The 144179-nt window shown below is 32.8% G+C and overlaps 4 protein-coding genes across 8 annotated transcripts in view; 1 reads left to right on the forward strand and 3 right to left on the reverse strand.

The window, feature by feature from the left end:
* Positions 1 to 17142: 17142 nt before the first annotated feature.
* LOC131850173 (plectin-like) lies at positions 17143 to 82905 on the reverse strand. Its single transcript, XM_059200346.1, has 17 exons — positions 82695 to 82905; positions 40569 to 40718; positions 39139 to 39235; positions 38898 to 38953; positions 37291 to 37554; positions 35844 to 36011; positions 35145 to 35291; positions 30515 to 31260; positions 29456 to 29666; positions 27463 to 27615; positions 24924 to 25112; positions 24114 to 24253; positions 21835 to 24004; positions 20723 to 20989; positions 19905 to 20110; positions 19322 to 19385; positions 17143 to 17953 (listed from the first exon to the last, which is right to left on the reverse strand). Exons 1-17 carry the CDS (start codon positions 82815 to 82817, stop codon positions 17918 to 17920), a joined length of 5187 nt encoding a protein of 1728 aa, XP_059056329.1. The 5' UTR covers positions 82818 to 82905; the 3' UTR covers positions 17143 to 17917.
* A 6232-nt stretch (positions 82906 to 89137) lies between these two features.
* Positions 89138 to 90514, forward strand: LOC131850166 (small ribosomal subunit protein bS16m). The gene is made up of 3 exons (XM_059200340.1): positions 89138 to 89327; positions 89525 to 89684; positions 90292 to 90514. The coding sequence occupies exons 1-3, from the start codon at positions 89211 to 89213 to the stop codon at positions 90405 to 90407; spliced, it is 393 nt and encodes a 130-aa protein (XP_059056323.1). The 5' UTR covers positions 89138 to 89210; the 3' UTR covers positions 90408 to 90514.
* Positions 90515 to 91566: 1052 nt separating this feature from the next.
* LOC131850096 (receptor expression-enhancing protein 5) lies at positions 91567 to 109724 on the reverse strand. 3 transcript variants are annotated; one of them, XM_059200253.1, is made up of 5 exons: positions 109481 to 109724; positions 109173 to 109405; positions 103106 to 103229; positions 101301 to 101400; positions 91567 to 92993 (listed from the first exon to the last, which is right to left on the reverse strand). In XM_059200253.1, the coding sequence occupies exons 1-4, from the start codon at positions 109608 to 109610 to the stop codon at positions 101306 to 101308; spliced, it is 582 nt and encodes a 193-aa protein (XP_059056236.1). In that variant the 5' UTR covers positions 109611 to 109724; the 3' UTR covers positions 91567 to 92993; positions 101301 to 101305. The 3 variants fall into 3 exon arrangements, with proteins under 3 accessions (XP_059056236.1, XP_059056238.1, XP_059056237.1); XM_059200255.1 differs by lacking the exon at positions 101301 to 101400 and adding an exon at positions 98263 to 98299 and having other exon boundaries at positions 109481 to 109722; XM_059200254.1 differs by lacking the exon at positions 101301 to 101400 and having other exon boundaries at positions 109481 to 109722.
* Positions 109725 to 114281: 4557 nt separating this feature from the next.
* Positions 114282 to 144179, reverse strand: part of LOC131850093 (multiple C2 and transmembrane domain-containing protein-like) — a 38868-nt gene continuing 8970 nt past the window's right edge. The window contains exons 1-15 of one of the 3 annotated variants that reach the window (XM_059200250.1): positions 141462 to 141533; positions 127298 to 127771; positions 126653 to 126803; positions 124450 to 124601; positions 122005 to 122163; positions 121378 to 121564; positions 119590 to 119786; positions 118493 to 118706; positions 117974 to 118119; positions 117626 to 117771; positions 116559 to 116635; positions 116343 to 116449; positions 116143 to 116252; positions 115593 to 115690; positions 114282 to 115177 (exon numbers count right to left, since the gene is read on the reverse strand). In XM_059200250.1, the coding sequence (XP_059056233.1) occupies positions 115100 to 115177; positions 115593 to 115690; positions 116143 to 116252; positions 116343 to 116449; positions 116559 to 116635; positions 117626 to 117771; positions 117974 to 118119; positions 118493 to 118706; positions 119590 to 119786; positions 121378 to 121564; positions 122005 to 122163; positions 124450 to 124601; positions 126653 to 126803; positions 127298 to 127734 (2259 nt within the window). In that variant the 5' untranslated portion in view covers positions 127735 to 127771; positions 141462 to 141533 and the 3' untranslated portion in view covers positions 114282 to 115099. Of the gene's footprint in view, positions 115178 to 115592; positions 115691 to 116142; positions 116253 to 116342; positions 116450 to 116558; positions 116636 to 117423; positions 117493 to 117625; positions 117772 to 117973; positions 118120 to 118492; positions 118707 to 119589; positions 119787 to 121377; positions 121565 to 122004; positions 122164 to 124449; positions 124602 to 126652; positions 126804 to 127297; positions 127847 to 141461; positions 141534 to 144179 lie in introns of those variants that run through there. The other 2 variants (XM_059200248.1, XM_059200247.1) reach the window with 2 other exon arrangements.

The following is a 144179-nucleotide window of genomic DNA, read 5'->3' on the forward strand; positions in this document are numbered from 1 at the left end:
GACGGTCATTATTTCAGGTTGGTCATATTATTGTTTATATAAATATATATTGGTGGTACACTATATATCGTTAAAGACTATAATATATGTGTCGAATGATTAGTAGACTGTTTTTTTATTTCAGTCACGACTTCCACGCGGTTCCCCTGGAAGCGATCTTGATAAATTCCTGGTGAATTTTCGCTGGTGCCGCCAACGTAAATAGTTAGCGCAGACGGGTGCACCGTTTCAGTCATATTAAAAGAAAATGGAACTGTATTGTCCACATTTATAAAAATGTAATTGTGAGTGAATTGTAAGAATTCAAATTCCTACAAAAGAAATACTACAAGAACGCGTAATAGTTTACATAATAATACCTGAAACAACATTGCAGTAACATAGCGATATACAATAGCATCTAGTAGATGTCATTCGTTCTAGGTGGTCCTAGGTCTATACAGAATATTCCCAACACTTCCTTGTTCGCATGGCTGTACAGCCAATATTCCTTTGCGCGACCACACACACGCTAAAAAACCCATTCCTGTCACCGGATTCCCGCCTAATCAACACCGCCATTTGACATTCCAAACAAAATCGCGCGGGAAAATGTAAGCGCGCGAAACATGTAAAAATATAAAAACAATAACCAGGATGAGGCGGGCGATATGCAAAAATTTAACGAAAATAAAAGGGAATAAATAAAATAATAAAAAAAATATATATAAATCCAGTCTTTTTGTTTTCCGCTCCTCGGATGGGCTCTCGATGTAAAAAAAGCGGCCGCTTCTAGACAGGCCGTCACTCGCCACGCGGATATAGCGGTTGCTGATTTTTTCTTAATATTTTTTCTGTTGCGAAGCGACCGCGACGCGACGCGACGGTGATGGAAGCATAGTTTATGTTTTGTATTTAGAACACCAATACCTTCAGTAAAATGATCGTAAGCTGTTTTTAGGCGTAACATCTTAGTCCTCAGTAATAACGCATGGGAGCAATGCATGAGCAGTACAAGAGGCGTCATATGAGGATCATATGAGTGTTACGAGCTTCCAGTTACGTAAGAAAGATCATTTCTACTATCTTTCCATGGTATAAAATAATGTCGCTTCCTCTGACTGTTGGCTTTTAGATCTTTTTAACTACGCAATGGATTTTATTGCAGTTTTTAGCAACAGATACAGTGCTTCAAGAGGAAAGTTTATATGTATAATACATGAACACTCGTGGGAAGCCAAGGCGGATAGCTAGTATTCAATAAACTGATTACAATAAAGGTAAAATATATGGGACAACAAAAATAAATTAGTTTATTTTAGATACTCTATACATTTAATACACAGACTATTAATAACTAAACGTAAACAAATATGCAAATGAAATGGCCATGAAACGTTGGATAAAATATTGAAAATACAGTTTTATTGCGTGAGAGATCGATTAAGCAAGTTGCGTCCTTCTCTGCGTGGAGCGATATTTCAAAGTGGGCAAAGTACGTTCGCGCTATAACTACGTAGGCGCGCGGCAAGCGGGACGGCGGACGTGTACAGCCATTCACACACCACTGCAGCCAGGCTATATCTATAACTAGCGTTGCCAACCGTACCCTAAACTTTTTTTATAAAATATTTTTACGGCCCTGGAAATTACCTTTCAGCCAAAAGCTACAGCTATAACTAGGGTTGCGAACCGTAGTCTTAATAGTGTATTGTATATCTATATCATGTAGGCGTACTACTTGAAACAGAAATAGCAATAATCTTTAAATAAACTCAATACAAGCACTTTTGAATAGTACTTTTTTTATTTTACCACTCCTACGGAACTCGGAAGACGGACTCATCACAAGAAGAATTCAAAAAACTTGTGTGGCAGTAATGCCAGTCCTCCCGCGTGCGTTTTTCTATAAACATTTTGCCATGCCTAACCACATTGTGGAGTCAGCTTCCAACAATGGTATTTCCAGTTAGTACTTGCAATTCCCCTGGTGTTGTGGGTACTCATGGGCGGCGTAATACTTACCATTACATGAGCGAAGAATCGACCCCGCGACCCTCGGACATAAAGCGGTGTGCTAAATCGCTAGACCACCGAGGCTATCAATAATTAATTTTAGTCGTTTAAAAATTATATGAATTCCTAATCTTGTTTTATATCTGATCACTGGAGCACGGCCCTACACATAGAGGAGCGCAGTCGACCGTCGTGCAAGACAAGGACGGAGAATAAGACGAAGGGTTGCTCCGAGACCGAGCAAGTATCGAGTTTCCGAGCGGCGCGCCACGTCAAGTCAAATACCGTACTACATAGACGTGCGCGTCCATAAAGTAGCGCATTTAAAATACACGCCAGAGAGATAAGGAATTTATTTCTGTGTGTCGTTTTTCCGCGTTTTTTACTGCGATAACTTTGGGTTTTTTGTATCAAAAAAATTGTAATTTTTCAATGAATTTTACTGTATAACAAACATATCCGTATTGTTCGCCATTTTGCAGATATTAAGCATGGAATCTGACACCAGAGGTGGAATTATTTTCAACCTCCAATACGATACTTTATGGGAACTTCGTAACAATAGCAGCAAGGGGGGAGCGGCGCGCACATCAAGTACCGTATAACGTTGTTCGCCAACATTAAGATAATAAATTTGTTACTTTATGGACGCTTTGCCTAGAGAGGATATGCCAAGATAACAGTAACTTTCGTACGGCCCTGTATATGCGTTGTACAGTAGGTAACTATATGCTTTTTTCGTTAGATGTCCGCCTTGGCCCTAAGGCTAGACTGTCTTGTCTATGACAAATTAAAAAAAAATGGGGAACAGATTACTTAACTATTTTTTGAAAATGGAATTAATGTATATAACGTCAATACGTTATGAATTCCATTTTCAAATGTAATTCGAATAGGATTCGATTAAAAAATTATATATAGAAACTATTTTAGACGCTGCGGTTGCTTTTTAAGCTGTGTTTCGATTAAGGGTTGACATATGGTAGTGAAGTACAGCATATCTTAGTATTCCTAAATGGCAACATGTGGATGGTATCACGGGCGTCACATGATTATGTGATGACCGTTGTGCTGTTCATGTATTTAGCCTATGGTTATCACTTACGGTCAGTTTGTTTGTCATTCCAATTATCAATCATTCCAAACTACAAAATATGAAATCTTATTGTACAAAGGAGATAATGGAATGATGCACCCGCCTGGGCTAACGGTTTACGCTGACGGGGCACCAATGGAGGATGATAAGATGAACATAAAGTCAGGTCAGTTAGTCCATCGTGGTAAAATCACCATGAATTTATACAATGGTTTCCAGAGGGAACTGCGTGGAGTGGAGTTGAAATTTCATATATAGTTTATAGAGAAGGGGTGGAGAATGCTAATATTTTTTTTTAAATCATCTGTAAGGTCAGTCGTGGTGACTTCACCAGGTTTTAACAGTTATTTTTTATAGATAATCTGTATATTACGTGCAGCAAAAACTATATACAATTTGTACAACCCTTTTCAGGAAAATTGTGCGGACGGATGAGAAATGAAATTTCGCACACTTATAGTTTATATAGAGAAATAATGCAGAATGCAAATAATTTTTTGAAATAATCTATAAAAATATATTAAATCAATTAAATAAATATTAACACACACAGCCACTAGTCTTTCACACACATGTGGAGAATGACAAGATGAGCACGAGGTCAGGTCAGGTAACCCATCGTGACAAATTCACCAAGAAGTTATCACGATGGTTTCCAGGGAGAACCACGTGGAGAACTACCGGATTAGCACACCGTTAATTCCGATAGTCGGGAGGGAAAGGGGATTGTTAGTAATGTGGACTGATGATCTTATTGCTAGCAATGTACCATGTTAAGTTGACCTCCACGCGGTTCCACCTAGAGACCTTTGTGATATATTCTGCGAATTTCTCACGATGGGCTAACTGACCTGACCAATCTGTCTGTGTATTTTTTGTGTATTATGTATTTATTTAAAGCAACATGTGTCTATGTATTTGTTTCAGCTGTTTAATACCCATAAGACAAGCTTTGCTTATCTTTATACTAGATGGCGCTGTGTTAATTGTCTTGAGATATATACTTATATATTCCTATTACATCTGTACATTATATAAAATGAAGTCGCTTCCGCTCTCTTTTCGCTTAGATCTTTTAAACTACGCAACGGATTTTAATGCAGTTTATAGCAATAGATAGTGATTCAAGAAGTAGGTTTATATGTTTAATACATGTACATTCGTGCGTAGTCGGGCGGATAGCTAGTATATGTATATAATATATACAATATTAAGTATATTAATATGTAATAGACATAGCTATATTATTCGAGATATATATACACTTTGTAGTAAGAGCGCGTGCGTGTCAATTATACATGGATCATATAGTTTTGATACTTATATCAAACCAAATTAAATTTCTCTCTTTGCACAATGGTTGACAGGGAGAAAACGCCTCAAGGTGTTAAGCCCGCCATGTGCACCTTTATTCATGTATTTAGAGTAGCGCACCATTCTGTGAATTCTATGTAATTTCATTTTACATAAATGGATTGGCAAATAAGCTGACGGACTGATGACTGAGGACTGATGACTGAGGACTGAGGACTGATGGTAAGTAACCATTGCCTGTAAGTGCCATGGACATTACATTTTCATATGGAGATCTCTTGCATTGCCAATCAGGACGACTAACGTGTCATGACTCTGCACTTTTTTATCCTGCATTCCCCCGCCGCGTCGGAGGGATGGTGAGGAGATGTTTGGGATTCTTATTCAATAAATTCAAATTAAAAAATAATTTATTCATTTAAGATATTTTTCTCTACCAGTCCAGTTCAGTATACAGATTCAATTGAGAAGAACTGGCAAGAAACTGAATTTAAATTCTTAAAATCACAAGGTGTACTTACCTGTATGTACCTGTGAAAGCCATTGCCGAAGACACGTGATCGCGTTAGTTTACTACCACGACTTCAACGGCGATGGCCCGTCTTATTGATGGTGTATGGCAGGCTCCATCTCGTTCTTAGGTCTACTTATTACTACTTACTACTATTACTTGACTTTTATCGTTATATTTTGTCGTGATATTATTTAGTATTATTTATTAGTATTCTGATGTATAAACGATATCACACAGTTTTTGTGTGAAAGAGTAACAATCATTCATTCATCCATCCATACCCACAAACTTTCCAGTTTATATTGTTTGTAAGACTAACTGTGACCGCAGTTTCATCCACACGAAAAACCTATGTGTCATTCGTAAGTATAAGCTAAGTTACTGTGATGTTTTGTCAAAAATTCATTCAATAGTTCTTGTGTGAAAGAATAACGAACATTCATCCATCCGTATTCCGTACTCACAAACTTACGCATTTGTAATATTAGTACAATTATTTCATTTCAGGCTACTAGACCCATATTAGTAATACCTTGTAGACTAACATAAATATCAATTAATATTATTCTTATAAAGACTAAGTTAACTACACATTCCTGTGATGAAATTGTCTGTGTGGTACGAGACGACTGACTCACTGACGACTATTGAATAAATTGATTAAATAATGAAATTAATAATTAAAACGATCAAGACTATTGCAGCGACATATATTAGTAGCGTCCACTCTGTGTACAGTTCTACATGTACACATTGTGTATGCACACACAATACACATATATGTACTTATGTCTCATATTAATATGGATGTACATTTTCCTAGAATACATAATATGCTATGTACATATATGTCGGAGGCTTGATCGTAGAATTGATGATATCATATAACACTTGTTGTTTTGGTTACATGAGGGAAAGACATAGATATAGAAATTAATTGACGTCCTCGATGGTCTAGCGGTTTAGCACACCGCCTTACTTCCGATGGTCGCGGGTTCGATTTTTCGCATGGCACAAACATTATTCATGAGAATGATTCTTTCGTTTGGGTGTTTTCTATGTATAATATGTATTTAGTTATGAAAAAAAATGTGTATGTATTTAACAGTTATCTAATATCCATAACACAAGCTTCAGGTAGCTTAACTTGGGACTAGATGCCGCTGTTTGAATTGTCCTGAGATTATTATTATTATTAATGTTAGTTAACTTTTTTTATGAGATTAGAATCCCAGTGCTGTCTAGTCCCAAGTTAAACACAGCTTGTGTTACTAGGCAACTGATATAAACATCAGATATTTTTTTTTGTAAATACATTATAACATGCATAAATGCATGTCTAGTGTGTGTGTTCGCTGTAATATCTTAAATGTAAAAGTGTCTTAATGACTAATAAAGATTATTATTAAAGATTATATGGCAAATACCCAAACCGCTACAAACATTCTCATAAATACAAATATTTATACTGTGAGAACTGAACCCGCGATCATCGCTAAGGCATGTGCTAAACCACTACACCATAGGAGCCGTCAAAATTTAATAAATAGATCCTGAACAACTAACGCCGTACACGGTCGACATTAGATTACTGTGTGTATAATTTTAAAGAGTTGGAGACCTGTGTTTATTGTAATTGTGATAATGGTGGGTCGAGACGAGACGAGACGAGACGAGACCGCTGCAGGCGTCTTGTATCGTCCACTCGGACATAGCACGCTCGAGTAAATGACGCCGTATTGGATAGTATTTTCTCTTATTCTGCGTATCCGTCAGGCAGGAGTTGGCCTTCAGCCGCTCCATAAGTCCTTCCGCGAGTTTGGAGTGCCATCTGCACTCGCCCCTAACGTCCGGTGAAGCTGTAAAGGCCAGCTACGGCCAACAGCATTAGAGTAGTCCGAAAAAAAAAATCTTATTCTACGACTTTGGCTGTTGTTTATTTATTTAATTATTTACTATGAAATTTACATACGGTCAAATATTATTTAGATGTTACATTATAGATCAGTAAATTTGAGTATAAAAACATTAGAATTATAAATATAAATTTGTAAAACAGACAAAATGCTAGCAATTTGTTTTTTCTATTATGTTAATAATGTCCATCAAAAATACTTTTTACAGTGATAATAACATCTCAATCTTGTGTACGTCATATTTTTTATCACTATCTCTATCGTCCAGTTTGGTAAACACATTTTTACTATATATTCGTTCTTTCCACGAATTGTCATATTGTGTAACAAGGAGTTGGGAGTAATCCTAAATCTTGTGACTATACATTTCAAAATCTATTACATCCAAGTATTGAAACACCAAATTTAATATTAACGAAAATAGTTCAAATTTCAAAGTATCTGCCGTATCACTAGGAAGAGGAAAGTTTAATAAATTTGACCAACCGTGACAATTCGTGTGACGTAATCGCTCGCCTGTGACGAGTGTAAATTAGCCTCAATGTAGTGATATCGAATCACTTGTCCATAACAAGAGTGGTCGACGAAGCGCAAGAGCGGATTAAAATACGATTATAGTATTTTTTTTCTATTTAAAATCCGAGTGAAGTAAATTGCATAATTATCGACTCCGACTTGAGTTATGGCACGGGACCACGAATTAAACTAAAACATTGATCGCGTGTCCGGCGGTTAGTTTTTAACTAAAATTCCATTTGGTTTAATAAATATAAACCAAAATATATAATCGAAGAAATCGCTATTTAGCGATAAGGCCGCCCATTTATACCTCTGTATTGTGGTTATGTTGTTTTATATTTGGTATACAATATGAATTTATGTAATTGTTATTTTCTTTCTGTAAGAGGAGCAAGAGTATTATCATTTCATGTCATATATATAAGTATATATATAAATATTGGTATTTTGAAATATTGGTATATGAAATTTATACACAGACGGAGTGCCGTCTGTGTATAAATTTCATATCCGCGCAATTTTCGTAAAAAGGGGTACAAAGTTTTTTGTATAAAACTAGCTAACGCCGCTAACTCCGTTCCGCCTCATAATTAAATAATATGTCAAAGGTTTTTCAAAATTCAGTTACGCAATAAATTTCTGAACGCATCCTGTTTAACAGATACGAATACTCTGTATGGGTAAATGAAATTGTTGTTTTTAGTATTTTCCATGCAATTTTTTCATATTTTCTCACCACTTAAACTTTCCTTGCCAAAATTAGCCAAATAGATCCAGCTATTCTCGAGTTTTAGCGAGACTAACATTTCATTTTTATATACATATTAGATTACATTACAAATAACAAAGAGAAATTTAAGTGTTCAGTCAATTCGCACAAAGAGTAACAAAATTTTCTATGACTTTTTAATTCAATGAAAAAGCTTTTAAATCAGATAAATTACAGTCATACAAACGAAGACGCCGGCAAAGTTAGTCGTACAATAAAAGTGAAAATGACAGCAAACATCCGTTCCAGAACGAATAAAACCACTGCGCTATATAAATATAATATTCGGATGTAACTTATTGTACGTCGGTGCACGACCGTATCGGAACTCCTGCGCACCCGCGCGCCCACCTGTTTCCGGCGACACTTCCGGTCTGCAGCGGCATTCAGCGGTGGTGTTGCCAACACAACAAATACAAAATTTGCTAAACTACTTAAAAAAAATTGTCCTAATTATACTAATTGTTATAAAATAATGCTCTAAAAATATGCTAACATTTTTCAATGTCAAATAAAAAGTCACTTCCGATTTAACTTTATTTCTTTAATAACTAAAAAAAACTTTATTTTAGGTTTTAATAAATTAAGTTATTGAACGAAATATCTTGGTCTTCATCGTCTGTTGATGCTGATAGACGGATTGCCAACAATGACAAAGGTAATCTTAATAAGGGTTCCGAAACAGGATAAAAATTACTCTGACAAGAGTCTTCTCTTCATACCTACTTGCAAGTGTAATAGAGACAAACTTTTGTGAGTGGAATTATTTTAAATCGTTTAATTAATGGTTAATTTTTTATTAAATAACTATAATTATATGCTAAACAATAGGCAATATGCTAAATGTAAAAATATGCCAAATCTAGCATAAAATATGCTAAATTGGCAACATTATACAGCGGTAGTATGGTACAGTTGGCTGCTCACAGTGCTTGGTGAACCGGTTGACCCCATCTGTCTGTTGCTAATCTTACATGGATTGGATCATAAATGCATTGACGGCCTCTGTGGTCTACAGGTTTAACATATCGCTTTAGTTTCGATGGTCGTGGGTTTGATTCTTCGCACGAAAATGACTGTTGATGTTGGTATTGTTGGTTGCTCTGGATGTTTTCTATGTATCTTATGTATGTATTTACTAAAAAAAATCTAAGTATTTCTTTCAGGTATAACACAAGCTTGGGACTAAATGGCGCTATTTGAATTGTATTGACTTAATATACATACGATTACTAGTTGCTACCGGCGACTTTGTCTGCTGATTTGACATAAAAGATAGTATATGTCTGTCTTCGTAATACAATCTTTCTTCATGTGAAATTTTATGAAGATTTGTAGAGCTGTTTGATTAATATATTGGTATCATAATTGAACACCGATTTTGATTGGTCTTTTTTTTTAGATAGATGATCGTTTAAGTTAATAGTTTTATTAAAAGTAAATTTATAATTGCGTTGACTGTCATCGTATACCTACATATATCTTAGTCAACAGGTTTGGCATTCAAATCTATTTATTCTGCCTTTTGACTCAGTTTTCATACAATTTTGTTAAATGTATTCTAACCATTCAATATATGGATATTTAGATATATACCTAGACACATACATACTATACTTAATTTTTATACCAATCAGTTTTTAGAAAAGTCATATTTTTGCCATTTTTACCTTGTTCGTGTCTTCATTTAAGTATTTAACATTTTCTATCCATTGTTTGATTACTATCATGCATACAGTCGATTCATTACATCGCACGCAGGTAGGTGCCTATTTATAAAAAAAAAATATACATACCTACTTAATGTTTATTATGTCCCTAAAATGGACTCTTATATAAAGTTATTGAGATTCGGCTAACTTTATTAAAGCTAAGCATTATTACAATATACCATATAGTTACATACTGTTTACAGTACTTCAAAACTCATAATAAAAACTGTACTTTCGTTCATTTAAAGAATAAGGTAAGGTTTAAAGGATATTTATATATAAATAAACCTTCATGTTTTTATAATCAAGAAATATAAAAGAATTGTGTTTATAGCGACATCTAGTAGAGAGTAGAATAAATGGAGAAAAAGCATGACAGTTTTTGTTAATTGTTATTACTATCTGATAACAGATGGCGCTACTTCAGAAACTCATATAGTAAGGGAAACGATATATGTACTTTATTTTTACTTTTTGCTCATGTTTATTATGTTATCATTTTATATCTTCTCACTAAGAACTTGTTATGGATAAGATAGGTGGAAAGTACATAATCTAGTTTTTATTCTTGACATATCCATATACATAGATGGAATTGTTACACTTTTATATTATTTTTATTACACTTTTTCTATCCGATTATGAAACCTCCGAAAGTATCATTTTTTTACGACTAAACGATTTTAATGAAATTTAGCGTATCTCTAGGATATATATAGTTTTTTATGCAAATAATTTTTTGGAAAGGGTCAAATAATAGATGAGTTTTTGAGATAGTCTTAGATTGCTGCTTGTTTACCAGATACAATATTTCTATTGTATTCTCAGTAAAGTTTTATGTATTGTTTTCTATCGATAGCATAAATTGTACACAGTAATCATACAGAGTACTTAACTGTACAATCATGAACCATGCAAGATTTATATATCTGTACCTTCTTCAAAATATTCAATTAATCTGTACTTGTGTCTAGGTATTACCAGTAGGTACTACCATTGTGATATTAGGTACCAACTTACTAAAGAAACAATTGCACTTACCACCACTGTTTGTAGGTTCAACGCCGCATGTTGTCCTGCTGATTGGTTACTAAAGATGTCCTATTAAATTTACTACTATTAAAACTTGATTTCGTATATAGAATACTTAGTATTCTATATACGAAATCAAGTTTCTATTTTATTGTTTTTTTTCTTTTATCACCATCCAGTTCAGTCTACAGATTCAATTGAAGAATACGTACGTATGTACGCTGTGAAAACTGTTAATTTTTTTATAGATAATAAAAAAATTAACAGTTTTCACAGCGCCATCTAGTCTCAAGCTAAGCAGAGCTTGGTAAGCTGTTGGTACTTGACAACTGGTATAAATATGTACATAATATACATAGAAAATACCTAGACCGATACAAACAATCATACTCATTTGTACCGTGCGTGGAATCGAACCCGCGTTCATCGGAAGTAAGGCGGTGTGTAAAACCACTAGATCACCGAGGTCGTTATCAGTAAGTTCATTAGTAATAGTTGGGCATCGCTGCTTCAACTGTTGATGTGTTTTATTGTGCCTTGTTCTTCTAGAAGATAGATATCATGACAATAACTATATCATAGTGAACAGCCAGACCGATACAAACAATCATACTCATAAGTACAAATGTTCGTGCGAGGAATCGAACCCGCGATCATCGAAAGTAAGGCGGTGTGCTAAACCGATAGACCACCGTAGTCGTCAAATTATTTCTATGCTTATAATGATTATCTTATAAAAACTACATTGGGAATAAAACAAACAATACCGTTCCGTATATGAAGATATTATATTTTCAAAGAACATGTATTTTATATTTTCAGCATAATTTCTGTCAATACAACGTGTCAAACGACGACCCACTGTCACTTACACCGTTATGTTTACGCAACAAGTAACTAATATCATTTACTTTAATACCATAATACTTAATTATTGTGTTTTGATTGACAATCTACACACATGAGTTGTTACGGATAAAGTCGCTCGAAGCCGCAGCGCTCTGTCGAAATTCAAAATGGCGCCTATATATTGACCACTTGATTTAGTCGGTTGATATTTATAACCCGACTAAATTGTGTTGTCGACAGAACGTTGAGGCATTCTATACAACCCGGCCTACCATACAAATACACACTACAATCAGCGACTGTGTATAAAAAGCCATAAATTTGCCAACACTCTATATTATCTGTGAATTTAATAACATATCAAGTTTTTTACAGACAAGTCGAAGGAGCAGAGCCTATAGGCCAAAGGACAAAGGTCAACCAATTTATATTTTTCTTTATTTGTTATTAAAGGGGTTTATTTATCAAACTAGTGACCGTTGTCCTTATTGACAAATTGTTAAGGAATATTTCGATGTTGTAATTCTAATGCGATAATCCAATTTATGAAATTGGGTGTTTAATTATTTATTTATTAAAAACAATTGCTTAAAACAGCAACAAGCTTGGTACAAACGTGGCTTAAACAACGAACAGTACTTAACTATACGTATAAATGATTAATTATGGATTTAAAGAGAGGAAGTTTAAAAAATATTTTTATATATTTCACAAATTGGATTACGTTAATGGATTACTATTTATCACAAATACAATACTGTTGTAAAGATATTATAAAAAGCTCACAATAATCATGTAATTAGATTTGAGGGTATCTTTATATTAGCTGCCGTAATGGAAGTTGATATTCTCGATCGCACTTCGCGCAGAGCGCGCATTCTGTCATTCCAACGCTATCAGTCGGAGGGAGCGGACGTCTAAAGTTCTTTACGAATTCGCTCATTAATTTACTTAGAATGTAAGGCAGTGCTTATTTTGACATTTTACAAGCGTCTCACATACAGTCCGAACACGAATAACAATACTAAGGTCAGTTTAAGAAGCTTACACGAAAATGATATGCCGCCTGTCAGCTTTGTTTGTTTAGTTTGTGCATGATATGTTCCTTTAGAAAAATATACATATATCTTAAAATATTATTGATATACAACAACAAAATCAAGATGTACAGAGATTTATTTTTAAGTTTATTAGGACTTTGGCTGTTGAGTCATCAGAGGAAAAGTTACAGTTAAAAGTTAAGTTAACAGGGAATTACCGGAGATTTTAATACTTCTTCTGGTTCCGACTATGTCTGTTGCCATTGGTCATTGACCAGAGATTATAAAACCATACTGAACGCAGAGTGTACAAAACTACGAGTAAAGTTTGCACATTTCTAGCATTTGGTAGGTCGGATATTTTTAGTTAATCACAATAACACTCTTTCTATTCTTTGGAATTTTGTAAAATTATGATGTCTATACCAGTCACATCGATTGGATGGGTAATTCAATGTATTTATAGTTTAAATGCAATTAATATGTATAAAACAAAGGGAAACTAAAGAAATATTGGACTCCAATCAAGTTTTGTCTAAATTTTATTTTTGGGACAGGCAAAAGTTCTCTTGTGTTATAGACATTATACAGAAATAGACTACATAGAACAAATAGAATCTTGGGCCATTATTTATTAATCGACTCCAATTATGTATTGCCCTTATTTTTTAATTTACTTGGTGAGATACAAAAGTATAATTTTTGTACGAGAATATACATCTTGAGTTGTATGTATATTATATCAATAATATCAAGATATACGTCTGTTAGCAACTCATAGGCAAACAATACCTTAATGATACTGAACAGGACGCTGGATAGAGCGTTTTATTACGATATTTATCTAACTATATAGCCGTGTAATATTATATTATAAACAATTTCCCTAAAACCAAATATTAGGTTGATAGATACACACTATAGGAGTTCGGAGCTATGCCCCTCGCATAGCGAAGTGAAACTATTCTATAATATACGGATAACATTATAAATATTTCGGTTAAACAATATCTCCACGATAAATAATGTCATTAGAATAAATATATTTAAATAGATTTGACTAGTATAAGATAAAAATAGACACCGAGCATGGTTTTAACTAGATTGGTAAGATTAAATTATTGCTCTATTAGGTATACATTTTTAGTTTAACAAGTGCAATAATTAGATATAATAAAAAATTGGTTCCATTTCTTTCGATTCAGTTAAAAAAATATCATTCGCTTATCTTCATTTCTGAGACCTTGGTTTTTATGAAAGAAAATTAAAAAGTAAAAACACACAATATAAAAATGTTCGTTCTTCGAAATAAGAAAAATAAAACAATGTAAATTAAAAAGAAAACAATTTATTTACATATAATAAATTGACAAATTAAAAAGAAAAAATAAACATCTTTGGTTGAAATGGCACGATTCGAAATTCAATTTGAAAGAGAACGCTTTCAGATATTGCAAGCGGGGCGATTTTTTTTTTAATTTCTTTGGCTGTATGCTGGAGTGAAAAGCAATGATGGTTGGTAAGGTAGCGAGTGATGGTGGTGACAAGTGCGGTAATGAGGCTAAGGCCACAAACACATTTACGTTTTGACTTAGCTTTTTGTGACGTCAGAGCACTGTTGCGGGGATGTCCTCCTCCTGCAATATTATATTATATTCAAATTACTTAATAATTTAAATGTTGTATAAATGAAAAGACGGTTCTCATATTGTACAAATGGACCAACTGTATTAGGTGATAAAATCTGCCAAAACTACACAATTTTAGAGAGGTAGTTGGCGTAGTAAGGAATGTATATATTTTTTTATATTATGATTATGATGAAACTTATTAATATAGTTGTACATTGTTATGGATTATAAATGGTATGACAACTGTGTCGAGGAACTTGAGAGAGAAACAAGAATAAGGACAATGATTACTAATAGTGGAAGTTATGTCAGAAGTCAAAAAACTGTTAATGTATACGAACACAAAATAATTTATGCTTAAATGATAATTTCATATCCCGCACATTATTCTAAAAGGCGTTCTATATTATATAAATTAGCAAACACTCCCTGGTTAGAAAATAATCTTGAAAATTTTATAAATTTACTTATGCGTAAGAAAAAATAAATAAGAAATAATAATTAAGTTGAATTATTAAGTAGATTCATCATTAGTTAGTTCAAAATACACACTTTAAGCATTCCTTGTAATTAAAACGTAGTGATCATTTGCTCAATGGCTGATATAAGAAATGGATATAGGCCGTGATAAAACTACATAAGTACAGAATACCGCAGTTTCAGTCAGAGAAATAATTATTGGCTTCGCGCCCATTTGTTGCTAATGTTTATTCCATTTTTAATTTAATGAAATATATGCTGTTTTTAAATTTAAAATTGACAAGCTGGCAGATTCCAAATAAAAAAAATCACCCACATTCTCGATACTGTATATGAACAATACCCAGACTATTACATTATCGTCGCAGACAGCAATGACGTCATCGGCTAACGCGATGTCGACTGGCATTTGTATGGAGCACTCCTCTGGATTCATGGGAGCCTGGTACTCGCCCTGTTGGAGTTCCACTATCCTCTCGTTCTATAAGCAGGAAAAATATTTTATTTCGAAAAATTGTCGATACAAAATTGATAATGAACCAAAATATGAGAGCGATAATAAAAATAATAAAACTAATGAAATGCTGAATATTTATGTATAAATAAGCAATAACTCTGGACGACGCCATTAAATTCCAAAATTAATAGACAACAAACCAAGAGACAATAAAAAAAATGTTTATAAAATAAATACCTCAGTTTTAAGTCTATTCAGCAATTTATCTCGCTCTATTTTCAGTGCGTCGCATCTTGCTGTTTCATTCTCATCGAGCACTCCCTTGACCTCCAGTTCCGCTATATGGGAATCTTTCTCTGTGATAGAACATTCCAGGATGTCTTGACTGGAAACAAATACAATACTCCTATATTTATATATATATGTGCAAAAGCAAATAGTCTAATCAGTGTTTGTAGTAACCCAAATAGACCAATCCCCCACAAGCATTTGATATTATGTATTGGATTGTATACCGTAGATTTTCCAATAGTATTCAAAGAAACTTACATCACGCGTGACAATTGTTGCAGTACCGCTTCCCGCATCGCTTTGCAGCCGAGAAACGAATCCTCCAGCTGTTTGAAACGCTTTAATACTGAGGTACACGTTTCACAGTTTAGCGCTGAGGCGTTCTGCAGTGATCGTATCCGTTGCTCCATCTTCTTCATCTGCGAAATTTCGAAGAATAGGATTAATTTCGTTTTGTTCAATTATCTACTTTAATCATAGATATTTAGATAATATATAGAAAACACCCAGACTATTACAAACAATCCTACTGATGAATGATGTTCGCACGGTGCGTAGACTCGGACCGGCGACCATCGGAAGTAAGGCGGTTTGCCAAGCCGCTAGATCACTGATATAAAAGCGACGGCTACTATTCACCAAAAGATGACCAATCCGCTTTTTTCCAATTGCGTAGAAAAAACAATTACTTATCCTAATTTTAATCTTGACACGTACGTAGCAATAATATGTAGGCCATAGTAATTAAATAGAACTCCGTCATAACCAGCGCTCCTAATAGCCTAAAGATAGCCCAGATCGTAATTATTTCTTTTATGCTCTCTACAAATATTTAAATTCACTTATTTTTACTTTTATTCAAAATACCTTACATCACCATCAGAGCCATTTTTCTTTATTACTACATTTGTATCACGTTAAGAATAAATAATTGAAAATTTACCTTGACCAATGTTTCAATTCTTCTCTGTTCTTCTTCATAAAATACCTTCTCTCTTTCTGCAGCAATCAAAAAAGATTCCTTGAGCGCGTCTTCCAGTTCTAGGATCCTACTATCTCTATAGTCGACTGTAGCCGTTCCTTTCTTATTGACGATCAGTTCCAACTCGTTAATTCTTTCATCTTTACTTCTAACTACCGCTAGAAGTTGTTCGAATTCTGCTATATTATTATTCTCTCTTAAAGCGTCTTCCAATATGGATATACATCTCTGTTGTTCAATGATTTTAGAATTTTTTATATTAATTTCTTTCGATAGATCTGATATTTTTCTGCTCAGTTTTTGTACATTCGGCTGACTATTACCAGTTTTACTCGTATGAACCATATCTAAGTCGTTGTAACTCCTACTGAATCTGCTTTTGTCAAGCCTATCCACTACCTTACCACTCTTTTGAAGTTCAAAATAGCTTTTACTTCTCTTTATCTCTCTCAGTTCTTGACCATTAGAAATTTTGAGCACCTCAGACAGAATAAGTGACGACTCATTCAATTCTATTTCTAAATCGATCACCTTCATTTTGCTCTCTTCCAATTTACATCTCAAACCGTCTCTTTCTTTCTTTAATTTAACTAACTCATCTACAGCTGCTATCTCTGTCTCTTTACCTCGGTTCACTTCCTACACGACAGGGGATCAATAGATGAAAACAAAGAACAAATTAAAATAATGAAATAGTATTTCTTTTTACTTCAACAACAAATTATCAACAATGTAAACTCAAAAATAACTGGAGAAAGGTCAACATATGTTTTCTTTAATAATTTTAAATGTAATTTGATAATCGCATAACAAGATGAAAGCTGGGTAACATCGACTATTTAGTGGACAACTTACATCATCTAACTAGATATATGTTCACATAACAGTTTTACATAATAATATTTTTTTTTTATTCATATCAATTCTTAACAAAATAATACCGGCTGAACACGTTTTTTATTTGTTCAAAACTTTTAAACGTCACTTAAAAATATCTCTAAACTAATTTATTAATCTTAGTTGTGTGCTGGTTACAATGAACTGAGACTCGGTCGTACTGCGTACATATTATATCGGAGTACATCAACAAGACTTTGTTATTATTATCATCTGAACACTTCATATATATTCAATATAGATATCCATAACATTACTTATTACGAAATTGCAATTGTAAAGCTTAACTGTGATAATTTTAGAAAGACGTGGAGTCGGTAGCTGTCGCTCACGGAACTTTGATAAATCGACGGTTTAGGAAAATAATTATGTAAATTAAAAAGAGCAAATAAATTAATGACAGTCTTGATGCGAAGGACTAACTTAGAAAAAGCTTTTGAGGAAACCAGCGGGTCCAGCCTGCGAGCATGGAAAAGAAAATTAGTGTATGTTAGTGGATTAATGAATAAGTAAGTTAGCAGATATCACACTATTTTAATATGTAAAAATTTTGGTAGCAATATAATGACAGGTATAAGAGGCCATCCATAAACCTTGACGTGTGGCAAGCGCTCGACATATATATAACATATTATATGTAACCTTACATAACATGGAGGGAGTCATATTTCATTTAATAAAAATGGTGAAATCTAGCAATGTTCCAATCCCTCTGAGGTATCTTAGATTGTTTGAAATAATTATCTTAAGTATTTAAACACAAAATTCTAACTATTAATAAGTGGCTATCTGCGTCAGTGTTAATGACTGAAATTGATGTAATTTCATTTATGGATAACCCCTATGTTACATAGTATTGTCATACTATACATTAGTATATACATAATGCTGATTGTTATGTTTAAAATACCAACAATAAATAGTTATACGCTTTAAATGAATTTGCATTATCACGATTAGAAATAATCTTTATTCAAAATTTAATACAAGAACTTTTAAATAGTCACATTTATTCTGATTCTACCATTTATTCGGATCGGAGACATCTCAAGAAGAATGAGCAAGAATTCGAAGAAGAATTGTGGTTCTTCCATATCATCTATTAAACCATTTATAAAATATTGAACACTAATTCGGTTAGATCTTTTGTGTATAATTATTACAATCATAGCTACAGATAAATCCCATATGTTATGTTGAGCATAATTTTGAATGATTATTGAAACTGATTACTTCATCTCATCATCATCTCTTTACCAGTAAATGAATCATTGATGAACACTTATAAGGAATATTTAACAGTGATATTACAAAAATATCTAATCATATGGCACTAAAGAAAAACTTTAATATTGTATATATCTTTAGTACTATATAAAATATACTCTTATAAAAGGTTTTTACATATGACATCCAATAGTTTAGAATCGATTTAAAGACTTCTCGTAAACAAAAAGACTTTGTTTAGAATTTTTATAGTAGTTACTTTTCCTCATATTATTATTTTCCTTCATTTCATTCCTCATATTATAAATTCGAAAATATTTTTATACAAAAAATATTTTGCGGTGGAACTGATCGTAATGAAATTTTACATAAAGATAGATTGTATCACAAGGTTAAGGGAGAATAAAGGTAGCCTATATCGGTATAGGGCTGCCTTTAATTTTAAAAAATAATCTGGACGGGGATGTAATAGATGGTTAGAGTTTGTGGAGACGAAATCATATTACGAAATTATTATTCGTATTAATGTACATATTAGTGAATTATTGGGTTAGTATGAAGAAGTTTCATGATAAAAGAAATATTCAAACATATTCGTACCTCTTCTCTTTGTGCTTGTGCTTGTTGCTGACTTTTGAGTTTGGCTTGAAGGTTTCTCACAGATCTGAAAATTAAAAATACTTTATGTAAATACATGCCTGCATACATGCTTTATTATAAATTTGCAAAATTTTCTCGGCTTTTACTGGCTTAAGTGCAGTGCCTGTAAATATATGTCTATTATAATTATTAAAAAGGGCAGAAATTGTTGGTAATGTATGAAATGTTTTATTTATATATAATACTATAGCCTAATTATTCACTACCTTGCCATTGTAGTACTCTTTCAATTTCAGAATAGATTTCATTAGTTTTTATTGACAATTATAAATTTAGAATACCGCAGAAAGAATACGCGATGATATCTAAAAATCACGTTTTTAGATATAATGTATTTAATTTTGCTAAAAGCAAAATTAATGTATAAATGAATTGTCATCTTATATTAATGAGCTGGTGTACATTTAATAATAAAAAAATATATACGCTGTTAATGACGATGGTGCGTCACTTTGCTTAATATCTACCGAATTATCAGTGCGTCTTAAATATATCTACTCTCAAAAAAACAGCTAAGACTTACTGTTGCAAATCCATAATCTGCTTTTCTTTCTGTGCCTGCTCTTCCTGCGACATCTGCACCAATTGTAGAAGCCTCTCCGTTTCTGTGGTCAGCCGCTTCGCCTCCTCTTTGCTCTGGTCCAGCTGTTGCTTCAACTGCTCAGCGTCCTTCTGTGTGTCTGTCAACTTGCGGTTCAGATCTGTGACCGCTGCAGCGCTGCCGCCAGCCTGAAATTTATAGACAGATGTCTTATGTTATTAAAGAATGAAAATATTAATCACAACACCTCCTCATATCTTGAATACTGTTGTCGTGATTAGGTTAATAAATTTTAGTGCAAGCAAAAATATAAACTTCCAGGATAATCCATCAAAATAATAGACCAATATTGCTATTATTAACAAGTGTAACGATTACAATAACTCGCCGCAAATTATCAGTTATCGTGACGTCACAGCCATAGTCAGTCGTCCAGATTGCGTCGCGGCAGCCATATAAGAACGGAAACATTGTTTATGCAAACGACGCTTCCGGTCTTCTATGGTCTTGAACTAAGGCTCTGCTACGTTATCAACTATAGGATATAAGTGTGTATCTTTTTACTTGCTGTAAATATTAGTGTTTAGAAAATACTTTGTTTGCCTAAGATCACGCCATAACTCACACCTTGTTTAGCTCTAAGATTTAGGTACGAGGAATTTGGTAATTAAATTATTCATTTATATTTAAAGTAAGATGCTCTAAAATTTCTGAACAATATTTGTAGGTACATCATATTACACATCATAGATCTTTTTACAAGTAATTATAGAATAAACAAACATTTATTTAGACATTACCTTCCTCAACGATGCTTCCATTTGGTCCATTTGCTCTTTTCTCTTCTTCAACTGTCGATCTAATTCCGTCAGCGACTTCTCTTTCTCCTCCACGTCTTTCCTCTTATTCTCAAACGTTCTTCTTTGTTCTTCGAAATGTCTTCTCGCGTCTTCCAACTTCTTAAATTCTTCTTGAAGTTGCCTCTTAGCTTGGACTGTATCGTCTCCAGCTTTGGCGTTCTGAGCGCCAGCTGCTTGCAGCTTCTTGTTCGCTTCGTGGAGATCGAGCTGTTATCAGACATAATGACTATTATTTATATATTCCCAATAAGGAGAATATAATAGTCTGCAGCGTTTCCATTACTGGAAAACGAATAGATAACAGTAATAAAATTACAAAAAAGCATAACTTTTTACAACAACGTCGCAAAATATAAATTTGGTTTTGCAGGCCAAATAATTTAATGATAAAAATGACTCTGTTCAAAATTCTTTAATCAGTATGACGAAAAAAATAGTCGCAAATATACACAATACAGTAGCGAATGCAGCTGAAAAAGAATAGAACAATTAATGATTTATTATTGATATGTACATTAAGCATTCGGCAATTTTCTTGCACCAAACATTTACATCATAACCGAGATAACTAAGAAGTATATGTTTGGATGGGTGCATCTTGTGATTGAAATGTAAGGTGCAACAATTTGCTCGGATCTCAAATCACGACACATACGACATATCTCACGGCAAGAAACATTGCGATGATGGAACTAAATAAAATAAATACAAATTGTAATGTGGGGTTGGAGGATGCCCTGCGGGCTGTGGGAGGCATGCTACTATACAACAACAATATACATGACAACCGGCAATGATGACCCCAAACAAAACTCAAATGTATGAACATTGAAACCAAAATATCTACTCGATAACACCGGTGCAATGATGTAAGCAGACAACGTACGCGACTTGATTGCGATTGAATCGAGTTTTGATTTTATTTTTTTGATTACTTTCATATATTCTGTAACATCTCGAGAGGCAAAAGTATGGTAAACAATTCTAAACTCGATTCAACCACGCATTGCCGTCCCGACAGCTTCACGTCGCCGGGCGATCCTCCAACTGACCTGGCTCTTCTCCAATTCTTGAACAAGCATCTCGAGCTGCGACTGGCATCTTTCACGCTCAACTGCAAGGGAACGCGCCTCCGCTTGTGCCGATTCGAGCTGCTTCTGAACTTCACGCACATCCGATGGTCCCCGTGCTTGAAGCTGCTGAAGTTGATGCTGTTGTGCTTGGAATTGTTTTTCCAGAGACTGTAAGCGCTGCTGGCATTCAGATAAAGCTTTTTCAGCTGCGATTGCTTTGGTTTTTTCGGCCTCAACAGCTGCTCGCCACTTATCAATTTCTCCAGCTTTTTGTGCTTCTCTCTCAGCCTTTTCGGCACGCTGTCGTATCGTTTCTCTCTCTTTGGTAACAACTTGGACCTGTTGTTGTAATTTAGCAATTTCTCTATCGCGACTTTCGAGGACGGTTTTGGTGCCACGCTCAGAATCCTGCGCCATCTTTCTCTGTTCTTCTTTTAATCTGCGTACCTCTTCACGCTGTTTCTGTAATTCGGCTTCCGAAGCATTCAATTCTCTTTGGAAATTAACTAACATATCCTGCGACTTTTCTAGTTGAGCTACTAATTGATCACGTTCAATTGTAAGCTGTTTAGTATCGGCTTCTAACTTCACGATCTGTTTTTCAATAGCATCTGCTTGTTTGTCTCTTTGTTCTAATATAGAAGCCATTTTTTCTCTGTCTCGCACGGATTGAGCTAATTCTTGTTGAAGTTTTACTAGAGTTTCCTGTGTTCGATGGTCCAAAGTTCTTTGTTGTTGCTCAACATTGCGTCTCGTATTCTGTATTTCTGCTCTCAATGCGTCTCTTTCTTGTTCAATCTGTCGCATTTCAAGGATTGTACGTTCAAGGCGCTCATGCATTCTCCCTAATTCGTTAGTCATCCTGTCATATTCTACACGCGTTGACTCATTAGTTTCCTGGTATTTGGCAAGATGCATTTGAGATTTCTCAAGTTCCTTTGCCAATCGACCTGCTTCCATTTCTGTCGAGTCTCTTGCTTGGATAGCTTTTTCCAGTTTGTCTCGCAGGCGTTCAATTTCCAATCTATCCTCAGTCCTTGCTTTATCTCCAGCTACTGCCTGTAATTTCATCCTCTCAATTTGTTGCAACTCGCTCTTCAATCTCTCGTTATCTTTGTCTAACTGCTCAGATCGTAACTTAAGTTTTTCACAGCGATCCCTGAACTTTTCACACTCAATATGAGCGCGTTCAAGATCAGTTCTCTGTTTCTCTAATGCCCCTGAAAGTTTCGCAACTTCGCTCTTGGATAACTCTAATTGTATATTTAGTTCGTGTAACTTGGTCTCAGCTTGTTCCTTTTCTGACTGTACGCGTTGAATGTCAGCCTGTGCCACTTCATACCGTTCGCGGTGCTTGTCGATCTCTGCCTGCATCCTATTCAGCTCGTTGGTCCATTTATCCTGTTCGAATTGGTATTTACCTCGAAGGCCTTCGACGCGTTCGAGCTCCGAGCGTAGACGTACTACTTCTTCTTCTGACTTGCGTGCTCGCTCCAAGTCTAATGTTGTCTTCTCTAACCGTGCGCGAAGTCGTTCCACCTCCAATTTTGTTCTTTCATGTTCTTCTTTAGTATCATGATATTTCCCATAACGTGCCGCATATCTCTCTGCTTCTTCCCTCGCTCCACTAGCATCTTGTTTGACTTTATCAAGTTCGGCCTGCACTCGTCTTAATTCAGAAGATACTTTATCATGTTTGTCATACATCTTTTCTAGTTCAATTTGTACTCTAGCCATTTCTTCCTGAGTTTTCTCATTAGAAGCTTGTGCTTTACCACACTGAGTCATTGCTCTATCATATTCAAATTGCAGCCTTTCATTATCGGCAACCAGTTTTTCCTTCTCTGCTTGCAGTCTTCGCAACTCTATCTGACTCTTTTCATACCTTTCTCTAACCATATCAATATCAACACTCAACCTATCCATGTCTTCCTTAGCTTTCTCTTCTTGTTCTTTGGTCCTGCCTAATTGTAAAGATGCTCTGTCATACATTTCCTGTAATCTAGCCAGCTCGTCTTGCATCTTTCTTTGATCTTCTCGGGCTTTTGTTGCCACGTGAACTTGTTTTTCCAATTCAAGTTCAATACGGTCTTTGTCGGCTTCCAATATATCTAATTTGTTTTGCAATCGGTAAATTTCATTTTGAGATCTGAAATAAAGGAAATCAACATTTAGTTCATACATAATAAAACCGTTTGTTCTACGGGCTAACACTGACATCGCCACCAACACAAGACGACATCTAGAACAAAATATACCTATCATACTTTTCAAGCATTTTTTCATATTCTTTGTGCGCATTTTCCTTTTCTTCGTTGGTTTTTTGTGTAGAATAGAGAGCTTTATCTAGTTTTTCTTTCATTATTTCAAGTTCTGTTAGTGCATCATCTCTCTCCATCTGAAATTTAAATAAAACAGTATGTTATAATTTATTTCAAATGGCAAGCCTTTTAGAATATTACTTAGATACAATTTGTTAACGATCAAAAACAAATTGCGACAATGTAGAAGAAGAGGTTAAAGTAAACAATGTCATGAAATCTGTGAGGATCACTGGGATGGAGTTCCAGGAGTGTGATCCCCCAGATTTTATGAGAATTTGAGGTCACAATTTTAGAACATAAACACAAAATTTTACCTTTTAAAATATGATAGAGGGTGCGAATAGGGGGAAGTAATGACATTGGTGTTACGTATTTTCTCGATGGAGAGAAGGGGTAGGTAGGAATAATAATTGAAATTGGCGTGACGTACTTTATGAATAAATAAACAAATAACCCTGAACAATTCACACAGCGCCTCTATACCCAAGTTAAGCAAGCTAAAGTTATTCTATTTCGGGTAAGTGCCCAAAATAGAATAACTTTAGCTTAACTGATACAAATACATAGAATTTTTTCGTAAATACATATTATACATAGAAACTAACCCAGACTTATACAAACAATCATACTCATGAATACAAATGTTTGTGCCGTGCGAAGAATCGGACCATTGGAAGAAAAGCGGTGTCCTTTACCGCTAGACCACCGAGGCCGTCAAATAGTCTTAAAGTATAGATTAATCACCGTGAGTTTCTGATGCTGTTGGTGTGCCTTCTCCCATCGTTCTCTCAACACGTCCAGCTCCGTAGCGGCACTGTCTCTATCTCGGGCGGCTCTATTGGCAGCAGCGGCGGCCGCTTCGGCCCTTTCACGGCTGCTGGCTGCGTCAGCTAATGCTCCATCTCGCTCTTTCTGTATACGAGCTACTAATGCCTGCAAAAGAGATGAATATATGACAACCTTTTTGATAATAATAATTTAATAGTTTGCAATGAAATATTTTTCAGAGTCATTAATGGTGATATCTTTTCAGAAGAAATGTAAATTCATACTGTAATCAGCTATTTTATACATAGTTTAAATTATGTAGACAAAGTCACAGAAAAAAACCATTTTTTATAATAGTAATAATAACAAACACAATTCACAGCACCATCTAGTCCCAAGCTAAGCTAAGAACTTGTATTGTGGGTACTGGATAACTGATACAAATACATACATTAATAAAATAATACATTTTTTAAAATCCATCCATAATATACATAGAAAACACCCAGACCAATGCAATCATACTCATGATTACAAATGTTGCGTGCAAGGAATCGAACTCGCAACCTTCGCAAGTAAAGTGGTGTACTAAACCACTAGACCATCGAGGTCGTCAATTGATGTATAAATCAGTTTAATGCTAAAAATAAATCACTTAACATGAATGTATTCACTAGTATTAAAACGTTTCCAATATTAGGGACACTTAACCTAGATACAGTTATTGCATATGATTTTCTATATATAGTTGCAAAACATGAAAGTTACTTTCGGGGACTAAATATAATTTTACGCCACTTTTACTCAGGAGGACCGTCAGCTGGTTTGTCATTACTTATTTCTTACTTCAAGAATAGAATATATTAGAAAATCATCAATCAAATAGAAAAATTTAAGCTTTTGAATAGTGAGAAAAAATACAAAATTCTTTTCGTTTCTCATATGGTCACATTAAATTTAGTAGCTCGTCCAAATAAAGGGTTAGAGAAGGTGATAAACAAAAAAAATACAGTCAAAATGACATTTTATGAACATTACTTTAAGCTTTACTATAAAAACTATTTGCTTTTTGTTCTAATTTCATTCCTCTGCGTTATTTTTGTAAAAAGGTGTACGAAGTTAGGACTACGTGAAGTAAAACTTCAGGTATGAATGATTTATATACGTACTAGCTACCAACTCCGGATTCGCACGGGTGTACATGTATTGTAGAATAGAATAGAAATCATTTATTCAAATAAACTTACATTGAAACACTTTTGAATAGTCGTCACATTTTTTTTAATCTACCGCTCATTCGGAAAGCTGTCTCATCACAAGAAGAACGAGCAAGAAACTTGTGTGTTGCTCTTTTAAATAATTTTATTCTTACTTTACAATTTAAGTTTAAGTGTGAATACAAACTACCGATTAGCACAAATTAGATTAAATAATCAAATAGAAAAAATATTGAATACATAACAACTGGTTAAACAATTAATAAGAGGAAATCAATCATAGTGATTAGAGCAGACCAGTCCCTAAAAGCAACACCAGTTCACTATGTAAAGAAAATAATTTATTTTTATAGAATTCACGCTATGTAAAGAAAATTTATTTTTATAGAATTCACGCGAACTATGCCATGCATGATATATTGTTAAAAGTATTAATAATTTTAGGTAATACAGTAATCAAGTAGTTAAAATATTGTATGTAAATAATTTTTCGGACTACTCTAATGCTGTTGGCTGCAGCTGGCCTTTACAGCCGGCTGAAGGCTAACACTCGCCTGTACAAACATTACGTCAGACTCGTTTATGTTTATCTCAGTGTTCTCTGCTAATAAATAACAATTGCCGACGCCAGTATGTCTAGACGAGACGCATTATATTATAGCGACCTATATATTTATTGTCTCCGGTCTGGTCTGCCCTGGCCTCGTTTTTGTAGACTACGCTTTAGCAAAATAGGCAATAAATACTTCGTGACCGATTTCAGTTTTGAAATAATTGTATATGCTGAAATATACATACATTTTATATATTATTATTAATAATCTTACTTATCACTAATAGTTATGCGTCACTGTTGGGTTTACTAGTAGAGATCTCTTTTAGAAATAAGTCCACCTTTGCTCACTCTGTTAATCTCTCAATATATTAAATAAGTTTTCAACTGTGTTTAAAAGTGCAATAAAGAATATATATAAACCTGAAAGTTGCCGAGTCTGGATAAATGGATGCATATTTGTTGCTTTGGCACACAAAAACTACTCGATGAATTTTAATTAAACTTTCAGTATACAGCTATATAGCTTATAGGTACATCAGAATAACAGATAGACTATAAAGTTCATGCGGGTGAAATCGCGGGCAAATCTAGTATACCTATAATGAATTGATTAAAATTATATGAAGATTATTTCAAATTTCAATCCTTCAATTTTTGCAATTGTGTATTCTATAACACTTATGTACAAAATATTCATCAGTTTGAAATTAAGACCACTAAATATTTTATTATAAAATATCACCTGAGCCTTATCATGTTTGTCCCTGAACCTCTCAGCATCCAGTTGAGCTGTATCTCTCTCCTTCTGCAGCCTGGCAGCCTGGCCGAGCGCCTTATCGAGTTGCGATTGTAGCGATTCGAAGTCGTATGATTGCTTCTCCCTGTCCACTTGGAGCTGTGGAAAAAATTGTCATTACTAATTGAAGGAATGAGTTTGTTTGTTTATGCCTCTGATTCACTGCGGAGTAACAAACGGACGAAAACAACTATCTCCCGCGAAACGACGGGCTCGGTGATTTACCCATTTAACAAACATTATATTCATGAGTATGATTGTTTGTATCTGGGTGTTTTCTAGGTATGTATTTACAAAAAAAATATCACTTATCTAGTACCTACAACACAAGCTTTGCTTACCGTGAACCTAGATTGCGCTGTGTGAATAATATACATACAGAAATCATTTGTTCCTATAGGACATTATAGCCACTTTTGAACGTCAAGTTTTTTGTATTATTCAAATATTTTCACTACCGTCGTTATACTTATTAAATATAGAAGATAGCCTATATCACTCCTCATGATAATATATATCTACCTAACAAATTAAATTAAAATTCGTTACTTTAGTTATGAAATGGCAACACTGACAAACAGACATCGTCCTTTTTATAATGTTAGTATGAAGTAGGTGTACGACGTTTTTACTTTCTTAGAAAGTTGTATTAAATTAATTTAATATTATATTCCTGGAACCACATATTCTCGATGGGATTTTGTTCGGGGAAAGAAATTCAATTAAGTGCCTTATATTATAGTCCTGAACGTATCTCAAACATTTAGTAGGTACAGTATTTGTATATTGTAACATTTACGATTATTATTATAAATACGGTAGACAGATTCGTTGTCTATTATCGACATTATGATGAAAGATTGCTGGGTATACTCATATAAAATCTATTATTAGTAATGTGGACGTATGTCCTCATTGCTAACAATGTACCATATCACCAAAGGGTTCCCCATGAAAACCATCATCACATTCCTTGTTAATTTGTGGGCTATGGTGAGCTAACTCCTTATCGACCACTGGTGTCCCGTCAACCGTTAGTACAGGCGAGTACACTATTCCATTATCATCCATTAAAATATATATTTATGTATATATATAGTTAGGTACCGTATATGTTCTTCATTATAATCAGTAAGAATTGTTAATATCTACGTAAACTTTTTAATGTCGGCTAGATTAGAACTGGGTACCTTTGGATTTAAATCGGGGTAGAAACGACTCAGCATATATAACAATATATAACACTCTCAGCCTATTTAGAGCCTTATATTGTGTACGTATAATTGCGTAAAAATTTCAATTTATATTCATAGAATATCGTGTACATTATGCTCTCAATGTAATTTCATTGTTTTCAAGTCAATTGCTTGGAAATAACATCCCAAGAACGTTATGAAATGATTTCGTACTAGGTGAGCTACCCTGACTTCTGGCGGATATAATTATTAGAGAACTAATTTTTTTACATAAAATACTTTCACAATATTATGCGACAATGTAGATTGTTATAAATAAAAAAAAATCGGCTCCCAATTTTTTATAACGGATAAATCCAGTATAAACTTATATTTTCTTTATCCAATGATTCGCGAGCCAGTGACGTAGTTAATATATTGAATTTCGGAGCGGGCGGAGCATAAGTCAAAAACGAAAAAAAATTCGCCCATTGTTCGAAATTCTATTTAATTTATCATTAAGTAAGAAAGACTATAGACAAATAATATTGAAGACAAACAATATATTCTTAATTTGACCTATTTTTATTGATTTAATGTATCTTTTATGCATAAATTAAAAATCAATATTAGCATATGCACTCCTTCTCTATATAAAAGATAAATGCGAGAAATTTCATACTCCTCCGTAAATTTTGTAAAAACGGGGAGGTAAAAAATGTTTACTTCACGTATTAATTATAATATGATTAATTTTGACGCACCTTTCTAACTTCGACGGCGGACTTGTCTAACTTCTCCTGTAGTTTGTCAATCTCTGAATGTGCTGAGTCCAGGGAGGCTTGGAGTTTGTCTTGCTGAAGCTGTGCCTTGCCCAGAGTGGCCTGTGTGCGCTCCAATTCCTCTCGAGCTTTGTCCAATTCGGCCACTGCTTTGTCACGCTCGGAGTGGAGTCTGCTTATAGATGATTGTACTCTGTTTTAGAATGAGAAAATATTCATAAATTCAAAACATTTTTATTCATGTAGGTCTATTACAGACTCTTATAATGTGTCAAAGTTACTTCGGAGGGATTTCGAGACGAGAAGAGCTGACAAGAAAATCAGCTCGTATTCTTATCAAATAAAGGATACATATTTACCATAATACAGAATCGTTTTTAATTTCAAATTCGAGAGTATAGAGTGACCAAAATAAGCTACAGATATCTTCATAAGAGGAACATATGTGAAATCTCGTTATTAATTTATATTACATCTACGAATGTATACTGTGTCGCGGATTGTTCATTCCTTCACACCCTACCAGAGTTCCTGTAATTCGAAGGTCTTGTGATTTAAAATATTACTAAGCCTGTGTATCTTGTGATTTAAAATATACATGTAGTATATTATACTATATGTAATACATATATTGGTTCGGATATCTTTTTTTTTCTGCCGCCAAATAGCTTGTTTTGCAAGCTGTGTTCTGACTTTAAGGTGAGGTATAGTAAGAATAGATATTCCATGATATGGAGGTATATTCTTTGTCTCAGGAATGGCAACGCATGAGAAATATCACAAAGTTAATTTGTAGCAGGTTTGTCTTGCATTATAAAAAAAATGCACAGTAAGTTGTTTATTTCAAACCTTTTGTTGATCTCAGTTCGAATATATGCATTGACGTAAGTCAATTGCCTACAATTACCAAACTAACTAACTAAAGTACTATGTCACAATCTATAGACTTCATCAGATACAGAGAATCACGTAGCAAAGGCATCCTTAATTCATCCACTTTCATAATTCACAACATTCACAAGCCTTATGTTATGTACTTACCGATCATATTCCTCCTTCAGGCTGTCTTGTTCAGTTTGTGCATTTTCAAGTTTAGCTTTAAGACGATACACCTCACCTTGTGACTTCTCTAATTTATCTTGCAGTGCACTGGCCTCAGAGTGAGCTCTTTCAGCATCGGCCTGTGTAACTCTTAATTCTGCTTGTGTTCGTCTCAATTCCGCTGCAGATTTATCCGCCTTCTCCTGAACTCTATCAAGTTCCTGAGACGTAGTTAAGGTGCTTCTACCGAATGTTGTCTGGGACCTTTCTAATTCATGTTTCAATCGCTCATTCTCAAGCTCAAGTCGCGCCAGCCGTTGTTTGGCTGCTTCCCAATCAGCTCCTGACCTTCCAACTTCACTTGCCGCTTTATCAAGTTCAGCCTTTGATTTTCCTAATTCAGACTGAGAACTTTCAAGTTTAGCCTCAAGTCGATCTTTCTCTGCCTGGGCTCTTTCAAGTCTCGCTCCTAATTTCTCAACTTCGCTTTCTAGACCATGGAGTTTCATCTTGTATTCCGCAATTTCTCTTTCGTGAAGTTCTCTTTCTTCGTTCTTTTCGTGCTCAGCTCTGTCTCTTTGTTCGCGTAACTGTTGTATTTGTTTTTCCTTGTCTCCTATAACTTCCTCTAAAGAAGATAATGCACCTTCAGATGAGCAATGGTGTGCTTGCATGGCGTTTAATCTCGCTCTTGCCATATCGACCTGATTGTCTTTTTCTTTCAGGAGATCTTCTAAGTTTTCGATCTGTAATTATATTTCTAATTTAGGATAATTCTATACAAATATAACAATAAAGAAAACATAAAAAATATTAAAAGGAATGTGAAGGAAAAATTAAAATAATGAAAACGACATACCTTGAAATAAAAATGTCTAAAATTATATCACAAATAAAACACACAAAATAAACGTACACAAAAATAAAAATAAACGTACCTTGGAATGAATAACTAGCGTACAACTTTACTAGTAACAAAAAAAACCGAGACAAATTAATCCGGGTCTCTAAATGAACATAGCTGAAACACAATTAAGAACTAGGGGAAGTAATTAGAGAGTGCAGCGAACTAGGATACTTTATTAGTTTACCGGCCGCGGCTTATACCTAATTCATTAAATTGGTATTTAATGCATTTAATAAATTAAATAACATTTTCTGTCTTTATCTCGTGTATTAAATTATAATCTTTATTAGTTACGAACTAAAATTTGTTATTAGCTTATCCGCTGGGGTTTGTATTTATATAATTAATTAATCGCTATTTAATGCATTAAATAAATTCAATAGTATTTTTTATCTTCATCTCGTGTATTAAATTATAATCTTTAGTAGTTACGAACTAAGATTTGTTATTAGTTTATCCGCTGCGGTTTGTATTTATATAATTAATTAAATCGCTATTTAATGCATTTAATAAATTCAATAATATTTTCTGTCTTTATCTTGTATATTGAATTAATTGAAATATAATATTATTAATTACGAACTATGATTCATTATTAGTTTATCAGCTGCGGCTTGTACAGAATTTATTAAATTGCTATTGAATGCATTTAATAAATTAAATAACATTTTCTGTCTTTATCACGTGTATTACATTAATTAAATTATGATGTATATTAATTTAGAACTAAGATTCGTTATTAGTTTATCTGTTTCGACTCATACAGAATTAATTAAAGTAGGTACTATTTAAGCATTAATAAAACTTGCTTTGTTTTTGAACGTTATTATATAATCTACATTGAAATGTTGTTACAATGAAATAAATAATCATAATTGTCTATGAAGTCTTTTATTGTGATTTTCGAAGTTGCGCTTGATTTCGGCTTATAAATATTGTTTGTTTTTACGGCTCTTTAAGACATTGAATATACGCAATTTTTTTTAAAATCATCTATACGAATAAAGAAAATTTCCTCGTTATAATTTTCCTTTAGATTTAAATGTTTGATGTTTTTCGTTTTGGCTGAATGTACATTCTGAATAGGGCGATAATATAAAAAATACTATTCAAAGGTTACTCATATTAAGTTTATTTAAATAAAGATTGTTTGTGCTTTCGTTTGAAAATTCAAATCACGTTATTTCGCTCTAGTTCACATAGGATATATGTGAATGAACAATTATCTCTATAATGGTTACTAATATATATTATAATAATAGATAGGTGACGATTGCCAGTAAAATTTATCGATATCGATAGTACCTGCATGTGATTTTACGATATCAAATGTCAATCCACTACATATATCCAATCCAATTTTCAGAGATAGCTAGAGGCTGTGTTATACTAACCATTAAAAATTGGTATCACTGTCACAAAGGAAAGATAGGACATATTTGCTCACTGTCAAATATTTAATCGCAAAATTTATCAAAAAGAAGAAAAAAAATTAAACGCAGGGTGCGTTCGACAGCTACATAGGAAGGGTTTGTATGAGAAAATAAAAGTGTTGATTTAACTATTTTCGTTACTACTTCTTCACGGACTTTTGCAAATATTTTCAACATAAAATTAATCAAAACAATGCAATTAATTCTTATAGGTAGGTACCTACATATATTGATATTATATAGAAGAATATTACTATATCTTAATATGAACTTGTGGATTCATATAAAATAAGTTTTAGATTGTTTTATTTTCCTTTTTTGAACTATTCTGATAGTCTATACGTCTTTACCGGTCGAATATAGAATAGAGATGAGTGTAGAAGACACTCTTGAAGAACAGCTGAAGATTGAAAGTGGTTAAATAGTTAGCATTCATGCATTCCTGCTTGATGGATATCTATGGCTGAGAGATCGAATCGTCGTAATTTCGATTCTCTTTGAAAAAGGACTGGGGATCGACTAGAGTTGGATTTGTGTAATTTTCTTTGAGATGCAAATATTCGTAATAATTTGGTAGTGTTGCTAAGCAAAATTTTAAACCATAATCACATCTAAATAAAAAATATATCTTCATCCCGGTGGTTCTAGGTGCAGATAGACAAAGTTAATTGTCGTGGAATATTTTGTAATATTCGTATATTAGTTGAGTTTTTAGCCCGTTTTCGATGTCAGGCAATATTTTTTTAAATTTTTAAATACTTTAATGAAATACATTATAAAATAATCATCATTTTAATAAACGTTATATATATTTATATGAATATTTAGAATTTATTTCATTAAGTTAATTCTATCTAATCAACGATAGGTGCAATAGGAAAATAATTATAGCAACATAATAAATTAACACAAAGCAAAAATAAATTATAATAAACAATAATAGTTACCTCTACAGAAATATATTACTATAATGTATCTAAATCACATTTAAAAATAACATAAAATAGAAATATAAAGATATTTAATACAGTCAAATGTTAATAGGAATAATTAAAAAAAATCCATTATATTGAGCGATATATTATTGATTAACCTTTATAAACAAAAGCCCAGAGAATATAATCTAGTCTATATATACTTAAAAGTGTGGAAATGCATGTGCATTCAAGTGGCAAAATATCGAATGTATCACTTAACCACCATGTACATTGTACATATATATAAACCATGTTATAATTTAATAATAATAATTTATGATATAATCTTAAATCTTCATGTAAGTAGTGATACATATACTATATATGTATATATATCTATACTAATAAGTAAGTAAGTAAGTAATGTACCCAAAAAGTTAGCACTGAAGATTTATTCTATTTTATTCTGATATGGAATAAAAAACCTCTACAATTTTTAAGTCGGTGAATTTATTATTATTTATTCAAATCTATCCCTACTGTCTAGTTTTGCTAGCTAGCTACTTAACTGGTATAATTTAAAAATGTTAATTTTATAGTTAAAATTTACATACATACAATGGAATCGATTTTTTTTCGAATATCTTATTTTATTTGTACACATTAATACTGTAAAAATAATTGTTAACATAATATCTTTTATTACTTTATAATTATTATTGTGATAATTACGTATCTTTTTAAATTCATTATAATTTCAATATCATTAGCATTAGAATTATCATTATCATTGATTATTTCAATCATCAGCATTTAATTCTATAATATTAGATTACATAACACGAAATATTCTTTGTATATGTAAATTAATAAAATGATTCTAATTCAGCTTTCATTATAATTAAATTTGGAATATTTTTAAATATTATTTTGCTAGAATTTTTTGTGAGATCTAAATAAATGGAATGTACATAGATCCAATATTACTTAACTTAGAGGAGATGGTTCCTATAAACATAAAGCTCGATACTCGACAACAAGATAAAAGATTATTTCTATACATTTCGTACATTTCCTTAATCATTGGTACAGATATTTTTCCATATTACGTTATTTTCCTTTCAGTCAACTTAAAAAATAGGAGTAGTTGAATTTGACTGCTTTTTTAACTTTTTTTTATTATATATCTAAGAACTTTTGTTTGCGTGAATAGATTTTAATTATATTTTTTTGTTACAAATAAAAATATAAATTCTAAGTGCTAATTGCTATTTATAGTTTAATTATTGGTACTGATAATTGCCTATAGCTCTAAGCCAAGCAACAATGAACTTTACTGTAGGTTTGTAAACACTGAGTACAACATTTTTTACCTTTCGCTGCAAAACGTTGATCTTGCGATCTTTGATCTCAGAATGGTCTCTGAGTTCTGCTAGCTCATGAGCAGCGGCCAGAGCAGCTGCTGTTTTCTTCTCCACTACTCTACTCTTTTCATCCAAGCGAGCTTTTAACTCTTCAACCTAGCAAGAAAACATTGTTAGAAAAAAAAACAATTTTAACAACAATAATATGGGAACATCTGAATTAATCAAATGATAGACAAGGTAGACATTATACAAAGGAGTCTGCATGGATATCTCTGTCTCACCTATTTCTATCACCAAGCAGTTAGCTTTGTAAACGGTATTTGAGTACATAGGTGAAGAAAGGCTATTAAACTATAAGGTATGGCATGATACTCAGGAATGGCAATGTAGAAGGTACCACAGACATCCCATCATGTATATAGGCGACAGTACCACTTAAGGGCTGTCAGCGTAATTGTGATTCACACAAAAAAAAAACTATAAAATTGCATTGAATCCTCTAAAATTCAAAGTAAAATTAAGATTCTAGTAAAATCTTTTCGATTGGATAGTAGTCAACAATTTATAAAGAAATTGATGAAAATGTGCATGAAATCACAAATTTACTAATGTTTAGTTCTAATAAAGACAAATAAGCCTTTCAAATTTAATTAATAAGATCGGCCGATACTAATGTACGATGTATAATTCATACAAATAACTAACGTCTGTTTGCAGCATGCTGTAATGCTCCTCCTTCGCGCAGAGGGACTCCTTCAGAACAGCTATGTGACGCTGGTAATCTTGGTGCTGTTCCTCCAGAGCTTTCATCTTCGCTGCCATCGCCAAAATCTCCTGATCTCTCCTCTGGATCTCCAGGCGAAACTCGTCCAACTGAACATCATTCCACCATCCATCCGAAAGTCGGTATAGAATTAGATCAATTCAAATGAACATTAATATAACAAAATGTATAACATCTCTCAACAATAACATGTAAAAACTATCTACTTAGGCAAAAGTGATGGCAGAAATGATATTGATGTTAAAAATTTAAATCTACTTAATAATACTGGGTTAGAAATGGTCGTTAGTAATACTGTTTAAATTTGTGATATTAGTACCGAAATATGAAAAGCGTCGCAAGCTTCATTATGTGTACTTCGTAAGGTAAGAAATGTTTCCAGCACTTTTGGTTTAATGACGATAATAAGTAACGGTGTCATGGAAGACATTTCAACATTCTCCCACATTATACCGCATGCAATAACATTATAATTATTAAATTTAATTGTCCTCTTAATATAATAATGGTACCGAATCACCATGACAATAAAATGGACACTTAGAGCTGGAAAACTTTCTATACTAAATACTAATAGTCAAAAGTTAGAAGAATTAATGTAGAATGTGTCGGTAGAAAGTTTTCCAGGCATTAATAACTAATAGTACCAAAGTTGGACAGTAAACATAGTCGATGCACGGGCGCCTATGTTGTGATACATTTACTACCGTTACTGTGAGAGAAACGGATGAAACATGGCGTCTACATGAAGAGGTCGGGTCGTGGTGAACTAGACTAGCTGATGACGGGTGTTGACGGGGTTGAAAGCTCGTACTGGACTATGAGTTGCGATCACACCGAAAGCACAACATGATCAAATCATAAAACTCGAAGGAATTTCACATAAACGTACTCGAAGATATCATTCGATGCATACGACCACAACAGTCTTTATTTAAACAGTCTCGATTAATCGTCAAATTTGGTGTCAACGTAATCAATCTCACATGTTTCATCTAATCGTACAATTACATCTAAATTTATATATTCGCTTCGTCTAAGGCCCTATTTAACAAAAATATTTCAATCGACATCTTTCAAGAATAGAATTCCTCTTATTTAATAAAAATAGCTTTAACAACGAACATATTTACATAAAAATATTACGAATCAACACAGCCGGTGGCGATTTCGGCTAAGTTCGGACTTAAAGCGAGAAATTGACACGGTAACTCGTCGGTGGAAGCGACGGAGTCACAGGGTGGTGGCACTATAGTAGGGCGAGAGCCGCGCGTGCGGAGCGCGCGGCGTGGGGCGCGGCAGCCGCGCGGGGGGCGCGCTCGTGCGCCCGTCCTTCATCACGCGGACGTCGTTCAGCAGAAAACTTACTTGTCTCTTGAAGGGAGGGTCGGCTTTATCGAAAAGCGAGGCGTGGGAGGGCGCGAGGGAGGGCGGCGGCGGCGACACGAGCGCGGCCAGCTCGCTCTCGAGCAACGCGACCTGCCTCTCCAGCGTGGCGATGCGCGCCTCCTTGGTCTCGAGCACGGCGGTGAGCGTGGCGCCCGCGCTGCCGCCGGGCAGGCCGGCCGCGGCCAGCGCGCGCTCCAGCTGCGTCTGCAGCGCCCGCAGCGTGTCTGCCGTCGCCTTGAGCTCCTGCCAGTCACGCGAGACGGTCAGCCGCCGCCGCCGCCCGCCGCCGCCGACGGCGGCTCTCAACATACAACCTACCTACAACAGGCGACGCGTCTCGTCCACGCCTCGCTGGGGCTGCTACTACTGGAGCCCGCCTCCCGCCAATTTACGGGGAGACCGCTAAGTCCGCGGTGGCACACGGTGGGCCTGGGCTTAAACAGCGCTTGACTATCGAATTGAGAGGATCATTTTTGAAAATATATCAGTATTAATTGTTCACATTTTAATATATAAATCTCGCTTCTAGATATAGAAGCGGTTAAAACTCAAATCGATATTGAGTAATTCCACCATTACAAATCCGATTGGCCTTATAAGGGAATAAATAACATAGTTGATCAAAATATAATAGATCAGCTTAACATTGATGTACATGGTTTACAAACATATACAAGAATTTGTACAATCAAACCAAGAGTGACGTCATGATATGAAAAACACACCCTTCGGTTGTATTATGATTGAATTGGCCATCTCATTGTAACTTGATGGTGAATCGTTGGGACACGGGCTCCAGATACGCGATCCTAGCAAACGATCCGATGTAATTATATCGGTGTCCTGAGTGGAGACGATTACTCGTCGGAACAACGGACGCAGCCCCAGATGTAGGCGGTACAAAATAAATTTTGCAGCTAATTAATGATTGCTCAACTGAATGTCCAATAACAAAATACGAGACGGTCTTCTCTAAGGTTCATGTGACGGGGACATGATGAGCCGCTAAACATGCAGTGTTGTGATCGATTTGTGTTCGTGTCTTTTTATTTCTGTGTATTTGAGCCGAATCAATAACGTTTACCAGATTAAATTTTGAACTTTGTTTTAGTTTGTACCACGTGTGAATGTAATATTATGTTAGAAAACGGAGAGAAGTGCTCGGGGAACAAGCTTGATAGTGTTATAGAGGCTCGATAGACCGTGGGAGTGAGAAGCAAGAGTCGTAAGAGTTGTGAAGGCACGTGGTTGGTCGTCACATACAAGGCAACGCGACAGTCACATTCGGCGTAAGTCAAATGAATGAAATGAAACTATCAAGTTTACAACTAATAGAAACAGTGACGATGATGAAGGTATCACAAAATAAAACGCCCATGTGGTTATAACACTAGTAATACATAAATATAAGGAAGCATTGAGACGTGCACAGCTACATAGCTACACAAACACACACTGAAGGAGATCTATACAACTAAAGCAAAGCCACCAATGGTCTGAAATATGGATATTCGCTTTGGAGACTATTGGGGGCGTTGCTGGATTTACACAACATGCAATACATTTATCTATGTCACAATAATTACCTGCTTTTGTGCCATCGCTTGCATTTGCTGAAACATCTGCCTTTCTTCTTCTTTGCCTGAAAACCGTCCTATCTTTTATTACTCCTACATTGTTAATATACTTTACTACTGTTTCAACTTCAGTCGTAATTTCATTAAGTTCTAAAATTATGTTTTCAAATTTAATTAGTAACACTGTACCGAACACAGAAATATAAACATTACAACATATAGTTCATTCATTAGTATGCAGTGAACATACCCATTCCTTTATTTTGCAGCATTTCAAGTAACTTTTTGATGCTCTCATCTCTCGCTTGCAGAGTCTGCTTTTGTGTTTCAATTCTCAACTCTAATTCCTGTATAAAAGAAATATAATACGGTATAGTTGTAAATTGAAATTTTCATAATGGGTAATACAATTAACATTCAAACCTTACTTGTATAACATGATGAATAAATTATATTTATTATATTAAATATAATTTATTCATCATGATATTATTGTTAGTGGTACGGTTTCTTTAGAAGAGAACAATATAGCTTTTCATTATGCCGCTAGTCAGATGGCTTGGTGTATAAGTTGAATTTATAATCATATTTTGTTGTTGCTATACTTTGTTTGCCCCTAGTCGCTAATGACTTAAACACAAGTACATGATATGAAATTTATTTTATTTATTTGCGTCAAATACGGTATAAGTATTAAAAAAAATATTACTGACATAATTCAGAATAGTCCAAATATATATGATTATTCACACTGTCATTGTCTAATTTACAACTCGACTAGACCCAAGGATCGTGAGTTCGAATCTGGCTTGTAAAAAAAAACTTCGTGTATCAATTTATTTCCGGTAATTTAATTTAAGAGACGGCGGTAATCTCTTTTGCAGCCACATTGGAATATATCCAACGAAGTTTGGTTATTGATGCCACAACTTCAACAATATCTCTGGCTACCACATCTGGGATACCAGTACGTGAAGATATATTAACTTGCAGCATTACTTTGGTTAAAGTTTACTGTAGTTAGTAAATTATCAAGTTGCACGCAACGTGGCAAACTTGTAAAATTGGCCGCAACCAAAGATGTTACAGAAATTTCAATTAATTCATGTTTTACTTTATATAGGCCATAAATTAATTGATTAATTACTTCTGATCAGGTGTACGATATTATAGGATTCAAAATACCTTAACAATTCATTTCTTAATATAGTCGATGTTACCCGGAGCTCTGCAAGCGTAGTGTCATTATTTTGGAAGAATTTTCAAATAAATGTGTAAGGAAGATACTTTTCCAAAGAATTACAAGTACCTACAAGTAATATTATGGAATAACTTCACGGCTATAATACTAGATGGGCTAGTTAGAGGTATTATCAACTGTCAATGTCAGGATGAACACAATTCTTAACAGTACCCAAATTTAGCTGGATATATTGATCCTGTTAGCACGGCGACCTACATAGACCTATCATGCTCGCCGTTTTTTTTTTTAAAGTTCGCTACTTAGGCCTGTCAGGGATAAGAATTGTAGGATATTTTTAGGAGCGACGGTTTTTATCTGCTCAGGGTATAGTGTATACTTTCCGAAGGTGATACTTCTCTTATGCATGAGTGGGCTACAAACTTCTTGCAATCTACTTTGGCGGTTGTAACAATCCCAAAAAAGGATCTCATTCTTACCTTAATGGTGTCCCTCAATATTGCGATCTCTCTCTGCAAGTGTTCATTCTCGGAGAATAGTGCTTCTAGTTGTTGTTGCAACTCTGGCGCCGGTTGTCGCATTCTCAAACGGAGTTCTTCTTCCAACTGACGGACGAGCATAGCTTGTTTCTGTAAATAAAAATATATTTTGTTAAACATTTTGAAACTCTTGTAATGTCGTTATTCTCTCAGTGTTTTATAGTAATAATAAGGAGATGAACAACATGAACAGCACTAAGGACATGATGTTATCATGTAACAAGCGTGATACCACTCATGCGTGATACCACCCTTTCTAGAGGACTAAGTTGTCAAACATCTTATTCTGTAATTTCACTGACAAATCGCATACAAACGAAACACAGCTTACAAAGCTACTTGGAGACAGAAATAGAAGACTGAGTTATCCACGCAGACGACTTTTTACAGTCTAGCTCTAGTAAAGTCAGTTCTTATATGAATAAAACAGTTACATTTTATTTAGTTCCCTTTACGCTACCCTATATTAAGTAACATTAATGAGAAAGACGAATTTTTTAATAATTGTTTGCCATTATTGAAACCGTGATAACAAAGGACTGATTTATTGATGAAATAAGTGAATTTTTAACATTCCAACATATGGCTCTGTGCCTAAATGTATTTATAATATTATTAGTAAAAAGTATTCTTAATTAACACTCAGCGCTATTCAATATGTTTATATCTATATTTATATGTGTAAAAAGCAATAGAATCAGAAAAAACAATAACAAATTAATCAATTTTGTAACACAAAATAATTTGAGGGACCTAAAGGGATCCCTTTTAATAATATATTTTAGTCATTATATTATATTCTTTAAGCTTTTTAATTTTAGGTTCTTAGTTGTACAATTAGGTTATGTAAATAAATTGATAATACATTCTCTTTTGATATCAGTATGGTTTATATAACCATTGGAACACGACGATCTCCTTCTCAAGTTAATATTATATTGAAAAAAAAAAACTCATCTGAATTATTGTAAATAAAACAAAATTACTTTATGGTCGCGCTTAAATGGAAACATAAATCAAAACCGCATGTCGGTTCATGTTAGTACAATAGCAAAACATATATGGCCGCCATGTTTGTATGTATAGGAATGTGGCCTGTTATTCGGAAAGAATTAGGGAGAGATTACAGTTATACAAATAAGCGGAGAAATATCACAGTTAGTGGTTAGGGTATTTTGACAACTGCACTATATTTCTTTGGATGTACTTATTTAATAGTTAGATACTTATAAAATTTAGGCCATGGTTCCGAATTAAAAAAATCTCCGATGTTTTTCATCGTTTCTTATAAACAGGTAATTTGTCAAGTGCATTATATTTCTTTGGATATACTTATTTAATTTCGCTAAATATATCAAAGTTCAATTCAGTCTACTTTAAGCTTTCTAATATATAAATTCCTCGTGTCACAATGTTTGTAACAAAACTCTTCTATAACGGCTTGACCGATTCTTCTCGTAAAATTTAGGCTTTGCTTCAGAATTGGAAATCTCTTTTTGATTTTAAACGTTTCTTGCAAACCATGTTGGTTAAAGTATCGACAATTTTTTTATATTATAAATTTCGTAATACCATTAAAACTGTATAACTGGAAACCCAATGGAATCTCTCTTAGTATTTCACCTCTACGTTTGTTTATAAATAAACGATGAAAAGTATTTAAATATTTTATTCTATATAGAAAAAGGTAATTTAATTTACACGTGCAAAGGTATATAGTTTTATAGTCACAGAGCACACGCGATATTATAGAGCGGTACAGAGCACTCACTCAGTGTTGCCAACCATATCGTATCATTTATTGGACGCATATAATAGTTTTTTAGTTACTTATTGACTTTTTTCATTTATATAGTACCAATGTACCACTTGTCTATTTGGACAGGGAATGGGCACCGTTTATTCTAAAGTACAGGACTTTTCCTATTCATATTATATTTAAAAAAAAATACTGTATTATGTATATTTCTTTCATAAATAAATAAAAAAAATCTACTTATCTTATTTCAAACGTTCCCACTGTAAGAGTCGTATAATACCTCATATATTATAGTCATAATTTCATAATATCACAGTGAAACTGCTTTCCGCTCCGCTTAATATACAAAGGTTGATACCCTAGCGACCCTTCCGCGTTCCCTTCGCCCTATTTTCTTCCTTAATTTCAATGGAATCGATACCTTCAAGGCCTACAATCGTTTGTGGTATCAAACATTCACAAATGAGATTTAATGATTTTAGTAATAACGAAACGCAGCTTTTTTATGAAAATTATGTTTTCGACTCATTTTAAATATTGGTTGTTTGTAATAATATACCTTAATGGCTATTATACTAGATAGGGTAGTCAGAGGCATTGTCAATTGTCGACTTCGTGGTGAACGGTACATTTGATACAGTTACTGTTTGCTTGGCATATTTTAGTCTCTCGGATTAATTTGAATTTGTTATACATTTTCCATTACCGGACAGTATTAGAAATAGAAGTAATAATTATTCTAATAAACTTAATATATGCACCTTCGAATAGTCTGTGTTGCTCTTTTAAATAAATGTTTTTCTAAGTATACATTAACAGGGGTTGGTCAATTAAAAATATAAATTGCGGCAATGATTTTTGTTGTATACCAGATTCGTTTTATGCCTCTTCTTCACAGCCTTTATGTCTTTTGGATGAAGGGTATAAGACAAGGCAGTGAAATTACAAGGTATGGCTTGCCATACTTGTGACAAGTCCTCATGTCAGTCCAATGCACGAAACACCACAATATAACTATAATATGATGTCTTTAGTGCTGTTTGTGTATAGGTTAGATTAGCCACCCGTCCTACTTTCCCAGGGCATGTCCTAGTTCTTGTCGGGACCTGTCCTGGTACGTCCTGAATAGTTTTTAAACAATGTTCTGGGTTTTCAATTGTTTAAATTCTTATTCATACTCTAAAATGTTGAAATACTTTCATTAAATATATGATTAACTATTGCAACTCTATTACTGTGTCGTTTTTAAATAAATTGTTCTGGTATTCCCAATATTCAACTCTGGTTTTTTACATTTAGGGTAGGCAACCCTAATTGATGGTGATATTTGCCACTTACCATCAAATGACCCGTTACATAAAAAAGCAATATAATTAAGGAATAGGAATGGAAAGGCTTCAGGAATGGTAAATATTGAGCGGTGGGGTATGGCGTGACTGGTAGCTGATAAGAACGGTCGATGATCGATGCAAGCGTTGTTAATTGATATTGTTGTACCTATTACATCAACGTGTGTTTGATAAAAAGTTGTTATATTGAATACTAACTGTCCCGCGCAATTTTGTCTTACATGTAACGTTATATTTCGTCCAATATACATAATATCTTTTTAAATTATAGCCCATGCGTTATTCTGTTAAGAATGAGTGAAGCCTATGTGTTATATATATTTTTTATAAACGTTTATTACTGTAAACTTTCGTTCAGATATTTCTGCGTGAAGGAGTAAGTGCATTAAGTTATAGAAAAAGTATCCGAATTGAAACTGAATTATAATTATTGTTATCTGTGAAATATCTGTGGTAAGATTTAAAAATATGCGGTTCTAGCTTAACCATTTCCTTCTTGGATGCATTGCCGACCAAGTAACAACTTATAAGAACGTTTTCATTATTTAAAACTCATTATGCGTAAATCCAAAATTCACTTTGTACAAAGTTATCTGCCTCTGTCTCACTTCGGTTATCATGCAAATTGCTTTGCATGATTGCAGCTTCAGGTGTGACAGAGTAATTACAGAATATAGAGGCATTATAACTTAGTTCTCTGGAATGGTAACGCATGAAGGGTATTATGAGGGTGAATAATAAAATTATCAATGTAGAGCCGATTGTGTATATTAGCAACAGTTGCCATTTGTGAGAAAGGGATTGTTAGTAACGTGGAGCAATAACCCCACTGCTAACAATATACAATGGAAGGGCATTGTTAGTAATGTGAGGTAGTCATGTCGGACCTCCACGTGGTTCCCCCGGGAAACCATCGTCCTAAATTCATGGTGAATTTTTTATTTTTAATCAATACCATACATCATCCCGGATATCAATTTCCAGGCTTACTACTGTTTTCATGGTGAATTTACCATGATGGGCTAACTGACCTGACCTCGTCTTATCATCCTCCACTGGTGCCCCGCCAGCGTTAACTGTTAGGCAGGTGCACCATTACATCTATCTATTTTCCATAAGAAAAAAACGATTGTCAATTATTATCAGGTCCGTCATCTTACATTCCAGTTAAAATTTAAAAAGATATTCTAAAATAAACTAATCTATATTTGCCGCCTTACCCTCTGAATGCGTTTCATAGCATGCATCGAGTCTACATTACACTCATGCTATAAAACGCGATTCAGATTATATAAAGTGATGGCGATTATAACTGTTCCAAGTACAGTCAGCCACTTATAAATCATAGCGCGATGAATAAAAATATTTAGTACTTTTCTAAATCAATTCATAGAACAAAGCCTCACTCACTAAACGATTACTTGAATGACAAATGTGCATAGCAATAGTATGCACGGGATTTTCATTTAATGTATAAGAATTTTAGAAAGGCCAAGGCCATGTTACTAAAAAGGTTGGGAACCACTGCTCTAATTATATAAGTACATATCAAGCTCCCAGCAATATTATTACAGATGTAGACAGAAGATGTCATAAAAAGTGTTTATTTTTACTTATTCCACAGTAAATTGAAAAATAACACAATATTTATTAACAGAATGTCTTTCAACATATTTATATAGCTGACTGTACCTGGTGCATACCACCAATAGAGGGAGGTAGAACACCTACTTCATGAGGCCGGTTGAATAACATGAGCTTGGTATGAATTTAAAAGCTTTTAGTAAACATAGTAACATTTACGTAGCCACAGTTCAGACTAATAACCGTACGTATCTATTAATTACTTTCCCCCCTTTGTCACACTTGATCACATTTCAATAGCTAACATTTCGTATTTCAATACTAAAATGTTGGAAACTTCTAGAAGAAATATTAGAAAGTTCGCGTTAAAAATCAAGAAACTGGCTTTCGTTTAATATGTAATAGTCTATCTATATAATAATACAATGTTTAAATGACAGACTGTCTCTCAATATATTTATGTAGCTGACTGTACCTAGTGCATACCAGCAAAAGAGGGAGGTAGGTAGAACACCCCTACTTCATGTGGCGTGTTGGATAAAACATGAGCTTGGTATGAAGTTAAAAGCATTCACTAAACATTTATGTAGCAATTTATGTAGCCACAGTTCAGACTAATAACGGTACGCATCTATAAATTACGTCAAACACGACTTCACGAATTCCCACTCTTTGTCACTCTTGGTCACATTTCAATAGTTAACATTTCGTGTCTTAATACTAAAATGTTGGAGACTTCTGGAAGAAATATTGCAAGGTTCTTGCAAAAAAACAACGCGAAGTTTGTGACTTCTCCAATACCTTATCACACGATGTCACAACCCCCCCCCCCCCCCCGCGCCCTAATTGTTACATAAATTACGGATGACCTCTTATAAAACCAAAACATTTACCATATTATTTAAAAAACCCACAGTGTGGCTTTATAAAGTCTTTCCGCGGGTTTGGAATACCCTCTGCACCTCTATGATGCACACTCCCCTCCCCTCCTACTCTTAGGTTGTAACGTAAATTACAGATGATCCATTATAAAATCGTGACATATATATATGATAATATTAAGTACGTGATAATATGTTTTCATATGTCTTTCAGCGGGTTCAAATCAATCAAATGAAATTAAAAATCATTTATTTATGTTACACATTGTAGCCGCTTATGAATGCAATTTTTTTTTATTATGTACTCGTATATTTTCTCTACTTTCTAAATATATAAATGTCATTAAAAATAAATAGTACATTAATCCCCCTAATCCATACATTTGTTGGTATTTCTTTATGATATTTATTTTTTTGTTTTCAGAAAACATTATACAGCAAAAATAAATTCTACCAAAAACATATAATTCCGTACGAATTCGTCGTATAATTGAAAGAAGTACAACACAATATTATCGAGCCATTAATAATCCCCTATTGGATTTAATGCTGAACAATAATATACATAGATGTACTCACAAGGGGGTTGCCCACCCCTACTGGGGGGTTTGTTGTGTCACGCCAGATAGATTTATATAACATGAGGTATTAGCTTTTGTTACGTATATCCTATTATTATACAGCGTTGAGGGATTAAACATACACATATAATACTAATATTATAAATTCGAAAGCTTGTCTGTCTGTTTATAATATTTTACTTCTAAACTGTTGAATAGATATATGAAAATACATATAATAGATTTTAATTAAAGATAACCCTGTACTATTAATACAGCGACATCTAGTTCCATGGTAAGCATTACTTGTGTTATGGGTACTAAACAACTGATATAAATAGTTCAATATTTTCCTTTTTTGTAAATACGTACATACACATACATAATATACATAATATATATATATAGAAAACAACCAGACTGATACAAACATTAATATTAATGAGTACAAATGTCTGTACCGTGCGAGGATCAAACCCGCGACCATCGGAAAAACCGGACGTAAATGCTATTATTTAAAGAATTAAAATTAAGTAATTATAGTATATTTAAGGGTAGAACCCTTAAATATAATACTGTAACGAAGCTTGGATTCGACAAGTGCATAATATACTTTTTTTAAATGTTTAATGACTACCTCATCTCGTAAACTTCTAAAAACATAACACGTAGAGCTTATTTTGCGCTCAATAATTTCGTATTTCCAGTTTACGTTACAGTCAATATACACTCCTAGAAATTTAACAAACATAGTGCCTGTGGTGACTAAAATGAGAATATATTTATTATATTGTATATATATGTTAGTCCTTAAGGTATGTACATATAATATGGGCCAATATTAATATAAATAATTACATAAATAAAAAGTACAATAATAAATATTTCAAATTACTCTCTAAGCTAAGAGTATCAGCTTGTCTAAAAAATTCAGATGACAGCTGACTGCTAGAATGGTAGTAGAGTGGGGGCCGCCGCCCGTTCTCTCGTGATATCGATTTTACGAGGTCTGTACTTTAAAATGGATTTACGCTACCTACTCGAGCATATTGTAGAGCTCGTTTCATATTGTATTTTTAGCGATCACAGAGTGAAGAGACGTTCTGTTATATTGCTAAATACATTATCAAGTCTATAAATTGTATATGCCTTTCTATAGTAGTGTAGAATCAAACTATAATATTTTATTAAATCAAATCAAATTTAACTTTCGTGATATAGATAGTAGGGAAAAAATGTTAATACAAAATCTTGACGGTCATAAGGAGCTTAAATATCCTATTTGAATAATTTATTTTTGATCTAATTTGTCAAATTTACTCTATTCAACGATCTGTAATGGTTAATATAATCTGGCAATTCTTTTGTGGACTCCCGCGATACAGATTCGCCTAGTGCGGGGTCCAATGTATAATCAGCTTTGTTTTAATTGGAAATTTCGAAATAAATAAATAAACTTATTATATTACAAATGACGATGCAATATAATATCATAAGATTTTGGAACTATCTTTTAAATTTTTTTTTAAGAAATATATATTGAATAACGCCTTACCTTACTCAAACGCCTTAAATTACTCTCTAAACGATTACTTAAAATAACTTGTATGACGTTAGTTGTTCACACAAGGACTCTTTTATTTATGTATGTTAGACATATACTTAAATGCTATATAATGTTTCAAGATTGAAACTGTCTTAAAAAATACGTAATACAAAAAAATATCAGTTCACTTTCTTTCAACTGAAGTTGTTAATAGGGATAAGAGATAAAACATATGACATGCACAAGAGTCGAGAAGAGACTATAGAATAACTCAATCTACAATCCAGCCTTTAATACATAATTAAAACATAAAAACCAATACCTAAAGTTTTAGATTCAAACTTACGACAATAGGATATAAAACAACTTTACTGTTGACATAATGCCAAAAATTTAATTTAATATCTACTGTAAACAAAGTTGTCATTTCAAATTGCTTTAAATTCCAGATATACGTCAGAACATCTTTTCATATAACCTTAACTATGTAGGGATGATAAGAGGTATTCAAACATAGATCATAAAGCGAAAACATAACGTCGAAATTCGAATGTGATGCCTTAAGTGGCAACTTGTACGTGAATGGCCTACTCAACGTGCTGGCAGCCTAGAAAATATGGCGGCGCTGCTGTCATAATATTCCCGGGAAAATGTTTTTCTGGAAATGCTTAGTGCCTACATGACATTTCTATGATTCTAATATCCGCATAGCAATTTTATTTCGCGGCGTTTAGTCCACGCGAATTTTTCAGCACAATTATGTAGATGCAGATATTTTCGCGCGGTTTTTCTTCCATAGATGGTATATTATCATAATAATATGTATAACTTGGAAGAAACTAGTAGTAGATTTCTTATCAGCAAAGTCAGGTTTTTAATCTCAGAGACAAAATAGACAGTTAGTTACAAATACCAAGTTTTCAATTAATATTAGATCTACAATCTATACCTACGATACCGATTTGTGAAATCAGAACGTTTATTATAGACTCTTAGTTGTATAAAAATAACCTATACACCCACACAGTCTTTTCCCTACAATGTGTATCAATAGTTAGTCATAAAAAATATAATCAACGAAGTTCATTATAGACAATGAAGTTACTGCGAACAAACTTTGTAGAACAGTAATTACCTCTAAAGTTTAAACTACCAGTATCATTGGACATTTTATTAATTACTACTCAGTAATTAACGCTTATGACCGACTGCAACGAGGGGCGTACGTTTGGCGGAAGCATAATTGTTTAATTAATTACATTTGTAAGCCAAACATGTGGAGTGGAGGTGAATCCATTTCATATCCAAATACTAGGGCAGCATGAAATCTCTGGAGGTTACGAGAGGTCATCGCCACCTGCCAGCAGATGGATATTGCGGCGCGATTTCATTGATCCGCTCAGTGCCAACTGGAAATAGTGCATTTGTAACCACAATGACGTGTAGAGGTGGATCCATTTCACATCCAAGTACTAGGGCATCATAAAATCTCTGGAGGTTACGCTACGCGAGGTCATCGCCACCCGCCAGTAGATGGCAGTCGCGGCGCGGTTTCATTGATCCGTTCAGTTTGGGCGACTGGAAATAGTAATGTTACGTAACACGACCGAGGTCATTGAGTCCCTATATTTTTTTAAACTAGTAACCCGCCCCGGCTTTGTGCGCATTAATTTAATTTAAGAATGTAATTTCTTTAAATATAATAAAATCGATGTTTGCCTCTAACAATGTAGCTTTTTATAGGTGAAAGATTTATTAACATATTTGGTATAGTAGTAATAATCCAGCTCCTTGTTATAAAATGTCGAACTGTTGAAACTTCCCTTATTGGTGGTAAAGGGATTGTTAGTGGACTAATAACTAGCAATGTATCATAACTCCACCGTACGTCCACGCGGCTCTCCCTGGAAACGTTCGTGGTAAATTCACATTTGCTAAGATCCTCCACTGGTGCCCTGTCAGTGTATACCACTAGCTCAGGCGGTTGCATCATTCCATTATCATCTCTAAAAAAACCCCTATTAACGTGTGACCTAACCTGATTATAAAATTTCTCTATTTAAACGGTACATTATTACAGACTTACATATAATATATATTATTTTAATACCTATACATAAAACTTTCAAAGTTATGAACAACCGTGCGAAGCCGGGGCGGGCACTAGTCTTGTTAATAAACAAGCATACGGAAAATAAAATATTTCCTTTTCCCATATTCCTCCGAAACGGTTTGACCGATTTTTATGAAATTTATTATGCATATTCAGTAGATCTGAGAATTGGTTACTATCTATTTTTCATACCCCTAAGTGATAAGTGTCCATCCCTAACATTTATTTTTTATGATTCAAACTATTTTTTTAAATTTTTTATGTGGCATTAAAAAATAAATACAACCCTTAATTTTAACCCTTCAACCCCTATTTTTTAATAGCGATATTAGTGCTTAAATTTATATGGCAAAACAACGTTTACCGGGACAGCTAGTATTAGTATAGATATAAAAATTATGTGGAACGGAAATGGAATGTTGTGGTGTATTTTTGTAGTAGAGACGACATCCAGTTATTATTGGAGCGACTGTGTTTTATAAACATTCATTAAGCTATACGGAATGCCCTCACAAGAATCGAATCTCATACCTAATCTGCGTGTCACAAAAATATCCACTTTAAAACAAAACATTAAAGTAGATTTTCTGAAATTTGTAATCTTGGAGTTAATATACTTTGTTATTAAGCGTCCTCGCTAATTATGTATGATGTATAATGTTTAAGAGAAGTATGACGCCTCTCACATTATCACATAAAATATCGACTTTAACACAAATGCATAAAGTGAATTTTCCGAAATTTGTAATATTTGAGTTAATATATTTTATTATTAAGCGTGCTCTGTATTTATGACCTACAAATGTTTTAGAAAAGTATGACGCGTGTCACAACATCACATAGGAATATGGACTTTAAAGCAAATGTATAAAGTGGATTTACCGAAATTTATAATATTTGAGTTAATATATTTTATTATTAAGCGTGCTGTGTATTTATATAGCCTACAAATATTTTAGAAAAGTATGACGCGTGTCACAATCTCATATCAAAATATCGACTTTAATACAAATGAATATTATTTTCCAATGAATATATTTTTTTATTTATATTGATTTTCCGACATTCGTAATCTTCTAGTTAATGCGTTTTATTAGGCGTAATGACCAAAAAACGTTTTAATAAAGCATGACTAGAAATGGCCTGTGACTTCAGTATACAAACTGAAATAAAAAAATATACAAGTTTTGAATGAAGAATATTATAAGGAATCCATTTTCTTTATCATAATATCTAATCATGGGGGGAAGAAGATTGTTAGTAATGTGGATTTCTTAAGTCCACGTTACTAGCAATGTACCATGTCAATTTAACATCCACGTGGTTCCCCATAGAAACCATCGTGACAAATTCCTGGTGAATTTGTCAAGATGGGCTAACTGACCTGACCTCATGCTCATCTTATCGTCCGCCACTAGTACTTCGCCATATGCTGGCGAACCGTTAGCGCAGGCGGGAGCACCATTCCATTACCATCCATCATAAAAAATATCTAATCATATGATAAAATCGTAAATGTTATGTAAATTTACGATTTTAGTCTGTCTGTGTGTAAAAATTTAACTTAAAAACGGTTGGAATTATTTAGAAATCACATTACACATCCCAGATTATTCCTTTGTTTATTGTTTATTTGTCTTTTATGTACTTTAATTGGTATGGAAATAGGCTGTCGGCCTATCTGAAGGTAAGCGATAATCGTAGCCGTAATAATCACCATCTGCTTCTTCCTTATCGCATTTATTTATCGGCGTAATATGTTTTTCTCTTTCATTCATCCCTCATCGCACTCATCTGGTAATTTACTCCCTTTCTTACTATATCATCTTCCACACAGTCCATCCATATCGGCCTTCTTCTGCTCTTATTACCAAATGTACAGTCGTTTTAAAACAAGCTGATTTACGTAAGTGTATGAGAAATCTTAACTCACAGAATACTCAAGATTTTTTTAAATGAGGATTATGATGTCTTTTCATTTATCCTGTAATTTTTCTGCCTTATCTCATCCTTCAATATAAAGTTATGGGTACTAGACAACTGATAAAAATACTTATATACTTTTTTTTGTAAATACATACATAACATATATAGGAAACACCAAGACCGACACAAATAATCATTCTCATGAATACAAAATATCAGTGTCGTACCAGGAATCGAAATCGCGACCATCGGAAGTAAAGCGGTGTGCTAAACCGCTAGAACACCGAGAGAAAAAAATAAAAAGTGAAATAGTTGTCCAGATAAGTAATATTAATATACAATAAAATTGTTGTGTACGATTATGGTTCCTAGATAGAGTGTAAGTTAGTTATGCACAATTAATTCAAAATTAATATAAATATATACTACGCTATAGAAATTGAATGAGTACGTATTCTTTTCACGCTTCAATAGGATAGTTTCTTGTTACACTTTGTCGGTCTTCATATCATCTACTGTATTATATATCGTAACTGATATTGTTAGCAACTGCTAACAATATCAGTTGTAATAGATTTAAAGCAATATCTAGTTCCAAGCTAAACACAGTTTGTGTTATGGGCACTGGATAACTGCTATAAATACTTAAATATATTAATTGAGAGAGACTTTATAAAAAGTCTAACTTCGTAGAACCAAACATATTTTGTTCAATATTCTAAACCCACAAAAAAAGTTAAAGGTGCAAATTTCGTATTTTCTTTTCTTTTTTTTTGATGGAAAATCTTGCTAATTCCGCCAATAAATTATCACTCACGGAGAGAAGTTATTGAGATATTTGGAACATGACTACCCACTAAAAACCATACGATATACCACAAAGTCCAAATCATCTGCACGTCCTATTACATATTATAGCTAAGTTAGGCTCCTTCTTGTTAACATGGCTTATTTCAAGAGAGCATATTCCCTAACGTAGTAGGGATATATTAAATAAATTGTTCTATGAATAAGACAAATGAATATCAGCTATAAGCCCTTTGTATGTAAGGGCAGTATTAATACTCGAGTTGTACCTTTAGGTAGTATAATTTATTACTAGTTACAGAAATAAAAAGGTATATAGAATGAAGTAGAGTAATTTACAATATAGAATACAATAAACCAGTATGTCTGTAAAATAGGTCTTGTAATAGTCTATTTTATTTTCCCGCGGAAACGAAAAGTGCCACAGATTCATAATGTGACTCGGCGCGTAGCCATAGTAGCTTTACGAGCACGTCATAGCTGTATGTGCTGTTACTCGTAGTATTAAATTAATATTCTCGAAACCATCAGCATCCATCAATTCCCTATGTAACAACAAGATCGAGCTGCCTAATACTAAATTTTATTACCATCTAAAAAAATATTGTATGAAAACACAATTGACTTATACTAACTTTCCTGAGCCCATCCCGCGGCGCCCACGTAACTATCCTAAATAAACATGGACGGTAATATGTAGAAAAAGAAAACATTTACTATTTTTTTATCTATGGTAATATAGGAAATACATGCCAAATATTTAATAATATTATATTAGTGGTCATCTTTATTAATATTTAGAGAATATTATTGTTTCCATTTAGCGTGTAATTTTCCTTCCTTCATTCCTGTAATTTGTAAATCAATATTTGCCACTATAAACAATTGTTTACGAGAATGTCAAACATATAACAAATATATTTTAAATATGTAACTATATTGTTATTTTCTTTGAAAGAATTTTGTTAATTTCATTTTAAATCACATAATTTGAAATTTAAAATACTTAATTATTTTTTATGAGTTTCTAGAAAGTTTATTTATTTATTTATTTATTTATTTTAGGTAATCAACAGCTTATACAATTTATAGACAATATATAGTATTACTTAGTTAGTAAAGCCAATAACAGATACCTCATGAATTTATCTTTAATATTAAAGTTACATTTAAATTGGTTATATAAAACAATACAGTTACACACTTAAACATTTAAACAGGTCAGAACCAAAGATAAAGAACAGGTAAGGATAAGTATAATTAGTAAATCACGTTACAATATAATGCATAAAGTCATCCATATGTACGTACTGTATGTGTATAAAAATGTGTTTCTCTGTCAGCTAAAAAGTATCATCTTGACATTCTGAGTGCTTGCTATAAATATTTGTTACTAATAGGTGGAAAACATTACGGACGTTCAATTGACGGGTTTTCAAGTTCTCTACTGAACAATAAGTTTTGAACATGTTTTTTAAATAGTGGTTTTTTAAAACGAAAAAGGTCTAAATCCGAAAAGTAGTTATTGTACATGTAACTTAATCTAGTGATAGTTTCGTTACGAGTGTAATTCCTGCGGTAAGGTGGAGTATACAGAAATTTTGTATGTCGCGTACGTTGTTTTGGCGTGAATATGCCTAGACTATCAAGCAATTCCGGACAATTAATGTGTGAATTCACTATATCATATAAGAGCGTCATATCTAGCATTACACGTCTATTTTCCAATGAAAGCATTTCATGTTTTTTACAACTATCTACGTATGAGGAAGAAGACGTAAAAGATCTGTAGTTAAGAAATTTCATAAACTTATTCTGCACGGATTCGATTTGATCCTTATATTTTTGGTAATGGGGAGACCAGACGACGGAACCAAATTCGAGGACGCTTCTAACATATGCAAAGTATACACTCTTGATGCATGAAGGATTTCGAAAAGATGAGCAAATTCTCATAATAAAGCCAAGACATTTGTATGCCTTAGTAGTAATAATATCAATATGATGATCAAACGTAAATTTCGTATCGAAATTTACACCAAGATCTCGAACAATATCAACCCTTGTAAGTCTGGTACCAGCTATTGTGTAGGTATTTAATATTGGGTTGCGTTTTTTTGTAAAAGAGATAACTTGACATTTGTTAATGTTAATAGTAACGCGATTTCTTTCATAAAATGTAGTTAAATAATCGAGATCATATTGTAGTTTTAAGGAATCTGCGTTGCTTTTAACTCTAAGAAAAATTTTTGTGTCGTCAGCATACATTAAAAATTTCGAGTGTTTAAGGTATGAATATATGTCATACAAGTAGACGTTATAGAATAAGGGCCCTAAATGAGATCCCTGAGGCACACCAGAAGTAACATTTATAAAATCTGATCTATGTCCGCCAACAACGACTGCCTGCGACCTATTTTCAAGATAGGATTTGATCCAACGCAATAAATCTCCGTGTATTCCAAGTTTGTACAATTTAGATAACAATATATAATGATCCACGCGATCAAAGGCTTTTTCAAAGTCCGTGTATACTACGTCGACCTGGTAACCATCTTCCATACTTTCCCGAATATATTTAGCAAACAGGGTTAAGTTGGTAGTAGTAGAACGGCCCTTAAGAAATCCGTGCTGTTCAGACGGAATGCCACTAGCTAACACTGGGTAAATTTTTGGATAAACCGCTTTTTCGAAGGTCTTACTAAATATATTTAGTATAGAAATTGGTCTATAGTTTTCTATTTTTGACTTAAGTCCTTTTTTATGTATCGGTACTATTTTCGCTCTCTTCCATATTTCTGGAAAAATACTGGCTTGAAGTGATTTGTTGAATAATTTAGTTAAAGGATAAGTTATTGAATGTGAGCAATTTATTATAAGTTGTGCCTATTTTAACAAAACCTTTTTAAAAACCATTTGTGTGTCATTTGATCTAACTTAAACAATTAGATAGTTTTTATCACAGATAAGAGAATATTACAGTTTTATTATCAATTCGATATTAGAAGTTCTGTTCGGGTCAGATACAATCCAAATTACACCCTAATCGATTGTTCAATAGAGAACCATTTTACAATGTGTTTGCGTGCTTTATTTATTATTTTGCTATTGCCGCCCTAAATTACCCTTTCCCAAATCGATGTCAGCATTCGAGTTGTTATATCGATTTTATGTCTCTTTTATAACTAGGTAATCGATTACATTATTTGAAATTCGACGGTAAAATGGCCAAGTATAACAACGCTACTAAAATGTCGCTACGTTATATTGGGTTTCCATCAATTTCGTTTTATGTAGCCTACAATTTTTAACAACTTTAAATAAAGAGGTTCTTTGTTCAGTTCGATTTTTTTAAGTATTTGTTATACCAAGACAACAATATAAGAATTCTAACAACAACAGACAAAAAATGATATTCTATTAAATTGGTCTTATCAAAATATCTTATAAATCGGTACTATGATTGTTAAAACAAAACCTAGCCATGTTTTCAAACGATTGCAGTTGAATTTTTTATGGTAGCAAATATAATTTAAACTTCATAGAACTTTGACTGTATACTTGCAGGAATTTGTTTAGTTTTTTAACTACATGGTGATTTAAAATGCCTGCTAAACTAATCTGTATAAATGATATATTCAGATAAGTATCAGATATGCAGCTATAGGAAAATCTTTACTTTATTATTACATTCTTCATAACTTTCAATATTTATCTATTTTAAGAAAGTTTATATCTTTGTAACTTCCGATTTTTATTTATTTTAAGAAAGTTTATTAAATTTTGAGATGCATAAATGTCATCTGTGTGAGCTACGTTATTCAGTTTCACCTATTTCAGGGTCCTCATTACGGGCATGACCACAACACAAGCTCTGCTTAGCTTGGGACTAGATGTCGCTGTGTGAATTGTCCTGGGTTATTATTATTGTAATAATTTTGTATTGGTTTAAATAAATTGTTTAATTCTTTAAAATTTCCATTACAATTACTAAAAAAATTTGTCGAAGAAAATGTATTAAAATTTTGTTCTACACCCAGTGTGTTTATATTTTAATCGTGACATTTCCTTGCTCTAGTATGTACTGTCACTAACAGTTTCCGTAATACATAATGGGGTGGTGGCTCGGTGATATTGTCATTTACTTGTACGACGCCGTTTAAGTATATGTACCCTTTGTTCACGGCCCGTTCTCAGCCAGCAATGGACTATAAAAACATATTGTAACATTTTGCGTGTTTAATACACTGATATCTACCTATTTATAAATATGATTATTTTGTCATACACCCATACAGGTAACATTATTACTATGTTCATGTATAAACTTGTACATAGGCATATGTCATTTATAAAAACAATAAATAAGTTTGTTCGTTTAAAAGACAATGTTAGGACTCATCTTAAATTATTATGTATTGCTGCTTGGTTTATAGGTTGCATACAATAATGCACATACCAATTTTAGATGATATTTATCAAAGTCCCAAGTTGGATTCATTTTAAACATTAATGAGACGATGGAGTAGTATAACCAGTTTACGGAAAAATGTATAACCTTATCCAAGGTTCATGGTACTTGTATTTTTTTAGCGTAGCAACACACGCCGGGTATTCCCAATAAGAAATTAATATGACACACCCTGCTCTAACGAAATACACTAGTGGGGCACCAGAGATGAGATTGTGTCTACACTTGTAATATTTCTGTCATCATTCGGTACCCATTCCATTAGTTTACGTCTACACATAGCATAGATTTGAATTTAGATAGCATAGTTAAGTGTAAAATCAGTCAACGTTACGACTCCGACCGTCCGTCCGTGTCAAATAAATTTACTAATATACCAATTAAATAAAAAATCATTGTATGTAGCATTTTAGCCGCTTATGTACGTTAAATTTTTATACATAAATATTTTTTCCCTACCTTCCAGTTCAGTATACAGAGTCGACTGAGAAGTCATCTGTTTTTTTTTATAAAAGCTAGTATCTTTACTTTATGTACTTTACATTGTGTATCTATGTCTAACATTAAATGAAAATCCCATGCATGAACTACTCTACTACTGTAGTACAATTATTACATCTGTATACTCACAACCTAGATACCTCAGGAATCAAGTATATTAAGCGACTACAATGGTGACGTGTTAAACCAGCACGCTACAAGATAATAGCTGAATAAAGTTGAGATGGATGAGGGCAGTCAGGTCAGTTATCCCATCGCGAAGAATTCGAATGAATTTTCATGTATACATTTATAGATACCATCAAAAAAGAGGATCGTCACCAAGTTTGCGATCCTAAATGCATAAAAAATAATAGACAAAGTCGCAAAAATAATCTAGTCACAGATAAAGCAACGAGTATTAATTATGTAACCGGCCTTCGAGTTACTTTGGCGTACATTTTTATTTATTTATACTCGTAAAATAGCCTGAGTTTAAACAGCCAATAGTAATGAACTACGCCTTCTGACCTTTACAATATTTACGCGATGTTTAAACAAACCGAGAGCGCTGTAACCTAGAGGTTTACTACCCTATCTTGGGGAGAAAGGGGTTGTTAATAATGAGAAATAGCGGCCCCATAACTAGTTTGCTGTCAGCTTGGCTGTCATTCTTTTTATTATTTTATATATTATTTTGATCCTCATGTTTATGTGTTTTTTGCCTCTTGAGATCAATATATTGAAATTTTATTTAGGAAAGAGATAAATAAGAAAACACAATATTTTCGATAATCTCGCAGTGTCTTTTTTTAGTAATGTTATCTCTTTTTATACATAAATATATAGTCATTAAAAAATAAAGAGTTTTTTATCCAACACTATATACACATATAATTTTTTCCTGGTTTTTCGTGTTAGCATTTCGCTAGCAATTACCATGTTCGATTAACCTCCACGCGGGCACCTCGCTGGAAACTATCGTAGTTAATTTATCTTGTTTATTTATCACTATGCGCTAACAGATCTGATCTTGCAATTAGTTAAGGGCAGTAAGAAGAATATTGAAGTAGGAAGCAAAAATAATATTATATTGAGATGGACTGGGACCCATGACACTGAAACATTGAAGAAAATGCTGACCAACAAGCAAAGTTAGGGGTAAAAACCAAAGTGTTTAGTAGTGGTGTTCCTCGTTGAAAAACAGGAAGCACTGAATCATAGGCAGAATATGCCAGGATCACCCCTAATACCGGGCTAGGTACTCGAATCAATACTCCAATAGAGTACTACTATTGAGTAAAAACAATATATAAAGACAAATATAAATATTGTTTTACTGCACAAACCCAAAATTAATATTGGTTATTGAGCAAAATCTATATTTTAATTGTCAGTTCACTTTCAACTCTAATATATATCGTTTCAACCGACAACATCGGGGGGGAAAGGGGATTGTTAGTAATGTGGACTCATGACCCCATTACTAGCAATGTATCTTGTCAGATTGACTTCCACGCGGTTCCCCCTGGAGACCATCGTGATAAATTCTTGGTGAATTTGTTACGATGGATTAACTAACTTTACCTCGTGCTCCACTGGTGCCCCGCCAGCGTAAACCATTAATGTAGGCGGGTGCACCAATAAATTATCTTCTATAAAAAAAATGCGACAACATCGTATTATTATCCCGCAACATAGTGTGAGTGACAAAGGTCCAGTATAGTTCATTCGTGATTTCACCTTTCAGTCTGCGTAATGTCTTTTTATTCCTGCCGTGGCCTCATGTAACTTGCAGTTGGTCCCAAAGGGTCACCCCAAGGGTCGCTATTAGGTCCTTTTCTCTTTTGTCGTATTAAGTCGTATATAACAAATCTGATACGATTACGTCAGAGTTTGTTCCAATTATATTTCATCTGCTACGGTTTTTGTATTTTTAAATAAAGTTCTCTTTTTATCGTGTTCTTACGCTATTCAAATGGTTATTGTACTTAGCTATACACATAAATAAAATTGGAGTGTCTGTTTGTAATATTGAAATAACCGTTTTTTACTACATACTTATGAATATAAATACGGCACAGACACCAAAATATCATTTTATACAATTTTTGTCTATCTGTCTGTTTGTTCCGGCTAATCTCTGAAATGACTGCACCGATTTAGACGGGACATTTTTTTGGCAGGTAGCTGATATAATAAGGATTAACTTAGACTACTTTTATTTTTGAAAAATTCTTTTACTTTATAGAAATAAAGTTAAATTCCATGTGGACGAAGTCGCGTGTACAACTAATATTACATAAATACAATGATAGATATTGAAATGTTTAGGTTGAAACAATATACATGTAATGGTCTTGCCAATATATTAACTACATACGGATTTCATTTTTAAACTGGGCTCCATTAATGTGGTTAACATTAAAATCCCAGAAATTGCTATAAGATCACTACTTATTGTTAAAAATATCATCACGATCTACTCAAAGTTAGCTAAGATGGCAATGTTTTGGCTTTCGAATTCATTTTGGTTTTTTATTCGACGTTTCCATTTCTATAGAATAAGCAAAACAAATTGACACACAGCTTTTTCGTATCGGAACAATTCGAATTCACTAACTTTAGGTGTAAATCAAGGAAACCACTAGGCCAAGATGCTCCAAAAATGGCGACCTTCACCGTTTTTGTCTATTGTCCATTCCGACGCGTATGAAATATATTTTCTCTTCTATAACGAGCGACGTTTTATTACCAATCAAGGCATTTTACCGCATTTTTATTCGAAGAATAAAATTTTATGGTGTTATGAAATTATATGATCTTTTATTGGCAGCGTTACAGGATCTGTTAATGTTTTATCGAGTTTAGATACCAGTATGGGAATTGTATTTCTTCAAGTAGACTTAGATCAAGGGAGTATGTTCGTTCTTCTCTATATTAAGACCATTTTATAAGCGGAATTTTTGTTAATTTATATCATATGTCTCTCCTTTATACCACTTATTTTAACAAGTGGTTGATTAGATATTTCATAGAGTACACATTCTATGTGGTTGTAGCCCCCTCATGTATAAACGTAATATCTCCTTTGCAAAGTTTACACTTTATCCTGAGGAGATAAAAACCATCGCTCCTTCAATTTTTGTCCCTGACGGATCCAGGTAGCGAACTCTGAAAAAGGGCGAGCACAATAGATCTATGCAAGGTCGGTGCTACAGGTCCAAGCACCTGACAATAACCCAAACAACGCAATAAAAAAAATAGACATATATGTAATATTTTAAATGGTTGTCTGTGTGTTTTGATTGAAGGGTTGAAATAAGGAAATGAAATTAGATTATACAAGGCATCAGTACCTTAATTCTGCACAACGCATGAGTGGTATCATAAAAACCCATTAAAACGTAATGCCCGTAATGCTGTTCATATTTGTAAGCAATTATCAGTTACCATTCCAATTCATCATTATCATTATTTCAGCTCGGAAGACGTCAACTGCTGAACAAAGGATTCCCCCAGAAATCTCAACGATGGTCGGTCGCTGCCCACAACCAACGATTTCCAGCGATTTGATTGAGCAGATCCTTGGTCCACCTTGTCGGAGGCCTTCTGACGCTACGTCTTCGGGTCCGCGGTCGCCACTCGAGGATTTTACTGCCCCAACGGCCATCTGCCCTACTAGCTATGTGCTCTACCCATTATCACTTCAGTTTCGCAACTCTTCGAGCTGTGTCGGTCACTCTGGTTATTTTGCGGATCTCCTCATTTCTGATACGATCACGCAGAAAAACCATTCCAATTACATGGAATGGTTTAGAATAAAGTCAAAGTTATAGATTTGGAATAAAGTCAAAACCCAATCCAATTCATTGACGCCGGCCGGGTGGCATCGTTCAAGCGTTTCAATTAAATGGACGGTAAACGTTACGCAATGCACACGACACAGACGTGAGTATGGTATAAGTCACAAGCGGTGGTACACAAATGATGTCCATACTATTTTTTTTTTAGTAATGATACTGGAATGGTGCACCCACCTGCGCTAATGGTATACGCTGGCGGGGTACCAGTGAAGGAGGATAGGATGAACTTGAAGTCTTTGAACAGGTCAGGTTGCCCATCGAAATTACCAGAAATTGTTACCACGATGATTTCCAGGCAGGGATCGCGTAATGGTCGACCTGATTTTGTACATTGCTAGCAATGGGACTACTATCCTCATTACTGACAATCTATACCCCCTCTATTAATATAATAAACCAGTATAAGTGTGTCTGTGTATGTTTGTATGTCATTTACTAAATTACAAGAGGTAAATATTTGCGGGTATACCAGCTAGTATAGGTTTACCACTAAACCAGTCCCAGTTCTATAGTATCCTCACGGACCCATCATCTCAAAATCTTTTTCTCTTATAATTTTTCTGACTTCCATATTTTGTTCACACCCAAAGGTTAATTGAAAATAGCTTAAAATCTTCCTCAAGCAGAAGGCCATAAAATATAAAAAGTTATAAGTAATGAATTAGTAAAAACGTTAAAGAAATAACTTAAAAATCATCACAAAAACTAATTAAAGCTTTAAAATGGCTGCGTAAGACCATTAAATGAGTTGAATGTTGCTTTGTGTTGAATGTATATTCATATTTTAATCAAGTTTCTGTATTCGATGAAAGTGGCAAACATGCATAATGGGCTGCCTCACCGCGGGAACGTAACCTTACAAAAGCATTTGGAATGAAAGCTTATGAAGGCTGCGGTATTTTCGCTTTTATACGTAATAAGTTTTCCTGGTAATGTATTACTACTTATGTTGGCGACAAACCTTTTATAGTTTACTAGCTTTTATCCGCGGCTTCGCTCGTATTGAATTCATTAAATAAGTATACTAGGAGTATTGCTAGATGGCGCTGAAGTAGCTCAATGTTGGTATTTTTTTTTATAAAAAATATTTGTTTTTTTAATAAAGTGTACCCTATATTCATTCTAATACCTTCAAGAACATGTTTACAAAACCTCATGATGATCAGTTCAGTAGTTTTTGCGTGAAAGTGTACAAATCCTACTTTCACATTTATAATATTAGTAAGGATTTCTTATTTTGAAACTTGTTTTTTAATTAAACATTTTGACATTATATTTATTCTGTATTGTTCTTTTCTTCCCGTGTCAAATTACTAAAATATATTGCTAAGGATAGGTAAGTTAATTATTTATTTTACCCTACTTTGCTAACCGTTTAAACATACTTACTGTAATAATTTAAAAAATAAATAGCAATATATTTTAGAAAACGAATTTTAATGGAGTTTTGGTATTTTTTAATAGGATTGCAAATATGCTATACTGCTAACGTGATGGTAAGTGGCAATCGTATCACCATTGACGTTAGCTAATCATGATAACTGACCTCGTACTGTGTCATTTCTGAGGACTAAAGAGTGATGCCCTCATACCCTGTAAATTCAATGCCATGTTTTACCCTTCAACAAAAACATAACTTACAAAGTAAGTCGTTTCGCTGCTATAACCAACTGCCGACTTTCTATTAAATCTACGTAAGTAAAATATATAGTATAATAATTATAATATTAACACTTTGGCACAGTTTATGTAGGAAAAGAGTACCATAAAGTTGTAATATAAATTTTTAATACTAATGCGTAAATTAAAATATATGTGGAGAGGGTTTAGCATTTATGAGTTTTATTTTCATTGTAGTTTTATATTTGTAAGTAACAATTGAAAGAGTTCATGGAATGACGTAAGACGATTGTTGATTATAAATACGATTGTAATACAAAAATAAACAATTTAATAATATAAGACTTTTCTTCAAATCTCATCCGCAATAATCCCACATCTTTATTTAATTAACATACACGTTGTACCTTTTCAGCTTTTAACTACAGAATCTTATTAATATTCAAATTAATTTATGGTTGTATTTTGGAACCTTGGAGACCTCTATTCGTAATAAGTATATTGTTATATACATTTTCCTTAACGAGACAAACATTTTAAACATCATTCGCTAATCGCCTGTAACTTGCGAGGAGAAATGAAAGCTCAACTCTTTAAAAATAAAACCGACTGAAGTACCGTCGAGGATTCACCGGGAATTAAACGATCGTTAACTAGGAATGGTGACTCTACCCTTTTTAATTTTCACGTATTTCTCATTCAAGCGGATCGTTGTCTTTTTTTTCTATAACTAGAACATTTTTCATGAGAGCACCTAAAGGACGAACGTATGCAGATTAAAAATTAATTGAATGTGGTTAGTTGAAGAAAATTATACTTTTTATTGGAACGTGTTCATGGCTGGGATAGTAATTTCAGTATTAAAGTTTTAATAATTCTTATATTTAGTATTAATGAAACTTTTATTACGTTTTGAAAGGCGAGATTATTGAAAGTCAAGGATTAACTTTTTATATTTCAGTTTACTGCGAGGGAAAGAAACGTATGTTATCTACATATGTAACATGACACACCCAATGAATACTCTTCCATATTTATCTATCATAAAAAATAAAATAAAAAAAAACAAATTATATAATTTTCTGTTTCAAACTACCTACATATGTAGGTAGTTTGAAACTATGTGGTAAAATTAAATCATACTCATGTGTTGCAATATTAAAATTATATATATACTGTGGTAGCCTTTTCTAAATCAGCTTGATAAATGCAATCACACTTTATCTGTTGATATATATTTTTTATATCATTGGAATGAAAACATTTTTAAAGGTAAAAGAGGGTTTTTTTAAATATTAACAAAAATAAATCTGCAATTTTGTATTTGTAATTAGATTCGTACTATCTATCTATCTACTACTATAAATATTTTATGATACAAAACTTATTATCAACATATTTTTGATTGATTATTCTTAATTGAAATTATGTAGAACAATGATTTGATTTTGTAAGAGAAACATTAAATATTCAACTAACTAATTATTTCAGCGTTTCGCCCCGTCTATGCATGCATTGTTATATTATTCGAATGCAATTATTGCTGCAAACGCTTTGTTTTAATAAAATAACCTAATAAACCTTCGCATGATTCTCTTCAGTCATATTTTATTATGACCACTCTGCATCCACTAGAGACAGCTAAAGCTATTGGCACGTGCCACGTCCACTCCACTATAAAAACTCTCAAACGAACAACCCTTGTCAGTTTAGTGATTGTTATGTCTAGTATCTATATATTAATACAATACGAGAAGCAAAAACTTTGTACCCCTTTTTACGAAAATTACGCGGACGCGGAAAGGACGCGGAGCAGAATGGAATTTCGCATATTTATCGTTTATATAGAGGTGTGCAAAATGCTATTTTTTTTTCAATTATGCATATTCTGATGTATAAGCTATATTATTATTACTGCAGCGTTTCATCAAAATCCGTTCAGTAGTTTTTGTACACTTATAAACTTTCGTATTTATAATATTGATATGATTAAGATTACTAGCAATGGTAGATTATTATTATTAATAAACCCCTCTTAAGTCTGGTATTGATGAGCAAGTACTTCACTAATAGATAATTCTTGTTCTGATTGTAATCTGTTTTTTGTGCTAAGAAATAAAATAAGTGCCCATTTATCTTAAAAACTCCTTAACAGATTTGAATGCAGTTTTATATTCTAATCAGTTTGTAGACAAATAACTGAACTATTGTTGACAGCGTCTTTACTTCCGTTCCGCGCATGATGTGAACATTTGTATTCATGAGTATGACTTTTTATGTTTGTCTGAGTGTTTTCTATGTATAATATGTATGTATGTATTTACGAATAATAAAAACTATATATTTGTATCAGTTACCTAGTACCCTTAACACAAGCTTTAGCTAGCTTAACTTGGGTCTAGATGGCGCTGTGTTAATTGTTCTGTGATTCTGCTAGTAACTGAGTAAGGAGCAAGAAAACCGTCATATAAGGTACATCATCGTTTTGAATAGAAGTCAACAAGTAGAGCAAACTATCGTTGAAAATTCCAACACCATGATGTTGGCAATGCTCCAAAATTTGATACGTAATTGCAAACTCCTCCTAAAACTAAGTATTCATATAATGTCGCTGAAATTATATCATAAATTGGCGATATGGCTTCTATTTTTTATTTAATAAACACAATACAGTAAAACCTGGTCAAGTAGGACTTGAATAAGCTAAAAACCTCTGTTATTGAAAGCTGGTCCCAGTACTTTTTCAGTGAATTGCTAGTCTATGGGACATTTGACACGTTTGTATACAAACAAATGAATGTCTTTCGCCCATGCTTTATTTGTCAGTAGTTCAGTACTATTTCAAGTTTTTCCACCTCTAAAAATGGATTAACGGTACATTTCGACCTCTATAAGCGGGGGCCTCTGGAAATGAGACAACTATGATTTTAAACCCGTTTAATTGGAAAACTGGATTAATAATTTGTACATAATTCTTGGTCCTTTGAGATCCTTTCCCCATTAACTAGGTTTCACTGTATTTACTTTTTTTTAATTCGCTTATTATTTTTATAGGTTTAGACTATTTTTATTACCAATACCAAAATATTAGGATGACTATTTAGCCAGGTAGAATTTATAAAAAAATCGTCCGCGTTGGTACCTCAGTCTCACCTACTTATTTCAACCGTGATGGAGCTGGCTTTGTAAGATGTTTTTCAGTTAAAGGCAGTTTAATTAAAGGATAAGAGTCATTCGAAAATTACTAGACAAATTATATAGTACGGTAGGGAAAGATGATAAACTTGTCTGTTCGTAAGCTGCTAAAATGTCCTTAACAACTTAACATTAATAAATTATTTTAGATTTTATTTTAAAATCAAAATCTTTCATTCTTAAAAAGGTATATTATTCCAGAATGACATTCACTATATATCATGTTCATAAATACCTCTATATATAAATTACAAAATTATGAGGACCCGAGCGAAGCTGGGGGTTTTTAGACTTTATCTGTACTATTACTATTGAATTTGATCTACGCAATTTCTTTATGCGCCAGAAATGGCAAACATGCTTAGGTAATTATTGATATTGGCAAACGTCACCAACGGATATGGTTAATGTATTCTACCTATTATGTGTCATGCCTAGGTACCATGCATAATATTAATGGCCTCATTGGTCTAGCGGTTTAGCACACCGCCTTACTTCCGGTGGTTGCGTGTTCGATTGCATTGATGTACTTACAAAAACTATTCAAATCATAGTCAGTTGTCTAGTACCCATAATACAGGCTATGTTTAGCTTGTCACTAAATGGCGCCGTGTAAGTTGTCTAGGGTTATTTATTATTTACTAGCAGTGCCCACGGTTTCACTTGCGTGAAATTTACAGCCTACTAGATTTTGCCCGCGGCTTCTCTCGCGTTAATTTATCCCCTTAGGGATGGAATTTATCAAAATCCTTTCTTAGGGGATGCCGACGTCATAGTAGCTTTATGCATGCAAAGTCTCAGCCCGATTGGTTTAAAACTGACAAAGTTTCATATAAACTTTCATCCCCTATTTTATCCCCTTGGGGGTAGAATTAATCAAAATCCTTTCTTAGCGGATGCCTACGTCATAACATTTACCTGCATGCCAAATTTCAGCCCGATCCGTTCAGTGGTTTGGGCTGTGCGTTGATAGATTACAACGTCAGTTACCTTTTAAGTTATATATATTAGATTTAGATGTGTTATTCTGATGTATAAGCTATATCACTGTAAAATTTTTACAAAATCCGTTCAGTAGTTTCTGCGTGAAAGGGTAACAAACATCCATCCATACTCACAAACTTTTGCATTTATTATATTAATAATATTTATTTTATATCTTGAAACTGAAATATTTTACAAAGCAAGCTGCATATCAACCGTCTCTAAATTACGGAGTTCAATGACAAAACTGTATAATAGACTTAAACGCAAACCGTTTCATCGCATCTGAATTGAAACGCTAAGCGTTCTTAATGACCAATTTCCTTGATTCAATCTCTACACAATAGACAGTTACAGCCTACGGTAGAGGAGATATAGGCATCTAAATATTATAAATTCTGTATCTATGGTATACCTACTAAAGTATACATATCCTTTTTATAAAAGGTGATATGAATGACGTTCATATTTACGTCGTAACTTTACTGAATATAATGTACATTATTAGACAAATAAAATAATATATATATAAATTTTTATATATAGCTAGCAGTGCCCGCGGTTTCACTCGGAAATTTATAGCCTTTGTGTTATTGTGATGTATAAGCTCTATTATTGTAAAAATGTAAGAAGCATCCATTCATCCATATATCGATCCATACTCACAAATTTCGCGCTTATAACATTAGTAATAAATAAGATAAATAACTTAGAACAATTCACACAGCGCAATGTAGGCTCAAATTAAGTTTCGGTACATTTTACGATCTGGGTATTTTCTATGTATTATTTTCTGGCTATTCCGTATGCCCTTACAAAAATAATGTATTTAAGTAAATATATTAGCCATCTAGTTTAGTAGCTATAACAAGCTTGGGACTAGTCCCAAACTAAGCAGAGCTTATGTTATAACCCAATACAATGTATAATAATCCAAGACAATTTACACAGCGACATATAGATGGACCTGTGTAAAATATCTTGGGTAATTATTACTATTATTAATCAACACGTAAGGCAGTATGATATACCACTACACCGACGCGGTCGGTGGCAATTTTTTTTATTAACTTTAAGCTTACAGGCTGTCATAGATGGTATGCCATCAGGGGGAAGGGAATTGTTAGTCATGTGGACTAATGATCCAATTTCTAGCAATGTGCCATATCAGTTTGACCTCCATGCGGTTCCCCTGGAAACCATCGTGATAAATTACTGGTAAATTCGCCACGATGGGCTAACTGACCTGACTCTACATTATCATCCATCACTGGTTCCCTGCCAACGTAAACTGTTAGCGCGGGAGAAGTACCATTAGTCATCTATTAAATAAAATGGAGATGCCAACAAGGTCAATGGTCTGTGTATAGGCCAAGTTCTGTATAATAGTATGTTTATTCCAGACAGTCGCCATTGGATGAGTAGTACCATGTTACAATCAAGGCTAGACTTTGGCGCCGTCTGTATTTGCTCAAGTCTAGTATTGCATAATTGGCAGTGATTTCAATGTGTAAATGAAGTAAAGAGAGAAATAGGTTATCTACTTTGTACAAAGTCTCTGCATATATAACTTGTGTATTTTATTTTATTATAGAAATTTATATATATACATATTTGATGGCGCACCGCCAACAATCTTTCTCTGCACCACTCATGGTTGACTGGTAGATAACGCGCAAGGTACGCCCAAGGTAAGCCCGCCACATGTACTCATTGTTTTTGTGCATTAAAGTTAAATAAATAAAAATAAAAAATAATCTACAGAAATCTATATGAGCTATTTCAGCTATACTTCAAATTAAATTGTAATCTGATCTTCTGTTTCAAGTTTGAGATATGGTAGTAAAAGTCCAAGATAGTGATAGCATGATAGTTCTCTGGAATAACAATCGTTGCCTGTGGCAATATGACGTCAGCTTGTTTACCATTGCCTTTACATAAAAAAATTCAACAGTAATTGAATACATTTTTTTAAAAGATGATAATGGTGAGGCACCAGAGCATCATAATAAAATGAACATGGAGTCAGGCCAGTTTGCCGACAGTGACAAATTCACCATGAATTTATCATGAAATCGTTCACAAATAGAATGCAATATTAACTAATATTATATTTTTTAAGGGCGCCCTCATTACTAGCTGTTCGAAATATCTTGGTTATGGGTTAAATTCATTCCAATAAGGTATATAAAAAACTACTTTGTTAACAAGTTTGTGATATGAGAAATGGATTACCCTATTAAAATGCAGGCGAATGAAACTGCAGCTTACGGCTAGTCTAATAGTGATGAAAAGGGATTATCAGTAATGCTATTAACATTAGCGATGTACCCTGTCCAGTCGACTACTAAGCGGCCGCTTCTGAAAACTATAATAGTCACTATTGCAGACGATTTTTCTCAAAATCTAACTTAACTCTAACAGAAGGAGACCATTCATTATCTGCTTCTTCCTTATCCCATTTATTTGGGGTCGTATGTTTTTCTCTCCCATTAATCTCGTTCGCAGTCATCTTGTTATTTCTCCCATTCTTATCATATCGTCTTTCACGCAGTCCATCGATGGTCTTCCTCTGCCCTTATAACCATCCATATTTCTATGGATGGACCTTATATGGACCTTCCTAAAATATTCTCTTAATTCCGATGCATTAGATGACACCATCAAAGACGATTACTCTTCAATCTCTCCGACAAGAGGACCATTCAAATGTACAAATATTTGGAGAAACATATAGAATGCTTCACTAAAAATACATTTGAAAAGAAATTTTTAAATAATGTAAATTCAAAACAATTTCTCTATAACAGCTAATATCTGTGCAAAAGTATTTAAATATCAGGACCCCTGTCAGACCCTTGGAATGAAGGTCAATTCGAATCAATAATAAATTATACTTTACGTTGAAATAAAAGCAAATTCCTGTCCGGTATATAACGTCCAATTGTCGTGTAGCCGACAATTGGACGTTATAAAATGTGATCAAGCCTCTGTGTAACAAAGCTAATCTTTAATAAAAATGTTTAATGATGTTTTGAAGTTGCTGTGTTTAGAGTGCAGATGGCACTCCAAACCCACAGAAGGACTTATGGAGCAGCCGAAGGCCAGTTCCAGCTTGACGGTTACGACTTTAGTTTGAGGGCATCGCTTAGCATAATAATATAAAGAAAACAAATTAATACATCACCTCCGATCGTTCCCCCGTGCAATTCAAACGGGGATCGGAATTACGACGGCCTGAGCCGAGATTCGAACTCCTAGCGGTGCCCTCAGACTAAAATCGTATCCGTCAGCCTGGAATTGGCTTTCAGCGAGTTTGGAGTGCCATCTGCACTCGCCTTCTATCGTCCGGTGAAGCTGTAAAGGCCAGCTGTGGCCAAGAGCATTAGAGTAGTCCGAAAAAAAAAAGATTTACATTCAGGTGACACGTTACCTTATTCTCCATTCAATTTGCATAAATACCTACATATATAATATTGCCACATCAAAGAGTCATATTGTACGTGTGTGAGATGAATTGCTTCGTCCCATTTAATGTGGTTGCCGTTTGTTTTTCTTGCGATAGAATGCACGGGTGTGGTTGTAAACTGGGTCAGTACAAACAATGTTTCAGCGGATTTACATTTTGCACAATTTTAAATGGTCGCTCATAAAACTTTTAGAGCCTTTGCTGTGCACAGATTAAAACAAAGCACTTGAGATCTATAGTCGTAATATAATGGGTATTATATTATACTAATTTGATGATGTCAGGCGGAGGAGTATGTTGGGGCACTTGATACGACACGACGAAATTATGAATAATATTATAGTTCCCTTCCATATTCATAATAGAAGGAAAGAGAAAAAGGGGAAGATCAAGACACAACTATATTAAGCTGATTAAGAAAAAATTGATGTCGTGTGTTATCAACATCTAAAGAGCTTGATGACAGATCGTGGAAAATGGCAAGAGCTCCACCGAAAAGAGGACGGTTCTTAAATTATGAATAAATAAATGAAGATCTGTGGTATAAATGAACGAATGATAATCTTAGTGGTCTAGCGGTTTAAGCACATCGCCTTTCTTCCGATGATATTTGAATCAATCTATTCCTCGCACAATAAACATATTTGTATTAATCATAAGTACCTACCTCTGTATCTATAGATTTCAAATGCCCTCTAATGAATACGTGTAATTCGGTAATTCGGTAACTTGTTATGACGTATGATATTATTAAATATGATTTACGAGATTTCAAGTTACAAGTACCAATAAAAGTAAAGTAAAGATTCAAGCATAAAGACAGAAATAAAATGTTTAAATATAAATATTACTCTGTGCACTTTATAAATGGATTTGCACTGTTAGGTGACAGTTATATTAGATTTAATTAAAAAAAATAAAACAAAATTTGTTTCTTTATTTTTTAAATTAAACGCAAACCTACAGTAGTACGCCATGTTACACGCAACACATGATATCATACTTATATGTTAATAATTTCTCTAACCATAGAATTTACTATTACCCCGTAATTGATATAATTACCTAACCCATAGCAGTTACGTCATTCTCTAACGCCATGAATTGCTGTATTTTATATATAAAAAAGAAATAGATGAAATCGAGATTTATATCTGGTCAGGTTATATTTATCAATAATAAATCAAGATCAAAATCAAAAATCATTTACTCACTTGGGACATTTTAGCCGCTTATGAACGTAAAGATGTTTGTATTAATATTTTTTCCCTACGGTCCAGTTCAGTAAATAGATTCAATTATGAAAAACTGGCAAAAAAGTTATCTGAAATTCATTTTTTTGTAAAGTCAAATTACATACTTATATAGTTGTTTATGTCTAACATTAAATGAAAATCTCGTGCATGAACAACTATTGTCATGCAGATATAGACTAAATACCAATGTTTGGGTATCGTTTGGGTATCGCTATGTAGACTAATTAATTGGCTGTGTACGCAGGATTGATGTGTTATGGTTCACATTATTGAGAGCGCATCCACTAATGTACAATTTACGATCCCGCCAAAACAGCTGTCACTCACACTGACGTAAGTGAGTGTAAGCACGGTTACGTCACTTAGAACAAAATATTTATGTATAAAACTGTGATAGCAATTTATTTCTTCTTATAGTTGCATATTTGCAAGTATTTGTGTGCCTAGATGTATTTTAAGTTTATAACTTGTAACATGAAATTGTCTGTGCAAGATCATTTTTGGAACTAAAATTCAATCTATGTAACAACCTGATTAAATACATTGAATTTTGTTTAAATTCTAAGAAGGCCAGTGACAAATTTTTTAAAAAGGAATATTCTATACATACAATCACAGAGTACCTAATTAATATTAATATAATAGAGAATTAACCTTTTGCTCTATATACCGGACAGGAATGTCATATTAATCAAATGCCTAAGAAATAAGTTTCAAGCATCTAGTTTTAATAACCTTTCATCTCTCCTTTCATTTTTTCTATTTTATATTTAATCAATAGGCTAAAAAATAAGATTCAAGCTATACTAACTTTAAAAATGACAATACTTCCATACAAATTTTTATCTCCCATTTCAATCCCTTACAAACTTTTTCGGGTTAGAAAGTAACCTATATCCTTTCTCAGAATTTATACTATCTGTGTGTTGGTTAGTTTTGGCGTGAAATTGAGACACACAGACAGATAGATAGGAGGATTAATTTTATAATTGATATATATTATCATTTGCATGCTTATTGGAAAAAAATGAATATTATAAGTATATACAATAATATATAATAATATGAAAAATTAATCGTATAATATATCGTCACGAATTCGGTTCCTTACACGGCACAAACATTTGTATTCATGAGTATGATTGTTTGTATCGGTCTGGGTGTTATCTATGTATAATATGTATGTAGATATTTACATATATATATTTGTATCAGTTATCCAGTACCCATAATACAAGCTTTAGCTAGCTAACTTGGGTCTAGATGGCGCTGTGTGAATTGTCCTGAGATTACCATTATCATTATTTGATAGACAGTTAGCTCTGGATTTTTTCGTACCCCAATAGTAGTGAACAGCCAAACGGCCCATCCGATGTTTAACGGTTAGCTTCCCTAGCATATGGTCTCCTGGAATTCAGGCAATGTCACTTGCGTATTGCTCAGTTTTCGAGTCTACCGAAGGAACATTGTGAAATATTTTTTTAAAGTAAATTGTTGGTTTACTCTCCTTATGACAAAAGTTGCTCTCTCTCTCTCTTTATAATATTAGTAGTACAGATAAAGCCATTAAATTTCATTTATGTTCCACATAATGGTAAATGAGTAATATTAAAACATTAATTAAGTTTTAATTAATGTTTAATTGGATTTTTTATTAATTATTTGTAAAGATCGTTCTGTGATATTTCAACGATTTGCAGTAGGTACCGAAATTCGAGATAATGTCGCAACTTCGGAAACGGTATTCTGTAAGTTTCAAAGACAATGTTCAAGCATAATATTTAACGGATAAATGTTACAACTTGGACACTGAATTTTAACTTTTACTGCTATTAACATAGATTCCAACTTTTCTTGTTATAAAATAACAGATAATATTTCGTAGTTATGCCAGTCCAACGACAATTTTGATTTACTCAAATTGTCTGTTAATTTTTTATAAGCTTAATGGTTAATTATTACAGATACTTTATTATTTAAACCCAGTTGCTTATAATTCTGATAAAACTCTTTTACCTATTTTCTAATTACGTCATTGTAATACACAATTGGAAAAGTATAAGTTTAAAATAAGAAATTATTTATAACTAGATGTGCCCGCGATTTTGTTCGCAAGGAGGACGAATGAGGAATTTCCATTTCATCTCCTATTTTATTTTACCCGTAAAGGGTAAAATTTGTACAAACTTTGAATGTCATATTGATAGTCACAGCATAAAAAAATAATTTCAAGCTTCTAGCTTTAAAAATGATGATACTTCTATAGAACGTTTCATCTCCGCTTTCCACCCCTTTACAGTCCTATCTTCGCATTAAAAAGTAGCCTATGTCCTATCTCAGGGTCTAAACTATCTGTATACCAAATTTTATTTAAATCGGTGCAGTAGTTTTGGCGTGAAAGCGAGCCAGACAGACAGACAGAGTTACTTTCGCATTTATAATATTAGTAAGGATTGTAATTTACAACAACAGTATTACATATTATATGTATTATTAAGTTAAATTAATAATTTCATTGCCTATATTACTAACATAATTCTATAGGTTATAGAATATACGTTTTTTGGTTCTTTTTAACCAATGAAATGTATAAAAACTATCCATACAGCTACGACTGTTGTTGGTTTTCATAGTTCCAATTTTCATCTATGTTCTACTAAGACCACGTTCTGTCCTTTTTTAAAAACTGGAAGACAGTGGTCGTCAAACCATACATTCTAGTCTTATTTTTCGAGTCGACAGCCTCGGTGGTCTAGTGGTTTAGCACACCGTTTTACTATCCGATGGTCGTGGGTTCGATTCCTCGCACGGTACAAACATTTTTATTCATGAGTATGATTGTTTGTATCGGTTTGGGTGTTATCTGTATATATTATGTATTATTTACAAAAAAAAAATGTATCTATGTATTTATATCAGTTGTCTAGTACCCATAACACAAGCTCTGCTTAGCTTGGGACTAGATGGCGCTGTGTGAATTGTCCTGAGATATATATATTTTTTTAATTTTTCCTGTCCGGTATATAGAGCAAAAGGTTAATTCTCTATTATATTAATATTAATTAGGTACTCTGTGGTTGTATGTATAGAATATTCCTTTTTAAGAAATTTGCCACTGGCCTTCTTAGAATTTAAACAAAATTCAATGTATTTAATCAGGTTGTTACATAGATTGAATTTTAGTTCCAAAAATGATCTTGCACAGACAATTTCATGTTACAAGTTATAAACTTAAAATACATCTAGGCACACAAATACTTGCAAATATGCAACTATAAGAAGAAATAAATTGCTATCACAGTTTTATACATAAATATTTTGTTCTAAGTGACGTAACCGTGCTTACATTCACTTACGTCACTTAGAACAAAATATTTATGTATCAATATAAATTCAATCTATGTAACAACCTGATTAAATACATTGAATTTTGTTTAAATTCTAAGAAGGCCAGTGGCAAATTTCTTAAAAAGGAATATTCTATACATACAACCACAGAGTACCTAATTAATATTAATATAATAGAGAATTAACCTTTTGCTCTATATACCGGACAGGAAAAATTAAAAAAATATATATATCTCAGGACAATTCACACAGCGCCATCTAGTCCCAAGCTAAGCAGAGCTTGTGTTATGGGTACTAGACAACTGATATAAATACATAGATACATTTTTTTTTTGTAAATAATACATAATATATACAGATAACACCCAAACCGATACAAACAATCATACTCATGAATAAAAATGTTTGTACCGTGCGAGGAATCGAACCCACGACCATCGGATAGTAAAACGGTGTGCTAAACCACTAGACCACCGAGGCTGTCGACTCGAAAAATAAGACTAGAATGTATGGTTTGACGACCACTGTCTTCCAGTTTTTAAAAAAGGACAGAACGTGGTCTTACATAGATGAAAATTGGAACTATGAAAATCAACAACAGTCGTAGCTGTATGGATAGAGTTTTTATACATTTCATTGGTTAAAAAGAACCAAAAAACGTATAGTCTATAACCTATAGAATTATGTTAGTAATATAGGCAATGAAATTATTAATTTAACTTAATAATACATATAATATGTAATACTGTTGTTGTAAATTACAATCCTTACTAATATTATAAATGCGAAAGTAACTCTGTCTGTCTGTCTGGCTCGCTTTCACGCCAAAACTACTGCACCGATTTAAATAAAATTTGGTATACAGATAGTTTAGACCCTGAGATAGGACATAGGCTACTTTTTAATGCGAAGATAGGACTGTAAAGGGGTGGAAAGCGGAGATGAAACGTTCTATGGAAGTATCATCATTTTTAAAGCTAGAAGCTTGAAATTAATTTTTTATGCTTTGACTATCAATATGACATTCAAACTTTGTACAAATTTTACCCTTTACGGGTAAAATAAAATAGGAGATGAAATGGAAATTCCTCATTCGTCCTCCTTGCGAACAAAATCGCGGGCACATCTAGTTATAAATAATTTCTTATTTTAAACTTATACTTTTCCAATTGTGTATTACAATGACGTAATTAGAAAATAGGTAAAAGAGTTTTATCAGAATTGTAAGCAACTGGGTTTAAATAATAAAGTATCTGTAATAATTAACCATTAAGCTTATAAAAAATTAACAGACAATTTGAGTAAATCAAAATTGTCGTTGGACTGGCATAACTACGAAATATTATCTGTTATTTTATAACAAGAAAAGTTGGAATCTATGTTAATAGCAGTAAAAGTTAAAATTCAGTGTCCAAGTTGTAACATTTATCCGTTAAATATTATGCTTGAACATTGTCTTTGAAACTTACAGAATACCGTTTCCGAAGTTGCGACATTATCTCGAATTTCGGTACCTACTGCAAATCGTTGAAATATCACAGAACGATCTTTACAAATAATTAATAAAAAATCCAATTAAACATTAATTAAAACTTAATTAATGTTTTAATATTACTCATTTACCATTATGTGGAACATAAATGAAATTTAATGGCTTTATCTGTACTACTAATATTATAAAGAGAGAGAGAGAGCAACTTTTGTCATAAGGAGAGTAAACCAACAATTTACTTTAAAAAAATATTTCACAATGTTCCTTCGGTAGACTCGAAAACTGAGCAATACGCAAGTGACATTGCCTGAATTCCAGGAGACCATATGCTAGGGAAGCTAACCGTTAAACATCGGATGGGCCGTTTGGCTGTTCACTACTATTGGGGTACGAAAAAATCCAGAGCTAACTGTCTATCAAATAATGATAATGGTAATCTCAGGACAATTCACACAGCGCCATCTAGACCCAAGTTAGCTAGCTAAAGCTTGTATTATGGGTACTGGATAACTGATACAAATATATATATGTAAATATCTACATACAATATGTATGTAGATATTTACATATACATAGATAACACCCAGACCGATACAAACAATCATACTCATGAATACAAATGTTTGTGCCGTGTAAGGAACCGAATTCGTGACCATCGAAAGTAAGCGGTGCTCTAAATCGCTAGACCACCGAGGCCGTCAAATAATAAGTTTTATAAGTAGATATTGAATGGTCGATAGTCTTCGCCAGGGTCAAAATTACGTTAATATGTTAATATACGAAGCTCATACTTTTGTGTTTCCATAATAATATTAACAATACTGTTGTATTATAAATATTATAGTTAAAACTTTGAAGTGATGCAGTGCGCATCAAGTATAAACATAATTGCTGGTAGTACTTATATATACTAAGAATATTTATATCGATGACTGATATACAACACAATGTGCTGACTTCAGATTTATGAGAATAACGATCGACGAGACGATTGGATATCCCGTTACACTACATAATTATGGTAATCATGGACACACCCAACTTTTTTGCAGCTGCCTTTGTGTTTACGGAGATAGACTTATCAATAGTCATCTTCATATGCACCTCTATACCTATTTCAGACTTAAAGCAGTTTATATGTTGTGTTTCCGTTGAACGGTAAATAACAGGATCTTAGTTCTCCTAGCAACGGATGACACGTCATGCGTTGTAATTCTGGTGTTATACTCGTATTCGACGTAATGTTTCGGGGGACTGTTTATACACAGGTGAGAGAATAACCTAGAACCTCTAAAGCTTACTACTTACAATCTAGCGGGCCGATTGATTGTCATTCCTATTAGGTGCATAGAAAAGCAGCCTGAGATAATCAGTTAGATTTTTTTATAGGTGATAATGAAATAGAGTACCCGCTTGTGCTAGCAGTTTACGCTAGCGGGGCACAAGTAGAGGATGATAAGATGAGGTCAGGTCAGTGAGCCCGTCGTGACATATTCACCAAAAATTTATCGTGATAGTTTCCGCGTGGAGGTCAATCTGACATGAAATATTGGTAGCAATGGGGTCAACATTCTACATTACCCCTTTCCCCAAGTTCCTCGTTGTTAGCAATGTACCTTGTCAGCTTGACTACTACGCGGATCCCCTGAAAACTCTGGCGAATTCACTAGGAATTAATCAAGAATAAATAAATTCCTAGTGAATTCGCCATGGGCTAACTGAGCTAGTCTTATGCTCAACCTATCATCCTTCACTGGAGCCCGCCAGCGTGTACCCTTAACGCATGCGTGGGTACTGTAGTATATTCATCCATTTAAAAAAAAACCAAGACATAGACTGTTAACAATCTCTCTAACTACTCCATCTAGGATCATAGTCATGAAGATATATTCATTATTATTTTATTATAAATTATATTAATAATGAGAACAAATTAATTTAATCTAATCTGAGTTGGCATAGACAAAAACAACTTTATAGCCGTAAATCACCAACAAAACCAATTTATAAATCAATTCAAGGCAATGACTCATCTCGTTTGGGATCAAAGAATACAATTCTTGTTGAGTAAGAAGATTGTAAACAGCTTAGGGGTTGATCTAACTTTTTATTATCAATTTTATACACTCCTTTTTGCACTCAGAAAATACAGTAATAAATTTAGAAATCCAATCCAAAAGTAGATATATATCTCTATGTGTACTTTTAGTTTGGAATTCTGTCAAACGTACATATAAGTGTGATGTTTAAATATTTCCTATATTTATTATTTCATTTTTCAGAACTGATAGATAGACAATTTACTCTTATACATATATAACATTCTCATGTCATGAAATTTTACATGCATGTTCAGTAGGTCTGAGAATCGACTACTATTTATTTTTCTAATTTTTTTTATAACGTAGCTTTAACAATACATACAACTTTAAATTTTCACCCTTCATCACCAACCTCTATTTTTAATAGCTATTTTAATTTACATGGCAAAACAACCTTTACCGGGCCAGCTAGTAACCTATAAAAACATTGTCTATGATACAAATAATGAGTGATCGATTGGCCGAAATTCATTCAAAGCGAACAAACGAAAACGACTGAAGAAAAATTACAAACACAATGTTTGTAATTTTTCTTCAGTCGTGAACGTGTTCTGTATTCTAAGATTACTAAAATAAAACCGATTCATATCACGTTTTTACGATGCGTGAATGAATCATAAGATATATATAATGTTATAAACATACCTCTTATTTTACTAGAATCAAATAATATATTCAGAATACTTCTATGAAATATTACGAATTATACGATTCATTTTACATATCATTATATATTATTGTATATACTTATAATATTCATTTTTTCCAATAAGCATGCAAATGATAATATATATATGATAGGAGGATTAATTTTATAATATATCAATTATAAAATTAATCCTCCTATCTATCTGTCTGCGTGTCTCAATTTCACGCCAAAACTAACCAACACACAGATAGTATAAATTCTGAGAAAGGATATAGGTTACTTTCTGACCCGAAAAAAGTTTGTAAGGGATTGAAATGGGAGATAAAAATTTGTATGGAAGTATTGTCATTTTTAAAGTTAGTATAGCTTGAAACTTATTTTTTAGCCTATTGATTAAATATAAAATAGAAAAAATGAAAGGAGAAATGAAAGGTAATTAAAACTAGACGCTTGAAACTTATTTCTTAGGCATTTGATTAATACGACATTCAAAGTTGGTAAAAGTGTTATCCTTAAGGGATAAAATAAAATTTGTATGGAAATTTGTCATTTTTGAGGCTAACGATGAAACTTCTTTTTTTATGTTTTTTGGGTTAGTTTATTTAATATTTTTTCTTTATTTGGTCAAAATCACTACAAGACGAAGTTGAAGGCACAACGTTTATTAAATAAATGATATCCATACATATGAGTATGTAATTTATTTACTACTCAGAAAATCTAATATATACAAATGTATATATTAGATTTTCTTAAACATAAACGTTGAAGATTGGTCGTAAAATGCTATGGGGAGATCTCACTCAACAATCCTTGAAAGTAGGTTAAATGTCTGTACTTTTATCAGTGACATATGAAACTGTAGCTCTATCTGAAATTGGAAACTCTGTATCATTGATTTTCTATATAGAACCAATTTATACAGTCTATTTTAAGATTTATTGTACAATAGAATAGATTGTAAGTTATTTTTATTACATAACAAAACGGTTTCTGTAATCCAAATATTAATTTTAACATTAACATTTAAGAATAACTATTTCATTGCTTTTGTTAATAGAAATTGATACAGAATTGCGGAAAACATGTGAAATCGATAGTAGAAGGGTGCAGGTATCGATAAAAGCGCAATAATTATCAGAATTAGTGATAATTATCAGATAACGGTGCTGCTGATTGAGAGAGAGAGATTGAGTGAAGAAAGTGAATGAAATTCTTGTTTCATTCACTTTTGCAACTCATCTCATGTAATCTCGTATAATACACAATGCGCACACAATTTGTCGTTGTGTGTAAGGATAGAAGCATGTGGTTCTCTCTGGATACAGCTTAAGGAACCTAACGGGATATTCCTATTATAGTGTCTTATTTAATTATTGCTATTTTTGTTATTGAGCTTTTTTCCGGGTTTTTATGGACGATAATGGAGTTGTGCACCCGCCTGCGCTAACGGTATACGCTGTCGGGGCACCAGTGGAGCACAATAAGATGAGCATGAGGTCAAGTCAGTTAGCCCATCGTGACAAATTCACAAAGTATTTATCACGGTGGTTTCCAGGGGGAACCGCCTGGAGGTCATCCTGATGGTACATTGCTAGCAATAAGATCATCGGTCCATATTACTAACAATCCCCTTTCCCCAAGATTGTCACGTGTTTTTTTTTGTGAATGATAATGGAATGGTTTACCCGCCTGCGCTAACGGTTTACGCTGTCGGGGCACCAGTGGAGGATGATAAGATGAGCATTAGGTCAGGTCAGTTAGCCCATCGTGACAAAATTATCAGGAATTTAACACGATGGTTTCCAGGGGGAACCGCATGGAGGTCGACCTGACATGGTACATTGCTAGCAATGGGGTATCAATCCACATTACTAACAATCCCCTTCCCCCCGGTCTATTTTAAGATCCCTTTATGACCTTTAAAAAGAACGAATGACAGTACAGCCATGACTGCAATCAATAATTTATTTTTTTAATCTCGATTCGATGTAGATCTGTGGAATTGCTATGAGGAAAAAATTTAAGGTGTACAATTGAAGCCACGGACTAAATAGTCTATGGGCTGTGTTACATCCATATTGAAGCTGAATTTAAGAAATATCTGTTTTCTTTACAAGTTATAATTACAAACGAGTTATTAGATAAAAAAATATTATCGCACTCTTATCTAATGTAACATTTCCCATAATTCCCAAATGTTGTAATCTTTGATATAACGCAAAATAAAAAATTACAAATTAAGGGATATGGACTCTGAAGCTTTTCTATTTTTTATATTCTTAAGTTAATGCAATAATAGTGAGTGAAGTTATCAAATGAGTTTTTTTTAATCTCAATATTTGTCTAAGGAAGAGTTCCATTTTAAGTACATGCTTAATGCTTATTTGATTAGACTGTTATATATTTTTTACATTTGATTAGATCTACTACAGTGCTATATGTAAGTATAACACTGTCTTATTTAAATATCTACTTAAGTAATTCCTGTATAGGATTCAAAATTGCGAGTTCGTAAACGAAAATTCTTGGACGCGTTTCATAAACGATTTATAGGGTCGCTTAACTTCCTAAATGATACCATGAATGAGTAAAATTGAGGCACTGACCTGATTTTCTTGGTTGAGCAGCTTCAGTTGGTCGTTAATAAGGCTGTATTTGGCGCTCTCTTCTTTCCTCAACGCCCTCTCCTTCTTCAGCTCCGGGCTCCAAAAGGTCTTTATGCTATGCATACTGGAGCCCAGCTTCTGATTCGTCAGTTCCAGTTCCTTCTTGAGATTACCCAGCTCCCGTTGGAGGTCGGAGTTCTGGGATTGCAGCTCCCCGAGGAAGAGAGGAGGGGGCTCCCGCCTGTAGTAGTCATCTTCGGGCGGAGGCGGCGGCGCGTAGGAGCGGTCGTAGTCCCTCTCGAGGGACTGGTAGCGGAGGGGCCTGGGTCTGGCGCGATGGTGGGCGCCGGCGGAGGCGGAGCGCCCCCGCTCGTCGGGCGCCGGTGACGGCTCGTCATCTCTGGCGAGGTAGGGGCTGCGGCGCGAGGGGCTGCGGTCCACCTGGGGGAGCCGGCCCCGCGCGCCGCCGGCCCACTCCTGCCGGCGCCACTCTTCGCGGCACGGCGGCCGCTCCTCCTCGCCGGCGTACTCGCGGAGATACAGCTTGACTCGATTCCCGCGTCAATGGGTGCGCATGGTGTAGTGGACGTGTTGACGGGCGCGCGACCACTGAACGCTACAGGACGGCCGATCGATCCGTTGATAGTGCGCATGCGAGCATTGACAACTAAGCCGCTACAGCGCTGCATTCGGGATCAACGGTGCGGCAACATAATTGATATTATGTATTAATTTAAGATTTGTTAAATTTAGCATTAATAAATATTTTACTAAGCGATATTATAAATATAATTACGCATTAACTCTACGACTGCCAGCAAATTAGCGTCAAGATACATAAATAGTTAAATAGAGTAGGTACCTCTTCTTATTTGACTTTGTTATAATGAAATAGAATTTAATAAATATATATATATATATAAATAAATAAATTAAAATTAAAAACATTAAAACTTAAAAAGTACTGAAGTTCTTTACATCGTAAAAAGTTGTGAGATAATAAAGGTTGTAATTTTCTTATCGTTGGTTGTTAAAAATTTACATTGGTATACATTTTCTAATTAATCACAAATCAAATTCACTTCAACATTATAACTGGTAATATATGTTTTGACTGGGTAAAATATTATAATTGAAGTCGAACTGACATGATCCGCTCATACTTACAGCTCTATCAACTATGATATGGGCACTAGCCCATATTACAAGTTCTGTATAGCTTAGCAGTTCTAGTACTTTGAGATCTAATAGATCTAATAGACAACTAATAGGCATATTTAATACATTTTTAAACACTTCGATTAACACGTAAACTAATACAAATCGACACACTCAGTATACAAATGTTTGTACTATGTGGGAATCGAACCCGCAACTATCAGCAGGGGAGACAACATCACTAACTAAATAAATATCTAAAATAATTAACTATACAGCTTTTATGTTCATTGAATGTACCTATGTAGTTAGAATTTAAGTTTTAAGTACTTATATCTCTACCTTATCCTTTTGACTATCATTTTATGTACTTTTACATAATGAATTCTTGAAAGACATTAAAATAATAAATCCATTTACGTATTATACACATCTTCATACAAATTATATATTGACATTGGAGCAGATGTGAATATTGTCTTAATTTACAGAGTGTGTACGCCCACCATTACGGTTAGATAAATATTATTGAACAATCAAGCTTACGCTTATTAGGAATGTCATTAATTTCAACTGTCCCTAAGAAATGCTATGGCTATTTTTAGAGCACTGTTCAACCACCCATTTTCCTATTTACGAACCTTTCAGCAAAGTAGCGCTGCGCGACAGCGCATCTCTAAGATGACTCTTATCCCGTGACCCACTTATGTAGTGCATCCTTTTCGTACTCATTAAATTGTATATACTGCCGTCTTTGTCTCATGTAAGGTCGGCATTATGTCGGTCAGACTCTGGTAGTGATCGGGAAGAGTGTAGTGTTGCGTGGAAAAGAACATGTCGATAAATTTAACAAGACAAAATTGTTTCTATTTGGGTTAAGAAGAATATTTTTAAATGCTGTTCGAATAATCAATAGTAAAAGGACTCTTATTTCAAATATGTTGGAGTAGAGAGAAATAAAATGTATATTAACCAATTTACCATAGATACTTCTAGCTAGAGTTAGACCTAGTAGGCCTCCCTATCTCTTTATTCTCTACTATACCGTTAAGCGGATTTCAATTCTGTTTACTCTTATTTATTATTCTGCAAACTCTAGTCATATTTGTGAGTAGGGGTGACTATATTGTAGTATATTACTAGGACACGGGTCACACACATGCCTGGGTGTGTGTGATGTCCGTACATATCTGTTGATTACCAATTTCAATCAGGTTGGTTGCAATATTTTTGCTAAATGTATAAAAAATAGAATTGCAAAATTAAATAATATACGTTATTTATTAAATATTTTAACTGTAAATCCTATTAAAATTATTTTTACTCTTCTACAGCACGACAGATTAGGTCAACATTTGGCATAGGGCTACTAAATGCATTAAATTCCGTTCATCTGTAATATACATTTGATCGAGTAATAAACATATACCTAATACCTTTATAATTGTGCTACCGTTAAATAGTTTTCAATAATTAGTAAGGTATACCAGATTTGTCGATAACGATGTCCCCATCATATCATCTCTATCCCTATTCGGACGATGAATGAAAAGCGTGGAATATCCAAGAGCGCGCACTCGTAAAAATAAACCAACGTCAGTAGCACCAACCGATGTGAGAATTAGCTCGTAAAATTCTGCAGTTTTATAATGTCCTGGTATCTATACAACAATTATAGTACATAAAAAAGTTACAGAAATCAATAAAAAAATGCTTCCATTTCGTTTATCTATGTTTATGCAGAGAGAACCAATCCCATTGGCTTCTGTTTTTCCTTACACACAAAACCAATTTCAGATTAATATTTCGTCTCATGATTTCTCGCCGGTTTCGGAACTCATGAATCCTCCAACAGACAAAAATCAATGTCGGCATGATAGGATAGTTTGGGCCACACCCCGGCACTTGCATCCATCCATTTTCACAATCTATGTACTCGTATATTTGTTGCCATAACCTTTCATCCTACATCTTTTCAGTACCTTTTTTTACAGATTCTCCTTTTAACTTAATTAGTAATAAGTACTCCACTGGAATCTCCATTTTGATCGACTTTTTGCTGATTTTTTTATATAGCTAGATGCCAGCGGTCCGTATATATTCCTTACAAAAATCTTAATGTATATAAATTTTATCCCGTTTTGCGAAACATATAATCTGAACACAAATTTATAACTAAATTTCTCACTTATTTAAACTAACTTACAATGAGTATTAAGAAATTGTATATTATTGAGTATTATTAATTAATACAATGAATATTAAGTTAAAGGTGAAACATCCAAATTAAAGTAAAAAATACCCACCGACTGACTCATGGGAATTTCCTATTAAAAATGCGTGATCACCATTGAATCCAATGTCCATCTAATCGTGACTTTATATTTGGAAAAGCGTCTGATCATATTTGGACATGGATACGATAGATGTAGATATAGAATACACGCTGGAAACCCAATTTAGAGGTTGATAATTACAGCTTTTAGACGATAATCATTATTATTAGATGAGTCAGACAGATTGACACAATACCTATAATATTCAGGATGAAGATGGATGTAATCTATTTTTAACTATTTAATTCATACCCTATCTCATACACAAAGTCGTTAAATCTATAATAATAAATTTTGTACCAACTTACAATCTAAGTTTATGAGACAAAACTTTTAAAAATTTAAGTTAATTTAACCAAACAAAAAATGCTGGTTTTGTTCGGTTTTTCCCGTCTCACGGAAAAGCAAACAGACTCGGCCCTACTAGAGTACAGCCATTATCTTCTGTAGTATTCTGATATTATATTTCCTTCAATTTATTTTCTTCACAATTCTGATCTTTAAGAGTGAGTTCTAAGTATAAAAAAGAACAATAACAACAGTGATTTATATTTTGAAACTTGAATGTTTTAAGGTTCTAGTTTCAAATTGGAAACGTATTCTATATATGTCAAATGCGTGTTAGTGTGCACTGTAATGTTTTCTTTTATGAACAAAATTAAATTGAATGTTAAATTATAAAAAATACAATACTTTCTGCTTTCTCTCTTTATATAAACTTTAACAATACCAAATTCATACCCTTTACATCAGCTTAATATTCATAAAAAATATTTTAAATATATCAAACGCGTGGTAGAGTGCACTGTAATGTTTTTTTTTACATAATTAAATGCATTTTATTATAAAAAAATATAATACTTTCTGCATTCTCTCTCTATATAAACATTAACAATACCAAATACATACTCTTTCGTCAGCTTAATATTCATATAAAGAAGCACAAAACTTATGTTTCATGTATTTTTTTACACCCGGTAACGGAATAGTGCCCTCGCCTGTGCTAACGGTATACGCTGGCGAGGCACCAGTGGAGGTTGATGAGATGAGTATGAGGTCACGTCAGTTAAATCTGAAAGTCGGAATTAGACTCGCCCCTTGGTTTTTCCCTGCCCTCGTTGAATCCAAATAATTATACCCAGTGTTCGCTGGGTATGTTAAGTTCTCTTAAACATGATATCGACAGTTGACAATGCTTCTGTAAAAGGAGGAAGAGGATTGTAAGTATTGTCGATTAATAACCACATGCTAGCAGTGTACCATGTCAGGTTGACCTCCACGCGGTTCCCCCTGGAAACCATCATGATATTCCTGCTAAATTTGTCATGATGGTCTGACTGGCCTGACCCCATGGCCACCTTATCATCATTCACTGGTGCCCTGCAAGCGTACACCGTTAGCGCAGTACGGGTACACCATTTCATTATCATCTATTTAAGAAAAATAGTTAAAACTGAAATACCCATGCAATCGACATTTTACAGTCTACCTCATGGTTTGAAAATATGAAATTGTTTTTAAAATTGTTATTTATTTTATTACTATTAATTTATAAATGGTTTTTTTTAAATATACATCGTTCTGTCAACAATTTCAGTATAATTTCGCAGGTGAACTTCAGAAACGGTCTGGCTCGTAATTCCTCGTTATACACGCATGACCCTGTCACGGTTAATGTTCTCTGATCTATTGTAATTGCCAAATGAGTCATTTAATGCCACTTTAAACAGCAAACGACCCGTTAAATTCAATAAATTCTATATAGGTATACGGTTATACATTGTAGAGTACTGAATAATTATGTATTATGAAGGTAAGTAAAGTCAAGTTTTATGCTAGAAATTTTCATCTATATTCTTAATACTTACTGTAATCAAAGATCATAGATAAAAAATATTAAAAAAAAATTACACATCGTACCCAAATCTTTGATTACGCTAATATTAGAAAAGGCATTTTCTCTTATTTAGGGAAATACGTCGTGGAGACATATCCGCTCCATGCGTATCGAACGGGTACTGCCGGACTACTACCGGCAAAAACCCAAGGTGTACCTCTACCGCTCAGTGCCGGTGCCAAGTGCGTGTACGAGCAGTTCCGACGACGGGAACAATCTCAATAGATGGACCACTACTCTTCTTGAAGAGAAGTAGCATGGGTACACGCGCGCACTTTCTCAGGCCAGAGATGTCGACGTGGAACCAGGCGACTCCACCGCCGCCGTTCCTGGCCCTTGCAGAGGGAGGAGAACAAAATCCCTCCTTCTCCGTCTTGACTGTCTTCGACGTATAGAGGCGGTACAGGAGGTCGTTACTATCTCGCAGTATGCGACGACGTCTGAGCGAGGACCTCCCATTGCTCACCCATAACTGCTGTATCATCTCATGTAAAACTGTTGTCAATGCGTGGTGACTTTCTATAACTACAACCCGTACGAGACACTCTTCAACGAATGCCACGAATATTAGAAAATGCTTAATTGATCTGAGTTGACTAACTTATTTTATGAAACTTCCCATAACATGTGGAGTATGTTTTATTCCATTATACTGTCTATTTAGTCAACAATCGTTCGACTAAATTGGCGGCAAATTGCAAAAATACCATTTGAAAATTATCAGTATAAGACAAGCGTCATCATATGTGTACATTTAAATAGCGAATAGCTGCGTATTAATGTACTAATCATATTTATATGGATATAAATTTCGCAAACAATACAAGAGTATGGACGTAAGGCAACGAGAAAACAATCATTTATCCGATGTATTTTTCTATATCACTATGTATGAAGACGCAGAGAAAATAGATTTATATATATTTAGATATATATATGTTATCTAAGCAGTAGTATAAGACAATAGCGCCCTCTATATGGATTAAGTTTGTTTTAAATCAACTGTCAAGTGCTTGTCAATTCTTGAAAATTATGACTTTAATTGACATATGTCTAATACCCTCTGTGATTGAGGTTATTATTTGATATTTATTTTTAATTACAATAAAATAAAGTTTAATTAAAATGCCATTACCACCAGCTAGTGGTACTGGTCTATATTATGCGAAAGCAGCTAAATCTATTCGTCTGATTCGTCAGGGTTGTACAAACAGACCATTTTTTCACATAGCTGTAACTCACGTAAGTACATCAAACAATAATTGTTTTTATAACTTTAGAATAAGGATATTATGTAGTAAATTGAAATAATACACACGACAACCTTAATTTTAATTTTTTTCGTAAAATATATGTTACGAAAAGTTTTAAAATAGACAATATTTTGCTACTGCTTCTTCTAGGTTATACATTAATGTTTTTTTAAATTATATATTCAGCGCCGACGCCTAAACAGCCAGCCAGTCATAGAGCAGCTCGGATCTTACGACCCAGTACCAAATGTTTACAATGAAAAATTAGTAGCTTTGAATTTGGAAAGAATAAAATATTGGCTAGGCAAAGGTGCTCATGTCACGAATCCAGTAGCCGAAATACTAGGTATGTTTTTCCAGACTAAATATTTATTAACCTGTGAAACTATAAGCAATTACTTTATTTTTTACATGTTCATGCATAATTTCATAATAAGTGCTTCATTCTTATATGCTAGATTAATAATACATAATTATTTTGATGACTATATGTTTGGTTATTCAATGTACAATTGTACAATTTATTTTCAATTACATCTTACAGTTTAGTTAATTATTTAATGTAATTTGACCACCTCAATGGTTAGCCTTTTAGCATGCATCTTGCTTCTGATGGTAGTGGGTTCCATTTATCGCAAAAAATTGTTTTCATAATTAAGATTGTTTGTATCAATCTGGGTGTTTCTTGGGTCTGCTTGAGACTAGATCACACTGTCTGAATTGTCGTGAAATAATATTTTGACGAATAATAAATACAAATTAAAATTTCTATTTTACAATGTTTAAAGGTTATTTGTAAAAACATTTTTGCTAGTCGGTCCTATTTTTTTGTCCAGTGGAAATGTTGGTCTTTTACTAAATATAATCAATCTATCTATCTTTAATTACAAAATTAAATCATAAAATTTAGTCTAAAATTAGATTTATAAAATATTTTTGTATTTTACTTCCAGGATTGGCTGGATTCTTCCCCATCCACCCCAGAACATACATGACGGCATGGAGAAACAGACGAACCGAATCTGAGAAATTGGCCAAAGAGACCGAAGCCTCTGAATCTAGTACATAACGTTTAATTTAATAACATTATATTTGTCAATAGTCATATTTAGTTGTAGTTATGTTATACATTTTCTTTATTATATATATTGTATAAGCTATTAACTTTAATTCATCCTTTGAAGGTTCTATGGGGGTGGGGGTTGTAGGTTGGGGGGAATAATGGCACCGCTGTCAATAATGTACCAAGTCAGGATGACTACCATGCAGCCTCTTGGAAGGCAACATGGTAGAATTAAGATTGTATTGTAATTGTATTGATTGATAGTACACTTAAGATTCTATAGAGCTTATTCCTATGTGAAAGGCCGGCAACGCACTTGCAGTTCCCCTGGTGATGTGGGTGCTCATGGGTGCGGTAATCACTTACCATCAGGTGAACTTCGAGCTCGTTTATCTCCAGTGTTATGATAAAAAATCACTGGTGGGGTGCCAGTGAGTATTGTTAGTGCAGGAGGGTACACCATATTATTATCATCCATAAAAAATTGGGAGAGTTGCAGATTAACATATTAGTTCCATATTATTAACATGTTCTTTCAACAGCTTGGCTGTCCAAAACCTATATATCTGTATAATACTACGTTTTTTAACAGAGGAAATATACAGACTCAACCACCCACCTTTACAAGCCAATGGCATATGTGAGATTTCTCATTAAAATTCTCCAGTGATTCTCTTCAACTTGTCAAAAGCCAGGAAATTATCCAGTATACTACCGGTGCCTATGTAGCCTTGGCTCATCCTGAAGGATGTTAGGGATGGGAGCCACTTCTCATGGGATGTAAGCCAATGACGAGTACCTTACCAATACAAACACATTGGTAGTTATATGATGTTTCATTCATATCAGGCAGAAATATAAATAGACAGTTTTTTTCAGTAAGTATCAGCCTGACTCCCGACCTCTTATACATAAACCACTGTAAATAGACGATCTCATTTAAATTGTAATAAAATTAAGAAATAGATTCACAAATGTCTTTCAAATCCACACAGCGTGCGTGAAAAGTTAGAAATATACATAAATCTATTTTCGCGGATATCTATAATACTCGTAGCATTGCAGTATCCACATTTAGTTCACAAGGTTTATTAAGATAGCAAAATAAAATTATAATTATTAACTCCTATAAGGGAAGAGTATTGTAAAAAAAAACTAACTTAAATACAATGAATCCCATTTTATTACGTGAAAAAATGACAAGTTTAACAATTCCTTGAGTGAATACAATACAGACGATCTATAAAAGGCACAACCTGGATTTACACCATAAGCACGGATATGAAAAATGTTGTAAACAACATTAATGGCAACGTTGGGGGTTTCATTCTGATATAACTACATAATTTCATATTACGTCAAAAATTGTAGTCTGAAATTATTATATTTAATAAATATTAAATGATAGTTATGGTAGGTTGGTAACACTTTCGAGTCGTTAAAAAAGCTCGTATTTATGGCAATACTTAAGGTTACATTTTGAGAATATTAGAAAACTAACATTACTCTAACTATAACTGAGAAAAAATAAACAACAGACAAAAATACTAACATTCCTTGAGCAAATCATTGTTTGAATAAAGAATTCATTGTTCCACATCTTAAAATAGACAATAACAAACTAAAAGGGACATTTACTTAGCTTCTAAGCCTTAAGACATCGGCCAAAAACAATTACACTAAGAATTTGAGTCTAAGAAAAGTGTAAAAAAGAACACGATTAAAAAATACATATTTAATAATACCTACATGGACATAAAAACAATACATGGTTTGTTTTAAAAAGTACAAATTTAAACAATTAGCTTTAGGCCTTTATATACATGCGTTTTTTTTGTAGCATTGACTCTAAAAACGAAAATAGTTTTAATATTGACAATGAGGAAATATATTTAAAAAATATATGTAAAAGTGCTCAGATTGTAATTTAAAAGACCCTAACGAAATGTAAACGATGCTTGTGTTATTGTTTCGTATATTGTTCATATACACCGCTATCAGCTGTATCGATATTGTATTCCATTTTCAAATTGAAAAAGATACTCTAATTTTTCGGTCCATTACACGTTTATAAATTAAAAAATAGAATTTGTACCGACTATATAGTGGCAAGAAAACTCTTTTTGAAATTCTTAAATTAGATAACAGTACTAAACGCTCTCAATCATAGATTCTAAAGCAATTCAATAAAACGATAGAGCGATGCACCGTATGAGCGCAGACTCATAATAATACAAACTTTTGACCCAAATTGCGTTGGACTGTCACGCGCCGCTGCCGGGCGCGATTGAACGCTTCAAAGTTTTTGATAACCTGGTATATCCTGGTAATGCCGTGGGTACTATACTTGAGTCTTAGCGCACTATCGGTGCAATACCATGTTATTGGTCCGTATATTATTTGCCATACTAAAAATAACTGTGAAATTCGAAACATTCAAAATATTTTACCATAGATTATATTTTATTTATTTTACAAATGCCTAACGTTGTGCTGAAGCTAGTGTATAAAGCGTACAAAGTTTGTACTTTCGCCGATTTTATAAATAAATTTAGTTGTCCTTCCTGATTGCATCAGACACCAAGCGTGAGGCTGTAAAGATAAAATTTAAATCATTAAATAAAAAACAAATTTACTATAATTAATATTACTAACAAGCATAAAAATTATTATTATATTTAATAAGGCTAGTATAACAAATATAAAATTCTATTAGATGATCCTTCTTATAGCTTCATTTGTTCCATATTTTGTTTTTTTTAATTTGAAATTATGTATTTATAATAAATGGATTTATATTATTATATATATATATATGATCCAAGGCCATACATAACACCTCAAAGGCATTCTACAACATTGTTATGGGGGATTTTAATGCTAAAGTGGGAATCCAAACCGGCAGCGAATCGACAGCTATGGGACCACATGGTTTTGGTAGTAGGAATCATAGGGGGCAAATGCTCGTCAACTTTCTAGAGAAAGAGGGGTTGTTCTTGATGAATTCTTTCTTCAAGAAACAACCTCAACGAAAGTGGACGTGGCAGAGCCCCGACTCTATGACCAAAAACGAGATCGACTTCATCTTGACGGATAAGAAGCGTATATTCAGAGATGTCTCTGTGATCACTAGGTTTAAAACCGGAAGCGATCACAGATTAGTTCGTGGCTCTCTGAATATCGATCTCAAGCTGGAAAGAATACGCCTGATGAAGTCGACGCTCTGGCCAAATATGCTCCAAACCATCGTTGGTTCTAAAGCATTCCAATTAAAACTGGAAAACCGGTTTGCGGTTTTGGAAACCACAGACAGTATTGACCAAAGACTCGATACTATAATAGCTTGCCTCAAGGATGAAGGCACGAAATTTTGCGAGAAGAGGCGTACAGGAAAAAGGACTAGACTTTCGGGAGAGACTCTGCAGCTTATTCAACATCGACGCGACAAGTCCTCAACGCTAACATCACCAGAACACCGGGTATTGAATAAAAAAATTTCAAAATTGGTACGACGTGATCTCCGATCCTCGAACACACTTTTAATTGAAAAAGCAATTGAGCAGAATCGGGGATCAAAAGTGTTCGTCCAACAGCTAGAAAGGAGGCACTTGTCGAAGGTAACCACATCTGCAGGGACGGTTACCGCTTTTAAGCCGGAGATTCTCTCGGAAGTTGAAGACTTTTTCGGAGAACTGTACGCCTCACATGCATATCGGCCTGAATCTCTTGTTGTCGATTCCAGAGCTCCTCTGACACGCCACTACACTGAGGAGATGCCCGAAATTAGTCGTGACGAGATCGTGATGGCTCTTAAACAGCTCAAAATGGAAAAGCCCCAGGTGAAGACGGAATAACCACTGAGCTCCTGAAGGCTGGAGGTACTCCTGTACTTGCGGTACTTCAGGAACTCTTCAATTCCGTTCTCTTCACCGGGAGAACTCCACAGGCATGGAGTAGGGCCATAGTTATTCTGTTCTTCAAAAAGGGAGATAAAACCCTACTGAAGAACTATCGGCCCATCTCTTTGTTAAGCCATATATACAAGCTATTTTCAAGAGTCATCACGAATCGGCTTGCGCGAAGGCTTGATGAGTTTCAACCCCCGGAACAGGCCGGGTTTCGAAGTGGTTATGGCACCATAGATCACATTCACACAGTAAGGCAGGTTATACAGAAAACAGAAGAGTATAATCAACCTCTGTGTCTAGCCTTTGTTGACTATGAGAAGGCCTTTGACTCTATCGAGACCTGGTCTGTTCTGGAGTCTCTGCAGCGATGCCAAGTCGACTGGCGATACATCGAAGTGTTGAGATGTCTCTATAACGCTGCAACAATGACCGTCCAAGTACAAACCCAGCAGACTAAGCATATCCACCTAAAGCGTGGTGTAAGACAGGGGGATGTTATATCCCCTAAATTATTTACAACTGCGTTGGAGGATATGTTTAGAATGCTGGATTGGAAAAATTACGGCATTAATGTCAACGGCGAGAACATCTCTCACTTACGATTTGCTGACGACATTGTCATCATGGCTGAGTCGCTGCAGGATTTACAACAGATGCTGAACGGCCTGGCTGAATCGTCTCAACGCATCGGTCTTCGGATGAATTTGGACAAAACCAAGATCATGTTCAATGATCGCATTCGTCCGGAACCGGTCGCCATTAATGGAGTATCTCTCGAAGTTGTTCAGGAGTATATTTATCTAGGGCAAACGCTCCAACTAGGTAAAAACAACTTTGAGAGGGAGGCCAAGAGACGAATACAGCTAGGCTGGGCGGCATTTGGGAAACTTCGTCAAGTCTTCTCGTCGTCGCTACCACAAAGCCTTAAGACCAAGGTTTATAACCAGTGCGTCCTACCCGTCATGACTTACGGTGCCGAAACGTGGACACTGACGATACGACTGGTCCACCAACTCAAAGTCGCTCAACGAGCTATGGAAAGAGCTATGCTTGGAGTTTCTCTAAGGGATAAAATCCGAAACGAAGTGATTCGCCAGAGAACTAAGGTCACCGACATAGCTCTTCGCATCTGTAAGTTGAAGTGGCAGTGGGCTGGTCATATCTGTCGCAGAACCGATGCTCGCTGGAGTAGGCGTGTTCTAGAGTGGAGACCGCGAATTGGCAAACGTAGTGTAGGACGCCCCGCAGCTAGGTGGAGCGACGACTTACGTAGGGTTGCGGGTAGTAACTGGATGAGAAGGGCTGAAGATCGTGCCCAGTGGCGTGCCTTGGGAGAGGCTTATGTCCAGCAGTGGACTGCAGTGGGCTGATGATGATGATGATGGATTTATATTAAAAAGTTGATATTTAACACCAATATTTGGTGTTACCTTTTTAACATGGACAATCTCTTATCCCCTTAGTTGTCTGCGGCGATATCATAAATCACTCGTTAATTGCCCGGGGCTAACCGAAACTTTGATTACTTTGGACATATTGTAATTCACAGATCTTATATACAAATCAATTTAATATAATATAATTAAATGTTAAATTTGTAAATCCTTCAACATTAATTAGTTGGAAAATTCACCTTCCTTTATTTTTGCGCACACATTTATAGTGCATAATAATATTCTTGTTCAGATTATAATTAGGCACTCCTTAACTTCCTTTTTATTAGAATGTTCATTGCGACACTCGATAAATTTGTACTGAATTATATATGAGCTATTAATTACAACACAAGTACTTATAAATAGTTACTGTTTATCCATACTAATACTACAAATGTGAAAGTCTCTATTATGTTCTTAATACATAGTTTTGTGTAATAGCAGAACTACACTTTTTTTCAATTTCATGCAACATTGAATACCATATAACAAATCAAGAAAATCACAGGATCTTACCACGTTTTATTTATTACTATTGAGTTCTCGATTGTAAAATAATTAAAACGTGGTAAGATCCTGCGATTTTCTTAAAAGTCTAAATAATGAACGCGACATATTTTAAAAAAGCATATAACAATTGTTTTTTGTTCAATCTGGCTGAATATATTTTGGATTTACTGAAAACAAGCAGTTAGTTATTAGTTCAATTGTAAGTGTCATGCTAAAGCTAGTGAAGCTCTACAACACAAAATTACTACAAATAAAGTATATATCGCACCCTTAATAACTACAAATTTCATATATCAGGAAATTGTCTCTACATAGTTCTAACCAGTACTTAGTAGTTAGGTGAATAAAAAAAAAGAGTGCATACATCCTATTAAGCGTGCAATAGACACTAGTGTTGTTTTAAGATAACTGTGCAAATAGACAGAGGCATCATAATGCTTTCTCCTTTTCCCAGGCATTACTATAAAGTAAGGTTTGTACTTCTTTCAATGGTTAAGAAGGTTCATTTTTGTATGTCATGTTTCCTCAAAATAACAGACAAATAAATATCAATATTATAAATAAATAATATATTAATGAGTTTAGTAACTCAAACACAACTTATTTTTGTTACATACGGTAACCGTGGCATTCTGTGACATTGCAACGAAGTTACTGAATCAACATTCAATAGAAATATTTTTATCGATATATAACGTAGCCATTACGTTGCAATGCTAGTTGACAGCGTCAAATGCCGTCAATATAATCGCATTACTAACAGATGACGCAACTTCACTACGAAAATCGTTGCGATCGAAGATAGATAATTAGCCCACAGGTGTCTATAGGCTATGGTAACCTCTTTTTAGAATCACAGGGTGGTATAAAAAAATAACACATGACTTTAGCAATGAACATTCTTAAACAATATAGTTAATATGTATATCAGTACTGAAAATAGATACATATAGTTTATTAGTAAAAACAAAATACATTAATAGGAGAAGCTTAAATTATGTTGCTGTCACGACCAACATTGAGAAAATATTAAGTCCATAGAACAGTTGAAAAGAGATAGAAGACATTATGTATAGTGAGGACATGAAGTAAATTATATTACCCTCGAATAACATGCCCACAGAGTAAGATCTATCTTTGTTTGATCTGTGGCCGTATATTTACATAAAACTGTATATAGGAAAATGTTGACATATATTAACCATCATAATGGTTTAATATTAAATATTTTATTAGAATACAATCTACATTAATTAAGTGAAGAGAACATGGAGTAGTTTAAAAAGTTAAACGAAATCTTCGAAAGTTATAGCGTGTAAAGTACCTAAATTATATTAAAAATATGTTTCTAAAGTTCCGTTGAGTAATTACTTAACCAATATTAATCAAATACAGACATAATGATTAATCAGACATATATTTATACTATCGTAGAGGGAATGGCGAATTTCCGCACATACCTACAGATGAAATGAAACTTATCGTAATAAAAATTAAAAACATAATACGCCTACTATTGTGACTTCTGCAATACAACAAAAGTTACAAAATGTTTAAATAATCTGTATTTTCAATGTAAACTTTTCATAAATATGAAAAATCCAAGAGATATTTATTAAATATAGTTTCTCTTTTTTTAACATCATATATTAGTAACACAGAGAGATTTTAAAGAGGTTAATTTATGTAACAATAATAACAATTCAACATGAATCAATAAATGAAAAAAAAAATATAATTCCATTTTTACTTTATACACACATAAATTATTTACATTTTATATTGGAAGTAGCTGATGACCGTAACTTTGTATTTGTTACTCCTTTAACTAACAATTTATCTCGATACCGACAAAAAACTTACGTTTTATTTTCACTATAAATACAAATTATTTACACATCATATTAAAAAAAAATTATGGACAAAATATTTCCTGCCAGATATTTAAATAAATCTCATTAAAAAGCAATGTTAGTTTAGCTGAACATCGACTTCTACAGAACTTACCAACTGTGCTATATGTATATGCTTTATTCCTCTTTTCCTAAAATATAATGGAATGATATGAGTGTACATCTAGCGAGATGGAAACAGGTATAAAGAATCCTTTCTTTTTACCTGTCTCCACGATATTAAGAGTTCTCTCGTTATTAAAAGTTCTGTACTGCACTTTGTTTTTCAGCGGATCGGCTGATTTACGTATGTGTGATGATACTATAGTATATTTATATACTATAGTATCATCTCTTTATTCATTAACTATTATTTTTAGTTAACCTCTAAACATTATATGATTATAGGTTATTTAGTGTATTATAAGCATCGTAATTTATTTAACTTATATGACATGTACATTCTGTTGACGGCTTGATCTGCATTACAGGTCTTATACTTATATCAGACACCTGCTCCTTGCAGATGATGATAGATAGATAGATGATAATAAATTTATGCATTGTATTATCAAAAAATTAAAAAAAATACGCCGTCGACTCGTTCTAGTGGTTTAGCACACTCTCTTACTTCCGATAGCTGCAGTTTCAAAAACTGGCAAGATGCAAACATTTGTAGTCATGAGTATGATCGTTTGTATCGGTACGGATGTTTTCTATGTTTATTATGTATGTATTTAAAAATCAAATCGCTTAAAAAGACGAGTGTGAAGGTACTATTAATAACGAGAGTCCCTTTGTTAAATAAATTTCATATTATTATTATACATCGTTTATCCCTTTTATCCATTATACATCGTTTATCCCTTTATCTACACATTTGTTAAGAATATGACATTCTCACGATTTCCTATCAATTAAAATTAAAAATTTTCTTTCCTATCATTTTAGGTATGAATTAAAAAAAAAAGATTGCATTGTTATGCATGACGCGCACTTGAATACGATTTTTTTATTGTCCGAATATTTTACGCATATAAAATATAATACATGTACGCCAATAAATATGATATGCAAAGACTAATGTCCTTGTTTTTCTATCTAGATTTCATAGCTAAATGTAAGCGGCAAGGAAAGAGAAGGAAGATATTCGATAAATTTATTTTAAGTTCTACAAATAATTTTAATTCTAATCTTAAATTTCTACACGATAACAAATATTGTATCTACATTATAGAGAACTAGAGAGTCTACACTATTCAACTAAGAGCTAAGAACTAACTCTTTATAAATACCGAACATATTTTATCAACACTCATAGGATTGTAAAACGTGTTAGCCTTTTTAAAATAAAGGATATCAAATTCGTTATGAAAGAAAATGAAAATTGCGTCAAAAAAATTTGCTTTTCCGATTTAATAGTTTTGTTTAAAAATTATAGGAGCAAAAGAAAAATGTGCCTAGAGGTGGTAGCACTAGTAATAGTATATAATTACACACGTGAATTACTCGTGGCCAAATTGTAATGTATTTAAATAATTATTTAAATAAAAAGCTAATTCGCGCTTCCATTTAATTTGGCCGTTCCCGCCATTTTTCAATACAGACTCTATAAACTGCACAGAGTACGTTATAAACATCATAGATTAATTATACCAAAGACTATATATATACTACAATAATTGTACTAGAATATTCAATAAAAAAAACGTACATAGCGTATCGTAAACAGCAACAAAACAGATTTATTGTGATAACTTTTTCATTGACTTCTCAATCTTGACGTAAGTTCTTTGCACCAACTGGCGGACATTGATTTCTTTTAAGAAAAATAGGTAATTTGTTGTTACTAATTTGACGGCCTCAGTGGTCTAGCAGTTTAGCATACCAATTTATTTCCGATGGTCGCGGGTTCGATTCCGCGCACGTTGCAAACATTTTTATTCATGAGTATGATTTTTTTGGATCGGTCTGGGTGCTTACTATGTATGCTATTTATACAGTTACAAAATAAAACTTCTTTAAGTATTTATATCAGTTGTATAGTACCCATAACTCAAGCTCTGCTTACCGTAAGACTAGATGGCGCTGTGTTAATTGTCCAGGATTATTAATTTATTTACTAGGGATTGGTAGCACTTGTGTAACTTCGAAAAATTTTTTTTGTGCATTTAGTACAAAACGGCCTGTGGATCACCAGATGGTAGTGATTACCGCCGCCCATGACCTTGTGCAACATCAGGCTAACTGCAAGTGTGTTGCCGGCCTTTTAAAAAGGAATGGGCTTTTTTCTTTACATTTTATATAATATATAGATATATATAAAAAATATAGGAAACAATTCTGGACAAGTTACACAAACCCATTTGGTTCAACATATTCAAGTTCGTATTATCCATACTAGACAAATAAATAAAAATAAAATAATTAGTCTACACCCCAACCAATAGAAACAGTCATACTATGATATATTTCATACAGATATTTGTATTTTGAAGGACAAGAAATAGAATAGAAACACAAGTGTTCCCAACCCTTGGGAACCCTTCCCAATTCGGGAAAACCTGTGTTTTATGCATGTCATTTATGTTTTAGGTGAAATCACCCATTAATAAATGGGGATCAGATATTTATTACTGTACTAATGTACTAACACCGGTTTATTATTTAGATTTGTTCTAAGTGTTTAATGAATTAGATGCACTTACAATTTTATGGTGTCTATCTAACAATAAATCGAATTCCTAACCATTTCGATATTCTCAATTAGTACCATACTATAGAACTTTAAACCTATAATATTATATAATTTAAATAATCGTTCCAACAACCATAGACAAATAAACAATACACAATATTAATATAATATATAGTGTAACATAGTACTTTTTGTATTATCTGTTAGAACTGTGCAGTTGTGTAAGACTGTAGTATAAGAGCCGACCACAAGATATAATAACAATTCTTTTGCAAATAAAATTTTTAAACACGTACAATTCAGTGTAAAATTACTTAATGGAATCTCTTTAAGTGTTATTGTTTAACAATAATAACAATAAAACATTGAAGTCTGCCCTTTGACTACTTTAGCAATACATAGATAGACAACATATTGCCATGCAAAGCTGGTATTGTACTGTATTGTTTACGTACGATACTTAATCTTTGTGTAGATCCTTGAATGACTTGCGTATATCATTAATAGATTCATTGACAATTTTCATCCCAGCCACAATATCAACATTGTTTATTCCTAAAATTAACAGTTTTATAAATTTAAATATATATGTTGCTTGGTGTATAGTCTAGTTTGGATAGCAATGTAGTGTGAAAAATAATTTAATTCAAATTCCAATTTGGAGATGTATTCAAATAATTATTTTAACCCAATAATTGATGACCAGACGGGAATATTAACAGTCTTTGTAAGCAATTGTGGTAATGACTGAGTGTTGCTAGATGACTATCTGATATTTCCCTTAAATTTTATCCAAAAGTAACCCTCGGTTCAGGTTTTGAGAAAATATCCCTCCAATTTAATTCTGTATTCTAAACTAGGCTTTAGCTTTCTTTATATCATTAAATGACGATATCGATAAATACGCATTTTTTGTATCTGTACTAGGACAGCAAGGTCAAGTATATGTAGGTAGGAATTTACGCTGATCAATCTGTGGCTTATATTACTGGGAATGAAGTCATATACTCCGCCACAAGTGCTATTTATCGTAGCACAATCACCGCCTCGGCTATTTATGAAATTGTTCTACTCATTTTGTGGGCGGTTTCTATTTCTGTGTTTATTAACAAAACACTGATAAAAAAATTATGCACCAGCTGCATTCCAATTAGTGAGTTTTAACGAAGTGCGTTACAATGTAATTTATAATATAGTAACAACTCAGAAATGAACATTACATCAATGAACACGTTACAATGGAAACATGCATACGTAGTGTAATATGTAACTTATTAAGTAAGAATTTGATTGATTTTCATTTCCATTCGCATTCAATACTGATACAGAGAGAAAAAGACGACACAAATACCTTAATGTAGATGAAAACAAACCAACCGCTCGAACTAACTGATACAATATACTACCTAGTATAAGTATGACATAAAACTTAATAGCATTTAACACTTTTGCATGCCATTCACGATTTTGGTGGGACATGTAAGAACCTACAAATAATCTTAATCTTCATTATGTACTATTAGTATCGACATATTTACCTAAGTGTTGTTTGTCGTAAGGCCACTTTTAGTTTTTTTGGGAGCAGTGGAATTTTATATTGAAAGAGTTCTGGGTGCTCTTGTCTTCCCAAGATATAGCGTTCCAAAAGAGACTCTGGGGGTCGCACCTGATGGGAAGACAAAAGCCCCAAAAACCGGCCCTTGGACAAACGATTCCAATTATGAAGTCTAGCCCAAAACCAATAATTTCACTGTAGACCACTATGCAAAATGCGGGCTAAGCTTGGCGCCACTTTTTAAATGAAATGACTATATCTCTATGCTTGTATTAATGAATATCTGAAATGTACTTAAACGGTGGCTAGCCAGCATATACATACTACTGCAGCTACGATCCCGTACAGACCAACCACTAAGTTAGGTAAATACCAAATGTAAGGGACAATGGTATTCATTATATTTCCCATGACTTCCCTTAAACCGCTTTCTCTTTTTACCCAATGGTTAGCTGGTAGAACATGCCATATGGCATTAAGCTGTACCGGATACCCAAGCAAAGAAATCATAATTTCGTTTAATTTTAGTATCCTAAAACTCTATAAAATCTAATAGAAGATAACCAAAAGTCAATACGTAATTCAAGGCATATACGCATATCAATAAATTTGCGATTACTATTTCATTAACTAATACGACTTTAAAAATAATTAATAGCAAAGTTACGCATATTCGCAAATAAATATATTTCAAACGGAACGTACCGGAGGCAGCCATATTGTCGATACGGCCGTGGTGCTTCTGATAGTACGGACGGATGATGCGGTGGTAGATGATCAGAGAGCCGTTGAACTCAATGGGCAAGTAACACCATATGATGAAAACGCACTGGAATACAGAAAAGAGATCATTAAATAATAGCATCTCAAGATAATTCACACAGCGCCATCTAGTCCCAAGCTATACAGCTGTAGAGCTAGACCACTAATATAAATACAGAGATATATTTTACAATAGAAAACATCCAGAACAATACAAACAATCATCGTGAATACAAATGTTTGTACCGTGTGAGGAATGAAACACGCGACCATTAGAAATAAGACTGTGCTAAACCACTAGCCCACCAGGGCCGTTTATTAAAATATACAATGAAAAGATAAAAGGTTATAGGTATAGGACCGAGGAAGGGCTAGACTGATTAATCAGATGGCTTAAGTGTTATCAGATGGATAAGTATTTTGCTACTTGTATGTATGAAACGCTTTATAAATGTGAATGTAGCGAGAGAATTAGTAATAGTCGAAATAGTTGAATAGGTATGCGATGATAATAAGACTTGGTTCCGTTTCGCTATCACGTAATGAAGAAAATAATACTTTGAAACCCTGTCCAGACGAGATTTAGTGATCTGGATACTCGGCTTTAAAAATTTTGTATGTAATTGCAATTTTAAACAAGCTAATGAACCACCTTCTTTTAGGCGGTTACCATCGCCTATATTTATAATATTACGTACAAATTCAAATATATATTGTGGAACATAAATCATGTAAAGTATCTCTAGGTGTAAGTATGTCCTATACTTACACATAGAGATACTTTGCAATATATTTTTTGTCCACGAGCATATTTTAGGTCAGATCATTAAAATTAACTGGAAGTGCACTTAGATAATTTATGTTTTCAAAATGTATCCTGATATTTGTGATTATTTTAACAAAAATCTAACTTAATTTCTAAAACCCACATATCAAGTATTACGTAATACCTATCTCACCTCTGTAGGCAAATGGATCAAATTTACGTCATCCGGCGGTGAACTGGCTGATGTACAAAGTAACAACTGTTCATTACCAAGGTCAATCTACGAAATATAATTTATTGTTCTGTGATGTAATTTTCCAATAAATAATTAACGGGGAGTTAGTTTTAATTCAGTCTTTACTCCCCTTATATGCTATACAGGGTTGTAATTATAGTAAGGCATAGCAAGCAAGCACAATGGACCGTAAGCTAGGAACAAGTCGAAGCGACGAATTCAAAACTGTAATATACCCTACATCATTAAGTTGTGAAGGCGGATCTTTCGCATTTTTTTTTATTGCAAAATTGATTTGCACATTATGTGCAATTTGATCCAACTTGAAAGATAGGATATCTTACATTTCAATTTATAGTTGCAATATTATCTTATTCAAGAACCTCAGCCACAGCAACGCGTGGCCGTGTCTGCTAGTATAACATAAAAAATACAAACTATAACCTAAAACGTGGACGGAGATAGTCTTATATAGGTTAAAAGGCGTCTGGATTAGATTTTTTCTCTAGCATCAGATAAGTTTTAGACAGCTTTGGATAGCTTCCACATGGTCGGTTAGAATAAATAGAGTACAATGTTACGTGATCAACCAGATAAGGCACTGCTGTCTAATGTAACCTGCTTAATACTTAATTGAAAATAAAGTCGCGGTCCCTATTTATGCTTAAATCTTTAAAACTACGCAACGGTTTTTGAAGCGGTTTTTCTAATAGATGAGTGATTCTAGAGGAAGGTTTATATGTATAATACATGTACACCCGGGCGAAGCCGGGGCAAGTAGCTAGTACTAATATAACTTAATCTTAATTTAACTATATACATTAGATATGTATTTGTGTGTAACGAAAGCAATTATAAGTTAAACTACTTAGTATTACGTTATCTGTAGATAAATAAAACTTTAAAGAAATATATGATTGCTTGTACTGTTATCAAATAATAAAATATAATTTACTAATGTTCTAAATCATTACGACATTAAGAAATGAGAAATATTACAAATAAATATGAATATAGCACTAACATAACCGATATTAGGGATTACTTGTTTGTATTTGGTGGGCGAGAATATTTGTTTGGCATTATTATCCATTTTGAGTAGCCGTTTAAAGGAAACAATATTGGGCGTTGTTATAATAGTCACAAGTGGTCAAATCACGATGAAAATAATAAATCCAGGCCAATTCACACAAAACCATCTAGTCCTAAACTAAGCAGAGCTTGTGTTATAGGTACTGGACAACTGATATAAACAACAAAACACATAAATACTTATTTTTTTTTAAATACATACATAATATACATAGAAAACACCCTGATACAAACAATTATACTCATGATTACAAATGTTGGTACCGTTCGATGATCGCGGGTTGATTCCTCACAGTACACACATTTGAATTTAATAATAGAATGAAAAGTCATGAACACCCTTAGTATTATAGTACAATCATCTCTTATTAAATTTAACAAGTACATACTAACAAGGTGTTATTAGTTCCCTACTGTTTATCTGTTTAGTAGGAATTATTTGTTTTATCCATACTAATGACCACCGTCCTTCAATCTGATAAATATAGTTAAATACAAAACCCATTAAGATAAGGTAGAAACAATAAATGGGTTTTGTGACAAAAGAACGTAAATGTTTATGGATATTCCTTTGTCAGACTTAATGGCAACTTTGCAAAAGACTTCCACAATTGTCTAGCACAGTTTATTTTTTTTATTTTTTATTAGTAGATGTTAATGTAATTGTAAATTAATAGTAATTAACGACCACTGAAAATAAACTCTGCCTATGTACTAATATTTCATAATAAACATAATAACAAAGTAACACTATATTCTGTTAACTATATTATACGTTTTAAATATATCATAATAATTATTTTAACACTTACAGAGAATTATAAAATGCATAGTATTTACATATACATTTTTCGGATACATACATTTCAGATATTACAACATAATTTTCAGATGTTACAAATATCATCACCAACTTACTGAAAAAACTATTTTATTTATAAAATATTTAGTTTTTCTATATTCAATTTTATATAACTGCAAAAAATATGAAAATCACACCTGATGGTAAATGGTATTCGTCACTTTGGGCTTGTGGGCTTCACCTGTGTGAAATTTATATATCAGTTTTATTCTGATGTATAAGGTATATTATTGTAAAGTTTAATTAAAATCCACTTAGTAGTTTTTGCGTGAAATAATAAGAAACTTTCATCTACCCACACTCACAAACTTCCTCGTTTATAAATATATAACTTTCTGAAATTTTACTATCATATCTCAACTTCGAACCAAAACACAGCCTACAGCTGCGGCTGACTGTAACGGGTGATACAGACTAGAATGGCGGGAGGGGGTACGAGCTTTTCTTACTTTTGCTGACAAAGGGGATGGGGGCGTAAATAAATCTGATTACGTAATACTTGAACGGACCTTGAATGTTATAACATAAAATATTACTGAAAAGATACTGTAATACATTCGTAGTTGATTATATATTAATGGTTACACTTATCAGCTTACATGCAATAAATATTATATCAATCTTATCAAAATGGCTGTTGATTCATCAGTTTTGGTCATTTCTGCTACTACTGTGTAACGGGGTTACATAAATAATCTTACTAATATTTTAAATGCGAAAGTTTGTGAGTATGGATGGATGTTTGTTACTCTTTCACGCAAAACTACTGAACGGATTGTGACGGAACTTTACAGTAATATAGCTTACACATCAGAATAACACGCTTATGTGTTATTCTGATGTTTACTCTATGTTTAAATAGATAGAAAGACACACTTACACATAGAGAAGCACACACTTTCTATGGGAAAATTCACTGCTAATTTTCTGGCCTGGTGGAGATGAAATGTAAAATGTTGTAAAAACACTATATGGCAAATGGTATCATACCATTTGCCATGGTTGAGAGATAAAAAATAATTTATTCATAATCTTGTTTTTCAAGTAAAGAATATAAAAAGCCTGTTAAATATGGGGTTAATTTATAATGGGCGACTTAGTTTTTAGATCTTAATATCATTAGTTCATCAAGTTTTTTTTAAGTGCATAATAATGAAATCGTCCACCTGCCTATGCTAACGGTATACACAGCCATGGCACTAGTGGAAGATGTTAAGATGAAAGTATGAAGTCGGGTCAGTTAGCCTATAGCATATATTTTTAATTTGAATTTGATAGTTTCCAGGGTGAAACCGTGTGGAGGTCAGACTGACATGGTACATTACCAGCAATGGGGCTTTTAGACTACATAACTAACAATACTTATTTTTAAACTTTCGCATTAAGTACTCATTATTATTATAGTTATAACACTAATAAAATAAGTTTTAACACTAATAATTTTATGGTGAATTTATTATATTAACAATTATTTGTGTTAATACTACTTTAAATTTACTTTTTAAAATTACTAACAATACCCTTTTCCCCCTAGCCCTCTTGTTCATCAAGTTATGCATATATAGAATAGAAATAATTGTTACATATTGGAAATCCAATAGTATTAAACAAGTTTATGCAGTGTTCATAATGAGTAACTATTCATTAGGTAGATTTGTACCTACTACAGTAATAATACTAATAGTTCTTATATAGTAATATAAAAACTTATAATTATTTCTATAGCTCAGTCAAGGCTATAAATTATGAAATATTACCTTTTTCCCTATCAATCAACACATAGATATGACAGCAAAGTTTTATAGATAATTAATATATATATTTTTTATAGCATATATTTTTAATTTAACCTTATATTTGGGCTGTTATGCATTCTTAGCTATTGGAGTGTATTGTCCATCTTTTAAATTATTAACTAGAAAAAATGCCTAAAATAGTTCAATAGTAATAACTATACAGATTCATTAAACATGTCCATGAAGGTGGTATTAAGTGGTTAATGTATTACTTTTTTTTTTTTTATAACACGGGACAAACGAACATGCGGCTCACCTGATGGTAAGTGATTACCACCGCCCAAAACTACATAATAATATAACAAATTCAGAAGTGTGTCTATTTGTAATTTAACTGCCTTTTGATATCTAAATAATTGTATCATGAGTATGGACATAAAGTCAGTTCAACTTTTTTATCTCAAAAAAGTCTATGTAATTATACATGAGAAAGACTTAAAAGTCATATTTATAAAAAAATACTTTTTATTTTTATTTTGTCTTATGACTCAAGCAATGAAATATTGCTTACTTTCATTCGACTTAAAATTACAGTTTAATAACAAACCCTAGAAAAATATGATGTGCCCTCTGTGGTAACAAGGGCCACAGATTCTATTGCATTTCCAATGTTGAAGTTTTAAATAAGAACTTTTGTGTGTCATTATTTATCTGTGGTATGCAGATTGTTATATTTCAGGTCAACTTGCAATTAGACACCCTTAGCTGGTTCATAGCAGAAATAAACAAAATGGTGATTACTACATATGGGAGTGTCACATGTTAGTGCCATAAATGCAAACATGTCACTTGGTCATATAGATAATACAATTAATATAGTTCACTAACAATTTTTTTATCACTTGTTTTATAATGAAATTATTTAGAGAATGCAATCTTTAATAGTAAAGAAATCTTTCTTTAGCCTGTTTGTTATACATTGGTTTTGCCTTCATTTAAGTTTTATTCTTTTTTAGGCCTACATACCAAATAACTACTACGACTCTCAACTTAAATTTTTTCCTCACACATTTGTTTCTACCATTGCCATGAAATCTTCCAAAATTTGGTTAGATAATTCCCAACCTGGCATTACTGGTAACAATACACATTCTAACCCTACTTAATAAAAAAAAACTTTTAAAAATAAAAATATAACAATGATTATCAAAGTGCATTAAAAGTTAAATTTCCTTGTAGATAAAAAAATATATAGATATTTCTTGGACTCGCCCAGTTATCATTTGCATTATCATAAACATATGGAACGTCATACTAACCTTTATTAACCAGTAAAGCGGAAACCAGCCCACAATGAAGTCAGAGAAATACTCCACAATTGAGAAGCATGCGTACACCACCCAGTAAGTTAGCCATTTCGTATCATCATCCTTGGATGTCGACTCCAATGCTTTCATGGACATATAGGCTGGATATACAAATCCAATCGAATTGCATATCAATTCCGCGCCAAAACCAAACACTAAATATAAACCCGTGAACGCCACCAGACCTGCATAAGACAAGTTAACATTTCAAACGTCAAAGGTACCGCTAAGGATAAAAATAAACGTGGAAATTAACGCACCGACGAACAGATAAACTCTATTCACGCCGGTTTTCTGCTCAGCCAGTTCAAAATACTTCGCCCATGGTGTGCTTTTGTCGTTCAGAGTGCGCTCTATTGTATCTCTGTACTCTTGTAATTTGGAACCCATTTTATTCAAAAGTTATGCGTATTTTACTGAAATTATAGTTGGCACTCCAACAATTAGGTTTGGAAAGGACCACTCGTTGACAATTAATGACAATTGACACAAGACAAGCGTACAAGTTAGGGAGCTAGCTAATAATGATGACTGAGACTGACTACACTGACGTCAAACTGACACAGAGTGTCATTTGACATTAAAATGATTGAACATGCATACATGGCTGTATGAGCGCAGTTTCCTTTGCCTTTTTTTTTTAGGGATAATAAAAATTACTACAAAAATATTCAAACCTTTTCTTTTGAAAGTACCAAGTATTTACCAACCACGTACCTATATATAGAGATGCTGCGCATCTACCTACCAGCTTACACGACACGAATATCAACTTACAATAAAGATTCCATTGAGATTCAGTTCTATGCTTAAGACGACTCTAATAATTATAATGTTAACAGTCAACATATCGGCACGGCACATATCGCTAAGATATATTTCCATTACCGATTAACTTGGTATTATAACTAATAATGTGTAAGTACCTAAGCATAGGTACCCATTTGTTTCTTGCTTGTTGAGTCTTAAAATTGTATTGGTAGATAATTCAGTGGTATGGTAATACCTATGTGGTATTGATTAAAAGTATCCTTTACTTCTCTATTTGTGTGTTTCCAAAATTTTTTATACGGAAACAGACTGAAAAATATTTTTGTAATTTGAAAGGTTGTGTTGGGATACACACTCTGGTCAACATAGGTATGGTCAGTAGTTTTTGAGTTATCCTTAATAATGTGTTTAGAGTCAGTTATTTCTGTTAGTTATGTAATATTATGTTATCTGTGGTAGTAGTTTAGAACTTAAATACTTACTATAGTCGTCGATCTCTTATTGTATTAATTTACTAATAAAAGCTATAACTTAATAGCAGAAAGGCATCTGAGTTATAGAACGTTTTGTCTGGTTCATTACTTTTAAATTTTATTATAAACTAGCTAAACGCGCTTTGTTCGCGTGGAATTTAACTTTTTTTTCTAAAATAAAAGTAGCCTAAGTTACTCCTTATTACATCAGCTACTTACCAAAAACAGTCCCGTCAAAATCGGTCCAACCATTTCAGAGATTAGCCGGAACAAACAGACAGACAGAAAATTGCAAAAAATGTTATTTTAGTGTAAGGACCGTATTTATAATCATACGTACATATGTAGTAAAAAAATGGTTATTTCAATTACAAACTGACACTCCAATTTTATTTATATGTATAGATAAAGATGACTATTATTATTATTATTTCGTTTTAACACATTATTATAATCGACATGAATAAAATTTCAGGCAAAGGAAAATGGGAAACATTTAAATAATGAAATAAAATACGATTGTTGTCATAACTTTTTTAATGTTTTAAAATATGAAAAAGCATTAACAATAGCTTTTATCGTTTTGTGCCTCATAAAATAATTGCATGTATTATTTTAAAATCTGATTATCTAGACCTATCTAATCTATACAGTGATTTTTTTCGGAAGAATTATAAATAATAACTAACCAAATTTAGTTAGAACACGGAAGTAGAGTATTGCTTATAAATACCTATAATACTGGTGACATAGAAGTACACAGTTTTATGAATAAGTAGATTTATATAGAACTTTAATCGTAAATTGAAAAGTAACTAGTACGTACTAAGGACGCTAATTTAAGAATAATAAAATAAAGTCGTCGATTTTTTTAATGCAATTCGAGTGGCAAATAAGCAGACGGTATAACTGATAGAATATAATAAGAGCTATATATATAAATAGACGCCACAAATTTTACAATCTAAAGGATATTGGTGTTCTGTGATCTAAACTGTGAAGCCAGTGTTACTCTTCATGCGTTGACATTCTGAAGATCGAATGGTCATCTTTGTTAATCTTGGAAATTTGTATGATATACATATTAGCCTCTGACGGTCTCGGTGGCATACCGCTTTACTACCGATGGTCGAGAGTTCGATTCCTCGCACGATGCAAACATTTGTATTCATGAGTATGATTGTTTTGGGTTTTTTCTATGTATATTATGTATTTTAAAAAATATATCTAAGTATTTATATCAGTTGTCTAGTACCAATAACACAAGCTCTGCTTACTGTGGGACTAGATGGCGTTGTGTTACTTGTCCAGGGTTATTTATTTATTAGCCTATATCTTTAGTGGCAAATCGAGGTCGACTTTACATTAGTGTGCACTCTATACACTTTGTGGTGCCCTCCATCTTCCCTCCAACCCGACTACTTTTTGCACCCGATTTCACGGCTGTGTGTAGATCGTTTTATAATAGTGACATTTAGGTATAGAGAGGTATGTCTTGTCTATGTAACACTATCTACGGGCGGAACATTTTTTTAAATATACATATCAAATAAGAATAATGTATTCATTATTAAATATTGGTGTTATTAAAACATACTTTTAAAATGCTTTAAAACTAATATTGTACAGAAGCCACTACCTTTGAAGTTTAGTCATATTCAGGACAGTAAAAAACGTACAGGTAGATATTTAGGAATAAAAATATTTATTTTTGCTATACAGGAGTTTAAAATGCAATACTTATACCAGCAACGTGTTAATTGCATATTTCGTGATCAATGAAATATTTTTCATGTACATACTTTGAATGACGCAGAAGCTGACGGCAAGACAATTTTTATATCGAACAGAACTACGGACATCACGTTATCATGACACCCTAACCACTCATACGTTGCTATTCCAGTGGACTAACATGTCATGCCTCTTAACCTGTAATTTCATTGTCTAATCTGATCCTAGAAATGAAACAGCTTACAAAGATGCTTGCTTATACGATGCTTGATTATTGAAGTAGGCGAGACTACCCACCCAGACCTTATTACAATCTACCTCGAATAAGCTCTGTTCTGTCTCAAGGTCTGACTGTCATTATTATCGTTTTAGTATTGATTACATTTCAAAATTACAGTACAAAAATTGATTGAAAGGAAATCGTTTAAGATTAGACATCAGAGTTACTTATTGTGATGATAACGATGATTCATTGAATACTCTAATTAGGTTATTTTATGGTAGTTTGTACTTCACAGGATAAAATGTTTTCTTTAACGGCTAAGAGGTTAATGTTATGTAGGTACTCGTTTTAACATAAATATATTTTTTTATGTAAGTAAAATGACAAACAAGCCATTAAGTGGCAACCGTCGCCTATATACATGAACAGCACTACGAACATCACGTTATCACATGACGTCCGTGATGTTATCACGGACGTGTATGATATAGTGATAGCATGGCTTCACGTCCTGTAGTTTTACTGTCATGACAGGCCTTTCAACCGAAACATACAGCTTAGAGCTTACAAAAGCAAGTATTGGCGGCCGAAGTAGGTGATACAGAGATACGAACGTAGATTTTTACAAAGTCTAACTCAGTACAAAATAATATTAGATATGTCATTAAAACAATTACATAAATTGAAATATCACAAATTGTACTTAAGCAATAGATTATTAGTATACTAACACTTGTCTATTCCTCGGTGCATGTGCATTATGTATTAGAAAAAGTGCTCTAAATTGTGCTTTTATTATAAAAATAATATTTTATGCTTAAAATCTAAAATTGTTCAGGAACATAGTCTTTTAATAAGCAATTGACTAGAAAATTAATAATCGCTTCTAGCTATATTAAGGTTATCTATGTTAAGTTTTAAATAGCTAGTAATAGAATTTAAAAAAATATTACATAGTTTTTAAATAATTAGGGAAAATTGTGTAAAGTTTAATACGTTGGAAAATACCATTCGAAAACTTTGATAAGATAAGTATAATAAGGAAATGATGTGTATATATCTGTTATTACTAAATTATGAGATGGTTCCCCTTACAGCAGAGTAAAGATTAGATTTCAAGCTCACGAACTAAAAAAAATTATTTTAAGCATTAAAGAGGAAAGAATGTAAAAAACTAGAATAAGGTGAATTATAAGGCCTCAATAAATTGCAAAACGCATAATGGTTTTATACTAATAAGAGACTTTAAAAACATTTTCATTAATTTCGCGAGCACTGTGCTTTTTTAATTTGTGCTAGAATATACAATACAAATATTTGATAAGTTAAAATTCACTTCTAGTAAAAAATGTATATACGTAATTATGACGCTAAAAAGGGCTGTTTAATCTACTACATTTGTTTTAGAATTCATAAAAATTAAATTAACAATAGGGCTACTAATAACGCGCATAACATTTAGCTCTCTTGTTTTTTTTTATTTTAATAAATGGCTTATTCAAAAAGTATAAACATTTTCCCTATCTATACTTATTTTTATTAATCAATGAGATTGGTCTCAGTCTTATACTATTTTGTGTAAATATTTGATTATTGAAGTGATAAGGAATGAACTAATGCTAATTTATGTCAATAATAAAATTTCCATTAAACAAACAATGTTTCAACATTAAAATCAACATTCAACATTTGATACAAAAATGGCATTATTAAAAATCCTATCTAAATGTAAATACAGTAGCCTAATGGATTTTATACGACTTGGGACCTAACTGCAACATCTTTTGAATATTGGAGCAGTGTTGCTAACAATTTACACTTTATTACTTCGAATTTTATTCTTTCTCACCACATCATTTAAATGTTTTTATTATTATTTCCAGAAGCCTAGATCTATTGACTTACATGTTCTATGATATCAGAAAATAAATTTGTTTAATGCAATTTATCAAAATATATGAGGGCACATAAAATCTGGGAAGACTTAGTTCTTATGAACGAAAGCAATTATGGAGTCTCTATTGATATTTTATATAATATATTCTATAAATACAAATTTTTTTTCAATTATATTTTTATATAGATACCAGGCTCCGGAATTTTTATCGGTGTTATAAACGTACAATACATATTAACGATATTTATTATTAAGATCTTTCAAAATCACAGATTTTATACCACCATTCTAATCAACAAACTATCATTTATAACTAAGCTTTAAAATCTAAACGTAATATTTACAAACAAATAACGTACAAAATAATTATACAATTTAGATAAATCTTTTTCTTGTTCGATTTAGCAATAACATATTATCAACTAGTATTCTAAAAAATATAGTGAAATATAAATGCATCTGAGATTTCTGTGCTTACAATTTATTAGTATATTCTGTTAAATGAAATAATATTAAAAGGATTATTATTTCAATTAACGATTTTAGCATCCATCACTATTTTTCAATCAATATCTTTTATACCTATATGGATGACAAATTAGAGTTCATACGATATTATGGTTTTTTAAATATTTTCGTAATTGAAACAATGCAAATAAATAATAATAGTAATAATTGTATAAATATTCTTTTGTGATCGTATTCTTCTCTCTCTTTATTTGGTGGATATTTTTGAGACATAATATCTGATGCGTTCTCGAAACCAACTATAAGAGATATGTTACGAAGCTTTGTGTTTTTTTCTTGCATCCCGGCGATGTTCACTCGGTGGATGAGGTTTTAATTCTCTACAGTCCAACTGAAAGCAACAACAACTCTTTTAAATGGTATAAAGTTATAATAATATATGGTAGATATTGAGGCTGCCCAAATAATAAATAGTGAAATGAAAATGCTAATTTTAGAATATTTATTAAATGTGTAATATTTTGAGATAAATAAAAAGTGGAGAATAAAATTAAAGAAAGACTATTTACAAGCCAATGCTTTATGAAATATATTAAATAAATTATGACCTAAAAAGAACTGCTATAAAGGAGAAAAATATAATGTAATAAACAACCAAGTCTACAGAAATCAAAATAATTTAATTGTTAACTACAGAATTATATATTCAAAACTTATACTAAAATAATACTATTGTGTATTATGCATATTTCATGAGTAGTATGTCTAGTATAAAAATCATAACGAATTACATAAAATATACTTACTAATATTTCGTCGTCTGGTACCCTCGATAACAAATCTAACACTTCATTGTTAGGAATTGAATGTGGTCGTAGAATTTTCCTTGTAAATTTATTAACACCTAAAAACAAAATTAAATTTTATTTTAAAATTATATTTTAGTGACAGTTAAATAGACAGTTGGTAGATACGTTGTGGGCTAGGGTAGTATAAATTATAAGCTATAGTTAATAATAATAGATAATGATAAATGAGATTGAACATTTGTGACATCTGTGGTAGCACCACAGATATTCATAAACAAAATCGAATGTTACCACTGACCATCTGGTTGATAAACAACTTGTTGACCATTACATTTATCACTTCTTTTCTAAAGTAGTGCGGCACTAGATGACAGACATGCACAGTGACTCGGACAAATATTAACAAACTAGGAATGGAACGGACGAGTCGTTTATAACATATACATATACATTGAGTATTGCACACACATGCGCATATGTGTGCAATACCCAACTACAATTTAAAATGACTGTTATTTACTGTTATGTTACTGTTTTATTAACTCACCCCATGCCATGAGAAGGTATCTCAGCGGTATCACATATAGTACTAACATAGCTCCAAAGCACATTATTATAGCTAAATAACTTAGATATGGCACCGTGAAATTCATTAAACTGAAACAAAAGACATTAACATATATCATTTTCATTTTTTACATCATTAAAACCTATTAACAAAATTTCTTCTCATACACTTCTACTTACTTTTTTACTGCTTCTCCTAGGGAAGCTACGTAACCAATAGCATTTTGGACAGTTTGTGTTACTTCTTGTATTGCTTGCAGACGTTCTTTTAGTGATTTCTTCTCTTCCTGAATGGAGTGCATATAATTGTTATTATTTAATAATTACATTTATTTTTTTAGATTCTTCACTTTGATTAATAATTCTGTAATTTACTTTAAGAATTATATTTTTTACCTTATCTGCTTCATCTTCGTCGTCTTCTTCAGCTAATAAATCGTCATCATCAACTGGTATCAATAAAGGATTGCCTCCTAAAAATATTAGATAGATAGATAGATAGATAAAAATCTAATATAAAAATATTATTGTAATATAATTATTAATGCCATTTAGGAATAAACAAATTAACTACGATAAATCTATTACGCGTTATTTATTAGATAAGAAACATTATAGTCAGAAATGTGTTTTACAAAAAATGCAAGTTAAGTAATAATTATGCGACGGCCTCGGAGGTATAGTGGTTTAGCACTTTCTTTACTTCCGATTATCACCGGTTCGATTCCTCGCACGGTACAAACATTTGTATTCATGAGTAAGATTGTTTGTATTGGTCTGGGTGTTTTCTATGTGTATTATGTAAATTAGTAATTTACAAAAAATGTGTCTATATATTTATATCTTTATATTAATTGTCTAGTACTTATAAGTAAATAAGCTCTGCTTAGGTTTAGATGGCACTGTGTGAATTGTCCAGGGAATATAACAAAAATATGAGGTTCGTAGACAATAACATGCAAACGTAAGAGCAATATCTACAATTTTTATTTTTAAACGTCTGTGACGTTATAACTTCATCTATTCTAGACATTACAAAATAATTTAATCATAACTAAGTTAAAATAAACTGTTATTACTGATTAAACTATTAGTTTATATTCGAAGTAGGAACATGCACTATCGAAATTAAATTAAAATCATCTACATAACGACTCATAGTAAGTAGGTTAAAACATAAAAGAAAAACAACTTCCACATATCTCTGATTTCATGCCTATAAACCAACAATCATAAAACACATAAGTGGATACAAACTTACTACGAAATAATACAGAAATATATGCCCTTGGGTTACTTCTAAATGTGTGGTAGACGCGCTTAAATTGAACTATAAAATAACAAAAACAAGTAAACCAATTTAAAAGAACAAAAAATATTTCACAAGAAATACTTATTTTACCTACACAAAAAAAAACAAATATGGATTAATAAGTAAAGGTATCAAAAGAAGTAATAGTCACCTGTTAATCTATAAATGAGGAAGTTTCGACTGAAAAATATTAGTAATAAAAACGGCAACATCCACATTTCGTAGTAGTAACAAAAAGCCAGCCATACCAAGAGGCCTAAGAACGACAATAATCTTGATTCCCATTCAAAACAGTCTCTGAAAAAAAATTGGATATAATTACAATACTGAATACATTTCAACAAATCCCTCATTATAGAATAAAAGCAATTTATAGTTTTTGAATGTGTCTTATAGTCAAATAATACAGAAAAAGATATTTATTGTAGTATAATCTAATGACGGGGTGTAGCACAAGGCTTACTATTGTGTACTATTAATGTATTTATATTTTACTTACTGTAAAATCTTTCCAATTTCTATGAACCACATAATAATAGCTTTCAATCTCATTACGTTTCTTATGAACAACTGTCTTTTAAATTTGGCCTCTTGGTGCATATACTTAGGTTCTTTTGGATTTACCGCCCTTATTGCTGCTTTCAACTGAAAATATATTAATCACAATATATAGTACTTATATTTGAGAGTGTCGTAGTATTCAGTTTTTATCTGGGCGAAACCAGATAACTATGTGTCTGTTTATAATTCTAACTCTCCTTCAATTGTTACAGCGACCGTAAATACCATAAATTAATATATTTGCTAAAACGGCAGTAATCTCACTCCTGCTACGTTATATTGAAATATACACACCAAATCTGAGCATGCCAAGTGTTTCGTTCGTCATGACACTGCAAGTTCACAATACCTCTGACCAAATCCTTATTTGTTTGTATATGTGCAAGAACCATATATGTGGTGTTTGATAAAACATCAAAACTAAAGCAATCAAATTCAATTCGATCTTTTTACTAACCGGATTCCATATGACCATCATCTCCAACAATATTTGTGGATAGTTCCCTTTTGCTCTCGCCCTCATCTTCTTATCCTTTAGAGCGTACCATCTCTTTTCACCGTTGCGTATACTCAATATTGGTACAGATAGTTTGCCGAGGAATTCCACTTTATGGTCGTGATCTTCATCGTATACAGTTACTTCTAGATATGAACATATATCTTTCACAGTACTGAAAATTTAATTAATATGTTTATAATTATATAAGTTGTAATTATTGTTTGTTTGAATTTAATTGTTGTTGTTAATATTATAAAATTCTTTGTTATCTTAAACGCGAAATTCACCAGGAATGTATAATTAAGATTTGCAGGGCAAACCGCATGGAGGTCAAGCTGATACATGCTGCCCCATTGCTGGCAATGTACCATACATTGCCAGCAATAGAGTTAACAGTCCATTTCACTAACAATCTTGTTCTCTCATAGGCTATAGTTACCACTTACCATCAAGTGGCCTGATAGTCCGTTTACCAACATAGTTGTGTAAAAAGAACTGTTGCTAAGTTAACTAAAGTAGTATAGGTAGGTACTGAATTATGATCGATCCCTTTAATATCGTGTTATAAGTAATTAGAGTCAGTCAATATTAAAATATCAACAGGAAAGTCAAAATTAAAATATTAACACGATGTTTCATTAGAGGAAAGTGAAAATTAAATGCACCGCCACTCAAATTAAGAATAATTTATTCAAGTAGGATATTTTAGCCGCTTATGAACGTCAAGTATTTTGTATTTTCTCTACCGTCCAAATTCAATTGAAAATAACAGGCAAAAACTTAACTGAATATCTTTTTCTGACATCAGGTTATTTACACTGATATAGGTGTGTGAAAACTGGACGTTTGTCATTTAAATAATTGTTTAGTGAGTAATAGGCTTTGCTCAATAGTACTTATAACCGTATCCGTTAGGAGGAGTTGGCCTTCAGCCGGTCCATAAGTTCTTCCTTCGTTTGGTTTGGAGAGCCATTTCACTCGTCCTCTATCGTCCGGTGAAGCTATAAAGGCCAGCTGTAACCCACACCATTAGATTAGACAAAAAAACTACTTACAATGTGAAGATCTTCATCCAGTTAGGTGTTAGTGTTTTATATTCTGTATGCGTTTGTAGTCTAGCGTTGCCTAATTCCAGGACACAGAAAGGGTCCGATTTTCCTCCCAAGTCGGCCGCTGCTAAACCCTTAGCTCCGTATACTTTAACACACAGCCATCCAACCCCACTAGACGTTTCATTTAGACGATACCACGTCTGAAAATAAAAATCCATAGTGATATTCGGTAAAATTTCGGAATTCATTAAAAACTGTTATTTCATTTCTTAAGAATTATTGACATCATTACACAATTAAGGCCTATGATTTTAATGACATTTAACGTGAATACACATTGTATTACGAGAACGGACATCAGCGATGTTATATCTCAAAATTTACGCCTTCTTTCAACATAAGTTCTATTTTTCACTTTGTTAATTAATACGACCGGGAAGCATGTAAAAAATGTACAACAGCAAGTCACTACAGTTTCTACAATACAGGCCTATAAGCCTAGTGTAGAACTACAGTAACATTAGAAATGTAAATGTGTATTAAATTTAATAAGAAGTAGACAGAGTTGCGTTTAACAGTTAGTTTAATATAAGCTCTTTTGAATGCTATTTGTTTCTGGTGCCCATAAGGTATGCAGATGAGGAAGAAACTGCCTATTGCCTATTTTAGTATATAAATACGCTACTAGGTACATACAGTATTGAGTACTGTATTGATTAAATATCATATAACCTTAATGTATTTACAGTGACATCAAAGGTTATTTGCTGGCATCATTACTATAATTTAGAAGTTATATTGCACTAAGAAATGTTATAATATTGATAAATGACTAAACTTAATAAAGACATTACTCGTTTTATGAAAAAGACATGAATCAGAAATATTTTTTATAAATAATGGTGTCAATAATTGGTGATCAGGCTTGAATATCCATTTTATTTTGATTATTATCTATTTCTCCACAAATTTAACATAAAATATACGACAGCAACTTTATGATGTTACAAAATTTGTTAGAATTGACCCTAAATTACATTAGAAATTTTAATTAGACATCTGTACTTAGAAAGCCCCATCTTAGACACATTGTGATATCTACATACAATAAGTTTCACAACAAATGAAATGGAAAAAAGAGAAAACAGATGAGAAGAATAAGTAAATCGCTTAATTTAAATAATACATAGAATACAACATACGTTTATTTAAATATGTGTGTTTGTGTACACATGCAGTGCATGTATATACAGCTCTATAAAATAGTGCTGGAGAGCAGAGCTTGCACGCGCCGAAGAACGAACGAGGCCGCAATCGATGTCCCAATTTCGATATTCTAGTTGGATAGTTTTAATTGGAATTTTGTTAATTTCATATGAAATCTGTAAAACGCTGACTATGTTCTTGTGGCAACTGTGGTTTGTGTTAAGAGTACTAATGTATTGTACATTCGTTCAAACATCGAACGGTGTCTGGCCTATTTCACTTATAGTCTTAATTACTAAGAATTATTTATAAAATTAAAGAGTGACGGCAAGTTTAGCTCGCACATTGCTTAGTGGTCTACAGTGAAATTATGTAAAATCTGGGCTAAATTATATGGGGACTTAGACGTCACTCTTGAAGTTTAACATCACTTGGTTTGTTTATTTATGCCCGTTGGATGCGACTACTACAATTTGTGTGTGTGAGTTTTTTGTTTGCGTGGATTACAAGGCTATGAACCTATTCACCATTCCAGTTAGAAACACAACAATATTCGTGTTATAAATCCATAAAGATCCAACTTACATATCTGTGTTCCATATTTGCTATATCCCTCGGGTTTTCTCTGTAGCTCGATAGATCAGTAATCGTCTCAGATTGAGTGGTACCACTTATGGTGAGAAGTAAAAAGATTTGTCCATTGCCATCTTCTAGATCTTGCCAGATGCTGTGAGTTATCTCCCGTTCCAATTTTGAGAGATCTATTGTGCATCTATAAAAGAATAAAATCAAATCATTTATTTGCAGAATACAATGCTTATATATTATATATATACAATATTATATATAATTTTCAATGTAATCAGCCTCAATACAGGCATGTAAATTTTTATATTTATGTCATTTTAATTAATTAATCAATAATTAATTATGTCATTGAATTATTGGCACATATAATTATTATAGGTTAAGCAGTTCTGAACTTCAATCAATAATTAGCCTATTGCTGTATACTATCTAAGGTTCCACGGGGTCTCCTATGGAAACCATCGTGGTTAATTCCTGGCGTATACGATACAAGCTCATTGCTAATAGTTGACCTGATATCATGCTCATTCTATCATCCTTTACTGCTCCTCCAACATTTACCTTTAGCACAGGCGAATGCACGATACCATAATCATCCATAAAAAAAATCTTGGGCATACTAACTTTCCCAGAAAGTCGTCTTTTGTCTGTTTATCCTTGTCCCACACGGTGACTTCCAGTATTTGCTCCTGGTCATCATATAGATGGAAGTCGAACTGCTCCAACCACGACGGATGTAGGGTTTTCCAGACTACTTTGCTTTTATATTTCTCGTTACCTAATCTAATTGAAAAACAGAAACAATATATTCATATCACGCGTAGACAAGACTAGTGGTCGCGCAGTAGCCGAAATTCTACCATAATTAATAAGTTTAAACATTAATTAAGGCTCTATCGATAAAGACTATAGACAAATAGGTAATATTAAAGGTAAACAATATTAAGCTATTCTCATAGACCAGAGACTTTAACAATAAACAAAAGAGTATATATGCGTGTATGTATCAAATACATGGTAGTTTTTTTTAATTTATTCATATATGAATAATTAAAAATATATTAGCATTTCGCACTTCTCTATATAAACTATAAATATACGAAATTTCATACTCCTCCTTCTGCGGAATTTTCGTAAGAAGGGTTACATAGTTTTAGATAAATGTAAAGATAAATTCTCTATTTACTAATTACAAACACACTATATAATTAAGATTCAGTTTAAATTTCATAAAGTTATTTTACATAAGTACTGAGAAACTACTACTAAAAATGTCCTTGATAAGGGTAACACTCATTACCTACTCCCTTACTAGGGTTAGGGACATGGAACTAATAGCGTGGCTGTTGTAGAATAAGAACTACAAAAACAAGGTAAAATTACTTCAATAGACACTACATTGTATACATAATTTTAATAATCTCTAGGTATATATAAATAGCATAATAATGCCGACAATTATTAATATTATAATGACGTCATGTATCATAAGGTACACGTAAACACATCTTTTAGTATTCTATTAACGAAACATTGTTTTTCATCGATTTGTAGAAGGATATTCATAATCCTTGGACAATTTATTTCTATAGGTATAATGATTATAATCGCATAATGGGTGTTTGTAAGTGTCTGGGCATTATAGGTACATAAACGTGGTCGATAACCAATTTAAAATAAAAATATTCTTTTACAAAGTTTACCTGTAAGCTTATCTCTGTAGGTGACGAAATATTGGGCATATTTAAAATATACGGTTTAAAGAAAATACAAGCCATTAGTGATCGCCCTAGTTAATTTCTAAATTGTATTTTACTATTGGCTAATGTCAATAATTGCGTTAATTATAATCATAGTCTACTATTACTAGTATATCTACTGTTGGATACAGGTTTTTTAGGAATAACCATAAATATATGAAACTAGCTTTTGCCCGCGGCTTCGCTCGCCTTATTATATCCCCTTAGGGGTGAAATTTATCAAAATCCTTTCTTAGGGGATGCCTACGTCATAGTAGCTTTATGCATGCAAATGCATCAGGCTGAGCTGATCGGTTTAAAATTGACAAAGTCTCATGCAAACGTTCATCCCCTATTTTATCCCCTTTAGAGTAGAATTAATCAAAATTCTTTCTTAGCGGATGCCTACGTCATAACATCTACCTGCATGCCAAATTGCCCATGCCCGATCCGACCAATGGTTTGGGCTGTGCGTTGATAGATCGCTATGTCAGTCACCTTTGAGTTGTATATATTTAGATTTCGGTATATATGAAACAATTTTCAATGGAACCCTAGAATAACATTGTTGTTGTTTGTCACAATGTTTATTAGACACTAAATCGATTGCTATATAAAAATATATAATAAAATTCTTAATAAAAAATACAATGTATATATGAAATATAAAACTATATGGCCAGTACGTCAGCAACAAATATAAATGCGAACCCTTGTGTCTGATTAATTAAATACACCGTGAACATATTACATCGCCACGCGGACGGTTATAGACTATATTTTAATTCAAAATATCAAACAAAGTCAGGGGCAACAACTTGTATTGCAAAAGTATCTGTGTCGATCTGTTACCTCATCACAATTAAACCAGATGAACAGATCTTATTGGATTTGACACGAACAAGGATTGTAGGTACCAATAACGTGGGCGTAGGTGTTTTATTTCTGTAATTTCTTACACGAGTCATTCGCTCCCCCTTAAGGGCGGAAAGGTTAAGGCCTTGGGGCAAACTCCTTTGCCCCGGCATTAACTTCGGGGGCAACAACCGCCGGGAAACTGGGTTTAGGCAGGTAATTATGCTGACTAAAACTATTACAGACTAAGGCGAGTACCTAGTGTAATTTACACTAGTTACTCGCCTTAATTTAGTTTTAACTAGCTACTCGCCCCGGCTTCGCACGGGGTATTATTTATAAAAACCTTGCTGTTGAACCACTCTATCTATTAAAAAAACCTCATCAAATTCCGTTGCATAGTTTTAAAAATTTAAGCATATATAGGGACAGACTACGACAGCGACTTTATTTTATACTATGTAATGATACTCACCTGAACTTACAATATGGATCACTAGATCTCGTGTCCAAGTCCATGGGAGGAAGGTTTTTCGCCTCCACCAGCACGATGGTGACCACCGAACTCCATATCTGTGCTTTGAGCCTTTTGTTTACGTCACTCAACCTCGTATTCTTCAATAAATACTGGAACAAAAAAATTAAACCATAATATTAATAGAGCTTTTATTAAATAATCATTTGTCTATGGTATTTTGGGTATTATCTCCTAATAAAAAAACACCAGTCAACACCATTTTTAACGTATTATGATTTAGTCAAGTTTTTTTATGTAGATCTAGCTGTTACCTGCAACTTCGTCCGTGGTATTTCTATTTAATAATATAAATACTTTTAAAAAATAAAAGTAGCCTAAGTTAAGCCTTTTAACATTAGTAATCTGCAAGTGATAATCCCATTAAAATTGACCCAGCCGTACAGAGATATAGATTAGCAAGCAAAATAGACAGATTTTTTTTTAATTTTTTCATATATGTACAGTATATTTATTTTGTGAAAGCTGTTAATTTGAAATTATAAACAGACATTTCAATTTAATGATTTGTATAAACAGGCAAACAAGTTGTTGGCCCATATGATGGTGTGCTGTTGCTCTTTATGTAACACAATATCACGTATATCACGTCATCATCCCGGAGCAAAGGTTAATATGAAATAAAGGTTATTATGTCTTCGAACCCAGTAAATTCACGGCCTTATCTCCCCATCTCTCAGTTGACCTAAAATGAGACATAGGTACCCACATAGACGACTGTGTACAAAGTGTAACTTAAAATAATCTACTTTGTACAAAAAGTAACTCGATTAAAATAATCTCCCTAGGCGAAATCCAGCTCGGGCATATCCTACTTAACTTTATAACTTATTCAAACTTATGAAATTAACAAATTAGATGTGGATGTTATTCAGAGCATACTGAAGAAGGAGTTCAGAGATTGAGTTGTGTTTGTTTACGCAGACAAAAGCCAGTTAATAAATACATCCTCTCAGTCAGTAATCAGTTCGTTTAGGTTTACTTTTATTATTTGTAATAATTAGGTTAGATATATTTAGTAATAAAAACTCCAAAATCAATTTAAATAGTAAAAAAGTCATCATTAATATTGCCCATTCTTACTTCCATACCATTTCGCTAAGCTCTATATATAACTGTACGTATACAATCAATATAAATAGTAAAAAAACAAAATAAATAATAATTATAACGTCAGTAGGTACTAGTAAAAACTAGATGCCTATAAATATATGTTACTTATATAATATGTTAGTCACATCGGCAAGCAATTATTAATACAATAAATATTAATTTATATATAATTACTACATTACTATTAATTAGTTATAGTTCTTTATACACAATTCTAGAAGTATCTTCATGGATTCGAATAGAACAGGTAATATATAATAATTTATTAACATAATTAGATTATATAAGTTTTTGGTGAAACTACGAATATAAAACAAAAAAATTTCAAGATCATTATAATTTTATTTACAGTTATCTACATTAGTGCACAATATATTTAAACGGGAAATTTACCGTGTTAATATTACCGTAAATCCCATATCCCATACCAAAATTATTCACGTTCATATCTGACACATAATATTAATGATGTAATACGTAATGCTAAGTTACTTCAATTATTCGCTGTTAAGAACTTAAAATTTCCATGTTTACATTATTATGACGCTACATTTAATTATTTACCTTATTATATCTCAAATAAATCGTAAATGTAAGTCGGTATGTTTATTGTATGTATTATAAAAAAAAGGTTAATACAAAACGACCAAATTAATTCAAAAACAGTAAGTTCAATATATTTAAGTGTTAATACAAATCCACGATAAAATTACTTAAGCCATTATGTGTGTAAAAACAACAAACAAATTGGTTCTAACATTTACTATGTATTTTTTTTATGTAGTTGGAATGGCAAACCACGTGAACAGCATGCACTGCGGACATCATGATGTCATATTCCGGAGGACTTAAATGTTATGCCTCCAGATACTGAAAAATTACTGCCTTAATGTCCACCCTTCAAGCAAAAGCTTACAAAGCAACCAGCTTAGCGAGACTGAGGTATCCACGTAGACGACTTCTCATAAAGTGCACATCAGTAAAAATGGTTAATACAAAACCATAACCAAATAAATTAAATCACAAATACCCTGTGGATTCTGTCGCTCCTACTTTTAAGTCTAGGGAATCTGCTGCCCAGTTTTTCCATAAGTTCTGTGCATGTATTTATTGCTGTCGGTATATCGACACGATTATCTGGAGGTAGACTGCCAGCTCTTGGCCTAATATCTGGTGAAAGTCTATAAAATATATAAAAAAAAATAATGAACATAAAATAATAAATAAAACATATAACGGAATTAATGCAATAAATTAAAAAAATAAATTTACAGAAAACCTGCTGCTGATGTCTTTAAAATTATGATTTAACTAAACATATCATATTGGTAATAGATATAGTATGAGTAAAAAATATTATTTGGAAAAAACTATGGTAAAAGTATGTTTGATAAAACTTTTAACGTTAATTTCGCAAATGAAAATAATAGAGAAAACAAAACAAACAATATAAGCAAGGAATAGACTCAAAATGTGTAGTCTTAAGTGAAAAGAAACTAAGGAATATACGCAAACACATACAGTCATGACGGTTATTCCAGATGAAGTTCTCAGTAGAATATCATAATAAATTAAACAGCTCACTTTTAAATGTATACAGAAAATATACGGTAAATATATTACGAGTATAAAGGTTAGTAACAAAACAACTAATTTACATATATAAATACATCACCTTTCATCACTAGATGATAAACAGGATATACATGATTCACTTGAAGTATTACTATTCTTATTAACCTCGAACGATAAATTTGAGGCGGATAAACTTCTTCTCTTCCAAATACCTCCATTTCTTTCAGCATATAAGAAATGTTCGCATATTTGAGCATCATTATTTTCTGATGGTTCAATAACAACAGACGGTAAACTGTTTATTACAGATTCTGTATTATCTGATGACATTGTAGAAGACTTGTCTAAACTGCTTCTACTATCTGTACTGTCAATTGACCCCTTTTCCTCAGACATGTTTGATATTAACTTTGAAATTTTGCATTTCTCCATTTTATTTTGCACTTGATCTTGAAAATCTTCGACGCGGTCTTGTATCTTCTCTTGTATTTTTATTAGGCGATTTTTAAGCTTATCCATCTTATTTTCTTTCTCCATTTTAACACTATTGTTCACTATACTGTTTCATATACGTCTATACACATCGATAAGGAAACATCGACTATTTATTAAGATGCTAAGATTAGCACCCTTTGTGAAATCGCTTCAACTGAAAGGTTTATTATCAATTTCTAAGATATTCCCCTCTTATTTTAGAATCGAAATACATTAATAACATCAGGAGTGTTTGAAATTCGGCAGGCTGCGATCTAATGGCAAACATTAGGTAAAAACACCGGCCAAGGCTATTTTTGGTGTGATCAATATCAGATGCGTTTGTTTTGATTTGTGAGAATAAACGTTAGAATCAGGGCATTATGATATAAGAAAATATAACGATTTCTTATATTATATTTGTTATTTTAACTTGACAATCATAGATTTTTGTTTGTAATAGGTATACTACAAAAAAAAACTTATCCAATTATATCAATTCTTCACATTCATTAGACTACTTTATCAGTGAGTAATATTGGCTGATTTTAATTGGAAAAAAAAATAGATAGGGTAAACAGATAGAGACAGTGGATCACCAGTAGAAATAAATCTTTAACATATAAATTTTCTACATTTGTTCATAGCTTTCAAAAGGTAATTTAAATTCAACTGCAGTGTGTACTTCATTTGTATGTGCGGTATAAATGGGAGATGTCTAATTTAAATTTAATTCATTTTCTATGTCATTCAATACCAATATAAAATACGTATATGTAAGATGAAATCTTTACTGGTGTTAAATGTGAAATTTTTGTTGACTCGTAATGGTGCAGCCAAATCTTAAACTTTGAGATACAAATAAATGTTTAAAGATTATTGTTTTTTATGCATGTCCCTAAATATAACAAAAATCACCAAGTTAAACTTCAAATACCCCTATCTACCTGTTTCAGTTACCATACGTCTTGCTTTGTAAGCTGTGTTTCGGTTGAAGAGTGACATAAGGCAGTAAAATTACAAGATTTAAGCCATAACATCTTAGTCCTCCGAAACGGATGAGTAATATCATATGATGGCTGTGCTCATGATTGAGAACGACCCACACTTACCATAAGTTGGACCGTCAGTCTTGTCAGTCCAATTGCATAAAATATTATCAAAACCGACACTAGGATACCGAGGATTATAAATGTATTATTTATAATTTTGTAATGTAAAACAACTCTTATGACGAATGGTAAACCTTTGCTAATATATTGCAGGGAGGGTTGCAATGCATTATTCAAGACCAACCCTTCAAGACAACGTGAAAAGAGCATCAAGGGAGTAAGTAATCTAGTTTACAAAGTCAGCTTTTATAGCCACATCAAAGTCATATGTTATTCTTTGAGCTGCTTATTTCATAAGCTTGGAGTGTCCCTAGACGGTTTCTATATTGCACTTTCAGCAGAAAATCTGGAAAGAATTCACATCTTAAGGGTCCTAAACGTTGTATAAACTAATAATGTAAGGAGAAAAGGTTAGATTCATTTGTCTGTAATAAAGTTCATCGCCAATTTAAAATATTTTTCAGTGATTACTTATTAGCTATTTTAACAGCGATTAATATACCCCATATATAAACTTGTTTTAAATTATAGACTAAAGAAAGATTTGATTTTTGCTTTCTAATGTAATGTACTCAAAAAAGTATTTAACCAATAATAATATAATTTCAAAAAAAGCTGTATTATTTAATTTACATTATCTACAACACATTATTGCACCAACATTAAAATTCGAAACAATGTAAAATGAAACTATAGATTGAATAATAAACCAGGTAAAAAAGGCGGTCTTATCGCTAACGTTATCTCTTCCAGTGATTGTCATCAAATAATATTATGATGAACATGATGAAGGCTGAACGATGTCAATAAAATTAGGTGTGAAGATAGATTACTCTAGTCAGTTCGTGACCACGGCTAGTGGCAACCTAGTCAAAACGACAAAGAGATAAAATTTTTCGTTTAATATCTAAATAAAGATAGAACACTAATATGGCTATCTTTTAAAAAAAAACAGACGACTTCGCTGTTAACTCTAGTATTATTGGCATTGTCAACCTCTTGGGGTGTTTGTGATTAGTCAATAATTAAATGAATCATTTTCTGTGTAGTGTTATTGGCATTGTCAAGATCTTGGTTTGTGGTTAGTCAATTAACAAAGGAATTATTTTAAAATTAAAAATATCTGATTTTAGAACTTTTAATTTACTTGTGCTATACGATCTTCCTACTTGGCAATTTGTCAAGATTTTCCTAGTAGATTGAAAAATTTAATCTTCCTACGAGTTTGGTTTCATGCTCGTAGGTTTCCAATTACGTCGTTAAATGTTATTATTAGTTGACAAATTATATTTGTAATTGTAACTTGTTTTTAAATATAATTTATACTTTTATTAAGCCAGATTCAGAAAATACTTTATTAAACACTTTTGAATAGTCTGTTATTTTTAATGTAACACAAATGCAGAATGCAGATTCAGCACAAGAATAATGGGCAAGAAACTTTAGACTTCTACTATGTTAAAATACAAAATAAGCTAAATATTCAAATAATAATAGCAATGTTTATTGCATAATACCTAATGAAACTATACACAATTATAGGCTTAACAGATAGTGTTACATTAAAAATAAGACTATATAGAAGAATAGATAGATAGACAGAATGATTTATATCTTCAGCACGCACATAATAGTAATACAACAAATACAAAGAAAGACAATGTTACTAGGTTGAAATCATGTTCAAATCATTAACACAAAATGGTTAGTGCCAGTAAATATAATGAAAGGTAGTATAGTAAATATAAAATGCTTGCTATATAGTTATTAATTTTACTACTATTCAATCTGCATTTCAGTATAAGTAAAATAGTGGTTTAAGATATATATAATATATATCACAGTTTTATAACAGATTTCAAATTTTAAAAAATCCAAAGTTTTAACATTAACGTTTAATTCCAAATACTCCCCATCTGCCTTCCCTCCGGCTGGTATTTAGTCTTTGGAATATTTCCAGACTTTTAAAAAAAGTATTGTCCTAAACTAATGAAGTCTAGGACGTAGCAATGGAAATAAAAAGAAAAACCTTCAATATCTGCATACTCCCATACGATGCCTAACTTACAGCTGCGAAACTTGAGCCTTGACCAAACCTCACAAAGCAAAACTAGCCACCTGTCAAAGGGCCATGGAGAGAAGTATGATAGGTGTACGAAGACTAGACTGGGTTTGGAACAGAGATCTTATGTCAAGGACAAAATTGACACACACACTGAATAATATACCAACAAAAGTGGCAATAGGCTAGCCACATGATGCGTGACACAAGGGAAAAATGTAGTATAGTATAGAGTAGAAAAACAATAGAGTGGTATTCTAGAGATGGAAAGAGAAATGGGTAGGTTGATGATGAAATGCTAACATGAGTTGAAGTCACCTGTGGGCGCAAAATGGAGAAGAGTTGCACAGGATAGAAATCAATGGAAGTCGCTGGAGGAGGCCTGTGCCAAAACGCACACTGAAATAAGAGATATATTATAAAAAAAATATTAGAAACGTTAAACATATTTAATTCCCGTGTTAATCAAACACTATGACAAGATGCAACCAACACGAGACGTAACTAAATATTAACTCGCTTGTTGCAATCTATTTACGTCCCAATTGCTTACCCATGTGTGTATATTTAGCTGCAATTTGGTTTAATTGTAACCGTTTCACTTTAACCAATTATTTTATGTATACTCATCAATAATATCTTCATACACGTTCGCGGGTTCGATTCGTCGTAGTATTTGTAACTATTTCACTTTCATGAAATGTTTTATGTATACATCAATAATATTTTTATACACGTTCGCGAGTTCTATTCCTCCAACGGCACAAACATTTGTATTCATGAGTGTGATTGTTTGTATCGATCTGGGTGTTATCTATGTATATTATGTATTTTAAAAAAAATATGTCGACCCATACAGATCCATCTTACAACAGAGCTTGTGTTATGGGTACTAGACAACTGAGGGAAGTAAGTATTTCCACACATTTTTTTAATGTATACATAAAATACATAGAAAACATTCAGTGTACAATTCTGTATAAGAACAAAATTGTAACTGGCCTATAAATATGTGCGTTGCCGTGTCCGTAAAACATAATAGAAAGATTAAAAAAAGCAAATTCTAATTAACATAGATTAACGAAACATTGCATTTTTATTTAATCAAAATCATTTTAAATCTAACAACCATCCCTCAAGTCTTTAATACCAACAGATGTACCTACTACGTAATAAAAATTATTGCATCATGCGAAGAATCGAACCAGCACCTATCGGAAGTATTGCTGTTTGCTAGACAGCTAGCTAAGACAACAACAGCTAGACCACCGAGCGCCAGGTTACATTCTATCGCGAACAAATTCATTTCTAGGTCACGTGGAATAAATCAAATCAAATCAAAAATCATTTAGGTATTCATGTAGGCCGCTTATGAACGTAAAACTTTTTTATTCATATTTTCTCCCTACCGTCCGTAATAAGAGATAATACTAGATTTAGTTGTTTCATACATGCCATAGTTTTAATATATCTATGATACCAAATAGTTACATTTCCTAGGAGTATCTCCCTTATCTATGAATTACGTATTGTGCTGTCTGTACATTAATCCTTCTATGTGCATAGTCATATAGTAGGATTAACTTACAGACGTGTCTATGGAGTGACACTATTTTAGTTTTGCTTTGTCTTGAAATGGGTTACGAAAATGGATAAGTACATCTTGCATATTTCAAGGAATGTCTAAACTTAATTTGAAAACAATGAAAACATAAATCTAAGTTAGCATTATAAAGTGAGAAGGTATAATTTATTTTTTTGTAATGGATAAACAAATCTCTTTTTAGCGATAAGTCCGCCTATTATTAGCTCATTGTCTTGCTCATTGTTGTACATTTCTATTTTTTATTTTCTATATGAAACTGTAATTTCAATAATAAGAACAGTAAACAGTTGTTATTTATTAAAAAAATATTTTTACTTTTTAAAATTTTCGCCTATGGAAGTAAATGGGCTATATTTAATTTTGACAAAAATAAAAGTAAATCTTTTGTATCTATGAGAAGTCGTGACATATCGTTATTCGATACTAATATTATACAGACGTATATAATAGTTATTTTTATTTTCCTCATAATCCATCCATCAACGACCTTGGTGGTCTGGCGGTTTAGCACATCACCTTACCTCCGATGGTCATGAGTTCGGTTCTTTTCATGGCATAAATATTTGTATTCATGAGTATGATATGATTGTTTGTATAGATTGATACAAACAATCATACTCATGAATATAAATAAAATATACCTAGGGTGTTTTCTATGTATAATATGTATATATGAAAATAAATATCTATGTATTCTTATGAGTTATCTAGTAAACAAAACACGAGCTTTAGTTAGCTTAACTTGGGTCTAGGTGGCGCTGTATGATTTTTTTTTTTTAGAGGATGATAATGGAATGATGCACCCGCCTGCGCTAACGGTTTACGATGGCGGGGCACCAGTGGAGGATGATAGGATGAACATGAAGTCAGATCAGTTAGCCCATCGTGACATATTCACCGGAAATTTATCACGATGGTTTCTAGGGGGAACCGCGTGGAAGTCGACCTGATATGATACATTGCTAGCAATGGGATCATTAGTCCACATTACTAACAATTCCCTTCCCCCCTCCTTTTTCAGAGTCGCTGTGTGAATTATATTTTTACTATTATACGATAGTTAATTTTTAATAACTTAATTTATCATAAAACTAGCTACCCGGCCCGGTTATACACGGATATACATGTATTATATGTATTATACACATAAACGTTTCTCTTGAATCACTATATCTATCTATATAGTTAAAAACCGCATTAAAATCTGTTGCGTAGTTTAAAAGATCTAAGCGAACTATATACATAAATATAGATTATATTTCTAGTCCGTTATAGCAATGTTCGCAATAATACTCTAAACACTATTACATAATAAAACCACTTCCAATATTGGCATTCGAGTCCGCAACCTTGACCTTGGAAGCCAGATGAGGTCATTAGTATTGTATTAAATATACAGATTAATGTATCAGTAAAAAAGACTAATTGGTACACAAATAAACGATAACCTAGATATATGTATAACTTATAACAACCCAACAATTAACACAGCGCCATCTAATACCAAGCTAAGCAAGGATTGCGTTATGCGTACTAGACAACTGATATAAATACTTGAATATATATTTTTTTGTTAATACATACATATTAAACACTCAGACCCATACACACAATCGTACTCATTAATACAAATGCTTGCATTGTGTGCAAAATAGATCCCATGACCATAGAAAGTAAAGCGGTGTGCTAAAGCGCTAAACCACCGAGTTTGAGATATATTACCGAGGTTGACTGTACAAAGTCGTCTTGATACCTCTGTCTCAAACATGTCTGCCAACTGAATTTGTAAGCTGTTAAATAGGATTTAAAGAAAGAATAGAATAGAAAATCATCTATTCGAATAAACTTAGGTACATTGAAGCACTTAAATAGTCATCACAAGAAGAATGAGCAAGAAATTTGCGTGTTGCTCTTTTAAATAATTTAGTTGTTACTTTTTTAAGTTGAAGTGTGTGATAAAAACGACCAACTAGAATTAATACAATTAAATACTCAAATAAAGAAAATAACTGGTCGAGTAACTAAATAAGAGTAAATCAGCCGTAGTGATTAGAGCAGACCAGTCCCTACAAGCAGCACTTGTTTACGGATATGACGGATGAGCCAGCTCGACCATATTTTAGGGAGCCCAATGACACGAGAGAGAGTTGGCAGAGAAATTAAAGGGTATGGAGGCATAACACTTTAGTTGTCATGAATGGGAAGTCATGAGGGTCGTAAAGTGAACATAAATGTCTGTTGGCTCTTATCATCAGGTCGGCCGCCATTTTGTTTACCGTTCTAATTATATAAAAGAAAAAAAAAACTGTTCTACTTTCAAACTGTAAAGTCTTGTTTGTAATTGCAAATAGATCATAACAAGCAACTGTTGATTTATATAATTCTATTAGTACGTATAAACATTTTGACAATAAAAATAAATTAGACCAAATGAATGCGTTACATTTGCAACAATGTGTGGCTAGCAAATTATGGTGATCACATTACCGAATGGATATTACAAAATCTATAATGAAAAGCTGTTTGTACGTAGAATTAGGTCGCAAACTCGGGATTTATGTGTATGCTGTATTATATTGAAATTCTAGAGAGATTTTTATTTCATTTTGAGGTACTCAACTGCAAAGCCAAACTTTAATTCTATTTCTATAAGAACCTGAGATTATGCCGAACAAACAAACATACAAACTTTACCACTTTATAATATTAGTATATATAATTCTTTGGCATGAATGTTGGTGTGTTAGTCACCAGACCGTGCCCAACTAACAAGCGTTACAGCCAGACACGCAAACAATCACTCTAATTACATACATATTGTTATTATACCTAACACATTCTAGACACGGAATGTGCTAATGGAAAGGGTTTTGGGATTTGTAGGGAACGTCCCATGTACGTTCACTGAACTGATTTCTCAACATGTAACGTTAATCATAAATAACCTCTCGAATATTTTTATTCTTAGTTTCAAGATAAGTCAGTTAAAAAGCTAATCTTGTTGTTACTCGTTCACGCAAAAACTACTGAACGGATTTTCATGAAACTTTACAGTAATATAGCTTATGCATCAGAATAACACATACCTACATAGGCTATAATTTTTATTGAAATTATTTAATTAGTGTTTATAAAATTTGATTAATAATAGAACTACAATTGAGGTGTCCGATTATTTTTTTTTCAAAATAACAGCTGTCCACTAAATGCTTATTAAAGTATATTTATACGGTTTATTAAACTAACCTAAAAAAATGTCTGTTTGTTCTTCATAATCTCTGAAAAGGCTGGACGGATTTTGACGGGACTTTCACTTGAATATAGCTAATAGTATAAGGATTAATTTAGACTACTTTTATTTTAGAAATTTTATTTATTTTAATTTATATAACACCAGGACGAAAGGCCATTAACAGTTAGTTTTTTTATATATAAAATTTTGTTCATAACAAAAGATCTTTAGTTAGATACTTTACCACCTATGAAATAAGGTACTGAATGAAATTTTAAACGATATTCATCAGAACCAAGACTCGGGTTTGACCTGGATTTGCGAATAAGTGCCTACTTGAAATACATAATAAAGTTTCTAATTTCTTATGCCAATAAGAAATGTATTTTCATTTCTTTTATTGCCAGTGTTAGGTTTGGCTCCCGAAAATTGTTATTCTTTTCAATATATTTCACGGCCTCGGTGGTCTAGCGGTTTAGCACACCCCCTTGCCGCTGATCGCGAGTTCGATTCCTGGCACGTTACAAACATTATTATTCATGAGTACGATTGTAGTATCGGTCAGAGTGTTGTATATGTATATGAGTTCACCAGTACCCATAATATAAGCTCAGCTTAGAATGGGACTATATGACAGTGTGTGTATTTTCCTGGGGTTGTTATTATTATAGTGTTGGATTACAATCCAGTCTCGTAACAAATACAAACTTCTAAAAAATACTTGTATTGGTTGTAATCTATACGCGACGGTTACCATTTACCATGAGGTGGGTCGTAAGCTTGTTTGCCATACAAGTTTCATAACAAAAAGTATTGGTACCTCAAGTGCTTTGTCTATGGACAAGTTTACAACATGGAATTCTTTAAAATGAACTTTAACTGTTCCCTATATTTCTTCACGCCAATTCCCTTACGAGGTAGGCAGCGAGAAACCAAGTACCTACCATTGTCTCCTGTCCTTACAAACTACTCTTGCTTATTTAACATTCATAACTCGTCTAATTTATGCATATAATATGTTTTCAATGCATATTATCCTTTTGTTTAATTATATAATTAAATTAATCAGTTACTAGAACCTACTCCAGTTTCGCACGGTGTATATTATATTAGAAGTAAATTACAGATATATACAGTTATATAGAATAGTGTATAGCACAATAGATTAGTATGTCTGCAGAAGAAGTTTTTTTTTATTTTCCCGCTCAAAACGTAATGCGTCACAAATACACAATATTGCACGGCGCACAGCCGCAGTGGGATGAATTTTTTTTTTAGACTGCTCTAATGTTGTTGGCAGCAGATGGCCTTTACAGTTTCATCGGACAATAGGGGGCGAGTGCAGATGGCACTCCAAACCAAAGGACATACTTAAGGAGCGGCTGAAGGCCAAGTCCCGCCTGACGGATACCCCTAGCATGAGGGCACCGCTAGGGGTTCGAACCTCGACTCAAGCCGTCGTAATTTCGATCCCCGTTTGAACTGGACGGGGATCGATCGAAAAAGAGTCGGTTGAATAAATGGTAATGATGTAACCACACGGATATTGAAAATAAACAAATAATGTGTAATTTTGCTGAATTCAAATCAAATTATCGCCGATATAGCTTCCAATTAATGCGTAATTAGCCGTATTAACATACTTAAGAAGAAAAAGAAAAACAACACATTCGTAGCTCACAATATTAGTAGTAAGTACATGGGTAAATAGATATATATTGGAATGCCTACTAAATACAATGTCTTTATTTGTTTATTTTGTTTAATGGAGGAACATTGCTATGTTTATGTTATTAATATGAAATAAAAAAATAGATAGAATTAATTGTACATTGGATTTAAGGGTGACGCCGCGGAATGTTCAAGAAGATAAAAAATGAATAAAAAGAAAAACATAATCATAATATTCCATGTGTGAAGTTCTGTATTTAAATTTTATAATTTTATTTTTAAATGCGATATTTGGCTATTGCGATCGCAAACAATACTATACACATACTAAGTATTGCAACAGATACAGAAAATAATTAATCTACACAGGTGTACGGTTGTTTGTATTGGTCTGGGAGTTTTTATGTACCTATATTATGGATTTTTACAAAACAATTATTTAAGTATATCTATCGTCAGTTCTATAGTACTATAATATAAAATCTGCTTAGCTTGGAATTATATGGCACTGTGTGAATTGTCCTTGGTTTTTATTTTTAATGGGGAATATACTTTCCGAATGAACGGTAGATTAAAAAAATGTAATGACTATTCAAAAGTGCTTCAATGTAAGTTTATTTCAATAAGTAAATGATTCATATTTTTATTTTAAGGGTATATTAAGGTTTCTTAGGCGTTGGTAACATATGACTCGCCCGGTGTCCATAGGTGTGTATAACATAAAATTAAACTGGTTTTCAAATAAAAATTTGTGTTTGTTGGCAGATCTTCTTAATTGAATCTGTATACCGAACTGGACGATAGGGACAAAATATTAATACAAAAAATAACGTTTATAAGCGGCTAAAATGTCCTACATGAATGATTTGATTGTACATTGTAGTATTAAAAAAAACTCAACCGACTATAAAAAATCCTTCCATTTAGATACAGAAAGATGCACTAACAGTTAGTAACATGCAATGTTTTTTATTTAAAAAACAGTGTTTTCACAAGGATCGAGTACAATAGCCTCAATCCAAACATTGAAGCCATTGTGTTTTAATACATATGTATATATTTTGTTTTATATTATGTGTCAAAATTTGAGAAATAGTGACGAGGTACGTTACGTACGTTTGACACATAATCTGAGTAAAATCTACACAATTTGAACCGGAAGTGTGGAGTTAAGCATCGTATTCATCGTAAAAGTTTCAGCCAAATTAGTATTAGGATAATTGACCTTGCAATTTCCCAGCGTCAATTTCTTGAACTTATCACAGGAATCGTATAGGGTTGTCGGTGTTTTTGTTACATAATAATGAAATTAAATTTATTTGTGATAAAAGTTGTACATGCAGTAAATGGTAATCTTATTGAATTAATTATAATTATAATCTTACTTTTAGTCTTTACTGGCCTGGAAATATATATGAATGTAATAAAAAAACAAAGAATACTAAAGTCTCAAGATTGACCAAACGATCGGTGATTCCAATCGAATAATAAAAGAGTCCATTTTGTATGGCGATACAAATATTTAATAAGCTTCCTGACGATATAAGAACTCTCTCTGGAATATTATTTAAAAGAAAACTGCATGAATGGTTAGTGTCCAAGTGTTTTTACTCAATTAAAGAGTATTTGGAATACTAAATTGAAAAATTGTTCCTCATAACATTTAGATTTATATACAAATTGACATATACATACAATAATTCATAATTACATACAAAATCGATAATTCAATTAACTTATGATTTGTACGCTTGATATAAGCAGATTTTGCAAGGGCCATTTTTGTATAACATCATATATGTATGTACCCAAAATCTATTAAGTTTATGCATCGAAATAACACCTAGGCTATAAATTTCATGCAAGGGCAACCGCGGGCACAGCATATGGATATTATGTTGGTTCCATACTATAAGGTTCTAGTTCAGGATCTAAGTTGATTATTATATTGCAAAAGAAAAAATAATGTAAAATTATCATCATAGCCAGAATTTTATTCAACAAAAATATGAACTACTATGTTTAACTATTGTTAAACTATATTATTTAAAGCGGGGGCACCAAGAACTAACTAATACTACAATATTAGTACTATCTTTTAATGAGTTTATTGGATTTAAAACTAAATCTGTAATGCGTAAATGCATGGAATAAAAAAAAACATTCACTAAATATTAAAAAAGGGTTGATAAAATAGTTACATTATTTACATTTTTTTCATGGTATATTTTAATAATAAATTTTGTGAAACTTATTACTTTACATATTTTTGACAACCCTACTGCCATAGTACAATCTACAACGTAATGAGAAGAGAAATAGTTCCAACGCTGATGAAACTTGTGAAACTGAATATACTTGTAACGCCAATAGTGGCTGTGCAACTGTTACCAAGTCTTATGTTTTCTTTTCTTCTCCTGTGCTTATTGGCAGCATCTGGCCGCTTTGTTGTCAGCCATTTTAAATCCCGACCAAAAAGAAGAGTAACAAGTTTGAAACTTATTTCTATGTATCACAGAACAAAAAAGTATGTATGTCTGTATATATATACATAGACAAGTACAGATAAATATTCTGTACTTTTAATAATTTAATTTTGCAAACTTACATTTATAAAGTCCTAAATACACAAACACACAAACTAGTAAGAATTGGCCACACTCGATGGTCATACCTCCACAATTTCGACACTGTATGACTGTTTTATGATAAAAAGTGTTGTGTGATAATAGAATATTTCTGCCAAAAAATATCATAATAAAACACTTTGCTATTTTGGCAAAAGCTATTTTGTTTGGGTTGAGTTATTTTACTAAAGTAGTTGAGATACACATTTGCATCAAATATGTTACAGCAGAATTGTACTTACCATTCGCAAATGAAATTATAAGATAGTTCGTACAAATTTGCTAAATTCATAATAACCTAAATAAATAGTCTTGGACAATTTACACAACGCCAACTATTCCAAAGGTAAGCAGAACTTGATCCAGACAACTGATGTACATACTTAGATTTTTTAGAGGATGATAAGATGAACATGAGGTCAGGCCAGTTACCCCATCCTGGCACATTAATCAGGAATTTATTACGATGGTTCCCAGGAAGAACCGCGTGGAGGTCAACCTGATATGGTACATTGCTAGCAATGGGGTCATCAGTCCACATTACTAACAGTTCTCCTTCCTCCCTGGTAGGGATTTAGTTTTGTAGATTTTAATCCTTTTCAAAATGAGAATTACTCTTAACCTGGTTACCTAATTAACTAATTTAGACCTTAGTATATTTATCTAGTGGTTTAAGGCTTTGTCTAGTGACCTCTATTGTTCCCTAATTTGCTTATCTAATTAGATTTAGGTACTTCTATATCCGACCCTAATAGGAAATGCAGCGATAGGCTTGTATAAGTATTTATGAAACCGAACATTTTCCTCGACGAAGGTTAGAGGTACTGATAATATTTATCCTTCATTTAATTAGCATTTGCAGGTAGATAATTATTGTAAAGTGTTTGTGTGTTTCTGTTATACCGGTATTACGATGTCATTATGATTAGATTTGATCTCGGCGTAGATATTAATGGTTGCAAAAATTAAATTCAAAGAGGGTGAAATAGGGGAGGAATGTTTGTATTAAAGATGTATAATGTCTTAATCTAAAGATATAAAACGCATCACAAGAATCAGGGCATCGATTTTACGCAGACCCAATCGCGGGTTGTATCTACTAAGTTTATTATAAAGACCGTACAAAGCTTTGGCATTAAGTAGCAGTCGCCTAATTTTTCATAACATTATTATGAGATTCAAAATATATGGTGAACACATAAACACCAGCATAGACAACACAGAAACAAAATAGTCAAACAATAAACGTTTCTAAATTTAGGAGCATAAGTACTAAAACGGTAAACATAACAAAATAAAAAACAGAACATGAATTACACAGAATATCACTTTTGCAAATAAACACAGACATAAAAACTTTTTGGTTGAATCACAAACGCTGGCTGATTATAAGTTATGAAAAACCGGTATAAGAAAAAGAAAAATTCGAAACATCAGAACACAACACTAAAACCGGCCAGTACGAAATCCACTTGTTTACTTTAGCACGGCGTTTTGTTTGTACAATTTAATCTGCGAGGAGGTTAACTTTTAGACGAACGCGCGCGCACTCCCGTCCGTGAGACTATAACAACTGATTCATTGAATTTCATTGAGGTTATGTATGTTGTATTGTGTTTTGTATATGTAGATTAATGGAGGGTAAACCGGTACGGCGTGACGATCATTATTTACACAAGCATTTACTACAGCTGAACTACTATTTTAGATAGGTACCTATTGATTTTTCTTCTAAAAGAATGTTAAAAAAATAAAACATATTATATGTTAAAAATACATATTTAAATTACTAAATAACGATTTTAAAAAATATTATCAGAGAATATTATTGTATAATATTAATATGAATAGAAGAATTAGAAAAATAACTAACTTAAAATGATTACATCTGAGGAAAGCTATCATAACTATTCTTAGTTATCAATTCAATCATTATCAATTTATCAACAGTAATTTTATCTGTGGTAAATACTTAAAATAAATATGAAGTTAACTCTCATTTCGATATTAAATAGATTTGTATAGTTGTATTTGTTATTTATAGGTATATGTATTATTATAGGTATATTATTTTATTCTTCAACGATTAATTAATGTTGAGCATATTAATAACAGGTAGGTAAAGGATAAATAATACCCATGCTATCTGCATGGGAAGTTTAAATAGTTTTAAGTGATGCTTGTTTTCATTTAAGTCAAGACTTGTGTATCCTTTGTGTACTGAATTTCGAAGTAACAAATCCTATATGATTTTCAAACAAAGAACAGAAGTTACGTGAGCGAGATCCACAGGATTTGAGGGATTAGGAGTTAATTTATATATAAAGAAAATATGCGGGGATATAAATGTTACATCAGGAATGTAGAAACTTTTTTGAAATTTTCTGCTACCAACCTTTTAGCATTCCACATTTGAATACTTCGTTTTCGTTACTGGCATCATGAAAAGTTGTAGCTGTTGTTCTTTTTGTAATATGTTTTTTAATAATTCATTATTTTATATGTATTTTTTTATTTATAGCTTTAATTTTTGGGAGTTTTGATTATTACAGCCTTTTAATATTAAAACAAGTTACAAAAACGAGTTTAGTGTTATTTGTTATTTTAATATATATAATATAATACTAAGGAACGTCGCAGCTCTAATACTTTTCTCAGAACACATAAATCTGTATTAACAACATAATTTTCAAAAATTTATAAAAAAGCCAACTATATTTCTCGTAGCGGTATTATGTCTACTTTACACTGTCACAAAAGATGATCCTAAGCCTATTGTCACTTCAATATAAGTATACCAGGAATTCATGGAAGCGGAAAACATCGAATCTACAAATTTTGCATACATTACAGTATTATTGCTCTATATATCGCACTATTCCTGGAAAAAGGAAGTAAGTGATTTTCACCAACTTTTCAGGAGCTTAAAAAAACTGTCCTATATTTTTTGTATGAGTTCTAGAAATAAGTTTCAAAGAGAAAATCGTAGGTCACAGTTGCCTTCAACTACATGTGTCATTTAATTTAGGAACAGCTTCATGTACTTCCAGATAATCTAAAAAAACACGGTTACTTCTGTATTCCACGAAACACAAAGAACATTTGCAGGGGTAACTACAATTATTGCTTTATTGTTATGTATTTTGAAATATATGAACAAATTTAACTCTACTTACGCCTTTATACTCTCCTATATTTCATTATAATCTAGAGTTGCAAGTATAATTACGTTGTTATTTAACGGAAAATCATTTTTTGTACATCGAGTTACGTATTTCTAGGGAGCCATTTATTTTAGTTTAGTTAGTGTATTTATAAAAATAGCTTTTATAATGCGGAAAATAACTGAATATTTAATTTGTATCATGTAATACCTACTTCTTATAGTAAATAGTCCATTATGTGCGTGCATGTAAGTCAAAAGTATAAATATAGGGACAAATTAATTTAGAGAATATGAAAACAAGCAGGGTTATTATTAATTTTTTATTATTTTTAAAGAAATGTTTATTGCCTCCATAATCCACTTAATCAAAAAATGTTCAAAATAGTGATATTTTTATTATTTTTATTAACCTTTATTATCCTCAACTTCGGAATCGGACTCTGTGGTAGCAGATTTAGTACTTAAGTTCTTATAAAACGTCTGATAGTGTGGTGGTATGTTTTTATCTTTATATAGATTCATCAAGTCTTTGTATATATTTTAGGTATCAGTAGCGGTGCATCATACTAATGCCTGATTTCAGAAGGCTCGCTGTGTGCAGCTCTTTTTTTCTCATAACTCTTCTTCTTCTATTTGTCTATTATTTGGTGTCTCATCAGCGAATGCGTATTTTATTTGGAATTTCCCCGGACATTGAGGATGGAGCATTGCCGAAATCTCTTTAATTTTACTCCAACTCGTGTAGTAAATATATTAGATCCTAACATATGAAATTTGTACCTAATTACTCCCTTACAAAACGAAAATTTCAGTTGATTTTTCAAAATATAATATATAATTAATTATTTAATCACAATATGGTCCATTGCTATTCATGCACTTTTGCCATTTGATAAGTAGTTTTATTGATCCCTTTACTAAAAAACCATTAGGACGGGAATCGATAAATCGAACTTGAATTTTTTCCCTTGCAAGAAATTATCCAAATTTTGAAAGAAAGCAGCCGGGAAGTACGGTGGATATATTGGACAT

This window comes from Achroia grisella, unplaced genomic scaffold (genome assembly GCF_030625045.1).
Source record: "Achroia grisella isolate CSIRO2021 unplaced genomic scaffold, CSIRO_AGI_Agris_v1 utg702, whole genome shotgun sequence".
Taxonomy (NCBI): domain Eukaryota; kingdom Metazoa; phylum Arthropoda; class Insecta; order Lepidoptera; family Pyralidae; genus Achroia; species Achroia grisella.

Excerpts from the sequence above, each read along its gene's own strand:
- LOC131850166 (XM_059200340.1), top strand. The coding sequence starts at position 89,211 with ATGCCATTACCACCAGCTAGTGGTACTGGTCTATATTATGCGAAAGCA. Across the intron at positions 89,328-89,524 it reads TTCACATAGCTGTAACTCAC|CGCCGACGCCTAAACAGCCA; the intron begins GTAAGTACATCA and ends TTATATATTCAG. Across the intron at positions 89,685-90,291 it reads TCCAGTAGCCGAAATACTAG|GATTGGCTGGATTCTTCCCC; the intron begins GTATGTTTTTCC and ends TTTTACTTCCAG.
- LOC131850096 (XM_059200253.1), bottom strand. The coding sequence starts at position 109,610 with ATGGGTTCCAAATTACAAGAGTACAGAGATACAATAGAGCGCACTCTG. Across the intron at positions 109,406-109,480 it reads TAGAGTTTATCTGTTCGTCG|GTCTGGTGGCGTTCACGGGT; the intron begins GTGCGTTAATTT and ends TGTCTTATGCAG. Across the intron at positions 103,230-109,172 it reads CGCTTTACTGGTTAATAAAG|TGCGTTTTCATCATATGGTG; the intron begins GTTAGTATGACG and ends TCTGTATTCCAG.
- LOC131850173 (XM_059200346.1), bottom strand. The coding sequence starts at position 82,817 with ATGCATAGCATAAAGACCTTTTGGAGCCCGGAGCTGAAGAAGGAGAGG. Across the intron at positions 24,254-24,923 it reads AACAGCATCAGAAACTCACG|ATGGAGAGAGATGATGCACT; the intron begins GTGATTAATCTA and ends TTTAAATTTCAG. Across the intron at positions 20,111-20,722 it reads TGGAAGCATCGTTGAGGAAG|GCTGGCGGCAGCGCTGCAGC; the intron begins GTAATGTCTAAA and ends TATAAATTTCAG.